The sequence below is a fragment of the Chrysemys picta genome, chromosome 12, assembly GCF_011386835.1.
Source record: "Chrysemys picta bellii isolate R12L10 chromosome 12, ASM1138683v2, whole genome shotgun sequence".
NCBI classification, from domain to species: domain Eukaryota; kingdom Metazoa; phylum Chordata; order Testudines; family Emydidae; genus Chrysemys; species Chrysemys picta.
The window spans coordinates 29,555,755-29,689,233 of record NC_088802.1 but is presented as its reverse complement, the minus strand read 5'-3'; the positions used below and the strand labels follow the sequence as shown (position 1 = coordinate 29,689,233).

Below are 133,479 nucleotides of genomic sequence, written 5' to 3'. Positions count from 1 at the left end.
TATGCCAATATCTAAGTCGTTGATGAAGATATTGAACAGAGCCAGTCCCAAAACAGACCCCTGCGGTACCCCACTCGTTATGCCTTTCCAGCAGGATTGGGAACCATTAATAACAACTCTCTGAGTACGGTTATCCAGCCAGTTATGCACCCACCTTATAGTAGTCCCATCTAAATTGTATTTGCCTAGTTTATCAATAAGAATATCCTGCGAGACCGTATCAAATGCCTTACTAAAGTCTAGGTATACCACATCCACAGCTTCACCCTTATCCACAAAGCTCGTTATCCTATCAAAGAAAGCTATCAGATTGGTTTGACATGATTTGTTCTTCACAAATCCATGCTGGCTGTTCCCTATCACCTTACCACCTTCCAAGTGTTTGCAGATGATTTCCTTAATTACTTGCTCCATTATCTTCCCTGGCACAGAAGTTAAACTAACTGGTCTGTAGTTTCCTGGGTTGTTTTTATTTCCCTTTTTATAGATGGGCACTATATTTGCCCTTTTCCAGTCTTCTGGAATCTCTCCCGTCTCCCATGATTTTCCAAAGATAATAGCTAGAGGCTCAGATACCTCCTCTATGAGCTCCTTGAGTATTCTAGGATGCATTTCATCAGGCCCTGGTGACTTGCAGGCATCTAACTTTTCTAAGTGATTTTTAACTTCTTTTTTATTTTATCTGCTAAACCTACCCCCTTCCCATTAGCATTCACTATATTAGGCATTCCTTCAGACTTCTCGGTGAAGACCGAAACAAAGAAGTCATTAAGCATCTCTGCCATTTCCAAGTTTCCTGTTACTGTTTCTCCCTCTTCACTAAGCAGTGGGCCTACCCTGTCTTTGGTCTTCCTCTTGCTTCTAATGTATTGATAAAAAGTCTTCTTGTTTCCCTTTATTCCTGTAGCTAGTTTGAGCTCATTTTGTGCCTTTGCCTTTCTAATCTTGCCCCTGCATTCCTGGAATGTTATCTGGAAAGGAGCAGATCCAAAGTATGTTACATTGTAGAAGACATGTCAAAGGGGAGGAACCATAACAAAATCCTGCACAGAGGCAGTTGGGGTGCAGTGAGATTTAAGATGGGGAGGGGGCTCTGCAGCGGGAGGAGAATAGATAGAGTGAGCCCTGAGCACAGAGAGTTTTCATAATACTCTGCTGGGCTCCCCTATGATACCAGAGTCTCTACTTCCTTCCTTAGGGAGAGGTGGGGGCAGGAGGAGAAAGATCTGAGGCCTGGCCCAGCCAATCATTTCTCTCTGTCACTGACCCCTCCCTGCCAGGGGAGTGACTCTCCCCTGCAATTTGCTGAGATCTCAGAGCTGCTTCCCATTCAGAGCAGAGTAAATCCTGGAGGAAGGAGATTCCCTGGTTCACTCTCCAGCTGGGGTAGATTCTGTCACTGACACGATGAAAACCTTCCCCAGGGCTGAGCTCTGCCATTAATGCTCTGATTTTATTCTCTTCTCATGCAGCAAATGTGATCAAACCCTCTCCCAGGGCTGAGTTCTGTCTCTAACGCTCTGATTCATTCTGTCCCCAGCAAATGTGACTCTGGATCCAAATACAGCTCATCGTGACCTCGTCCTCTCTAAGGATCAGAAAAGTGTGAGATGGGGAGATACACGGCCAGATCTGCCCAACAACTCTGAGAGATTTGACTCTGTGCTCTGTGTGCTGGGGTGTGAGGGATTCAACTTGGGGAGACATTGCTGGGAGGTGGAGGCGGGGAATGGGCAATACTGGGCCGTGGTACGGTTACCATACGTCCGGATTTCCCCGGACATGTCCGGCTTTTTGGTCCCCAAATCCCCGTCCGGGGGGAATTGCCAAAAAGCCGAACATGTCCGGGGAAATAGGGAGGCTAGGATCTCTGAATCTGTGTGTGTGGGTCGCCTGCTGTGACATCATCTTGGTGCGACACTCGGCTCCTGCCCAGGGCATGCTGGGGGCTGTAGTCCGGCCGGGCCTCACGCTCCAGGGAGAGCCGGGAGAGGGTAGCGGCCGAGAACTACAACTCCCAGCGGCAACCTGCCAGCAAGCCGTCGGGGGAGGGGGGGCGCAGGCCCCTGTCCTTTGGGTGGGGGGTGTCTCTGGGCGCCGCTCGGCAGCCATCGCAGGGCTGGGGGGCGTCCCCGGGGGGGTTGTGGACGCCAGCGCGTTGCGGGGAGCTGGCACTGTCCGGATTTGCGTCCCCCTGGGGCTGGAGCTGCGCCCCCGGCCCCGGGCACCAGTCATGTAGGGTTACCATACGTCCGGTTTTTCGGCAATCAAACCCCCGTCCGGGGGGAATTGCCAAAAAGCCGAACATGTCCGGGAAAAATACCAGACGGGCACTTCCTCTCCCGCGACTCCTCTGCTCCTCCCCTGACTCAGACTTCGGCTCTGTTTAAGAGCCAAGCTGCCCGAGCCAGTGCTACCAGCTTCAGGCAGCCCCCGTGCCTCCGGACCCCAAGCCGCCGGCCGGGCACTTCCCTTCCCGGGCTCCAGCTGCTCTGCTCCGGCGGCTGGGGTCCGGAGGCATGGTAGCACTGGCTCGGGCAGCTTGGCTCTTAAACAGAGTCGAAGTCTGAGTCAGGGGAGGAGCAGAGCAGCTGGAGCCCAGGAAGGGAAGTGCCCGGCCGGCGGCTGGGGTCCGGAGGCAAGGGGGCTGTCGAAGCCGGAGCGCTCGGGCAGCTCGGCTCTTAAACAGAGCCGAAGAGTCAGGGGAGGAGCACAGCAGCTGGAGCCTGGGAGGGGAAGTGCCCGGCCGAGGACGCAGGGTCCGGAGGCATAGGGGCTGCCCGAAGCCCGAGCGCTACCGGCTTCATGGTTTGCCGGGCAGCCTCCATACCCTGCACCCCCGGCCGGGCATTTCCCTTCCCGGGCTCCAGCTGCTCTGATCCTCCCCTGTCTCTTTGGCTCTGTTTAAGAGCCAAGCTGCCCGAGCCAGTGCTACCGGCTTCAGGCAGCCCCCGTGCCTCCGGACCCCGAGCCACCGGTCGGGCACTTCCCTTCCTGGGCTCCAGCTGCTCTGCTCCGGCGGCGCAGGGTCTGGAGGCAAGGGGGCTGCCCGAAGCCGGTAGCGCTGGCTCGGGCAGCTTGGCTCTTAAACAGAGCCAAAGAGTCAGGGGAGGAGCAGAGCAGCTGGAGCCCGGGAGGGAAAGTGCCCGGCCCGGGGTGCAGGGTCCGGAGGCATAGGGGCTGCCCAAAACCCGAGCGCTACCGGCTTCACGGGTTTGCTGGGCAGCCTCCAGACCCTGCGCCCCCGGCTAGGCTCTTCCCCTCCCGGGCTCCAGCTGTGCTGGGGAAGCGCCGGCCGGGGGCGCAGGGTCTAGCGGCTGCCCGGCAAACCGTGAAGCCGGTAGCGCTTGGGCAGCCCTTTTCGTGTCGCTGGGAGGGAGGAGGGGGAGTTAGGGCGGGGACTTTGGGGGAATGGGCGGGGTTGGGGTGGGGCCGGGGGTGGGAAAGGGGCGGGGCCAGGGCCAGTGGAGTGTCCTCTTTTTTTATTTTTTAAATATGGTAACCCTAGGCTGTGGGGGTGGCCAGAGAGTCTGTGAGAAGGAAGGGACGGATTGACCATAACCCTGAGACGGGGATCTGGGCTGTGCAACTGTGGGGGGATGAGTTCCGGGCCCTCACTTCCCCTATAACCCTCCTGCCCCTGAGCCAGGTCCCCAGCAGGATCCGGGTTTGTCTGGACTGTGATCAGGGGCAGGTGACATTTTTCGATGCTGGTAATGAGACCCTGATCTTCACTTTACCACCCGCCTCTGTCCCTGGGGAGAGAATCCGACCCTGGGTCTGGCTGGGGTGGAGAGCCCAGCTCAGACTGTGTCCCTGAGACATGTGGGGGAGGGAATATCCAACTGTGGCTAAATAATGAAAGCCTGATTGGAGCAGGGGTTTGGGCCCCCAGGGTGTCCCATCTCTCAGGTGGGTTCGCAAACCACTGGACACTGTCATAAAAATAATGTTGTTAAAATAAATAATTAAAAGATGTGGAACTACATTTCCAGGGGGGTTCAGAAAAGAGAGGCCAGTTCAGACAATCAGAACAGTGGAAAAGACAAATTTTTGAGCTACTATGAGACTCCATGCAGACACGTTACAGCACCGGAAACTGACCAGGCATTCTTTGAAACAGGGAAAACACTTGTAAAAAGTATCAATTTGTTTTATGATGGTGTATGTGTGTGTAAACTGTTTCCCTGAATCAAATCCCCTTTGGCAGCTCAGTCCACCACTTCAGCTAGAGAAGAGCTGTGGTACCTGAGCATTGGGCCACACAGGCCTTTTAACACCACAGACCTGGGGAGGGGGTTGCTGAGATGGACCATCCAGTGAGAAACACAAGTCCTTCTACCACCCACACCCTATTTTGAAACTGTTGCTGATACAACTGTTGCCCATCTGTGCTAACTTTTATCCCCTCCTGCCTCTCCCTATTCAGGGACTTTCCCTTCTGCGCCTATCTGGCAGTGCAGCTCACCCCATCTGAACCCTAGCTCCTGTCCCCAGTTTTGTCCATTTGCCTCTCTTCTTCCCCTCCTTGAATCTGTTGTACCCTCCTCTGGATGTATTTTGGCCCCTGTACAAATTCTGCCCATCCAGCCCCTCCGATTTCTCCCCTTGAGCCCAGGCCTGGATTAACCCATAGACTATAGCTTTAGGCCCTAATTTTTAGGCCCTACTGTAGGCCCTCCAGCTGAGCGACGGTAGTGAGGCCATCGGAATTTTTTTTTCTCATTAAATATTGCATTGTACAAATTAACCCATCAAGATTGTGAATTCGGTTTATGGTGGTTTTGTCTTTGTGGGCTAAAGTAAGTGTTTATGGGCCCAAGAAATATTGAACTTTGTACACAGTAGGTCGACACTCGACAATAGAAACCATGTCGAAGAAAGGAGGATGGCACATGGAGTTGCCCCAAAACAGTTAACTGCAGCAAAAAAGGGCACTCCTGCAATCCATTTGGCATGCAGACAAAAGCAACAGACACTGGGGGAACAAATTCAGGTTTTACAAGAGCAGGTAACTACCCCAACTCTCCTCTCAAAGCCAGGATAAAAACCAGGGGCACAGTTTCCAACTGTGCAGGTTCCCAACTGCTTTGACCCACGGAACCACACTCCGTGCTCATATCTAAAAATATAATCTTCTTTCTCAAATATGTTTACATACCGGTTAAGTTTTTTCCTTTATATGCTTTCTCAGTTTGTTAAACTTGCTGCTGCTGCCTGTACTTTCAAACACCTTGATAGAGTTAATCTCTCTTGGTTCAGGTCTTGCTACCTTCTTAGGTTGCTCTTCACGCCCCCACACCTCTTTTTCCCTGCCTCTCCTCACTTCCACTCTTTCTCTGTGTTAAAAGTTGAAAGTTAGAGTTTTTACAGAAACCTCCAAAAGATAAAGCAATTGAAAAGAGAACAAAACAAGAAACAAAAAGAAAACAAGGTAAAAACTTTACTTTAAATAAATCCAGTAAATTAATTATTTTAACCTTCAGGAATGCAACAGTTGGAATTATTCCTAACTTTCTTGAAGATATGGTTGCCAAGCAACAGAAATGCACACTCTGCTTCTAATTCTAACCACTCACTAATATTTGAAACATGGGCTTTTCTTATTTCCATATAGCAGAGTTTTAAAATAATGTTAAATATAAAGTAATGCAAAATCCCTTGTTATCAAATTAATATAATAAATTGGGCAAATATTAATATATTTTTATCAATTTTTGCTAAAAGTTTTAAATAAGGTAATAACTTGTTTATTCAAATGTTTAACCCTTTTAATTTTTTGTTTTTGTTTGCCTTATTATGTATAGTTATGAATAGAATTCTGGTGCCATTTGTTCTTAATTGTACGTTTGTCCTGTATGTCATGTGCATTGTCCTGTGTTGTATGTTGTGTGTGTCACATGACTATTTTTTATTATTTTTATTTTGTTGCAACAAAAGTCAATTTTATACCCTTTTAAAATATATGTTGGGGTATAATCATAGTAGCAGTAACACCGATTTTTTTGATGCAAAGTTCAAAAAGGTTTCAGTTACAAATATAGGTACATATATTTCTACCTCAACAAATAATTCAATTGCAAACAAAAAGAATTCTCTTTTATCAATCACGTTTTTTTTTTAATTTGTCATTCAAAGAAAAAATGTAAGGGGAAACCGCAACATTAAGGTAAAGATAATATTAACAAAATGTCAATTTCTTGTTTAGGCTTTTTATAAACTTGTTTGCACTTTTGAATATAGTTATAAGAATGTGATAGCAAAAATGTTTAAAAATAACAATTTATGCATAAAGCTAACCAAACAATTTCAACAGGTTTCCACCTTTGCCTCCCAAACACAACTAAGCATCATAAAAGTATAATACCCTCAAAGTATTTGCATGGACCTGTATTTAAAATTTATTTTGGTTTAATTTTATAGTTGGTTTAATTTTATACGCTTTTCTTTTGCTACATTATGTTAATGGCAAGCAGTGGTTGTTAGAGCTTATGCTTCTAAACAGTTAACAAGTGTGAAACTGGTATCACAAGCAAATTAACTCTAAAAAGCTTGGTAAAAAATATGTTATTGACTCTTTTGCTAACATAGAATGTTTAGCAAAAAAAAGGCAATACACCTTCTCTCAGAAGATTGTGAGCATTTATTTTAGCAGCTAAGCATTACATTTAGTATAAAATATTAGTAATGCACCTCAAATGAAAATGAATGTCTATACAACAATTGCAAAAGTATAGCTAGTGTTATAAAAGACTTGGTTTCTATTACATTGTAAACACTAAATTAATCTGTGTATTAAATTTGGGTTACTAAAAACAAGAGAAATGTAAAAACAAACAAATAAAAAACTTAAGCTGTTTAAAGTTGCATCCCACAGACCAAAGACACCAGAAGATATCGTACCACGAAGCCACCAGAAGAAACGCCCAAGCATCAAGAAAAGAAAAATGAAGTGCTGTATAAATAAGAGACTGGTCAAATACACCTCTATCTACCATATATGGACAATTAAGTTAACAATCAGCTAAAAAACACTAGCTGGACCAGGATAAACTGTCATTTAATTTCAACTTGGTTACGGTGTAGAAACAACTGTATTATTGTTGTACTGTTGTATTATTGCTGTACAACATTTACAATGTGCATAACCTTGCTAAACTGTTTAACCAACACACAGGTAAAAATCACCAAACGAATGGCAGCAAACAACATGAAGGCAAGGAAAAAACAAATTGATAAAGAAATTAAGTTACACAGTAACTACAAATTGGGTTAACAAATTCCCTGTTAGTACCAGTCATAATTTGGGTTACTGACACTGCATCCTAACTAAAGCACATGTTATTCAAAACAATCTTGATCAGTGTCTGGATACCAATACTAAATCCTGATATAGCAATATTTGATAAATTGGTTCCTGTCCATTGAGTAGGTTATCGGAAAGACAGCATCCATAAAAAACAACTCGATCTACATCAACTACTGGTGTATCATGGGGCAATGCAATCCATGGAACAGAGAAGCTAGCCATTCTTGTTTCCTGCCTAGCAAAGCTTACCAGAGGGTGACAACCAGCAGTAAGGGTGACCCATAACATGAATGCGCAGTACTGGATAGTAACTAATTACAAGACATTGATATATAAAGGCCTCATTTGTAGTGTCACTATTCCAAATTTCTGTTTTACTTCTCATATACATAATACTGTGGAACACACTATAACAATGCCTATCCCAGTATTTCAAAACACTCAGCCTACTACTACTAATAATACAGATGGTAACTGTAATTGCCCTAATAAAAGTGGGTTGCTATCTGCAGTACCACAAGGGCCAAACTACACCACCAGATTGGAAAAGAATTGTTATGCTTGGATATAAAGTGCTGCTATATGTACACATACATACTATACATATATGCCTGTATACACTACAAATATATACACCATATCCATATTACTGATATATATTAATTATTTGGGAGTGCCTCTAAGGCTCAATCATAACATTACATTCCTCAGTCATGGTCCCAGGCCTAACATTCCCAGGCCCACCATAAGGGACTTGAAAGAATTGGATAATAAAATCTGTCTACCTGTCGTACGAGGGAATGTGCAGACTAAGGACAGGTGGGGCATCAATGTATGGATGGTAAAGTGAGGTGACCACATAACAGTTACCACTGGGTTATCTTCAGTCCGTGAATTATGCTTTTCCGGGACAATGGGTAAACATCCTCCCCATAAAAAGACAAAAAGTGGGGGAATGTAGTAAGATGAGGCCTTGAGACATAAAACCCGTGGTATCAGAGGCCCGGTATAAGGCCTGAGGCCTGAACTGAAGTAATGGTCAAGATGTTGCTAAGCAAAGTTAGGCTGTGAGCCAGAGGCAGGCCCTGCTCACAGAAGTTGGCAAGAGGAAGGCTGCTAAAAGCACATATACACATATAAGCACTAATAAGATGAACGTGTGCCAGGACGACACCAGAACAGCTTGGTACGAACACAGCCCACACAGATAACAAGGAACAGGCAGACCCAGCCTAAAGACAGTATAAAAGGACAATACGATGGATAGAATGGATAGACAATATGAAAGGACAGTATGATGGATAGACTTATTTGTTCGAACCAACCTGTACCAGGAGAAAGGCAACACCCTAATGCATAGAGGGGCTGTACCTCAGTGCGTTCAATGATGTGTAACCTGTTTGTACCTGTGTATAAGAATGCATCCCTGAGTGGACATCTTTGTCTGGCCTAGGGGGCAGTGGCAAATCCCACCACTGACTGAGCCGGTCCATTGTCAGGGAGCACATATGTACTAGCAGAACTGTAGACATCTGATCCAGGGAGCTAGAGACTGAGTTTCGTTTGACAATAAACCTGGCCGGGTGCCTTCGTACCTTATTAGAGTCTGTGGTCATTGGGCGGTTCGCTCAAGATCTGCTGTGCCAGCTATCTGCACAGAGCTGGAACAGCACACAGGGAGAACACACACGCATGCAGCCAACTGTTATCATCATTGAACAAGAGCAGAGCACCACGCCGGTAGTGTCTGATGACAAAAGGTACTCCTTCTCTCCTAACATTTTTTCCTCCTACTAAGTCTGGTGGTGAGGAAGTCCAGGTGAATACCTGGACTTCCTCACCACCAAGTGAACCTGCTGCGCCTGACGAAAAGGAGCAGCCTCCTGTGACTTCTGTAGCTGCAATCTCACCCCACTCCTCTGAAAACTTTCCCAGTGATGATAATACAAAAATATCCTTCTCCAACAATCCAGGAGCATGGGACATGACTTCTCAAGATATCATTGCATATTGGACTGAGAAGGGCTCACAAAAATGCCAGAATCAAGATGCTGACTTTTCATTGACAAAGCAAGAATACACCAATCAGAATTGTTATGTGACCAATTCAATGTCTGAGTACGTGAAGCCTAACAAACAGATTTGCAAGCAAGAATGGCTCGACTATTGGCCTTCTAAGAAGGAAGTGTACTGTTTTTATTGCTGCCTGTTTTCTGATACCAAAAAGTGGGGAATGTTCTGTGAAGGCTTCAGTGATTGGAAGAATACTGCATACGTTGCCAATCATGCAATGAGTGAGCAGCATACATAATCAGTTAGCAGCTACCATGCCCAAAAGAAAGTTAGTGGCAGAATTGATACCGAAATGGAAAACCAATTTTTGGAAGCTCGTGCTTATTGGAAGAACATTCTCAGACACACAGTTGAAACCATAGTTTTTCTTGCTGAGCGTGGTCTGCCATTCCATGGCTCAGATAAAACTGTTGGATTGAACACAATGGCAGTTACCTTGGCGTTCTAGAGCTAATTGCTAAGTTCAACCCTTTCTTAGCTCAGCACATTAATGAACATGCAAATGATGAAAGAGGCCATACATCCTATATATCAACGATTATTTGTGATGAATTCACTGCACTGCTGGCAAAGAAGACGCTATCAGCCATTGTAGATGCAATCAAAGATATGGGACATTTTTCAGGGTCCATTGACTCAACACCAGATGTGTCACTTGTAGATCACCTGACTGTCATCTTGTGTTATGTGCTACCCAACAGACCAGTTGAGCGTTTCATGACCTTCATAAACATCACCAGCCACACAGGAAACTTGCCTCATAGCTACTTGATTTCCTCACCGAAAATGGGATTGACATCAGTCTTTGTAGTGGCCAAAGCTATGACAATGCAAGTAATATGAGTAGCAAATATTCAGGGATGTTGGCAAAGACAAAAGAGCACAATGCTCTGGTTGATAACATACCATGTGCTGAACACTCACTCAACCTTGTTGGCCAGTCTGTCATGGATTGTTGTGTGGAAGCAGTTTCTTTTTTTGGATTTGTCCAATAATTGTGCAATTTTTTCTCTGCATCAACCAGTCACTGGATGATTCTTAGAGATTCACTACCAGTGACCAAATCATTCTCAGGGACATGGTGAAGTGCCAACACAAGCTGTGAATGCAGTTGTTCTGTGATACCCCAACATCATTGAAGCGCATCAATGATGATAAATCTCAAAAATCAGCAACAAGAAAAGATGCAAAGATCCTGAGTGATGCAATGTGCACTTTGGAAACTGGTATTTTGTATGAGGTCTGGAATAATATACTTCAGCCATTCAGCAGGTGCAGTCTAAGCTTGCAGAGTGCTCAGATTGACCTTTCTACTGCTGTAAACCTAATGAGGAGTCTCGGAACTGTTCTTCAACAAATGCAGGATAGTTTTGATGAGTATGAAATTCAGGGGGCTGCAAGGACTGCTAACCATGAGTGTAAGTCAGCCAAATGCCACAAAAGAGAGAAGACATGCGATGATGCAATTGCCCACTCATTCAGTGACAAGGAGGCCTTCAGAGTTAATACCTTCATCACAATCATTGACAAATTGACGAGTTCATTAGAACATTGGATCAAGGCTTACAAAAATATTGACAAAACCTTTAGCATACTGACAAATTTTTTGCCTAACATTTCAAGTTCCAAAGTCAGTGAAGGTATCAAACGTCTGTGTAAGAAGTACCCAGACGATCTCCCAGTAGATTTTACTAAAGAATATCTTCAATTTGTTGAATTCACATCACTCTCAGATATAGAGAGAAAAGATGATGAAAACAAATCTATTTGGATGTACCAAGTTATTATTGAATCCAATGTGATAAAATGTTTCCCAAATGTTGAAACTGCATTACAGCTGTATTTGTCACTAATGATCACTAACTGTAGTGGAGAACATACCTTCTCTCTTCTAACAAGAGTCAAAAATGTCCTCCGATCCACCATGACTCAAGAGCATCTCAGTGCTTTGTCCCTCTTAAGCATTGAGAATGAAATCATCAGGTCTTTGAATTACGATGACATCATTCATACCTAAAGCTACGTTTTAGTCACGAGTATTTTTAGTAAAAGTCATGGACAGGTCACGGTCAGTAAACAAAAATTCACGGCCCGTGACCTGTCCATGACTTTTACTAAAAATACCCCTGACTAAAACTGGGGGGGATTCGGGGCCCACCACAAGTGCTAGGGAAGGGGGCGCAGCCTGGGAAATCACCACAGGTACTGGGGAGGCGGGCGCAGGTTATGGGGGGGGAGTCGCGGCCCGGGGAGGGCACAGATGCTTGGGTGGGGGGTTGGTGGGGCTGTGGAAGGCTCCATACCCAGTTCCTGGGAAGCAGCAGCCCCAGCTCCCTAGAGCTCCATATGCTGCCTTGCTCCACCCCAAACCCCAGTTATGCAGCTCCCATTGGCTGGGAACCACGGCCAATGGGAGCTGCCGGGGTGGTACCTGGCTGCCGACAGAGGCAGCATGTGGAACTAGGGGAGCTGAGGGAGACGAGCCCCCCCCCCCCCGCCCAGGTAAGCAGCAACCCCAAGCCCTGAGCGCCCCCCCCCACACACACACACCCAAACTCCTGCTGCTGCGGGCAGGAGGGCCCCGAGACTGTCCCAGGAGCAGCCAGTGCGACTGACCCAGGGACTGTCCGAGCTGCTCAGGTGACTCCTGGGCCAGCCACATGGGGCTGCTGCAGAAGTTCTGGAGGTCATGGAAAGTCATAGAATCATAGAATATCAGAGTTGGAAGGGACCTCAGGAGGTCGTCTAGTCCAACCCCCTGCTCAAAGCAGGACCAATTCCCAAATAAATCATCCCAGTCAGGGCTTTGTCAAGCCTGACCTTAAAAACCTCTAAGGAAGGACATTCCACCACCTCCCTAGGTAACCCATTCCAGTGCTTCACCACCCTCCTAGTGAAAAAGTTTTTCCTAATATCCAACCTAAACCTCCCCCACTGCAACTTGAGACCATTACTCCTTGTTCTGTCATCAGGTACCACTGAGAACAGTCTAGATCCATCCTCTTTGGAAACCCCTTTCAGGTAGTTGAAAGCAGCTATCAAATCCCCCCTCATTCTTCTCTTCTGCAGACTAAACAATCCCAGTTTCCTCAGCCTCTCCTCATAAGTCATGTGCTCCAGCCCCCTAATAATTTTTGTTGCCCTCCGCTGGACTCTTTCCAATTTTTCCACATCCTTCTTGTAGTGTGGGGCCCAAAACTGGACACAGTACTCCAGGTGAGGCCTCACCAATGTCGAATAGAGAGGAATGCTCACATCCCTCGATCTGGTGGCAATGCCCCTACTTATACAGCCCAAAATGCCGTTAGCCTTCTTGGCAACAAGGGCACACTCTTGACTCATATCCAGCTTCTCGTCCACCGTAAGTTTGGGGAGAATGGCAAATTCGAGATTCAACACCACAACCAGGAGATCTCTAGGCTAGCAGCTACAGTTAAAAACACAGGCCATCACTCCTGGTGGGAGACTTTGCTTGGGTGGAGCCCCAGTGCAACAGGGCTTTTGAATATCATGCTCCACCCGATTGTGGTGATCATTTTCATGCTCCACCCGATTGTGGTTTCCAAATTATACTAGCAATTGGTCTGGTTCTACTGGTTTTCTGGATCCAGCGACTGAGGTGGTGGCTGCAATGGATTGAAGATCAGACCAGGTACCATGGAGTAAGGATGTGCCACTCAGTGCAAGCACCCCATGAACAGGGGGAAGGATGGGAGAGGGGGGGGCTTGTTACCTATCAGCTCTGTGTTCTTGGGGAACCAGAGCGCAGTACCCAGCCTCTCTGACTCACAAAAGACCCCCACCCCAGCCTCTGCTTGAACCAAAACCGATCAGAAGAAAGACTTACAAAAAGCAATGAAAAGGCAGTGGGAGAAATACCTAAACCCCTCCAGACAAGGGTGACAGGATTATGGAAACTCCCCTGGCCTCATTTGCATCAAAGATAGGACAGGGAGGCATCTCCATTAGCATACAGAATGGAGAACAGAGATTCCAAGGCAAGAACCACACGGAAATCTGGGACCAGAAAACCAGGGAAGCACTGCATGATGGAGAATCTCTGCTCCAGATGTTAATGAACCCACATCTGCACACACCCAGCTCAGTAGTTATCAGACCAATTCTAGTAATAAATCCTTTATTTGTATCCAAAATACTGAAGCTGCCTAATTGCATTGTGAGATCCCTGGAAGGAACACCGCCGATAGCCAGGAATGATCAGTTCCTATTGTCTAGCCTGAATAAAACAACTTTGGTATACTCCATTAAGCCATCAGTGTACCCATAAACAAATCCAGTGTTCTCCCTTGAACCATTGTTCTTTCCCTACAAAAAACCCTACCCATGCTCTGATGTAAATTTTCTGATGCCTGGATCCAAAATCTGCATCAGTTCCATTGGGACTTCATCTTCTTCTGACTGATCATGCTGTGGGCTCTGTCTGTCTCCCACACTCTGGACCCTCAGCTACCACCACCACCTGCGAACCCCAATCGATTCAAGCTTCATGGAGTGGTGAGAACCTCTTTCTCTCTCTCTCGGTATAGCCTCCTGACCTAGACTTGTGTGACGAGTTATAGTTTTCTAAACCTGACTTTTGTAATCAAATTTAAGTTAGATTTAATATTATAACTGTTTTGTTTATTTGGCTCCCCTTGTATGGTTATTACCTGGCAATAAATAACTTTCATGGTTAAGCTGGTTTCTTCTCTCTCTCTCTCCCCCTCATGGGTGTTTTTTAGCTTATCCATTCACTCTGCAGCAACACTCCTTGTACCTAAAATCCTGCAGGATTTGCTCATCAAGTGGGTTACCACCAGGACAATTGTAACATGAAAGTGGGGATAGGGACATGCTGAACCTGGGGCATATGAGGGTGGCAGCTTGGTAGTGCTGCTCAACCCAGCCTGTTCAGGTGTACTCTGTTATGGTGCGGTGCCCATGGCATATGAGGGTGACAGCTTGGAAATGCTGCTCGACCCAGCCTGCTGAATCCAGGGACATATAAGGGGTCAGCTTGGGAGTGCTGATTAACCTGGTCCTCTCAGACACGGGGGCGTGTGTGTGTGTGTGTGTGTGTGCATCTGATTTTTGGGGTTGAAGAACCCAGCCCTGGGGAACCTAGGTCCTGCAGGATAGCTCTATTGGGAGGGAACTTGCAGCAGGAAGTAGAGCTCTGTATGAGAACACAAGTGACACAAGCAGTACATTAATAGAAGTACAGAACACACATCCCCCGAAGAGTATCAGAGGGGTAGCCACATTAGTCTGGATCTATAAAAAGCAACAGAGGGTCCTGTGGCACCTTTAAGACTAACAGATGTATTGGAGCATACATGCGTCTGATGAAGTGGGCATTCACCCACGAAAGCTTATGCTCCAATACATCTGTTAGTCTTGAAGGTGCCACAGGACCCTCTGTTGCTTTATCCCCCGAAGAGTAACTCTAATAAATGAGAATACCCCAAAGTAACAGGCAAATCTGGTAACACCTGTACCCCCACAACTGCTATCAGTACCACTCCTGTACCCAAACAAACCACAACCCCCCCTGTACCAGACCAATCAACCCCCCTGTGCCCCCGCAACTGCTATCAGTACCCCCCCATACCCAAACAAACCACAAACCCCCCTGTACCAGACCAACCAACAGGTATTCCAGGCAGCAGGAAGTCCATGGAGAGATAGAAGAGAGTAGGCTAGGCACTGCTGCAGGGCATGCAAGAAGCACATGCAGAAATCCGACACTCAGCAGGAACAAAAAATGGTTACTAACCTTCTCGTAACTGTTGTTCTTCCAGATGTGTTGCTCATGTCCGTCCGTCTGGCAGCCAGAAGATTTTTCCCCTAGCAGTATCTGTCGGGTCAGCCTGGGCTCCCCCGGGGTCGTGCATTCATGGTGCTCAATATAGGGCCCTGCCGACCCGCCACCCCCTCAGTTTCTTCTTGCCAGCAACTCTGACAGAGGGGTAGAAGGGTTGGTATTGGAATGGGCATGAGCAACACATCTCGAAGAACAACAGTTACAAAAAGGTTAGTAACCATTTTTTTCTTTTTCGAGTGATTGCTCATGTCAGTTCCAATTTGGTGATTCCCAAGCCTAAATTCTGGAGGCGGGGTTGAAGCTTAAATGTCCGCTGACTGGAGCACCACTCTACCAAAGGCTGCATCATCTCTGGCCTGACTGTAACGAGGCTGCCTCTGGCGGGACACAACTGAGAGTATCAATTCAGGACAAATTGCTTAGAGCAGGGCAGTTACAGCCCAAAGCTGGGTGTCCTTTATTATTAAGGCACACCAAACCAGCCAAACAGAGAAGACTTTGGTTTTACCCCAGTGGCTAACCATAAGTCACCCAAGCAATTCCCTTAGACACTCCAGTTTCCCAGTATTACCACCAGCACCACTCCTTATGGGGATGACTGGTTATGAAAACCAATACCCCAGTAAAAGAAAAACAGTTCTCCTGATCCCAAAGGACCAAGCCCCAGACCCAGGTCAAATATTAATTTAGATCTTACCCAAAATACATGCTTATAGCCAATTCTTATTAACTAAACTAAAATTTATTAAAAAAGAAAAGAGAGAGAGAGAGTTGGTTGAAAGATCAATATACATACAGACTAGAGTTCAATTTCTTGAGGTCCAGTTAGATAGCAGAGATGGTGAGTTTGTAGTTGCCAAAAGTTTTTTTTTTTAAATAGTTCATAAGTTATAGTTCAATGTCCATATTCAGGGTGACTCCAGTCAGTGATGGGGGATCTCAATTCTTATGGCTTAGGGTTTCCCCTTCTTGAAACCCAAAGCAGATCTGAGATGAAGAAGGATCATGTCCTAGGGTTTTTATACATTTCCAGCAGCCTCTTGGCCTGAGAAAACAATAGGCTTAACTTTCTATTTCCCAAACATCGTGGCAATTAGCATATGATAATTTATCCATTAAACAGTTCATATACAGATTACCACAACCTTCAAAGAGACATATAGTCAATAATACTATTTTACTCAAGTGTCCTCTTAAATGCTAATACTCCTTTTTTGATCATACCTAGAAACTACTCACTTGAAACCCCAGATATGTAAGTAGATCAGGAAATGTCTAGGAAGATGCGGTTAGGTTTATTTTTTATTATTTCTTTATGGTTTGTGAACTCCTCTGTGCAAACCCCAAATGCTTTTGTTTTGCTTGTAACCTTTAAGCTGGACCTCAAGAAGGTTATTCTTGATGCTGAATTTTTGTAAGTGGGTTTTTTAAATCTAGAAATAGCCTAAGTGTTTGTCACGGAGTATTGGGGGACTCAGGGCCCTGCACCCCCGGCTTCCTGCGATTCACCATGACTCTCAGCCAGCCAGTAAAGTAGAAGGTTTATTTGGATGACAGGAATACAGTCCAAGACAGGTCTTGCAGGCACAGACAACAGGGCCCCCCTCAGTTAGGTCCATCTTGGGGTCCCAGGGCATCCCAGCCCCCCCCCCCCCTTTGGGAGGTCAGAGCCATCTCTGCCTCCCAGCCATCTCTCCAGCCCGCTTCCCACACTCTGCCTTCAGCGACCCCTCCCACAGCCTTTGTTCAGTTTCCCGGGCCAAGGTGTCACCTGGCCTCCAACCCCTTCCTGGGTTCTCATGTTACATGCTCAGGTATTCTCCTTCGGGCAATCTCCCATCCCCCAATGCAGACTATCCTAGCCACACTCCCCTGTCAGCATTCACAGACCACAGTAAGAACAGTCCCAGTTCGTCACATCTCCCCCCTTCGAGACCGAACTGAGCAGGGTCACTTTAACCAGTGACCTGGGGAAGTTCGAACCTACCCCCGTTCCCATGGATGCCCCCGCATCCCTCCCATTCCTTGGTGAGAATTACACCAGGCCCCTCCAGTTTCACGCACCCCCTTAGGTCGGGGGTGCTTGATGGCACTCGCAGTTCACATGTGGGAAGGTTTATGCGGCCTGTGCCCTTTTCCCACCCCAATACCCCTGGGGTTCCAACTGGGCTGTGGTCTTCTCCCAGCGCTGCAGTCTGGAGGTCTGTGCTTTGGGCTCTCTTGGTTCCGAGCCGCCCTTTTAACCTTGGCCACCCTCCGGAAAGGATCCTCTATGCTGGGCAAGGGTCCTAAAGCTGTTTTCCCCTTGTCCCGGGCCCTCCTCCCCCTCTGACAGGGGTCACAGGATCGGCAGTACTGTCGGACAGTAACAAAGACCCCAGGCCAGTAAAAGCTCCGTAGCAGCCTCTGCTGGGTACGCCAGGTTCCCTGGTGCCCTGAGAGGGGAATGTCATGGGCCCGGCACAGCAGCTGGCGGCGATACTTCTGGGGTACCACCAGCTGCCTCCTGATCCCCCCTGACTCCATTTTCCCTGGGGGAGCCCATTCTCGGTACAGGAACCCCTTCTCCCACAGGAACCTTTTCCGGCCACCTCTCCCAATGGTCTGTACCGCATTGAGGTCGGCCAGGTCCCTTATCTTCCGCAAGGAGGGATCTCTCTGCAACTCGGCCTGGAACTCAGCAGCTGGGACAGGGATGGCCACCTGCTCTTTCTCGCCGGCTGGGTCTGAAGCCGCAGCCTCCCTGAGCCATGTCCCTGGGTGTTCCCTCCCGACCAGGTTAGGGTCCTGCGCCTCAGGCAAGGCACCATCCCCAAGGCCAGGGCACAGTGCCCCTCGCCGGCTCTGACTGCGGGTCACAACCAGTGCCCTTTGGGGGTTGCTTGGCCAGTCCTCCAGGTCCCCCCCCATCAACACCTCAGTGGGCAAATACGGGTGTACCCACACATCCTTGGGGCCCTCCTTGGCCCCCCACTTCAGGTGTACCCTTGCCACGGGCACTTTGACTGGTGTCCCGCCCACCCCCGTCAGGGTCAGGTAGGTGTTGGGCACCACCTGATCTGGGGCCACCACCTCGGGCCGGGCCAGCGTCACCTCTGCACCCGTATCCCAGTATCCATTGACCTTCCTCCCATCCACCTCCAGGGGAACAAGGTACTCTCTCCGGAGGGACAGCCCCGCGCCTACCGTATAAACCAAAAACCCTGAGTCTGGAGCATCCAGCCCCCCAGAAGAGCTGGCCTGGAGCTCTCCTCCCTCCTTAGCAGGTGGTACTCTGCCAGCCCGCCTTCCCTGGGAATGCTGCCTCTCGCCGGGCTGGGTCTCTACCCAGTCAACCCTCTGTGGGTTCGGTCTGCTCAGTCTGTCCCTGAGCCTGGGGCACTGGGCCCGTATGTGGCCTTTCTGGCCACAGTGGTAGCAGCCCATGTCTCATGGGTCCCCTTGAGTGGGTCGGATGGTCCTGACGCCGGATGTTCCCCTTTGATGGGGTTTTTCTGTATTTTCCCATGGGGAGGTCCCATGGTGACTCTCTCTCTGCGTTGTGGTGGGACTGTTCCTTTGGGACTCCCCCCTGTTATCTCCTGACCGGCTCTTTACAAACTCATCGGCCAGCCGGCCTGCATGTCGCGGGTTCTCTGGCTTTCTGTCCACCAACCACAGCCTCAGGTCGGATGGGCACCGCTCATACAGTTGCTCCAGTACCAGCAGTTTAACCAGGTCCTCATTCGTCTGGGCCCCATCAGCCCACTTGCTGACGTATCCTTCCATGCAGACGGCTAGTTGCAGATATGAGATCTCAGGGGTTTTATCCTGACTCCGGAACCTTTCCCGGTACATCTCAGGAGTCAGCCCAAACTCTCGTAGCAGGGCCTTTTTGAATAGTTCCTAGTCCCCTTTCTCTGCCTCTTCCAGTTGGCGGTACAATGCCACGGCTTTGGGGTCCAGTAAGGGGGTAAGGACCCGGAGTCTGTCCGCGGGATCAACCCAGTGCAGCTCGCAGGCCGTCTCAAAGGCATCCAGGAAGTCATCCATGTCCTCCCCCTCCTTGCGTGGGGCCAGGATGTACTTATCAAAGCTCCGTGCAGTCCTGGGTCCCCCCTCACTCACCGCAGCCGGGGGTTCGCTGCCCCTCAGTCTCGCCAGTTCCAGTTCAAGCTGACGCTGTCTCTCTTCATGATGCCTCTGTTTCTCACGATCCTGCAGTTCATGCTGCCTCTGTCTCTCTTCATGCTGTCTCTGTTGTTCACGATCCTCCAGCTCTCTCAGTTTTAGCTCTTTCTCCCATTCCAGCCAATTCCGCTCCACGGATGCCAAACGTCGCCGGGAGGATCCTCTGCTGGCTGGCGAGCTTCGCCGGGAGGATCCCCTGCTGGCTGGGGGGGGTCACGGCGCCCTTGGTATTTGCTGGGCTCCTCCCCACCCTTCCCCTAGGCATAGGAAGGAGGGGTCTCGGGAAGCCCTCAGCAGCCGGCTGACCACTCCCAGCTGGGACAGACACTGGTGCCTGCGCTGCATTTGCCAGGCTGCTTCCCTGAGACACAGGGATCAGTTCATTCGCACGATCTTCCGCCTCCAGCTGGGCAATGAGCTGTTCTTTGGTGAGCCTCCCAATGCGCAGCCCCCTCTGCTTGCACAGCTCCACCAGGTCGCTCTTAAGCCGCTTGGCATACATCTTCCTGCTGGCCACTCACCGGCCTGTGTGCTCACAGCTCCCCACAGTTCCCAGGGAGACCCCTAGTGTGCCAGCCATTCTCGAGGTCACCACCTCTCTGCCAGGGTCGAGCTGCAGACTCCTCCGCCCCTGGGACTACTCGCTGCGATCCCCTTGGGGGACCCTGTTACTGCAAAAGTCCTTCTCGCTGGTCACACACTCCCAGGGGTAATAACCGTCTCTCTCTCACTCTTCAGCACGCCTGGTCCCCGTCAATCCCCCTTCGTTTTACTGCTCCCCAGTCACTTACTGCAGGAAGCGCCATCCACGGGGTGCAGTAGATCCCGCCGCTGCCACCAGTTGTCACGGAGTATTGGGGGACTCAGGGCCCTGCACCCCCGGCTTCCTGCGATTCACCATGACTCTCAGCCAGCCAGTAAAGCAGAAGGTTTATTTGGATGACAGGAATACAGTCCAAGACAGGTCTTGCAGGCACAGACAACAGGGCCCCCCTCAGTTAGGTCCATCTTGGGGTCCCAGGGCATCCCAGCCCCCCCCTCCCCTTTGGGAGGTCAGAGCCATCTCTGCCTCCCAGCCATCTCTCCTGCCCGCTTTCCACACTCTGCCTTCAGCGACCCCTCCCACAGCCTTTGTTCAGTTTCCCGGGCCAAGGTGTCACCTGGCCTCCAACCCCTTCCTGGGTTCTCATGTTACATGCTCAGGTATTCTCCTTCGGGCAATCTCCCATCCCCCAATGCAGACTATTCTAGCCACACTCCCCTGTCAGCATTCACAGACCACAGTAAGAACAGTCCCAGTTCGTCACAGTGTTCAAATGTATTTTCTTTCTTTTTGTTTTTAATAAAATTTACCTTTTTTAAGAACAGGATTGGATGTTGTGTCCTAAGAGGTTTGTGCACATGTTGTTTAATTAGCTGGTGGCAACAGCTGATTTCCTTTGTTTTCTTTCTCAGCTCTTCCCTGGGAGGGGGAGGGGGAGAAAGGGCTTGAGCGTACCCCACAGGAAGGAATTCCCAAGTGCGCCTTCCTGGGTTCTCAAAGGGATTTTTGCAGTTGGGTGGTGGCAGCATCTACCCATCCAAGGTCAGAGAAAAGTAATCTTGTGAGTTTAATACAAGCCTGGAGTGGCCAGTATTATTTTTTAGAATCCTTGCAGGCCCCCACTTTCTGCACTCGAAGTGCCAGAGTGGAGAATCAGCCTTGATAGTCTCACTTAAAAGAAAGAAACATCTGGAAAAGCAGTCTCAGGGGTTTATCGGACCTCTGTTAAGTTTCGCTATCCCTCTGATAATGAGGCTTTTGACTAATTGATAATTGAGTATGCAGAAAAAATGTACCTGCTGCTCAGCTGCCAGTTGGAGCAATTAAGGGCTCCCCCTCCAGTGGAGGAAAATATCAGAATGACCGCAAATCACTTATTGGATGCTGAAATGAAGTCTGTTCTTCAAAGGGCTGACTTAGCCAAATACGAAAAGGCTAAACTTTACAGCACCATGCTTCAAAGGTACCTAACGTGTGTGAGGCAGAGCAATGAGGATAAAGGGAAAATAAGTCTATTTCTACCTGAACAGGAACAGAGTGTGACTGCCAAACCCCCAGAAACACCAAAGGAGGAATCGTTTTCATTCATGTCTAAATATCACAGAGTTGAGAAGCTTCCACCCAGCTGTTAAACTTATTGGGCCATCCCAACCATTTCACCAGTAGCTGCTTTTTCTCCCTTTTCCTTTCTTCATTAGAACTTTCTCAGTCCTGTAAATCCTGTCTTGTTTGGGGTTTACCTTTTGTAATTATTCAGGGTAAAAAGATCCAGTAACTGTCTCACCCTCGTAATCTTTTAATCAGTATACAGGTCTCTGGCCCCTGGTTAAGGATTCATCCACTATGAATATCTCATCAGTAAACGTTTGTTCAGAATCTTTTTCAAAAGTTTCTTTGGTTTTAGATAGTCTCACATGGTCACCTTTTCTAAAAGGGGCAACAAGCAGTTTTATTTTAAAACTGTCTCTGTAAACCATTTTCCAAACCTTCAGAGAATTCAAAGGGTTAAAATCAGCAGGTCTGGTACATATAGGTCTGTGAAAGCTCTGGTTGTAGCTCTTTATAAAGTCAGATAACACGTCGATGTAGCAAAAGGTGTTATGGGCTGTAAAATATCTCCACGTCCTAGATTTTAAAGTTCTGTTAAATCGCTCCACAACCCCTGCTTTGACTTCATTATTAGTAATAAAATGATGAACGCCATGCCGCTTTAACAATCTATTTAAAGTTTTGTTTAAAAATTCTTTCCCCCAATCGGATTGTCATTTTTGAGGCACTCGACCTTCACTGAAAATACCTTTAAGGCCTTGGCTACCTCACCGCCAGTCTTGTCTTTTAGGACTAAGGCACAGGAATATTTGGATAGAATGTCTATCACTGTTAAGATGTACTTAAAACCACTGTTATGTTTGGAGAACCGGTGCATATCCACCAAATCTGCCTGCCATTGCGCATCCACATCTGAAACAATGGTCTTGTTTCTTTTAAAACATATTTGAACTGGTTTGTGTAAAGTGTGAGCATCCTGGTCTGAAAGCCAAGCTGTTACTTGTCTTCTATTAAAAGTTTTACTATACTTTTTGGCTGCTTGAAAAAGAGGGTTCACACCGCCGAAGCACCCAACTTCCCTGGGGGTGTAATATATTTTCTTTAACAGAGCTGACTGTTACTTGTACCCTCCTTTACTAACACGAGTATGGAGGGGACACATTCACAAATTTAAACAAGTTTTATTTATCAACTGTTTTAACACACCCTTTTGCAGCCACCTGTGAAAATGGATGCCATGACCCCTACCATTAGGGAGTCTGAGCTGGTTCATTCTTACATTTTGTCCTTTTCCAGATTTTCCTCTTGAGATCTGTGTCTCAGACACAAGCAAAAACAGCTGATGCATAATAGATTTACTCCCACAGGGCTATCAATGTGTAAGTTCTCAAAGGCCTCTAGAAAGGCATCATTGAGCTGTCAAGGGATTTTCAGAAAAGAAACAGTGTAAGCCCCCCACTGCTTGTTTTTAAATTTATGCAACCCTGGGTCAGCTCCTAACCCCATTACACCCCATCCTTGACCGTCACTTCTTCATCATTCATTTACCTGAACGACATCTTTTCTGTTCACCTTGTCCACCGGTGACTCCCATGAGCTGTGGTCGTGTTCCTCCATAGGGGTGGACAATGAGAGGCTGTTACACTCATCAGGCTGCCTCACGAGTGCTTGGGCTTCGGGATCGGGTTCCAGTGTATCCATCAATGGCTGGGCCAAAGGGCTGCCCATGGCTGCTCCCTCCTCCTCCTCAGAACTGTTGCTGATGCAGTGCTTCCTCTAAGGGTGGTTGAAGGCCCTCAGAGCTAAAACAAAGTCTGAAGTTCTCACGGGGATGGTGAAGGAGTCCATGTTCTCTCTCAGTGTTTCCATGATTTCTAAAACACGTGTTTTTGTAATGCAATGGCCTCTTCCGCGTGGTTCTGGGACTTCTGGGGGTGGTGCTGCACTCTGATTGGTAGAGGGTGGTAGGGGGAGCTCTTAGAGGAGTCACACAATTGTCTTCTGGGTGGGTCACCCAGCCCCAGAAATCCTGTTTGGTCAAGTCCGCTCTTGGAGAGTTCCTCTGCAGCTGAAACCCATCCTGATTGGTAGAGGGTGGTGGGAGGAGTTCTTAGAGGGGTCACATGACACCCTTTGCTTCTTGTCATGTGTCCATCTTGACCCTGGAAGTAATACCTCAGGGCGTGGATCTTAGGGTAATGGATGGGCGGGGTCTGAGGGGTCAGGAGGAGTGGCCAACATTTGATTTATGGTAGGCCTCTTATTCTACTGAAATTGTATCATCTGAAAGAACTGTGAATCTTAGGTGGGGTAATATAGAGATTGTGACTTAGTCCATGTCTACACTAGAAACTTATATTGACTCAAGTTATATCAGCATACAACTGCTGCAATAAGCACATCGCCTGTGTGCATGCATATTGGCTCCTAGTGCTGGCAGTGAGCGTACTCACCAGGAAAGCTTGTATCAATGCAGAGTGCGGTGCTACATGGTTAGGCATCCCACTGTACAACTCATCATGGTCCAACAAACTGCCTTTGGGGAAGTTTTGGAAATGTATGAGAGGAAACTAAATGAGTTTTGCAAGGATGACTGGGACCATGGAGTCAACTTTCCAATTTGCAACTGTCACCATTCTATAATGTCATCTGTATCCAGTAATTTTCACAACTTTTATTCAAAATTCGACAACCTGCACAGCCCTCCTCACTGTCCGCCATCTCTGACAGAAGCATGGAACTTTGTACTATTGTCATTGAGCATTGCAAGCACAGGGCTCACAATCCTGCAATAATTGCAGAGCTACAAGAAGAGTCTCAGGAAATGTGATGATTCTTAGAGGACAGATTGCTGTGGAACATAGCAAGAACCAATACAAGGTTGTTGGTTGCATTCACAGAGCAGCTGCAGATGGTGGAGCACTGATTCTGGGCCCAAGAAATGAGCACTGGTTGGTGGGATTGAGTGGTAATGTGAAAGTTACTAGTGACCCCCTTAACAGCTAGTAGCCGTTATGTCAGCCAGTGGCCATGAGGGGGAAGCAGACACCTTAAGTACACAGTAGCCTGAACTTTTCAACTGTCTTTTCTTTCAAGGCCTTAAGGTAGTTGAAGCTGGTCCCAAGCCGGTTTTCACTGACCAAATAGCAAAAGCACGGGTCTGGCAACCACCAATCAAGTGTTAACACGGCAAGGGCCTTTGTCTGAATGTGTATAAAGGATCTGTAAAATTTGTGTAAGACAGAGTTTTTGTACCAAGATGCAAAGCTCTCCTTTTTTCTGCAGAATAAAGCAACTCTTCCTTATCCCTGTCTGGCTGTTATTGGCTCTCAGCTAGGTGGACCCGATATTTCGGTGACAGTAATGCCGATTTGGGATGAGAAGCAGTGGCGGCAGAGCTTTTGGATGTGCAAAGCCGCATTCCTATATTTGTGCACTGATCTCGCACAGAGACATCCAGCACAGAGACATGAAAATGATAACCACATTGACAGTGAAGAAACTAGTGCTGATCACGCTATGGAAATTTGCAACACCAGATTGCTACTGGTCAGTTGGGAATCAATTTGGAGAAGGGAAATCCATCACAGAGGGCCATTTTTTGCAAGTGTTCAGGGCCATTAATCACCTTCTGCTATCCAGGACTGTGACTCTCGGCCATGTGCAAGTACCCAGTGGATGGGTTTGCAGCAATAGGGTTTCCAAACTTCTGGGAAGCAATAGATGGCACGCATATCCCTCTTTTGGCACTAGACCACTTTGTCACAGAGTACATCAACAGAAAGGGTTATTTTTCTATGGTTACGCAAGTTCTGGTGGATCATTTCACCGACATCAGGGTGAGCTGGTCAGGGTAGGTGAATGATGTTCACATCTTTAAGAACACAGGACTGTTCAGAAAGATGCAAGCAGGGACTTTCTTTTCTTACTGGTGGATTACCATTGGTGATGTTGAAATGCCAATAGTGATTCTGGAGAGCCCACGCTACTCCTTGTTCCCTTGGCTCATGATGCCGTATATCTTGACAGACCAAGGAATTATGCAACAATGGCTCAGCAAGCGCAGAATGACAGTTGAAATTGGTTTTGGTCATTTGAAGGGATGCTGGTGTTGTTTACTCACGAGATTGGACCTCAATGATGAAAATATCCCGATGGTTATAGCTGCTGGCGGTGTTCTGTCTAATATCTGTGATGAAAAGGGGGAAAAGTTTCTTCCAGAGTGGAGGGCAGAGTTGTCACAACCATCTGCTGAATCTGAACAGCCAGATAGAAGGGCTATTCAGAGAGCACAATGGCTCAGGGAGGCTTTGAAAATCCATTTTAATAGTGAACCACAGTAGTGTGTGTTGTAATGTGGTCTACCTGAGCCTGCTCTTCTGCAGCCTGGTAGGAATTATGTGGTGATTGTTGTACATGTAGGGATATAACATTGTCAATGCACCTATTCATTTTGCTTATGAATGATCTTATGAGTTGTGTGACACTGTGAAGTTTTCTTCGTATGGCTGAAGTAGATGTAGAGCAACAACTATAATTTTACATTCAGGTGGTTAAGCCAGATAATTGCATCTGGAGTAAGTAATTGGTCATGTTCAGAACTGCTGAGCACCACCCAGCATATGTTGTGAACTAATAAAGATGAATGATGTTCCAAATAATATAATTTGATTCTGCAAGAAAACTTGGGCAATTTAAAAACATAAACATTTAAAACTTAATAAAATGTAATAAATTAAGAGAACAGAACTTTTGAAAAGGACCCTCATATCCATTTCAGCTACACATATATTGACCTGTGAAAGCCATGGTTGGTGTATGTGAAGCTGTGATTGTCTTCAATGTCTCTGACTTGGCATGGTAGGGCTAGTACACCAACTCCCGATGCCATGTGGAATGTTGGGGTGGGGGGTAGGGGTAGGGAGGTCCCGATATTGAGTTCTCAATGGGCTGTAGAAGGAGATGAGCCTGGGATTGTTGAACCTGCAGGTCCATCATAGTCTGCAGCATCTGAATTGGCTGCCTGAGAAGCCCCATTATGTCCTGATGCATCTCCCTCTCCTTTTCCTGCACATGTCTCCTCTCCACTCTATCCTTCTCCAGCCTCTCTGCAATGTTCATCCTCCTGGTCCTGTGTTCACTGTCCAATGCAGTGTAGGCTTGTAGGATCTCCTGGAACATGTCTTCTCAAGTCCTCTTCTTTCTTCTCATCTAGCTCAGTCATTCCAGTGTGGAGGGGGAGACCCTGAAGGCCACAATGGCAGCAGCAGCAGCTAAAACACCCAGAGGTACTATTCTTAAGGATATGATTTAGTCATGGAGGTCATGGATTCCATGACTTTGATAGACCTCCTTGACTTCTCCAGCCCCAGCCCCAGCCCCAGCCCCAGCCCCAGCCCCAGCCCCAGCCCCAGCCCCAGGGGTGGCAGGGCTCAGGCTTTCAGCCACCTGCAGCAGCGGGGTGGTGTGACTCACCCTCAGCCCTGTGGAGCAGGAGTTGGGCTTTCAGCCCCCTCCCATAGCAGTGGAGTTCACACTGTCAGCTCCTCCTCCTTCACCCCATGGTGGCAGGGCTCATGCTGTCAGCCTCGGGAGGCATGACTCCAGCTTCTGCCCCTTCACACTCACATGTCCATACCTTGATTTTGTACATTTTTACCATGACTCCCCTAGCTCTCCTAAAGTTGTAAGCACTATATTCTCACTTCTGCTTAGGATTGCTTGTGCATGGCGTCAGTCATTCCTTTGTCTAGGTCAGGTGAGGCTTAGGCACTGCCAGCCAAATGTATTTTAAGATATTTTCAGCATACATTTATAATTCTTTACACATCACCTGTACATACATCACACAATTATATCAATGACCAGCATGTTACCAGTTTGCATATGATACCTTATATGACATGTTTTAAATCAGTGGTTCTCAAACTTTTGTACTGGTGACCCCTTTCACATAGCAAGCCTCTGAGTGCGACCCCCCTTATAAATTAAAAACACTTTGTTATATATTTAACACCATTATAAATGCTGGAGGCAAAGCAGGATTTGGGGTGGAGGCTGACAGCTTGTGACCCCCCCATGTAATAACCTCACGACCCACTGAGGGGTCCCAACCCCTAGTTTGAGAACCCCTGTTTTAGATACAGATTACAACAATGCGTTGGGGAAATGAGTGTGTCAGGCCCGATGAGAGGAATGGGCTGGCATGCCCTCTGACAGCTGGCATTGAGCGACTCCCTGGGTCACAAAGGGGTAGTGCAGCAGGGCTCTGTATTGCTTGTTGTGCTGGCACAGCATATTTATGCAAGTTTTCAACTGTAGAATCTTGGCTCACCTCTCTGCCGATATTTATTTACTTTTAGAAAAAGACCAAAACTTAAGATTCTAACATTGTGGAGGTATTAACTATTTGAAAACAAAACTGAAGGACACTGAAGGACACACCGTGTAGAGGTCAGGCATAGGAGTTTATTACACACAGTGCTGGCGGAGTGTCACCTTGCTTATTAGGCTCAGAGACACTGTCAATCAATTTATTATAATAGAATATATAGATTTTCCATGGGCAGGGGAAAGTGACGGGGTAGGCAGTTCCACACCCCGGGATAGGTTTTGCAGCAAGACAAGATAGCACATTAGCCAATGGTTAAAAGGTTACATAATGTCTCCGCCCATGGTCCCAAGTTAGCAAGTTAACATTTAATTAATACTTTGATAAAATGTTGTTAGTATAAAATACATATGTTGAATTCTGATTTGGGGTCCATAGGAATGAAGCAACTCCTTTGATTGTCCAACAGGTACATTCCTAGGGGTTAAAGCAAAGAAACAGTGAAAGGATATGATAATACAGATTGTCTTCTGTGTGTCTCAAGGCAGGGCATTGGTCCCTGGGAAGGGAGGTGGAAGGATGCCATATCTTATACTGACGTGCCAATTTTTCTTAAACTCAAGGTTGGATCTGTGGGAAGACTGTTTCCCTACAGGAGAAACACAATAGGAACAGGGATCCTTTGTTCAATTTGAAACATTGGATGAAACATTATTCAGTTATTGCTTCAACATCTGGCATTTCTACTGACCAAGCATATCTTAGCAAAGGCAATGTTATCTTGTTTACCTCAGCTTTCTCTTAGCTGATCACTATTGCGAGGCCTCTGGTCTCTTAACCAAACTCTGGACTTTGGGTCTGGAAAAGAGCTGGCACAATCCATATACCAGGTTGTTATATAAAATGCACGTGGATTTTAACCCTTCAAAACATATTATAATGTTTATTTCGCTTACTTCATAAGGGATTACTATAAAAATGTCATAGGAAATATCCAAATGATGAGCAGGGGATAAGCAGGGATGCCAGGAGCTCTGTGCATACAGATCAGTTTCCCCATGTGGGTTGAGTAATGGTTGCTGTGCCCTCCAGGCTCAGTTAGGTGTAGTCCTTGATACCCTGGAACCACTGGGTGCCGGTGGCGAAGGTGACCATGCAGGATGGCATAGCCCAGCCTAGCCCGTTACACACACAGCCACAAGAGGAGACGTTGCTTCCACTGTGCCACCTAGGGTCTGAGTGCATGACAGGGACCTGCAGCAGCTACCCCACAGCAGGAAACCCCTGAACACACCCCTTTCTGCACATAGCCCCTAGCTACCCCCTGCTGCACCCTGAGCAATTTTCAAACATTTTAAGCTGAGCCCTCCACTTTGAGCTATAATTTTTGATTGCACCCTCCCCGACCAAAAAAAGCAGACAGGCTGGGTGGCCTGCTGAGGCAAGTCAAGGGGTGGGGGTGGAGTTGGTACTCCCTCCCGGGGCCCCGCAATACAGAGCTGGCCTGAGCCTTGCCAGGCCCTGCCTCCCCAAATATAGAAGTCAAACTATGCCTATGCCTAATGGCTGCTCATTATTCAGAGGGGACAGCTGGGACCGGGCAGATTATCAGGGGAGCTGTGTCTTCAACATCATCTATTGCATCAGTACAAAAATAAGGGTGGAGTGAGAAGGTGTCAGTGAAAGTGAAGAGATGGGACCTGTCAGTCACATTGTAAAATAACACCTCGCCTGCCTCATAGTCCAGGAAAATCCCCACCTGCATGGGCCTGACACTCACGGGGATGGGGTTGGAGGGGATGTGTCAGCTTCATATTCCCTATCCTACAGCCACACTGTCCAGTATCCATTTTTAGTGGATAGGTAATTTGGCCTTTTTCTACTCCCAGATTCACTGCAAACCCCCAGAATCCATTTTGTTTTGTCTCCCACCTCCACCTCCCAGTAACACCTCCCACCCATGAATCCCTCAATGCCCAAGACAATGGGATAAGCATCAAATCTCTCAGGATTGTTGGGCAGATCCTGTTGTGTGTCTCCATGTCTCACACTTTTCCGATCCTCAGACAGGACGAGTTTGGGATGAGCCGTGTTTGGTTCCAGAGTCACGTCCACTGGGGATAGAGTCACAAAGTCATTGCTGGGGACAGGGGCTGGTCATTGGGATCAAAGGGAAATTAACCTGTATGACGGGTTGGATCACAGAAACCCCCTTGGGAGCTGCCACCCGATGTGCAAAGACTACTCCCGCTTCTGTTTTCCCGCCAGCTCCGGACTCCAGCACCCTGTCTTGCTGAGCCAGACACTCCCGTCTGGCTCCAGACACAGACCCAGGGTCTGAATCACTTGTCCCGAAGCTTCAAGTTTACCTGAAAACAGCTCACAGTAGTGTGCTTGTCTTTAGCACTCAGATACCCAACTCCCAATGGGGTCTAAACCCAGATAAATTCGTTTTACCCTGCATGAGGCTTATGCAGGGCAAACTCATAAATTGTTCACCCTCTATAACACTGATAGAGAGATATGCACAGTTGTTTGCTCCCCCAGGTATTAATACATACTCTGAGTAAATTACTAAATAAAAAGTGATTTTATTAAATACACACAGTAGGATTTAAGTGGTTCCAAGTAGTAACAGACAGAACAAAGTAAGTCACCAAGCAAAATAAAATAAAATGCGCAAATCTATGCCTAATCAAACTGAATACAGATAATCTCACCCTCAGAGATGCTTCAGTAAGTTTTTTCTCAGACTGGACACCTTCCAGGCCTGGGCACAATTCTTTCCCCTGGTACAGCTCTTAATGCAGCTCAGGTGATAGCTAGGGGATTCTTCATGATGGCTCCTCTCCCCCCTTGTTCTCTTCCACCCCTTTATATATCTTTTGCATAAGGCAGGAACCCTTTGTCCCTCTGGGTTTCCACCCCCCTTCACTGGAAAAGCACCAGGTTAAAGATGGATTCCAGTTCAGGTGACATGATTACATGTCACTGCAAGACTTCATTACTCACTTGCCAGCACACACATATACAAGGTTTCAGAGTAGCAGCCGTGTTAGTCTGTATCCGCAAAAAGAAGAACAGGAGGACTTGTGGCACCTTAGAGACTAACAAATTTATTAGAGCATAAGCTTTCGTGGACTACAGCCCACTTCTTCGGATGCATATAGAATCAAAATACTCAAAAACCAGTGGGAGAACACTTTAACCTGTCTGGTCATTCAGTGACAGACCTGCGGGTGGCTATATTACAACAGAAAAACTTCAAAAACAGACTCCAACGAGAAACTGCTGAGCTAGAATTGATATGCAAACTAGACACAATCAACTCGGTTTGAATAAGGACTGGGAATGGCTGAGCCATTACAAACATTGAATCTATCTCCCCTTGTAAGTATTCTCACACTTGTTATCTAACTGTCTGTACTGGGCTAGCTTGATTATCACTTCAAAAGTTTTTTTTCTCTTAATTAATTGGCCTCTCAGAGGTGGTAAGACAACTCCCACCTGTTTATGCTCTCTGTATGTGTGTATATATATCTCCTCAATATATGTTCCAGGCAGTGTGTCTGGTCTGGGCTCAGTGGGCGGGGGATGGGCAGTGGGGGATGCTGGAGGGTGTAACTGAGTACTGGGGGGAACAGGAACTGTTGCTAATGAGGCCGGGGCAGTGGGGAAGGGAGGGGAGGGGAGGGGGTATTTCCCCATTTCCTGCCCCCTCCATCTGAGATAAGCTGCACTGGGTGCCAGTCCTAGTTCACATCTGCCAGCACGTCTGCACTAGGTGTTTGCATTGCACCAACATGCCTAAGACATTGCTGTGCCAGGGGCCGTAACCCCCTCCCCTCACTGGGGTTATGGATAATTAATTACAGGGTCATTGGAGCAGGGGAGCTGGACTCTGGGCTCCCAGGTGGGGGCCCGACCCACTGGGCTGCAGAGTCATTCTCATTCCCACGCTCTGACCCAGTGCCCATGGCAGTGTTTATGTAACCCTTCTGCCCATCTAAGTTGGCAGCAACAAGGGCCGGGTTCTGTATCTAGGGGTTCCGTTTCAATAACACAATGCAAAACCGGCTCGAGCCCCCACCCAGTGACCTGGGACAATTACATACCACCCCCTGGGCACCTCTAAGAGGCAATACTTCCCCTCTCGCAAGCACGGAGTCTGAGTGTAACAGAAAATGTTTAATAACATGAGGTAAACAACATCAACATTAAATTGGAAAAACACCACAACTAGAGTTCTTAGACCAAACCATGAGCGAAGACCCACCCCAGCAAATTGGGCCGTGTCCTCTCCCGTTGGTTCTTGAAACCAGCGACCCAAGAATCACCAAAGTCCCAAAAGTCCACCAATCCCAAAGTCTCTTGGGTCCAGCAACCCAAGCATCACAAAAGTCCCAAAAGTCCAACAACCCCCCAAAGTCTCTGTCCATGATCAGTGCAGCCCCAGAGTTCAAAGGGGGGGGGGTGAGCAGGGTGTTAAGGGGCACCTTACGTGATCCGAGGCCAACCGGCTGCTTCTCCGTGGGGTTCCACCGCAGCCTTCATCACGAACTGCTCCACTCCACCCGCAGTCCCACTCCTGCCATCCCACGAACTGCTCTGGCAGCTGCTCCGCTCCGCTCACCGACCTGTGAGCCGCTCCGCTCACCGACCTGTGAGCCGCGCTGCTCCGCTCCGCTCACTGACCTGTGAGCCGCTCCGCTCCGCTCCAGCCGTCCCTTGGGCCACTCCCACAAGGCTCTGCTCTGCTAGCTGCTCCTCCAGCCGCTCCGCTCACCAACCTGTGAGCCGCTCCGCTCCGCTCCCCCCTGCTAAGCTAAGCTAGCTTAGCAATATAGCTTCAGGCTCCCCCACTAGTTAACACAACCTCAGTGATCTCAGCTCTTAAATAGCTTCAGCTCTTAGTGATTTCAGCTCTTTAGTGATTTCAGCTAGTAGTAGGGGAGCCCCAGTGCTGGTGCACTATTGGCCCAAAGTGAACTCAGCTCAGCAGTCTGTAACTAGACTCCTAAGGGAATCAAAGTTAGCTCTGACATTCAACAGTGGAGAGAGGAAGTAGTACAATTGGTGTTTCAACCCCCTCAGGGGGAGGGGGGTCCATGCCATCAGGTACAAATACCTGTCCCCATCCTCTCTCAATTCACTGGGTTTTGTAACCCATACCCCTTGACAAGCAAATGCTACTTAGGTAATGGTGAATGACTCACTCAGTCCTTCTGTCATACAACAGTTCCATTGGCCTTGATTCACAGAATCAGGTTAACAAAACTTTATTCTTCCTGCCCCAATAACAGAGAAACTGGGGATCCCACACCAGCCAAAGTAACCACTTTGAGTTGCTGTGGTTTCATGCCAGGCAAGTGGGTGTGCCTATGCAAACAAGATCAGCCCCTGGAGTTCTTTTCCACACTCGCCATAATTCACCACCAGATGTCAGGGTAGAGCTCATCCTGACTCTGCTTACATCTACATACAGGGGGACACCTTCAGCAGAAGAGACTGAGGGAGCCCCACATCAGACACCCGGAGCCCAGTAGTTCCAGCCCTCACCTGAGGGGGGGAGACCCACATTCCAATTCCTGCCCCACATCACACAGGGGGATTAAATCTTGAACCCTGAGATCTGACAACGTTTCTGCTCCTGGCCCAGGTCTCCCTGCCCTTGCGGTTCTGACAGGCTGCACCCGCTGGGAGATCCAGGTCTGCCCCTCACAGTGTACAAGGGGACTTTGTCTGTGACCACGTCCCCTTCACCCCATTCCTGGGACAGGGAACAGCAGTCCCAGGGCGCCTCCCTTCACCCCCCGGGAAGGGGAGTGAGAGCCCTCGGCCTCCTGGGCAGTGCGGTCTCCCCGCACAGATTCCTGTGTGAGCATGAAAGTGTCTCCACCCGGAGAGCTGTGTGCACCCAGCAAATACACAGATGTGCTCCTGGGATCAGGGGCCAGGGCTGGTACTCCCCCCCTCCCTACCAAGCCCGGGAGGAGCAGGGAACTTGGGGCAGTGTCAGTGAGTTCAGTGCTGGTGGTACGAGTGGGATTTACACCCTGGCTGCTGGAGCTCTGTGTATTGAGTGTACGAGGATGTCACAGCAGCCACAAGCCCCCCACTGTCCTGCCAACATGGCTCAGCCCTGACCCCTGCCAGAACCTCTCCCTCGGGAGGGACCATCCCTGTGCCCCGTTCAGGCCTTGGCCTCCCTGTGGAGATGGCGGGTGCCATTAATGTGAGTTATGATGTGAGCTCCTGTCTGCTGGGAACCGGACTCTGAGCCTGGGCTGAGATCAGTGGCTGGGGAGTGAAAGTCCCCAGCTCCCCTCGCTCCCGCCCCCCGAGCTAGATGGTCCCCCTCCCTCCACAGACAGTCAGTGGTGTTACCAGCAATTCTCAGTGACCCCAGCAGGCAAGGCAAGGGCCTCTCTAAGGCATGATGGGTGCAATCTGCTGCAAGGGAGATTTAAGTTGGAGATTTCTCATTCTCAGGGCAGTGACGCTCTGGATCAGGCTCCAAGGGAGGTTGTGGAATCCCCATCACTGGGGGTTCGTAAAAGCAGGTTGGACAAACCCCTGTCAGGGCTGGTCTAGGCCCTGTTCCAATGCAGGGGCCTGGACTAGATAGCTCCTCGAGGCCCCTTCCCACCCCACAGTTCTATGATTCCATGTTACAGCTGTTTCTGGGGCTGGGCTGAGGGCCCTGGTGTCTCTTAGCATGGTGAATGGTACCTGGTGGGTTTAAACTCTTTGTGACCATAGCAGCTGGCAGCTCAGTGTCCCTGCCTGGGGACTGGACTGGCATGTGGCTGGCTGACTGTAACCAGATCAACTGGGTGTTACCAGTGCTTAATTTGTGCCAGGGCTTTCCAGGACTGGGCCCCAGCACCTCTAGGCTTGCTGTGTCAGTTGAGCCCTGACACCTCTTTCATTACAAATTAAACATTGAGTGTTACTGTGCTGTGTGGACAGGACCTAGGGTTGCCACCTGTCCAGGTTTTCCCATGATTGTCCATTTTTCCAGGTTGCTGTCCTGGGAAATCTGTAAGTCTCCTCATGACATTACAAATGTTGGGTTTTGTCAGTGGTTGTAGCAGGGGAGCTGCAGGATGCCTGTGCCTGTGTACAAGGAGCTCTGAGTCCTGAGTGTCTAGGAGCCATGGTACAAGCCATGTCTTGGTGCAGCTCAGGGGCACCAAGTGGGAGATGGGGAGCTCAGGGCCGGCAGGGCCCAATCACTACCATGCAAGTACCGGCTATGGGTCACCACCAGGTGCGAGCAGGGTAGATCTGGTGTAGGGATATTAAAGAAGGTACTAACAGTGATTCCCCCAAGAGACAGTGACCCCCTCATAATTTGGCCCCCACACTTTAAAATTCAACAGTTTCACCAAGTACAAAAATCTCTTGGGTCTTCTGTTAAAACTTGTAAGCTACTGTCTGTATAATCAATGGTTTCTATCTATCCTGTGACTACTATGTAAAACTTACAAACAAGTTAACTGACTTTGTTATACAATGTAAACAAACACTATAAGCTGTTAAGTGTCTTTCACTTCATTCAACTGCTCCTAGATCAGACCCCCACCCTCTGTGATTAAAGGGCCGGGAGTCTCAAATGAATTAGCACACACTCTGAAAGTGGTGGAGACAGTAAATTAAAATATGGTTAAGGGATGGAATGTATGCTGATGAATGCTTGATATACATGGATGGTTAGGGAGGTGCCAGCCTAGAAAAGGAGTATCCATCGGCCGAAGAATGTGTCAAGTGGATGACCAGAAACCCCCGGAGGGTAAACTGGGACCCACCCCATCACCTGGAAGGATGAGAAACACAAACTTTGGACAGTGTGGAGCCACCAGGAATGTGCCACTTTGGACAGAAATGTGCCATCTGCTGATTGAGTCAGCAACAGCAGGATGAAACAGCTCCCATAGACTAACATAGGAATTAATTCCTATAAGAAGGGACTCTAAAGACTGATGACTTTGAGTCTCTGGTTCTGCTGCCAGCCTCCAGGAGCATCAGGTGCACCTGACACAGACTCGGCTCCATCCTCATGACCAAGATACCTGGCCAGTAACTTGGCATGAGCAACTTCTAGGCTGGTAACTATAACACCTATACAGAACTTGAATGAATGATTGTGTGAATGAATCTCTCTCTCTCTATATATATATATATGTATGTGTGTATGTATAAGAAATAAGTAGTCAAACAACGTTGTTTACTTTTATCTTTTGCTTTATCAGTATATTTACAATAAATGTGGCATCTTTGCCTTATCCCTCTTAATAAGATCCTGCTGGTTTTTATTCTATTGGTATAACATTTTGGTGGAGAATTGCGAAAGGGGGGAATATTGGTAAAAAAGCCTCAGGTATTGTAAATATTGGTGTGCACACAGCCGGCTCTATAGAGAGCGGTTCTATTTTTGGTTAACCAAAGCCTACTGACCTCCGGTGGGTAGAGGCTTCATAAAAGAGCTCATAGAAACTTTAAGCTACAATTAATCTTATCCAAAGTGTTCACTGAGAAATCAGGGGTAACAAGAGCCTATAGGGCAAGGTAAAGCTGCTCGCTGAACGAGATCAGGGGTAGCAGGATAAGATAATTTAGGCTGTGTCACTCGCTGCAAGGGTTCAGGGGTGACAAAGGAAACTATACACGTGTTAAAAAAATGTTTAAGAAAAGACAAGGGAGAACAGTCTCAGAGACAGGAATGGAGTTTGAAGGAGCTCCAACCTCACCTTTTGTAAAAGAAATAACACCCTTTAAACAAATCCTTCAGAGATATAGGCACAGTCTTTGGACTGAACAAGCCCTTGCAGATGCTTGCTCTATTTCAGATCTAGAGGATAGATTGGCTCACTATATCCTCATATGTAAACCCCGAAATGCAGCAAAAAGAGACGCTGCAGGGATCTGGCTGCTGTGGGAGGCTTGTAATGACAGCTACCTCCGCCTAACAGCCTGTACAGAGGAAAACTTACTGTTTCTCGCTCTGATCCTGGGAAGGATTTTTATATTTGGTGGATGAACCCTCGGTGGTAAAAGCCCGAGCAATACAGAGGGAAGCTTAGCGTCTCTCCCTCTGGCCCAAAGTGGGTTAAAATCATAAGATACAAATCTTGTTCTGTTAAACCAAACTCTGAAGAATATAGGAGTTTGGGCAGTGTAGTGTGGTTTATGTTTGTTTGTTTGTTTTGCTTTGTTTTGTTTTTCTTGTGAGTGATATTATGGTCATTTCACAATATTGAAAGAAATGTTTAAGGAAAGGGACCAGGAAGGGTGGGGGCTGGTTGAGAAGCCCACCCTCCTTGCTAAATTGGTAGTGGAACAAAGCTTGTGCCCATGGAAAGGAAAGGTTCTTTGGAAAAAGCAGGATCAGGCCCAGACAAGCAGGCAAGAAATTGGTTGGAAGCCTTAAGGGCATAGTGGCAGGAGTAAGAAAGCAATAAGTGCAGGCATGAAACCCTGGAACAATACTTAAAATGGTAAAATCTAATTGATAAAGGTGTCATTTTGGGAGATAAACAGTAATTTAAGGAAAGACCCTGAAAAGTTAACTCTACAGAGGCTGAACAGAATTAAGCAATTAAACTTTGTGAAAATGCTAAAAAGTACCATGTTAAAGAGAAAAGGAATTCTTGGTTTCTTTGCAGCCATTCTGAAGGAAAAATGGGCCCTTTTCCAAAGGAATGTCTGTAAATAATCCAGGTATTTGAAATAATTTGACTATGAACAATTTAGTCAAATTTGTTAAAAACATGAGGGGATTCTATTGAAACTTAACTGACCCAAATGTATGAAGGGAATATAATCTATGTACAGCTATGTAAAAACAGCAATGTAGAAAAGATGTTAAGGGAAAGAAAATGTGTATGTATCTATTTGTCTGTGGAAATATGTAAAGTTCTAAGAACCTAAACCAACACATCTGGTTTGTAAAACTCCTGTTTTGTAGGTTTAAGATAAATTAGTTTTGTTTTGTTTTTAATGTGTAACAAAATAGCAAATGAGAGCTGTAGTAAAAGAATAAGAAATTAACAGTGCCCCTCTGAGGCAACAGCAGGGGTGAGGTGCACAAAACAAAAAGAAGCACTGCTAGAAACACTGAGCCTTAAGATGGCTCTGTGTAATCAGACTGTCACTTTGACGAGGGTACATGAAAACTCTGTAAAAACAAAAGGAAGCAGCTGCAGTTTGGCTTCTATGGAAGACCTGTAACAAGGTATTCCTTCAATTGGCTACATGCAAAAATAAAAAACTGCACCAAGATTTACAAGCCTCTGCTGCAAAAGCAGAGAAATAAAATGTATGTCCAGCAGTCACACTAGAACAGAGGATAGCACAAGCCCAAGCACCCCCCCCCCCCCCGGAAGAATTGGATACCATGGGTCAGGAGAGACATATTTGGTACACCGATGGCAGTTCCATGGTGGTGCACGGTAAAAAGAGAATCAGATATGCAGCCATCATTTTAGAAGAGGAGGTACTAAAGGGGTATTTGGATCATGGCTCAGCACAACATGCTGAACTCCATGCCATATACCCAGTCCTAAAACAGTATGAAACAGAGAACTGCCCCAAGACTGTATACATTTATGCTGACAGCAATTACTGTGTAAATGGGGTGCAATATTGGATGTTTGATTGGCAGAGGAACAATTGGAAAGCTGCAGATGGGAAAAAAATAGCATATATAGATGAATAGAAATGGATTTATGCCTGGGTTACCTCTCATCCCAACCAGCTTAAAATCAAACATGTCAAGGCACATGGAAAAGGCTCTGCAGCTGAAACAGTATGAAATAACTGTGCTGATGCCATAGCCAGAGATTATGAAGGGATAGCAGCGGTGACCCGAAGGCAGGAAAAGAAGGTATTAGAAGCAGTCCACGTCCCAGGAAGGATTGAAAGGCAGGAACTGGTTATAGCTCATCAGTTCATGCATGAAGGAGTGGAAGGGACGCTGGGAAGGTTAAAGCAAGTGGCAGAATGGAAGGGGATGAGAGATGATGTGGATACATGGGTCAGGAATTGTATACAGTGTGCCAAAGATAAAGCTTGTCCTCCACACCAGCCTCAGATGCTACATCAAAGAAGGCTGGGACCCTGGCATAGAATCCAAATGGACTTCATTGATAAATTGCCAAGGAGTAAAGAAGGATTTCGATATCTACTTGTAATCACAGATTCCTTTTCAGGTTGGGTGGAAGCTTTCCCTACTAGGAACAATAGCGCCTGCACAGCCGCTAAGAAACTATTCTCTGAAGTGGTTTGCAGATATGGGACTCCCGAGATTATCGACTCAGACAAGGGAGGATCCTTTGTGGGAGACATATTTACTCTACTGCTTAAAGCATTAGGGGTTTCACACAAACTCCATGTCCCATACAGACCGCAGTCTTCAGGACAAGTATCTCCAGGCCATGGCAAAATGGCTGGAGATTTTAAAACAGATTTTTTTTTCTAGATGGAGTGTTAACGCCCTTTTACTGAGAGAAAGGGAGGATTTACACTCACAAGAAATGCACCACTTAATTAGCATTTGTGCAGCCCCAAATACCAAACACACTGTGGCAGAGACCAAGCAGGTTCTGCCAGGGTGAAAGCACTGTGCTAATTTGTTTCCAAGCTTCTATCTTTCAGGCTCTGAACCAGAACATCAGGAGAGCTGGTACCAGCTGAAGAGTTATAAAAGACCATGGTTATAGTGTCGCGACAAATTCTGTGTTCAGTGTTGCATGTTCTGTGTCTGTCTCTAGTGGTGTCCTGTGATAGCATTGGGTCCAGAGAAAAAGGGGATACTACACTAGACAAGACAAATGTCTTTTCTTCTACTTCCCCCATATCCATCCAACTTATCAATCACCACTTGTGTCCAAAAGACTTTGGTCCCCAGTGCATCAGGTTTATTTTTTGTTAGGTTCTCTAATAGTCATTTTGTTGTTAATTTTTGTTATTGATACATTTGTATTGTTAGTTACATTTGCTTGTACTGTTAATTCCACACTTTCCTCTATGCACTCTGTATTCTACTTCCCCAAGCCCTGAAGGGTAGTTCTTGGGCCCCCATAACCTGTAAAACCTTAGCCCATGATTGCAGGGCCCCATCTTTCAGGTCCCCAGAAACCTCTTAAGAACAACTGTTAAAAATAGGGGATTCTGCATTAAAAAGGTCCTAACCTCAGTAACTTTTATTGTTTGATGACTATTGCAGCATCAAACTTGGACCTCATTTTATTTGTCAATGTACCTAATTATTGTAATGGTTTCAGGTTTTATTGTATTCCCAATTATTATACTTAATTGTTTGCATTTCTGTTTATATTATATCTGGTGTTTGGTCAATTGTAATGATTTTAGTTATACTCACCTGCTTATAATTGTTTGGTTTGTTTACAACAGATCACCTGTGCCCTACAACGACAACTACTGTACTGTAATGATCATAGATCCAGGGGCGGAGTGTTGTAGGAGCAGCACTGATCTGTATGTACCAATATGACTGGATGCAGTATGTTTCCAGCACTGTGAAATCAGACTTGTTAATTGGGAAAATAATTGTAAAAATAGCACACCAACAGTCTCTGGAGGCAAAGGTATGGAAGGTTAGCCCACTCCCCATATTACACATGGGATCATTCTGGCTGCCTCGGACCTCGAGCCAGTGGGCTGGGGAGGGAGGAAAACTATTGGACACTAGAGGTTGTACCGAATGGACTCCTCAAAAGTGGGTATGCCTCACCTTACCTGTTGCCCCAGAGCCTTGTAGTAAAGATGTTTCATTGGAATCATGTATGTGGGATGAATTGGATAATGACACCAAAGTATTGTACAATGGACAATGTGTCTGTATCCACTCATGGGAGGAAGTATTTTGGGAGGATGGGAGTGTTAGCAACCCCCCCAGTAGATGAATGTAAATGATTCTCTGGATGGTCCCCGACTACCCCTGGCATCCTATCAGTAATGCTACACCCCTTGATAGTAGTCTTGATATTAAATTGTATTTGTATAATTGGTATGTATGGCATGTGTTTTCAGATAAACAGAATGTATGCTAAATTGGAATCACAAACACATGTTGCCTCACAGTACCTTCTCTCAAACAGGTTAAAAAGAAAGTGACACTAACGATTATATAAATATCGTAGTGTCAAAAGGGGGATTATGTAGGGATATTAAAGAAGGTACTAACAGTGATTCCCCCAAGAGACAGTGACCCCCTCATAATTTGGCCCCCACACTTTAAAATTCAACAGTTTCACCAAGTACAAAAATCTCTTGGGTCTTCTGTTAAAACTTGTAAGCTACTGTCTGTATAATCAATGGTTTCTATCTATCCTGTGACTACTATGTAAAACTTACAAACAAGTTAACTGACTTTGTTATACAATGTAAACAAACACTATAAGCTGTTAAGTGTCTTTCACTTCATTCAACTGCTCCTAGATCAGACCCCCACCCTCTGTGATTAAAGGGCCGGGAGTCTCAAATGAATTAGCACACACTCTGAAAGTGGTGGAGACAGTAAATTAAAATATGGTTAAGGGATGGAATGTATGCTGATGAATGCTTGATATACATGGATGGTTAGGGAGGTGCCAGCCTAGAAAAGGAGTATCCATCGGCCGAAGAATGTGTCAAGTGGATGACCAGAAACCCCCGGAGGGTAAACTGGGACCCACCCCATCACCTGGAAGGATGAGAAACACAAACTTTGGACAGTGTGGAGCCACCAGGAATGTGCCACTTTGGACAGAAATGTGCCATCTGCTGATTGAGTCAGCAACAGCAGGATGAAACAGCTCCCATAGACTAACATAGGAATTAATTCCTATAAGAAGGGACTCTAAAGACTGATGACTTTGAGTCTCTGGTTCTGCTGCCAGCCTCCAGGAGCATCAGGTGCACCTGACACAGACTCGGCTCCATCCTCATGACCAAGATACCTGGCCAGTAACTTGGCATGAGCAACTTCTAGGCTGGTAACTATAACACCTATACAGAACTTGAATGAATGATTGTGTGAATGAATCTCTCTCTCTCTATATATATATATATGTATGTGTGTATGTATAAGAAATAAGTAGTCAAACAACGTTGTTTACTTTTATCTTTTGCTTTATCAGTATATTTACAATAAATGTGGCATCTTTGCCTTATCCCTCTTAATAAGATCCTGCTGGTTTTTATTCTATTGGTATAACACTGGCACCATGTCCTGCTTGGCAAGGTTGGTGCCTGTGGCAGCACCAGGAGCAGGAGCTTGCACGGACTGGTGCCTTCTCCCAGGGATGGGAGGGGGACACAGTACCCTTGATGGGGGGTAGATGGTGTACATGAAGTAGGCAGATGTCCCAATTTTTTACAACTCTGAGGTGGCTACCCTAACAGGACTCCCTGACAATGTTTGTGTAACTGTTCTGGACGGCCTCCTCCCTCTCAACTCTATGTGATAGGATACCGGAGTGCATGAACCCCTGGGCCAGTGGTGTTACAATGTGTGTGCACATCCCCTGAGCTCACTTAATTCCTGATGGAGCTGCCCAGATGCTCCCAGAATGCACCAGCACAGGTGCACGTGCGCACACACACACATACACACACACACACACACACACACTGAGGCAGGCAGCGCACTGGGTGCAAGCACACAAACATAGTTCAGCCACAGCTGTGAGGCGGAAAAGCTACCGTGTCGGCACAATTTGTTGTAAGTGGGTCAGGGGAGTGTCACAAACTTATTATAAAAACATGTCTGCCCTTGCAGCGGGGACAGGGCCTTCCTCGCCCCAAATACATGGGGAAACTGAATATCTCTTAGCTGGTCATGTTACGCTAGAAGGAGATTGTGGGCTAATGCTCTGTCTGACCATGGAAATATTGCTGTTGTGAAGTTCAGTGCAAATTATTGATAGATAAGAATGTACATCCTGCGGAACTCAGGTACTAGAAAGTTGACACTAGGCTCCAGTATTTCCTCATGAATCAGCATTTTCTCAAAGGAAACACACCCTTGTGCTGCAATAAACCTGGGGTATCTGCCCCTTTCCATCTGTCCTCAGTGATAATTGCTGTTTGCAGCCTTTTGAATTTCATATGAATTTCATTCTTTGTACGAGGAAAGGAGCAGCGAGCTCTCAAGGGAGTTGGGGCCTCGCCATGGGTAAAATATCAGTGGTATGTACGGTACCTGAGTAGAGCTAGGAGATTCTCCACCCTGCAACTATACACAGACAGAGGGGTGAGAACACCCCTGAACACAGACAGGCTGAACAGGAGACAAAGTCACACTGAGCTCAGCCTGGAGTGTCTCTAAAAATAAAACAAAGAGAAATGAGTCAATATCACATTATTGTGCAGAAGAGAAGAGAGTAAAAAACATCTTAAAGCAGGGAAGTTATAATCCTTAGACTCAGCCTGGAGGCTACATCAGCAGCCAGATACTGGCACCTCCTGGGCAACGAAATGGAATGGAATGGCACCTCCTGGGCAATGGAATTAGCAAGAGGAGAACTACAGTAACCCCATCTGGCCACCTGACCAGGTTCAAGAGGTTATTAGAGCAAAACAGGGATCCTTCAGGAAACAGAAAATATTAAGCCTGTGAAGTCAGGAGAAAGGAGCATTGAGTGCATCCAGTGAAGTGTATGATGGGTATTAGGAGGCTAAAATTTAATTAGCAGAGTAATAAAAAAATACCAGAGAATTATTTCAGTCTATTGGAATCCAGTGAGAGAATCGATGGGTCTCCTGGATCAGCAGGGGGTAAAGGGAACTATTGAGGAGGGCAAGGACAATGCTGAGAGACAGTACTGATTTCTTTGCATTAGTTTTCACCACACAGGGTGTGTTGGGGACAGGCCTGTCCTTGAGCTGCTCTTTTCAGGAAATAAAAGTGAGGGATTGGGGTGTGAAGAGGAGATACTGGAACAAACTGATAAATGAAAGACCTAGCAGTCACCAAGACCAGAAAAGATCCCTGACAGATGGCAAATGCCCAAGTGTTGTGAAATGACATCAGAGCCAGAAGACTGAGGCCTTGTCTACACTACACAGTTTTGTCGACAAGCCAGGTTTCAAAACTCTCCTGCTTTGCTAACAAAATAAAACCACCTCAATGAGAGGCGTAGAGCTTTTTGCAGCAAAGTTATATGAATAAACTGTTAGAGTAGATACCATGCTTGGTTATGTCACCATAAATGGCCTCCAGGAGGTGTCCCACAATGCCCATCCTGACCGCTCTAGTCAGCAGCTCAAACTCCTCTGCCCTGCACCCAGGTACACAGGCATCCAGCCCTCCCTCCTTATAGGCCCAGGAAATTTTGAAATTCCACTTCCTGTTTGCTCGGCATGGAGACTTCACGTAACCCTTCTGCCCATCTAAGTTGGCAGCAACAAGGGCCGGGTTCTGTATCTAGGGGTTCCGTTTCAATAACGCAAGCAAAACCGGCTCGAGCCCCCACCCAGTGACCTGGGACAATTACATACCACCCCCTGGGCACCTCTAAGAGGCAATACTTCCCCTCTTGCAAGCACAGAGTCTGAGTGTAGCAGAAAATGTTTAATAACATGAAGTAAACGACATCAACATTAACTTGGAAAAAACACCACAAACAGGATTCCTAACACAAACCATGAGCAAAAGACCCACCCCAGCAAATTGGGCCGTGTCCTTTCCCTTTGGTTCTTGAATCCAGCAACCCAAAAATCACCCAGAGTCCCCAACGTCCAACACCCCCAAAGTCTCTTGGGTCCAGCAACCATCCAAAGTCCCAAAAGTCCAACAACCCCCAAAGTCTCTGTCCCTGGTCAGTGCAGCCCCAGAGTAAAAGGGGGGCACACACAGGGTGTTAAGTGCTCGCTGCTCCTCCCGCCATCTCCGCAAACTGCTCCACCAGCCGCTTAGCAATATAGCTTCAGGCTCCCCCACTAGTTATCACAGCACTCAGTGATCTCAGCTCTTAGTAACTTTAGCTCTTTCGTGATTTCAGCTCAGAGTAGGGGAGCCCCACTGCTGGTGCACTATTGGCCCAAAGTGAATTCAGCTCAGCAGCCTGTAACTAGACTCCTAAGGGAATCAAAGTTAGCTCTGACATTTAACAGGGGAGGGAGGAAGAGAAGGTGATACAATTGGTGTTTCAGGCCCTCAAAGGGGCCCATACCATCAGATATAAATACCTATCCCTTCTAAATTCACTGGGTTGTGGAACCCATGTCCCTTGTCTAGCGAGTGCTACTTAGGTGATGGTGAGATCCTCTGTCATTAAACAGTCTCATTGCCCTTGATTCACATAATCAGGGTAACAACACTTTATTCCTCCTGCCCCAATAACAGAGAAACTGGGGATCCCACCCCATCCAAAGTAACCACTATCAGTTGCTGTTGTCTCATGCCAGGCGGGTGGGTGTGCCTATGCAAACAAGATCAGCCCCTGGAGTTCTTTTCCACACTCGCCATAATTCACCACCAGATGTCAGGGTAGAGCTCATCCTGACTCTGCTTACATCCATATTGCATCTTCCCAGCTGACCATGGTGGCTCCACACAGCAAATGCTCTCCTGCTTGGAGCACACCTGAGTTGTTGGATCTGCTGGCGCTGAGGGGAGAGGAGGCTGTGCAGTCCCAGCTCCACTCTAGATGTAGGAACTTCAATACCTACAGGGAGATTTCTTGTGAAATGTTAGATAAGGGCTATAAACGGGACTTCATCAGTGCCATGCAAAGATAAAGGAGCTGAGGCAGGCGTACCAGAAGGCAAGGGGGACAAACTGTCACTCTGGTGCTGCATCAAAGACCTGCCACTTCTATAAGGAGCTGAACTCCATGTCTGATAGCAATGCCACCTCCACCACCAAGAACACCATGGATACTTCAGTGGGGCCGGAGACGGCAGACAGAGGACTCAACCCCAAGGACAAAGTTGTGGACAAGGAGGTCAATATAGAGGACGATGTGGAACACACAGCAGAGTCTTCCAGTGGCGCAGTGAGCCAGGACCTGTTTTCCATTCCAGAGGGGTCTAGCCAGTCCCATCAGTCCATCTCAGGTTCACATGATGCAGGAGAGGAGACACCTGGTAAGTGATCTTTTTGAGTTGATTCTTCTTGGTTATATGAGGTAAAACTGTCCTTTGTGCTGCATATTCTAAAAGTGGGTGAAGGGATAGAAATGTACAAGACTAGCTGTGTTTGCATGTGCTCCACTTTCCCCTGTGCAGCTAGGCAGTGCATCAGAACTGTGATAATGCACACTGAAATTTCATGGGAATGCTCCTGTGAGATCTCTAGGAATCTTTCCTGGAGGTACTCACCAATCCCATGCTGAAGGATCCTTGGCAGAGCTGCTTTTTTCCTTCCCACATTGTAAGAAACTTTCCAGGCCATTTGGCAATCACTTGTGCAGGGACCAAAGCAGCACAAAGGTGAGCAGCATAGAGATTGTGTCTGAAGCCACACACAAGCAGGACATGCACCCTTGCATCTTTGCTCACCCACAGGAGTGAGATATCAGCTTCAATGACCCCAGCCTGTGGAAAATGGGGGCAGAATTTATAATATTGTCCCTATGCCTGCAGTAATCCCCTTAAAAAGGCACATAGACCCTTTGACCCATCTTGAGTGCTCACCCCACCCTAGGCAGAACTCACCATCTTTACGGTGTTCGCCAAGATGTGTGCTTGCTAAGGGACAGTGAGAAACTGATTCAGATATAAAAAAGGTGTATTTTACTATAATGAGTCAATGAGGCGCGTGAACTAACAATCATACTTCTGTTTATTGTTTGTTCTGCTCCTGCAGATGTGGCCTTCAGAGGAATCCCTTAAACACTGGTGGAATGCCTCCACCAGATAAGGAAGTGACCAAGCTGGAGTAAGAAGAACATATTCCAAGAGGTGCTCCAATACACAGAGGCTGAAAAAAGAGAACACGGAGGTGGAGACAGACTCTTTCCAATTTTTCCACATCCTTCTTGTAGCATCCCTCGATCTGCTGGCAATGCTCCTACTTATACAGCCCAAAATGCCGTTAGCCTTCTTGGCAACAAGGGCACACTGTTGACTCATATCCAGCTTCTCGTCCACTGTAACCCCTATGTCCTTTTCTGCAGAACTGCTGCCTAGCCACTCGGTCCCAAGTCGTGATGTGTTGGTCAGAGTGAGCAGTATACCAGTTCACAGTTCGGGATCCATTCCTGCATACCAAAGAGGCAGAGCACGCAGTGCACAAACTGTTGAAAGATGGCGCCAAATGCAGACAGAAGCACAGGGATTGCTGGGATGCGAAGCAATGCATCACGGAGCATTGGGACAGGACCCAGGATGTCCCCCAACCCCCTCCATCTTCCCACAACTCTTAGCGGTAGAAGAGGAAGAGACGCTCTGTGTGATAGCTTCCCAGAGTGCACCGCTCCAAATACTGCTGCAAGTGTGAACATGTTATTGCACAGGCAGCTGACAGTGTGAACATACAACAGTGTTTTCCCTTCAGCACTTTCTGAACGGCGCTGTAACTCCCGGTGCTGTAACTCTGCCAGTGTAGACATACTCTTAGAAATCCTTTCAGCTGCCCCAGGTGTGGCGGGGTTCCCACTATCAGCCCCAGGCAGCTGCTCCCCTGACAGCCTGGGAAGTGAGAGAAGGGACTCCCCTGCAGCCCTCCTGCTCCAAGAAGGGTGAAGAACCCTAAGGAACAGATATGAGGTTGGAGACTGCAGGTGGCTGAAGTGAGGAGGGTGGGTGTCTAAAGGGGTGGGAGGACAGTATTGATGGTGGGTTCTGAGCAGAAGGGATGAGTGCTGGGAGGATGCACTGAGTCCGGTGGGGATTGATGGGTTACGGGGGACTGGAGTGGTGGTGTAGTGATGATGGAGGTGGGGGATTGAATTGGGGGGGATGAATTAAGTGGGGTTGGGTGGGGACAGAACTGATGGGGGACCAGGGGACAGGATTAATTGCTGTGCAGGAGACTGGCAGATGTGGAACTGAGAGCTCCTGTAACAAGGTTCAAAATCACCTTACTCAGTGTGTGGGAGACTGGGCGGCACTAATCGTCAATGTGCACATCCCGGCCATGGGCAGGGGGAGTTCAAACATCATGGGACCGACCTAAAAAACACTATATAATCTTTTATTAAAATGTCATGATTTGGGGGCCAATCTCATGATTTTTGGGGGTCAGACTAATGATTTTTGAACTCCTGAAATTGGCAATACTGCATTGATCAGCAAAGGTAGGGGTAGCAAATTGTGACAGGCATATTGTTGCCTGATTTTAGGAGGTTAATATTATTAGTTAGATAATATGAGTTATAGGCTTGCCAATTGATCTGATCAGAAGATAATAAGGTTCTTGTCCCAGAATCAGGCTACACAGAGTTCGCAAGGACCATTGGGATGTACGACAAGGACACTCACATTGAGACAAATGTAGCCTTAAAGACTTTTATTGAGATAAATGGAATAGTAATCAAACAGTAATTAAATGATAAAATAATCAATAGTTACAAAGGCAATAATATTGTTCTAGAGATACATGTGATATTATGCATTATAAAGCTTTTGATTAATATACTCAGAGCCTTCCTTGATAACCTGGTGGTAAGAGACCAAGGACCAGCCTCACCTCTGGCATGCCAAGAGATTTCAGGTCCAGGTTCCTCAATTCCTGAGTGGGAAGTGCAGAGTTTAGGAGAAGCTAGAGAGCTAAAAGATATAGAAGACTGAAGAAGCTAACTTAGAGTTTTACTGAACTAACTGACTTAAAACTTACAATTCAGAACTAACAGATTAATAAACTAATAAACAAAAGGGTAATAAACTACGAACAAAAAAGCCTCTTTGTCATAGCGGGTCACTCCTCTTATAGATCTTGAACACCTGAGCCCTCTACCTATGTCTAAACTTAGTTTCCTCACCCACAGAAATGTTGGGGTGCACTTACTCCATAGGCTGGTATGTTTGTACATATTGCTGACATATACACACATATTAATGACATTAGCTCATTCTCACATTTGTTATTTCTGTCCTATCCGGTTATTTCAGTTATTTGCAAGTTCCAAGTTGCGATGTACCTGTTAATTTTAAAGAGGGTATCCATTTAGGTAGCCCCCTATACCACCCTGCTTAAACACATTCTTTATGTATCTATGTTAAAAGTCACAACCATATAATGCACCTTATGCTTTAGCTTATCAACACCTATCTAGGTGAAAGGTCCCAAACATATAAACACTAACTTTGCCTTAGCTCAGCATACAACCCTTGGGTCAGGCCAAGGGTCCATCTAGCCCAGTATCCTGACAGTGGCCAGTGCCAGGTGCCCCAGAGGGAATGAACAGAACAGGTAATCAAGTGATCCATCCCCTGTCACTCATTCCCAGCTTCTTGCAAATAGAGGCTAGGGACATCATTCCTGCCCAGCCTGGCTAATAGCCATTGATAGATCTATCCTCCATGAATTTATATAGTTATTTTTTGAACCCTGTTATAGTCTTGGCCTTCACAACATCCTCTGGCAAGGAGTTCCACAGGTTGACTATGCGTTGTGTGAAGAAATACTTCCTTTTATTTGTTTTAAACATGCTGCCTATTAATTTCATTTGGTGTCCCCTAGTTCTTGTGTTATGAGAAGTAGTAAACAACACTTTCTTATCTACTTTCTCTATACCAGTCATGATTTTATAGACCTCAATCATATCTCCCCTTAGCCGTCTCTTTTCCAAGCTGAAAAGTCCCAGTCTTATTAATCTTTCTTCATACGGAAGCCGTTCCATACCCCTAATCATTTTTGTTGCCCTTTTCTGAACCTTTACTAATTCTAATATATATTTTTGAGAAGGGGCAACCACCTCTGCACACAGTATTCAAGATGTGGGCGTACCATGGATTTATATAGAGGCAACATGATATTTTCTGTCCTATTATCTATCCCTTTCTTAGTGATTCCCAGCATTCTGTTCGCTTTTTGACTGCCGCTGCACATTGAGTGGATGTTTTCAGAGAACTATCCACAATGACTCCAAGATCTCTTTCTTAAGTGGTAACAGCTAATTTAGACCTCATCATTTTATATGTATAGTTCGGATAATGCTTTACCAATGTGCATTACTTTGCATTTCTCAACATTAAATTTCATCTGCCATTTTGTTGCCCAGTCACCCAGTTTTGAGAGATCCTTTTGTAGCTCTTCACAGTCTGCCTGGGTTTTAACTATCTTTAGTAATTTTGTATTATCTGCAAATTTTGCCACCTCACTATTTACCCCTTTTTCCAGATCATTTATGAATATGCTTAATAGGATTGGTCCCAGAACAGATCCCTGGGGGGCACCACTATTTACCTCTCTTCATTTTGAAAACTGACCATTTATACCTACCCTTTGTTTCCTATCTTTTAACCAGTTACCAATCCATGAGAGCACCTTCCTTCTTATCCCATGTCAGCTTACTTTGCATAAGAGCCTTTGGTGAGGGACCTTGTCAAAAGCTTTCTGAAAATCTAAGTACACTATATCCATTGTATCCCCTTGGTCCACATGCTTGTTGACCCCCTCAAAGAATTCTAGTAGATTGGTGAGGCATGATTTCTCTTTACTAAAACCATGTTGACTCTTCCTCATCAAACTATGTTCATCTATATGTCTGTTCAACGAGTTTGCCCAAATACAGTATGTGGCCTGCAGGTCCCTTGTGTTACAGCCAAAAATACTCTAATATAAATCTATAAACCTATAATACCTGTTATAACAAAACAAATAGTCAAACCCACAAGAGAATTAGAAACCAATAAGAAATGGAGGCAGTAAATTATGGTTGGAATGCCTCCATCCATTACAACTTACTGCCCTGGGACTATAGGTTGGGGAAAGGCAGAAGCAGCAAATTGTGATAGGGCAGCAAAGAAGAGGATACACAGATGTTAATAACTGCTACCAGAGGCAAATTGTGCAGGCAACGTTAACTGGCAGGGTGAGGAACAGCAGGAAGCTCTGTGGGAGAAGGAGGGAGAACTGGAGGGGTTTTTCCTACAGCCCAGTGACGGGTTAATTTGACTCTACAAATAACCAGTGGAACCTGTTGGCATAGCACTCACAATTCCATGGCCCGAACTAAGGGAGCAGACCTCGCAGCTCAGCTCAGGGCTAGCAGACAGTGAACATGCTATGGAGAAAAATGACAACATCTTACAAACTGCTCCCTGGATCAATGTCTTACCAGAGTGAATCCCACCACAGTCACTGTCACCGCGAAATATGTCCCCTGCCTCTCTGGGTTCTGGGTTGCCTCTGTAGGACCAGGAACCCATCATCCCCTTGTCCCAAGTCTCTATAGACATCCAATCTGCATGTCTTCTCTCTGTCCACTCATTGACAGGGTGCATTCTATGCATAATGCCTCCTTAATGCTGAGAGCAGCTGCCTGCTCCTAGGGCAGTGGTTCCCAAACTGGGGTTCGTGAACCCCTGGGGGTTCACCAAATGTTACAAGGGGTTCTTGGAAAAAAAATTCCCTAATGGTGGACAGAACTGTCCCTAGGAACCCCAGCAGCATGGGGCCAGTAGCCAGGAGCCCCTGGACTTCCAAGAGCTAAGCAGATCAAAGTAAGCAGATCTATCACACTGAGGAGATTTACACTTCAAGACTCCTTATAAGAAATGGAAAGGGAGGTGGATATTTGTTGCTGTTTTCAAAATCAAATAGGCAGCTAGTATATTATGAAGAACAAGTTTAAGCTTTGCTGTAATGTGCGTTTTTGTCTGGACTGCTCAAGCCCTGAATGCTTGTGTAGAAGGAACTCTTTGAATCGGCTTCTTAAATCCCTTCCTGCTGTTTCACATCTCATACTCCTTGATGAAACCTAGGAGCCTTGTCTTATAACAGGGTTATTCAAAGTGATACGAGCTATGAAAGTGAGATCTTGGAAGAGTGTTGTCATTTTCATAACGTAATAAAAATACTGGAATGATAATTAATAATTAATAATAATGTGTAATAAGCATGCCACAAAAACAAATTTTATATTTCCAAGGTCACTGCTTTTATAATTTATACTCAGGTAAAGGAGAAAATCCCTGGAAATATTCATTTTTAGGAGGGGGTTTGCAAGACTTGACATTTTTGTGAAAGGGGTTCACAGGTTGTTAAAGTTTGGGAACCACTGTCCTAGGGGAATGTGATTTCCTGGAGAGGGAGGGTCTGGGGCAGGTGGCTGCAGTGCAATCCTTTTTATTTATTTATTTGGTTAATTTTCATAAAGAAACAATAATCCCATTTATTTATTGGTTGATTGATTAATTTGCATGAAGAGAGAAACAGAAAACACAATAAAAATATAAAAAGGAAAATGACTGACAGCTTGACTGAATTACCCAACACCGCACGTCTCACAGGACAGCCAATAACATTATTCACTAACACAACTTCACAAAGCTGCCAAACTAGACCATGCAAAATCAGACAGAACATGCTGGGGGTAACCAGGTCCGCTGACAGCAATTCCGGACCCCAGGGCAGAACAGGCACTGGTCCCCCTATAAAAGGATGGCCAAGGTTTACAACACTACTTTTTATCCTATGGATAACACATTAGAACCCACTATGTGTAAATTGTGGCGTTGCTTGATCTAGTTAACTTTTTTATCTTAATTTTTATTTTAAAAATACATAATTCTCCCATCTGCCCTGGGATCTTTTAAAACACCGGGCCCCTGGGCAATTGCCCCCGCCCTTGGCGGCTCTAGGGGATGAGGATACAATAAATAATAATAACAGACAGACAGAGGTCAGACTTAATGCGATCCATCTCGCTAGGACCCAGGAGGCGCCGGGCGGAGCGATTCCCGGGGTCACTCCGCCTGGCAGCAGGAAGTGAATTGCAGTCGCTGCAGTGACTCTGTTGCGGAGCAATCTACATTCTTTGCAAGACCCCAGAGCCCTGGCTGCAGGCGGGGGAGGAACATTCCCGCTGCTCCCCGAGAGACTGTCCCAGTGCAGAGACCCCAGCCTGTTCCACTCCCCCCTTACTGGGACCCAGAGCCCTGCTCCTAGGCAGAACCCCGCGTGGAGAGAAGGTGAGACCTGCCCACCATCCCCGTCCCCAGGGAGAGACGCTCCCGGTGCAGCCTGTCTGCAGGGGTAGGGGGATGCCCCAGGCTGCTCCCAGCTGGGCTGGCTGCGTTTCCCTGCATTGTGCAGAGGAAAGCTGGCTGCCCGCTCTCATGGTTTGCAGGGAGTGAGGGATTGGGGGTGGGGCAGCGACATGTGGGGAACCAAAGGGGGGTGGGAGCCTGAAGGGGGCTGAAGAGGGACCGGGGGTGTGAGAGCCGGAGGGCATTGAGGGGTGAACGGGGTGTGTGAGGGGGCAGGAGGGGGGTGAACAGGGATTCAGGGGGTGGGATAGGGATGTGGGGCTGCTGAAGGGAGGCTGAGGGAATACCCAGGAACCAGGGGGCAGGGTGAGAATTCTGGGGCTCAGGGGAACAGAGCTGGAATAGATGGAAACTGAGTGGGGGGATAAAGAGAAGGAAAAGGGGGGCTGTGGGGAGGCTGGAGGGAGAATATGAGAGCAAGTGGAGACTGGCTGGGGAAGGGAGAGCAGGAGAAGGGAGAGGGATGGTGAGAGATACAATGGCAGCTCCCCCAGCCCATGGGGTAGGAGGCTGCCCCGCTTAGCAGCCAGTGAGGAATCTTTTTCCCTAGAAATGGTCAAACAAGCATTGGAGGTGGCTGAGCAGGGGATTTCCCCTTGAGGGCTCAAAATTTACAAGGCAAATATCCCCCCTCCCTGACCACACACTGCTCCCAATTTAGTCTTTGATATTTTTAAGACAATGTCATTATTTGGGGGTCTGATTCGGGAATGTTAAATGTTTGGGGTTGACAGGACTGAACCGGGCCCTGCTCTGATTTCTGTACAGGATTCTGTTTCAAACCAGAGTCACTGAAAACAACAGCAGGCAAGGAGTCCAACTGGTATTTAATTTCAGGTTTTTTCTGTTCAGTTCGGGTTCAGTCAGTAAAACAAAACTTTGGTTCAGGTTCGGTTCCGGTTCACGTACGAAATCCCGGTTTGAACTGGTTCTCTGGTTGCAGTGTGAGTCCAGATGGCAAATGAGATCAGCATCGGCCTGGCTGTCCCTTGGGGGCTGCAGGGGCAGCATAGGGAGGCTCAGTCATTAGCTGCCCTAAGCAGAGGGCTCTGGTAGTTGCTAAGGCAGAGGAGGCCAGTGTCAGTCTCTTTTTGTGCTCAGCATACTGCAACCCTAGAGCTAGCTGGGCTTCCTGGGGTAGATGCTGCTGCCTCCATTGTGATCTAGGAGCCCGGGCGGAGCTGCTGCCCAGCGGCGCCTGTGCTGGGACAGACCATCACTAACGTCCCCTCTATGCCCAGCCGAGGGGGGTCTTTCTGCTGTGACTGAAACCAGCCCCGGGCTCTGCTGCCACCAGCTCCTAAGCTAGAGACTCCAGGTGATGACAAAGTGCTGGGGCCGGACAGGAAAGTGACTCTGCACAAATGGCCCCTCCTCACCCCATCTCTGCTCCCTGTGTGTCCTTGACTCCCAGAACTGCTGCTCTCACTGATGCAGCCAGGCTCACATTCCTGTTAGCAGTGCATTAGGTAATGGAGAGGAAACACCTACAGGAATGGCAGGACAGTAACTAGTTCTTCCATGCCAAAGGGGGAGTGGAGAGACTGGAAGGGGCAGCAGGAGCAATAACTGGGGAGGGAGGTTCCCGGCTCCCAGATCTGCCCAGCCCCATTCCCTGCAGCACCCCGGGGCAGATTGACTTTCCTGGGACAAGGTGAGGAGCAGAGAGAGGAAAAGCCAGTTCCTGCCTCTGCCGAGTCCCTGTGCTGCTGGGGGAATGTGCTGCCCTGGGAACAGTGTCTGGAAAGTTGCTCCTTTGATTCTGCTCCTTTCTAGTGTTTGGCTCAGAGACACTGTTCCAAGAGGGTTTAAAAGTGTCTTGTGGGTTTAGTCCTGGTGAGAGGGGTCAGGTCTGTGTTGTAATATAACTGATGAGTCTTTTCCCACTATGGCAGAGTCTAGAGTGTCTGTCTGACGGGAAAGAGCCTGGAGGGAATCAGGGTGTGAAATGGACTAACGCTAATTCAAGAAACCTCCACAATTGCCCTTCTCACCCTGACAGGCTACAGAATAACAACCCCATTTTGCTCCAGATCATCCCATCCTTCCAGGGTCCGGAGCAGGGAAATGGCTGTGGTGGATCCTGCTCAGGTAGGGGGTGTTGGAGTTGCTGCTGGGGATGGGTGTTGTAGAGGGGGGCGGGACAGGAAATACACAGGGTGAGGCAGGGAGGGGGACAGGGTGTGTTAAACCTGCTGGGATATATGAGCAGGCACATGTGGGGGTGGAGTGAAAATTCTCCCATTTCTGAAACCAGAAACAAGCCCCTGGACAGGGTTGGGAAAACAGACCAGAGTGCTGAAGCCTGAATGCACTAGCCAGAGTCTGCGGTGAAATACAAAGGGAAGGTGCTGGGTTTCCTGTCTCTGTGTGGAGCTCTGTTTCCCACATCAGCCTGTGCCTAGTAGGTGGGTGGCAAATGAGATTAAACCCTGCCCTCCTCCATCTGCTGGGAGGGACAAGGAGCTCTCACCTTTTCTCTGTTCTATGAAGCCTCCTGGCCACTCTGAGCAGGGTGGGGATGGGATTCTGCTCCTTTGGCCTGCCCAGAGCTGTCCTATTTTTGTGCTGCTTCCCCCATGAATAGTGGGATTGTGGCTGGGGCACCAGGCACTGAGTGGGAAGCACCTGTTGTTTCAGGTGCCAGTGACCTTCGAGGAGGTAGCTGTGTATTTCACTGCTGGGCAGGGGGCTCTGCTGGACCCCGGTCAGAGAGCGCTCTACAGGGACGTCATGCAGGAGAATTATGAGACTGTGACCTCGCTGGGTAAGGATTCATGTCCCCTCAGCTATTTGAAACCATGGGGTCTGCATTTCTGAATCTGGTCAGGTTCTTCCCTCGCAGTTTGATTAGAGGGGAATGGGTTGCGTAATCCACAACTCCAGTGTGAGAGAGCCATCACCTCCATACTCCCTCCAGTGGGATAGGGGAGTCATAGACCAAATGGACATGCTAATTTATCCCCATCCATCCATCTGTAATAGGATGATACACTGCTTCTGTCCCCATCTGTATTAATTCTCACTCACACACAGGATCTCTGTGCACCTCTCTTCGTACGACTAGCTCCATGTCTGGGGAGGGCTCCCTTCTTGGAAATAGCTCTATCTGTGGGGATGGATCTGGGCTCTGGAGGTTTAGACATAGGCAGAGGTTTAACACCAGAGCTTTGTGTGCCTCAGCAAGTCTCCCAAAGCCCATAGATCCTGAAAACTCCTAGTGAAGGTATGACAACTCCGCCTCCCCCAGACATCTGCCTCTCCCAAGGGGGCTCAGTGACCACATGCCCATCTGTTCACATCCCACAACTCCCCAGCCAATCATGGGGTCAGTTTAAACTCAAGACGGTGTTCTTTGTGACAAATATTGCCCCAATCCTCATTGCACTCGGATCATGCCTGATTTCACCCCCTGAGCAGGACTCCCCATTCCGAAACCTGCCCTGATTGCCCAGCTGGAAGCAGGGGAAGAGCCGTGGGTCACCGATCTCCAGTGCTGCGAGGAAAGGAAGATCCCAAGAGGCACCCGCACAGGTGAGGAGACAGTGACACTGACTCGGAAACTATATTGCAAATGAAGGGAAAAGCTGAAAATCCCCAAAATGTGGTGTGAGCCCCCTCAGTTCTGCCTTATCTCACCCAGGTCTGGTGTGGTCAGCAACTGTGTTCCCTGTAAGCTGTGCGGTTGCGTGGCCGCGCAGGAGAAATTCAAATGCCGCCCAGCTGGTTAGCAGAGCGCATACATCTGGCAGCATGTGTTCAGGTGCCCCTCCCCCCACATTGTTCCATCCTGCAGCTGCTCCTGGGACCCTCCTGCTAGATGTGCAGGGGGGTGCTGATGTCAGGGTGTCCCTTTCCCCCCGCCCCTGTACCCCATCTCCGCAGAGCAGGGAACACAGCCTAGCTCAGGACTCAGAGCTGCTGCGGTGAACGGTGAGTGAGTGAGTGCCTTTCTTAAAGAGACAGTGCACTGTTTCTGAGATTTCCCCAGCAGGATGCTCACGCAGTCTCTGTCTGTCTCTCACACACACCCCACACCCCCCCAACGCCACACAGTCTCTTTCACACTCACCCCCCAACACATACTTGTGGTGGTGTTGGTGTTACTTCTTGGCACTTCCTGCAATGCACATATATTCTCTGTAATTTTATTCTTTCTAAGTGTGTTACGTTAGTGTTTTGACTGGTCTATGCATTTCATAATTTTTATTTCTCTTACACTTAAATTTAATTCTTTGAGTAGTGAGTTCTAAAATGCTTAACCTGTCCTGGCTGGAGTAATTATCCCTATGGTAACTTTTTAAAAATATATATTACATCTAGGTTTTTTGTTTCTACTGGTGGCGCACATCCACACATACCTTGGTGCACATAACAAAATTTATTCCACACATGGATGGAAAAAATTAGAGGGAACCTTGGTCAGCAGGTGTCGCATCATCATGACAGATATCGCTCATGGCTTCCCACCCATCCTGTTAGCTCTCAGGAGTTTTCTCCCTGACTTCACTTCCCTGTCAGTGGTTGGATGGGATGTGGAGGCAGAATCCAATTTTGCAGTCTTCCAACAGTTACTGCATTGTGTTTTCCCTCTTTGCTTTTCACTTTTGTCCTTTCTGCTAGCCGGGGCGGCTCTAGCTTTTTTGCTGCCCCAAGCATGGCAGGCAGGCTGCCTTCGGCGGCGTGCCTGCGGGAGGTCCCTGGTCCCGCGGATTCTGCGGCATGCTTGCGGGAGGTCCTCCGGTCCCGCGGCTTCGGTGTACCCGCCGCCGAATCTGCAGGACTGGCGGCCCTCCTGCAGGCATGCCGCCGAAGGCTGCCTGACTGCCGCCCTCGCAGGGACCGGCAGGGCGCCCCCCGCGGCTTGCCGCCCCAGGCATGCGCTTGGAGTGCTGGTGCCTGGAGCTGCCGCTGCTGCTAGCCCAAGCAATGAATCCTGTCTTGATTCTCTCTCTGCCCCAGCAGATGATGGGAGAATGAGTGAAAATGAGGAGGGGAATCCACAGCGGGAAGGTCCTGTGCAAGTGGAACTGCAGAGGAACTTTTTGAGAAGAGCTGAAGAGAACTTTTCCCAGTTCTTGGAACAGAGAAAAGCCTGGTGTAATTGGCACAGGTCAGAGAGGAAGCTGGGAAACCACCCAAGAAAGAAAGTGCATGAATCCATTGAATGTGGTGGAGAAGACAAGGATTCCAAAGAAACCACAACCCAGCAGACAAATCCCAAAGAAAAGAAACCCTATAAATGCTTGGAATGTGGAAAAACCTTCAATTGGAGCTCAAATCTTACTGCCCATCGGAGACTGCACACGGGAGAGAAACCGTATAAATGCCTTGAGTGTGGGAAAAGCTTCAGTCAGTGCTCAGGCCTTATTAGGCATGGAAGAATCCACACAGGAGAGGGACCACATAAATGTCTTGAGTGTGGGAAAAGTTTCAGTGCACCATCAGCCCTTATTGTACATCAGAGAACCCACACGGGAGAGAAACCCTATAAATGTTTAGACTGTGGGAAATGCTTCAGTCAACGCTCAGGCCTTATTAGCCATGGGAGAATCCATACGGGAGAGGGTCCACATAAATGCCTTGAGTGTGGAAAAAGTTTCAGTGGACCATCAGTCCTTATAATACATCAGAGAACCCACACAGGAGAGAAACCGTTTAAATGCTTGTACTGTGGGAAAAGTTTCAGTCAGCGCTCACATCTTACTTGCCATGGGAGAATCCACACGGGAGAGGGACCGTATAAATGCCTTGAGTGTGGGAAAAGTTTCAGTGGACCATCAGCTCTTATTGCACATAAGAGGACCCACACAGGAGAGAAACCCTATAAATGCTTGGATTGTGGGAAAAGCTTCAGTGTGAGCTCAGGTCTTTTTATCCATAGGAGAATCCACACAGGAGAGAAACCGTATAAGTGTCTTGAATGTGGAAAAAGTTTCAGTGCATCATCAGCCCTTATTACACATCAGAGAACCCACACGGGAGAGAAACCCTATAAATGCTTGGACTGTGGGAAAAGCTTCAGTCAGCGCTCAGGCCTTATTAGCCATGGGAAAATCCATACGGGAGAGGGACCATATAAATGCCTTGAGTGTGGGAAAAGTTGCAGTGCACCATCAGCCCTTATTACACATCAGAGAACCCACACGGGAGAGAAACCCTATAAATGCCTTCAGTGTGAGAAAAGTTTCAGTGCACGATCGGTCCTTATTGTACATCAGAGGACCCACACAGGAGAGAAACCTTATAAATGTTTGGACTGTGAGAAAAGCTTCAGTCAGAGCTCAAATCTTGCTGCCCATCGGAGACTGCACATGGGAGAGAGACCCTGTAAATGATTGGACTGTGGGAAAAATTTCAGTGGACCATCAGCCCTTATTTCACATCAGAGAACCCACACAGGAGAGAAACCCATATAAATGCCTCCACTGTGGGAAAAGTTTTATTTGAAAATCAAACCTTGCTTCATATCAGACAATCCACACGAGAGAGAACCCATAAATGTTTGGATTGTGGGAAAAGCTTCAATAAGTGCAGGAAAAGATTCAATCTGAGCTCACACATTATTCCCCATCGCATAATTCACAGAAGAAAGAGCTTGAATGTGGGGGAAGCTTTATTTGGTGCTCACACGGCATCAAGAATCAGCAAATCCACACAGGGAAGAGTCCTCTCAGATGTCCTTAGCATGGAAAAAGCTTCAGTTGGATCTAACACCACATTGGACATCCTCCACACAGGAGAGAAATTCTCTCAGTGCCGTGACTAGGGCTCGCCTTAGTAAAAACTCCATTTCCTAATTCCCACACACATCAGAGGCATTTGGCTCCCAGGTATCCATCTACCCATCTTTGGGGGCAGCTTTCAGCAGCTGCTGACCCTGAGCTGATCAGTGATACTCTGGCTTGCCTGGTCTAAGCTAACCGCAGGCGGAGGAGGAGAAGTTCAAATCAGCCCCATGATGGGTTGCCCCCCGATGCCACCTGATGTACTGGGGTTCCACTGAGCCCGCCTGTTCCACCAGCCAGGGTCCCCTCACCGTGTCCTGCCAAGCCAGGCTTTCCAGCCTTCACTGGGAAACACACAGGTAGGGCCACATCCTGCTGCAGAAAAACCCAGACACTGAGATTAAGTCTGCACGGGAAGATCCAGCTTGGGAAGTGCCCAGCACTTGTGTGCACACCACCGTAGGTTTGCATTGTCTTGTGCTGTACAGCAAACTGTGCAATGTAAGCTCATTGATCACCCCCTACCTCGATGTGGAGGAAGATATGCACAGATTCTTGCCTCCCCAGTTACGGATTCCACAAACTGGTAAACAAAATGAGTTTATTAACTGTAAGGATAGATTTTTAAGTGATAATAAGGGATAGCAAACAGATCAAAGCAGATTACTGAGCAAATAAAACAAACATGCAAACTAAGCTAATACACTACAGAAATTGGCTACGGATAATAATTTCCTCACCCTAATGTTGCTTCAAGCATCTTATTTGCAGGCCAGAGCCCTTCCAGCCTGGGTCCAGTCCTTTCTCCCTGAGCCTAGTTTCAGGTGTTCACAGCAGTTATCGGGCAGGGATCTCCTCCTGAGAAGCAGGGACGGACTGACTTTGATTACCTCACTCCCCAGCCATAAATAGGATTTACATAAGGTGGGAAAACTTTGTTTTCCAGTCCTATCCCCTCCCCCTTTTTGTGGAAAAATACAAGCAGCCCAAGATGGGGTTTAGTCCCAGGTGACATGACCACATGACCCTTCAGTGTTAAAGCAGACTTGAACCAAAGTTATCCCAGGAAACTTCTCAGGAAGGTGAGAGATTAGCACTTTCAAAGTTCTGTTGTTCCCCCTATGGCCCATTGATTAGCCAGCCAGGCTGATTGCATTTTGTTTGATAGACTTTTCCCAGGTGCAAACACATAGTCAATATTCCTAACTTCAAATACACAAATGATGCATGCATACAAATTGGATAAGCATAATCAGTACATCATAACCTTTCCAATGATACCTTACAAAGAATCATAGAATATCAGGGTTGGAAGGGACCTCAGGAGGTCATCTAGTCCAACCCCCTGCTCAAAGCAGGACCGATCGCCAACTAAATCATCCCAGCCAGGGCTTTGTCAAGCCTGACCTTAAAAATCTCTAAGGAAGGAGATTCCACCACTTCCCTAGATAACCCATTCCAGTGCTTCACCATCCTCCTAGTGAAAAAGTTTTTCCTAATATCCAACCTAAACCTCCCCCACTGCAACTTGAGACAATTACTCCTTTGTCTGTCATCTGCTACCACTGAGAGCAGTCTAGATCTATCCTCTTTGGAATCCCCTTTCAGCTGGTTGAAAGCAGCTATCAAATCCCCAGGACAGTGATAGTGACGATGAAATGCTATCAAAATTAAGAACTCAATAATAGTAGGGGATTTCAATTATCCCCATATTCACTGGGAAAATGTCACCTCAGGACGAAATGCAGAGACAAAATTTCTCAATACTTTAAATGACTGCTTCTTGGAGCAACTGGTACGGGAACCCACAAGGGGAGAGGCAACTCTCAATTTAGTCCTGAGTGGAACGCAGAAGCTGGTCCAAGAGGTAACTATAACAGGACCACTTGGAAATAGTGACCATAATATCATAACATTTAACATCCCTGTGGAATTCAAAAAGTGGAAAAGTCAAATCCTAGTGAGGTAAATAGTTGAAACAATAGTAAAGAATAAAATTGTCAGACAAATAAATTGTTGGGCAAAAGTCAACAAGTTTCTGTAAAGGGAAATCGTGTCTTACTAATCTATTAGAGTTCTTTGAAGGGGTCAACAAACGTGGACAAGGGGGATCCAGTGGACATAAGTGTACTTAGATTTCCAGAAAGCCTTTGACAAGGTCCCTCACTAAAGGCTCTTATGTAAATTAAGTTGTCATGGGATAAGAGGGAAGGTCCTTTCATGGATTGAGAACTGGTTAAAAGACAGGGAACAAAGGATAGGAATAAATGGTAAATTCTCAGAATGGAGAGGGTAACAAGTGGTGTCCCCCCAAGGGTCAGTCCTAGGACCAATCCTATTCAACTTATTCATAAATGATCTGGAGAAAGGGGTAAAAAGTGAGGTGGCAAAGTTTGCAGATGATACTAAACTGTTCAAGATAGTTAAGACCAAAGCAGACGGTGAAGAACTTCAAAAAGATCTCACAAAACTAAGTGATTGGGCAACAAAATGGCAAATGAAATTTAATGTGGATAAATGTAAAGTAATGCACATTGGAAGAAATAACCCCAACTATACATACAATATGATGGGGGCTAATTTAGCTACAACGAATCAGGAAAAAGATCTTGGAGTCATTGTGGATAGTTCTCTGAACACGTCCACGCAGCGGCGGTCAAAAAAGCAAACAGGATGTTAGGAATCATTAAAAAGGGATAGAAAATAAGACGGAGAGTATCTTATTGCCCTTATATAAATCCATGGTATGCCCACATCTTGAATACTGCGTACAGATGTGGTCTCCTCATCTCAAAAAAGATATACTGGCATTAGAAAAGGTTCAGAGAAGGGCAACTAAAATGATTAGGGGTTTGGAATGAGTCCTATATGAGGAGAGATTAAAGAGGCTAGGACTTTTCAGCATGGAAAAGTGGAGACTAAGGGGGGATATGATAGAGGTATATAAAATCATGAGTGATGTAGAGAAAGTAAATAAGGAAAAGTTATTTACTTGTTCCCATAATACAAGAACTAGGGGCCACCAAATGAAATTAATGGGCAGCAGGTTTAAAACAAATAAAAGGAAGTTCTTCTTCACACAAGGTATAGTCAACTTGTGGAACTCCTTGCCTGAGGAGGTTGTGAAGGCTAGGACTATAACAGCATTTAAAAGAGAACTGGATAAATTCATGGAGGTTAAGTCCGTTAATAGATATTAGCCAGGATGGGTAAGGAAGAGTGTCCCTAGCCTCTGTTTGTCAGAGGGTGGAGGTGGATGGCAGGAGAGAGATCACTTGATCATTGCCAGTTGGGTTCACTCCCTCTGGGACACCTGGCGTTGGCCACTGTTGGTAGACAGGATACTGGGCTAGATGGACCTTTGGTCTGACCCAGTACAGCCGTTCTTATGTTCCTCCTCATTCTCCTCTTCTGCAGACTAAATAATCCCAGTTTCCTCAGCCTCTCATAAATCATGTGCTCCAGCCCCCTGATCATTTTTGTTTCCCTCCGCTGGACTCTTTCCAATTTTTCCACATCCTTCTTGTAGTGTGGGGCCCAAAACTGGACACAGTACTCCAGAGGAGGCCTTAATAATGCCAAATAGAGGGGAACAATCACGTCCCTCGATCTGCTGACAGTGCTCCTACTTATACAGCCCAAAATGCCGTTAGCCTTCTTGGCAACAAGGGCACACTGTCGACGGATATCCAGCTTCTCGTCCACTGTAACCCCTATGTCCTTTTCTGCAGAACTGCTGCCTAGCCACTCGGTCCCTAGTCTGTAGCAGTGCATGGGATTCGTCCATCCTAAGTGCAGGACTTGTCCTTGTTGAACCTCATCGGATTTCTTTTGGCCCAATCCTCTAATTTGTCTAGGTCCCTCTGTATCCGATCCCTACCCTCCAGTGTATCTACCACTCCTCCCAATTTAGTGTCATGATCCATCTTGCTTAAACATATTTTAGTTATGCCATATTCATATAATAACAGTATCTTTATGAAGATCATTGGGGTGTACTGCCGCAAGCCCCTTCTCCCTGCTACAGCCCTGGCTGCTGAACGGATGGGTCTTCCTGCCTCCTGCTAACCTGCTGGAGGAAGAAAGAGAGAAACTTCTCCAGAAGCTCCCTCTGCCTGGATGAATTCCCATCCTCTCCCTTCCCTTCCCAGATGTGATGCCCCTTCTATGGAGACTAGGAGAGGGATACTTGGGCCAGGCCCCACAATCACTCTGGACAGCTGTGGCTCCCCCACTACCCAGAGCTGGCCCCTGCAGGGTAAGTGTCCCTGGTGCTGACACCTTCCCTTCCGTATATCCCCTAAGGTGGTGCATTCCATGGATAATGTGAAAGGAGCAGGAGGGATGGGTTTTGGGGAGGAAACTAGGGGATTCAATGCTTGGGTCTGGTGGATATGGGAAGCAGAAGGTGCTGTGTGCTGGGTTAAATCAGACGTTAGGGATTGTGGGAGAAGAGAGGAGAGTACAGGGAAGAGAGGTGTTGCCTCTTATCACTCAGCCCCTCTGTCCCTTTTCCCTGCCAACCCTGCATTCATAAAGCACCACTGAGAGGAACAGATTTCCACAGGATCTTTTCTCATGGGCCTAAAGGCTAGGGTTACCATATTTCCACAATCAAAAAAGAGGATGGGGGGGGAGCCCCGCTCTAGCCCTGCCCCGCCCCCATCCACTCCCTCCCACTTCCCACCCCCTGACTGCCCCCCTCAGAATCCCGAACCCCCCCGCCTCTTGTCCCCTGACTGCCCCCTCCTGAGAACCCCCCACCCTAACTGCCCCCCTAGGACCCTACCTGTCCCCTGACTGCCACGACTCTTATCCACACCCCCACCCCCTATTCACACCCCCACCCCCAGACAGACCCCCAGGACTCATACGCCCTATCCAACCGCTCCCCGACAGGACCCCCAGAACTCCCACCCCATCCAACCCCCTCTGCTCCCTGCCTGCCTCGACCTCTCTCCACACCCCCGCCCCATATCCACACCCCCTCCCCCAGACAGACCCCCGGGACTCCTACGCCCTATCCAACCACTCTCCGCCCCCTGACAGGACCCCCAGAACACCCGACCCATCCAACCCCCTCTGCTCCCTGCCTTCCTTGACCCCTCTCCACACACCTGCCCCCCGACAGCCCTCCCAGAACCCCCGACCCATCTAACCCCCCCTGCTCCCTGTCCCTGACTGTCCCAACCCCTCTCCACACCCCTGCCCCCCTGACAGGACCCCCAGAATACCCGACCCATCCAACCCTCCCCCCTGCTCCCTGTCTCGACTGCTCCGATCCCTCTCCACACCCCCGCCTCGTGACAGCCACCCCCCCCAGAACTCCCGACCCATCCAACCCTCCCCCTGCTCCCTGACTGCCCCCTGGGACTCCCCTTACCAGGCTCATGTCGGTCAGATGCTGGCTTCACGTGGAGGCAAAACATTGCCGGGCTGCCCCCCGCAGAGTGCTGAGGCAGCAACGGGGGAGCAGGGGAGGGGCTCTGGCTGCTGGAGGCCAATGGGAGCGGCTCAATCAGGCCCAGCCGCCCAATCAGCTTTGCGGCACTCTGCATGGAAGGAAGGGAGGGAGGGGAGAGGGAAAAATCCCAGACCTTTTAACCTTATTACCAATTCCTCCCGGATGGCTATTTAAAGACGAAAAAGCCGGACATGTCCGGGGAAATATGGATGGATGGTAACCCTACTAAAGGCCTCGGATCCCACCTCTGCCTCCGCATCATCAGCTTCCATGGGCCTGCCTGGGGTGGGAAAAGTGGTTGGGATTAGCTAGCAAATCTTATAGACTCATAGACGCTAAGGTCAGAAGGGACCATTATGATCATCTAGTCTGACCTCCCGCATGATGCGGGTCACAAAAGCTGACCCACCCACTCCTGGAATAATTCTCTCCCTTGACTCAGTTGTTGAAGTCCCCAGATCATGATTTAAAGACTTCAAGTCACTGAGAATCCTCCAGCAAGCGACCCCTGCCCCATGCTGCAGAGGAAGGCGAAAAACCTCCAGGGCCTCTACCAATCTACCCTGGACGAAAATTCCTTCCTGACCCCAAATATGGCGATCAGCTGAACCCCGAGCATGCGGGCAAGATTCTCTAGCCAGACCCTCTGGAAAAAGTTCTCTGTAGTAACTTTTAATATCCCATCATTGACCATTGTTACTAATTACCAGCGATGGCACGTTATTGACCTATTGACTAAAATCACTTTATCCCATCAAACCATCCCCTCCATAAACTTATCAAGCTTAATCTTAAAGCCAGAGAGGGCTTTTGCCCCCACTATTTCCCTCGGAAGGCTGTTCCAAAACTTCACCCCTCTGATGGTTAGAAACCTTCGTCTAATTTCAAGCCTAAACTTCCCCACGGCCAGTTTATATCCATTTGTTCTCGTGTCCACATTAGTACGGAGCTGAAATAATTCCTCTCCGTCCCTGGTATTTATTCCTCTGATATATTTAAAGAGAGCAATCATATCCCCCCTCAGCCTTCTTTTGGTTAAGGTAAACAAACCGAGCTCCTCGAGTCTCTTTTCATACGACAGATTTTCCATTCCTCGGATCATCCTAGTGGCCCTTCTTTGTACCCGTTCCAGTTTGATTTCATCCTTTTTAAACATGGGAGACCAGAACTGCACACAGTACTCCAAATGAGGTCTCATCAGTGCCTTGTATAACAGAACTAGCACCTCCTTATCCCTACTAGAAATACCTCGCCTAATGCATCCCAAGACCACATTAGCTTTTTTCACGGCCACGTCACATTGCCGAGTCATAGTCATCCTGCGATCAACCAGGACTCCAAGGTCCTTCTCCTCCTCCGTTACTTCCAACTGATGCGTCCCCAGCTTATAACTAAAATTCTTGTTAGTCATCCCTAAATGCATAACCTTACACTTCTCACTATTAAATTTCATCCTATTACTATTACTCCAGTTTACAAGGTCATCCAAATCTCCCTGCAGGATATCCCGATCCTTCTCCGAATTGGCAGTACCTCCCAACTTTGTCTCATCCGCAAACTTTATCAGCCCACTCCTACATTTGGTTCTGAGGTCAGTAATGAATAGATTAAATAAAATCGGACCCAAAACCGAACCTTGAGGAACTCCACTGGTAACCTGCCTCCAACCTGACAGTTCACCTTTCAGTACGACCCGCTGCAGTCTCCCCTTTAACCAGTTCTTTATCCACCTCTGGATTTTCATATCGATCCCCATCTTTTCCAATTTAACCAATAATTCCTCATGCGGTACCGTATCAGATACTTTACTGAAATTGAGGTATATTAGATCCACCACATTTCCTTTATCTAAAAAATATGTTACTTTCTCAAAGAAGGAGATCAGGTTGGTTTGGCACGATTTACCTTTCGTAAAACCGTGTTGTAATTTATCCCAATTGGCATTGACCTCAAGGTCCTTAACTACTTTCTCCTTCAAAAATTTTTCCAAGACCTTGCATATTACAGATATTAAACTAACAGGCCTGTAGTTACCCGGGTCACTTTTTTTCCCCTTCTTGAAAATAGGAACCACATTAGCTATTCTCCAGTCAAACGGTACCACCCCCGAGTTTACAGATACATTAAAAATTATTGCTAGTGGGCTTGCAATTTCTCGCGCCAGTTCCTTTAATATTCGTGGATGAAGATCATCCGGTCTGCCCGATTTAGTCCTGTTAAGCTGTTCGAGTTTGGCTTCTACCTCGGATATGGTAATGTCAACCCCCACTCCTTTATTCCCATCCGTCTCGCTTCCACTATTCCTAAGCCCTTCATTAGCCTCATTAAATACCGACGCAAAATATTCATTTAGATATTGTGCCATGCCTAGATTATCCTTAATCTCCACTCCATCTACAGTCTTAAGCGGTCCCACTTCTTCTTTCTTTGTTTTCTTCCTATTTATATGGCTATAAAAGCTCTTACTATTGGTTTTAATTCCCCTTGCAAGGTCCAACTCCACACGGCTTTTGGCTTTTCTCACTCCATCTCTACATGCTCTGACCTCAATAAGGTAGGTTTCTTTGCTGATCCTTCCCATCTTCCACTCCCTGTACGCTTTCTGTTTTTTCTTAATCACCCCTCTGAGACGCTCGCTCATCCAGCTCGGTCTAAATCTCCTGCCTATGAACTGTTTTCCCTTTCTCGGGATACAGGCCTCTGACAGCTCCTGCAACTTCAACTTGAAATAATCCCAGGCGCCTTCTGCCTTTAGATCCCTAAATATGTTAGTCCAATCCACTTCCCTAACTAGTCCCCTTAATTTATTAAAATTAGCCCTTTTGAAATCGTAAACCTTAGTCTCCGAATTAATTCTGTTAATCTTTCCATTTAGTTTAAACCGAATTAGCTCATGATCACTCGAGCCAAGGTTGTCCCCTACAACCATTTCCTCAACGAGGTCCTCACTACTCACCAAAACCAAATCTAAAATGGCATCCCCCCTCATTGGTTCAGCAACTACTTGATGAAGGAATTCATCAGCTATCACGTCTAGGAAAATCTGAGCCCTATTATTGTTACTGGTTTCAGAGTAACAGCCGTGTTAGTCTGTATCCGCAAAAAGAAGAACAGGAGTACTTGTGGCACCTTAGAGACTAACAAATTTATTAGAGCATAAGCTTTCGTGGACTACAGCCCACTTCTTCGGAAGAAGTGGGCTGTAGTCCACGAAAGCTTATGCTCTAATAAATTTGTTAGTCTCTAAGGTGCCACAAGTACTCCTGTTCTTCTTATTATTGTTACTAGCATTTGTTCCCCAATCTATATCCGGGAAGTTAAAGTCTCCCATGATTACACAGTTCCTATTAGTATTTACTTCCCTAAAAACATTAAAGAGTTCTCTGTCCATATCCAGGCTAGATCCCGGCGGTCTATAGCACACCCCAAACAGTATCCCAGGGGAGGCTCTAGTAGTTCTTTTACCCAATGTAAGTATTGCCCAGACAGACTCAGTCTTATCCATTCCATCACTTATTATTTCTTTACAGTTTACCTCATTATTGACATACAATGCTACTCCCCCACCTTTACCTTTGATACGGTCATTCCTAAACAGCACATACCCTTCCATACCTGTACTCCAGTCATGACTACCGTTGCACCACGTTTCAGTTATTCCTATGATATCTGGTTTCATTTCTCGGACCAGGAGCTCCAATTCCTCCATTTTGTTACCTAGGCTTCTCGCATTGGTGTATAAACATCTTAATTTATGCCGTTTGGCCTCTCTCACATTCGTTATCCCATTTGGTATGGACACTGTACTGCTAGTATGACCTATTAGTCTAGTATCCATCCTCCCCCTCCTCCTTATGTCCAATCTCTTCCCCCTGGCTATATCCGTTCTTATCTCATCGTCCTCCCTCTCAATGTTATAATCTAGTGTGGAGATTAACTGGACATCTCCCAACCATCTCCCCCAAATTCCTAGTTTAAAGCTCTTTTGATGAGATGAGCCAGCCTCCCTCCCAGAAGTCTATTTCCTTCCCTACTTAGGTGAAGTCCGTCCCATGAGAACTGTTTTCTGTCCCCGAAAGCCATACATCCCAAAGCCCTCTTTATAGCACCACTCCCTTAGCCAACTATTTATAATCACAATCCTGTCACCCCTTTGCTGCCCTTCTCTAGGAACAGCCTCTGACCCTCCCCCACTCTTCCTAGTCTAGACTGACCCCACCATTTTATATAGTCTGATCTTCCCATTAGCAGAGGGATTGTTAGAGTCACTGTGTTCCCCCTTTGGGGAGAGATTGTCTCATTTCCACATAGTCTCACATTGCTCCAGGTTATGCCAAAAAACATTTATTTTTTGTACATTGACTCCCTTGGAGACCAGAATTAAATAGATTCTAAAAGTGCTAGAGCAGGGATAGAAAAATGTGGTGTTTTGGGTTCTGTGTTATTTGAGGGTGATGGGGTGAATTGGAGGGATTCCCTCCTCCCCCCTTCACTGCCACATGCCACCCTGACATAGCAGCCCCTGTCTGAGCCATGGAGAGTTTATCCTCTCCCCATTCTACCTTCTACCTCCCAGCATGGGACTTCCAACAGTGTTCTTTGATCCCCATGCTTAGGTGTCACACGTCTTAATTTTTTTTAATCCTGACTCAGACTCCTAGTGGAGTGTTTGTTTCTTTTTTCCTTTTTTGCATTGGAACGATGCTAAAACTTTTGTAACTGGCACAACCAAATAAAGAGAAGGTGCTGAGTACAGCAGGTTTAGCAAGGTCAGAAGAAAATAGATAAATTTGTTTTCCTTCTTTTGGGAGTTATGATTCTGTGGGATTTCACTTTATGAACCTGAAAGTGTTTTGTAGCCCATCTTGTAGTGTTGGTTTCTCTCTCTTCCTGAAGGCTGGTTGGTCACATAATTTGATATCAGTTTAGTTTGACAGGATGTAGCCCAGCTTTATTGAGGACTTTATGAGACAAATATCATTTGCTCGAAGAGTCCTTTTTCTATTTTATTTTAACCGTTCTTTTCCATTGTCATGAGATTTTTTGTATTTGAACAGTGAAAATTATCAATATCTCTCAGCACGAACACTGAGGGTGAGAGCTAGATTCACACTCCGAGAGGCGAAGAGGGGAAGGGACAGTGTGTCCCGATTGCTGAGAGATCGAGGCTGGACAGAGGAAAGAAGGAAGCTGGGGAAGCCAACAGGCTTGGGGCAGCCTTGAAGCCAGGCTAACCCCCATAATTGAGGCCAGAAGTAGATGAGGAGCCTGACAGCCCAGCTGGTCACCCCTCTCCATCTACCAGTGTCCTGCATGGGGATGACAGCAACTATCTCTGCCCCACTCACCCCACACTGTATCCATCCAATCTCAGCTCCTTGGATTCCCTGCTCTCGGAGTGTTTGCTTTGTGACTGGGTCCCAGCATCTCTCCTGGATTCTCTGCACTTTTCTGCCAGTTTGTAAAATGTTGCTCTGTTGCTGGTGCTTGGGGGAATTGGGCGCAGCAATGTGCTGGGCTGGGGATGAAAAGTACCGTGCTGAGCTGGGCTGGGGGGTGGGAAAAGGAGTCTGTCTTTGTTTGTCCTTTGAAATAATAAAGTAGAATTTAGTTTCTCATGCTCACAGTGTCCTTTGTTTTGCATTAAATATCCACCAGATTCAGAGTGGAGGTTAAAAGTAAAAGCAATACAAACATGGTCTGGTACGGCAATGCACAGTGTTGTCACTCATACAGTCTCACCTCTGCCCTGTCATAGGCTCAATTGCAGGCAGTATATTCACAAATTTATATGTGTATAATATGGCTAAAGTGATTCTGATCTCTGAGTTTGGTTTCAGCCCAAGATCCCCACTCTCAACTTTACCACCTGCCTAATTCTAGCTCAGACCCATTTAAATCAATGGGGCTATTGGCAGTAGTACAATTAAACATGTGATGAAGGTTTTGCAGGACTGGAATTTTAGATTGTGGGGTTTGGGAGTCTCTCTCTGTTGATACTCGGCCTGTTCCACATACCACAACTTTCCCAAAATTCATTCTTCTCTGATAACAAAATAATTGTGTCTCAGTTAATACCATGATTATTTGTAATATATCAGCAGTTAAAGGTTCTGCAGAAGTCTATGGCTGTATTGTGCTAGGCACTGTATATACACATTATGAGAGACAGCTCCTCAGGGAAAGTGTTTACAGTCTCAATATGCAGAACAACCAATGTAATGATTTTGTAAATGTCAGGAGTGACCCGGAAATCTAAAGGGCTACAAGTGATGCCCCAAGAGGAAGGATGAGGGGAGGGGGCAGCATCTCCTGATTGCTGAGAGAACGAGGCTCTGCCCTTAAAGCAGGTATTCAACTTCTGTTATGTGTGAAAAACACAGATTGTTCTTCCCCACAATTTCAGCATTTACCCCTAGAGTGCAGAACATGTTTTCTGAGCAAAGTCAATCTGCTACTGGCTTTAGCAATAATCATTAACAATGGGTCTGTTCAGACATTTAGCACCAATTGTGAGACCCTGCCATGGAGTGATACCACTCAAAGCCCCATTCTATTCAGATTAAGGTATTTTAGTGCTTGTGGCCCCAGATTATATTGAACTGATTTTTGAAGTCCATTAGGTTTTTGGAAAGTTTTTTCAAAAGCATCTTTTAAAAAATGGCTTCGGGTTGGATTTTAAAAGATATTGGGCACTTGAGGATGCAGATAGGGGCCTAGAGGGGTTGTCAAAGCAGGTTAGGCACCGGGGGCTAGATACACAAAAAGATTTAGGAGCCTAGCTGCTAATTTCACTTTAGGTACCTGATTCTGATATTTAGATGCCACTGATCCTCAACGCCTCCCCCCCACTCAGCTGTTGCCTAACTCTGAAGGTGTTTAATGGTCCTATGCACCTAAATTTTTGTCATTTAAATCCCCCAAGTGTCTACAAATCTGGTTCTGGGCATGCACACAGCTGCCTCAGGCTAGGTGCACAGATCCCTATTTCATACCTAAGCTCCAGCACGCTCCTTGCACAATGTTTTTCCTGGCCTATCTCGCATGGGGCTGTCCCACTGCCCACTCTGATTTGTCCCAGGTCCGTGCCCCATTTCTGGGGGGGAGGGGAAGGGAGGGAGAGGCCAAATTTGGTGTTGCAACTTACATGGCTCAATTTTGACCCCAGATGCTCCCCTCCCTCCCCGTCACAACTGCGGTGGGATATTTGGGCCTATCCAGAGTGCTCAGAGCACCAGCCCTGGAATCGAACCAGTTGGTGCTTCGCCAACATCCAGGCGCAGCATGGGGAGCTGCTGTCAGTGCCCACATGGGGTAGCCAGCCAGGAGAAGGGCAGAGGAGGATAGGCAGGGGGCAGACATGGTGGGGGATTGCCTAGTGTCCAGTGATGGGTTAATCCAGCCCTATGAATAACCAGAGGAACCTGATGGCAAAGCACTGACAGCTACATGGCCCGAGTTAGGGGAGCGGAGCTTGTAAGCTCTGGCCCAGGGCTAGTAGCCAGTGAACCTGATGTGGAGATAAGAGACTGTCTCTGATAAACTACTCCCTGTGACAGTCTGTTACCAGAAAAAAGAACAGGAGTACTTGTGGCACCTTAGAGACTAACAAATTTATTTGAGCATAAGCTTTCGTGGGCTACAACCCACTTCATTGGATGCATAGAATGGAACATATAATAAGAATATATATATACATACAGAGAAGATGCCATACCAGCTCTAAGAGGCCAATTAATTAAGATGACCTATTATCAGCAGGAAAAAAACTTTTGTAGTGATAATCAAGATGGTCAATTACAGACAGTTGACAAGAGGTTAAGGATAGTTATCATAAGGAAAGAGATTCAAGTAGTGTAAGGACTCAGCCATTCCCAGTCTCTATTCAAGCCAGAGTTAATGGTATCTAATTTGCAAATCAATTCAAGCTCAGCAGTTTCTCGTTGGAGTCTGTTTTTGAAGTCTTTCTGTTGCAAAATTGCCACCTTCAGGTCTAGTATCAGAGCGGTAGCCGTGTTAGTCTGAATCTGTAAAAAGCAACAGAGGGTCCTGTGGCACCTTTAAGACTAACAGAAGTATGGGAGCATAAGCTTTCGTGGGTGAATGCCCACTTCATCAGACGCAAGTCTGTTACTGAGTGGCCAGAGAGGTTGAAGTGTTCTCCTACTGTTTTTTGAGTGTTATGATTCCTGATGTCAGATTTGTGTCTGTTTATTCCTTATTCTTTTGCGTAGAGACTGTCCGGTTTGGCCAATGTACATGGCATTGTACATTGCTCAGTGGGTGAGTGTGGGTGGGGGAAAGGGTCAGATTCTGCATGCAAATCCCATTCCCGCCCTGCCCCGCCCCAGTTCCTTGCTGGTTGGGTGGGGGAAAGGGGCCAGATGAAGCATGCATTCCCACTCTTCTAGTCTGCCCCAGCTACTTGCTGTGTGGGTGGAGAGGGGAGCGTGCCAGATGCTGCATGTAAGTCCCATTCCCCTACTCCCTCCCCCCACCCCCCCAAACTCCTTGTTGGGTGGGTGGCAGGGCCGGATTAACTCTCCTTTGGGCCTGGGGCTATTAGATTTTGTGGGGCCCCTGTATACAAGTCTTTTTCCTAATTTAAAACAAAATGATCACAATTATGGCATCAACACTATTAACGCTATACTAAACTTGCCTTTTAATTAACATAAACCCAGGGGCTGCAGAGACGTGCCAGCAGCCGGTCGCTTCCGGGCGGCATGGGGCCATGCATGCAGGCAGCCTGCCTGAGCCCTGCTGTGCCACTGGACTTTTAGCGGCCCGGAGATTGCGATTGACTGGCAGAGGCTCCAGGATCGACCAGTCGATCACGATTGACAGGTTGGTGACCAATGAATTGTATATACTTATAAGAACATAAGAACGGCCATACTGGGTCAGACCAAAGGTCCATCTAGCCCAGTATTCTATCTTCCAACAGTGACCAATGCCAGGTGCCCCAGAGGGAATTAACAGAACTGGTAATCATCAAGTGATCCATCACCTATTGCCCATTCTCAGCTTCAGGCAAACAGAGCCTAGGGACACCATCCCTGCCTATGCTGGCTAATAGTCATTGATGGACCTATCCTCCATGAATTCATCTAGTTCTTTTTTGAACCCTGTTATAGTCTTGAACTTCACAACATCCTCGGGCAAGGAGTTCCACAGGTTGACTATGCGTTGTGTGAAAAAAATACTTCCTTTTGTTTGTTTTAAACCTGCTGCCTATTAATTTTATTTGGTGGCCCCTAGTGCTTGTGTTATGAGAAGGAGTAAATAACATTTCCTTATTTACTTTCGCCACACCAGTCATGATTTTATAGATCTCTATCATATCCCCCCTTAGTCGTCTCTTTTCCAAGCTGAAAAGTCCCAGACTTATTAATCTCTCCTCATACGGCAGCTGTTCCATACTCCTAATCATTTTTGTTGCCCTTTTCTGAACCTTTTCCAAGTCCAATATATCTTTACTGAGATGGGGTGACCACATCTGCAGGCAGTATTGAAGATGTGGGCATACCATGGATTTATATAAAGGTAATATGTATAGTTGGGATTATGTTTTCCAATGTGCATTACTTTGCATTTATCAACACTGAATTTCATCTGCCATTTTGTTGCCTAGTCACCCAGTTTTGTGAGATCCTTTTGTAGCTCTTCGCAGTCTGCCTGGGATTTAACCATCTTGAGTAGTTTTGTATCATCTGCAGATTTTGTCACTCACTGTTTACCCCTTTTTCCAGATCATTTATGAATATGTTAAATAGGACTGGGCCTAGTACAGACCCTTGGGGGACATCACTATTTACCTCTCTCAATTCTGAAAACTGACCATTCTCTCATTATTTATCAATATGTTAAATACCTCTCTCCATTCTGAAAACTGGATTTATTTTTGCAGGGCCCCCTTTAGCCCGAGGCCCTGGGCTGCAGTCTCTAAAGCCCCTGTGTTAATTGGCCCTGGTGGGTGGGGGAGGGAGCCAGATACTGCATATAAGTCCCACTATCCTACCCCAAGCTCCTTTGTGGGTGGCTGGCAAATTTGTGAACTTTTTGGACAACCCACTTGATGCATCCTATCATGCTCCAATTTAAGCACGCTTGGATGCCATTTTGAGGCTCAGCCAATGAAAAACCAGTATGTCACCAAGAAAATGGGCAAAGTATGGAAAAAAAAATATGGAAAAAAAAAATACAGAAAGGCATGGAAAAAAGAAAAGGAGTTGAAAGATGGGTTAAGGCCTGTGGACGGTGATGACAGTAAAGCAGCATGCAAATTTTGTAAAATCTGATTCATGCACATCATGCAGATTTTGTGCAACATGCAGGGACTGACAAACGTAAAAGAAATGCAACATAGAATCATAGAATCATAGAATATCAGAGTTGGAAGGGACCTCAAGAGGTCATCTAGTCCAACCCCCTGCTCAAAGCAGGACCAATTCCCAGCTAAATCATCCCAGCCAGGGCTTTGTCAAGCCGGGCCTTAAAAACCTCCAAGGAAGGAGACTCCACCACCTCCCTAGGTAACGCATTCCAGTGTTTCACCACCCTCCTAGTGAAATAGTTTTTCCTGATATCCAACCTGGACCTCCCCCACTGCAACTTGAGACCATTGCTCCTTGTTCTGTCGTCTGCCACCACTGAGAACAGCCGAGCTCCATCCTCTTTGGAACCCCCCTTCAGGTAGTTGAAGGCTGCTATCAAATCCCCCCTCATTCTTCTCTTCTGGAGACTAAACAATCCCAGTTCCCTCAGCCTCTCCTCATAAGTCATGTGCTCCAGACCCCTAATCATTTTTGTTGCCCTCCGCTGGACTCTTTCCAATTTTTCCACATCCTTCTTGTAGTGTGGGGCCCAAAACTGGACACAGTATTCCAGATGAGGCCTCACCAATGTCGAATAAAGGGGAACGATCACATTCCTCGATCTGCTGGCAATGCCCCTACTTATACAGCCCAAAATGCCGTTAGCCTTCTTGGCAACAAGAGCACACTGTTGACTCATATCCAGCTTCTCGTCCACTGTGACCCCTAGGTCCTTTTCTGCAGAACTGCTACCTAGCCATTCGGTCCCTAGTCTGTAGCAGTGCATGGGATTCTTCCATCCTAAGTGCAGGACTCTGCACTTGTCCTTGTTGAACCTCATCAGATTTCTTTTGGCCCTATCCTCTAATTTGTCTAGGTCCCTCTGTATCCTATCCCTACCCTCTAGTGTATCTACCACTCCTCCCAGTTTAATGTCATCTGCAAACTTGCTGAGAGTGCAATCCATGCCATCCTCCAGATCATTAATGAAGATATTGGACAAAACCGGCCCCAGTACTGACCCTTGGGGCACTCCACTTGATACCGGCTGCCAACTAGACATGGAGCCATTGATCATTACCTGTTGAGCCCGACGATCTAGCCAGCTTTCTGTCCACCTTATAGTCCATTCATCCAGCCCATACTTCTTTAACTTGCTGGCAAGAATACTGTGGGAGATCATATCAAAAGCTTTGCTAAAGTCAAGGAATAACACATCCACTGCTTTTCCCTCATCCACAGAGCCAGTTATCTCATCATAGAAGGCAATTAGGTTAGTCAGGCACGACTTCCCCTTCGTGAATCCATGCTGACTGTTCCTGATCACTTTCCTCTCCTCTAAATGTTTCATAATTGATTCCTTGAGGACCTGCTCCATGATTTTTCCAGGGACTGAGGTGAGGCTGACTGGCCTGTAGTTCCCCGGATCCTCCTCCTTCCCTTTTTTAAAGATGGGCACTACATTAGCCTTTTTCCAGTCATCTGGGACCTCCCCCGATCGCCATGAGTTTTCAAAAATAATGGCTAATGGCTCTGCAATCTCACCCGCCAACTCCTTTAGCACCCTTGGATGCAGCACATCCGGCCCCATGGACTTGTGCACGTCCAGTTTTTCTAAATAGTCCCGAACCACTTCTTTCTCCACAGAGGGTTGATCACCTTCTCCCCATGCTGTACTGCCCAGTGCAGCAATCTGGGAGCTGACCTTGTGCGTGAAGACAGAGGCAAAAAAATCATTGAGTACATTAGCTTTTTCCACATCCTCGGTCACTAGGTTGCCTCCCTTATTCAGTAAGGGGCCCACACTTTCCTTGATTTTCTTCTTGTTGCTAACATAGCATCACTTTCTTCTATTCACCTGACAGATGTTGGCTTTACAGTATGGAAACCTTCAACTACGATGCACCAAGCAGAGCTAAAACTGGCCTGCTACATTGCCTGCCACTCAATGGTTAGTTCCATGGATCATTTTGGGGAACTTGTCAGATCAGCTTTCAAGAGAGAGGTAAGTCTGCATTGCACAAAATGCACAGCGTTAATAAACAACGTCATTCCTCCCTGCATGTTCTCTGACCTCAAAGACATTGGTGAGTCTTAGGCCTGGTCTACACTATGAGTTTAGTTCGAATTTAGCAGCGTTAAATTGAATTAACCCTGCATCCGTCCACACAACGAAGCCATTTACTTTGACATAAAGGGCTCTTAAAATTGATTTCTGTACTCCTCCCCGACGAGGGGAGTAGCACCGAAATCGACATTGCCATTTCGAATTAGTGTTAGTGTGGCCGCAATTCGACGGTATTGGCCTCCGGGAGCTATCCCACAGTGCACCATTGTGACCGCTCTGGACAGCAATCTGAAATCGGATGTACTGGCCAGGTAGACAGGAAAAGCCCTGCGAACTTTTGAATTTCATTTCCTGTTTGTCCAGCATGGAGCGCTGATCAGCACAGGTGACCATGCAGTCCCGGAATCAAAAAAGAGCTCCAGCATGGCCCGAACGGGAAATACTGAATCTGATCTCTGTATAGGGAGATGAATCTGATCTATCAGAACTCCGTTCCAAAAGACGAAATGCCAAAACATTTGAAAAAAATCTCCAAGGCCATGATGAACAGAGGCCACAACAGGGACTCAGCACAGTGCTGTGTGAAACTTAAGGAGCTGAGACAAGCATACCAGAAAGCCAAAGAATCAAATGGATGCTCACGGAGGGAGGGGCGACTGACGACTGTAGCTATCCCACAGTTCCCGCACTCTCCAAAAACCATTTGAATTCTAGGTTGAGCTCCCAATGAAGGGTCAAAAACATTGTCGCGGGTGGTTCAGGGTATATGTCATCAGCCTCCCCCCCGCCCCCCCGTGAAAGCAAAGGGAAAAAAATCGTTTCTCACCTTTTTTCACTGTCACCGTATGTCTACTGGATGCTGCTGGCAGACGCGGTGCTGCAGCGCTACACAGCAGAATCCCCTTGCCTTGCCTTGCAGATGGCAGATGGTGCAGTATGACTGGTAACCGTCATTGTCGTCCTGTGGGTACTCCTGGCTGGCCTCGGTGAGGTCGGTCGGGGGTGCCTGGGCAGACATGGGTGCTCCTGGCTAGCCTCGGTGAGGTCGGTTGGGGGCGCATGGACGAAAAAGGGAATAACTCCAGGTCATTCTCTTCTTTATGTTTTGTGTAATGGAGATTCAGTCCTGCCTGGAATATCATTTCAGCTGGAGGTTTCTGCCTCAGGCTGCCCTCCCATTCGGCAGCACTGCGCGGTTGCACCTACCCCAGACTACCCCTTGCTCCCAGGGCTCACAATCAGATACTTTTTGCTGCAAATAAAAAAATTAAGCTGCCGTTTAGAACTGTCCCCCAACATACATATCCTGGGACATTTTGTATTTTACCAGTGTCAACCAAAGGCCCACACACAAATGGAGATTCAGTCCTGCCTGTGCTTCTATCCTAGTGCTTATCACAGATTCCCATTTTCAGCTATAGGCTGAGCAAGTGCAGAATAGTGGTTCACTCGACTTCGCTGTAAGCCAACCGCCCTCCCCTCTCCCCTTCGATCTCTGCTTGCAGAGGCAATAAAGTCAGTGTTGTTTCAAATTCATGCATTCTTTATTACTTCATCACACAAAAGGGGGGATAACTGCCAAGGTAGCCCGGGAGGGGTGGGGGAGGAGGGAAGCAATGGGTGAGGTAGTTGTAGGGGCACCCCCTAGAATGGCATGCAGCTCATCATTTCTGCGGGATGTCTGGGGCTCTGACCTGGAGTGGCCGTTTGCCTCTCTGGTTCTTTAGTAGGCTTGCCTGATATTCTAGGCAGGACTGACTCTCCATTAGACAAGACTTAAGAAGAGAATGACCTGGGGAGTCATTCCCATTTTTGTCCAGGCGCCCCCGACCGACCTCACCAAGGCCGGCCAGGAGCACCCATGACAGCAGCAGATGGTACAGTGTGACTGGTAACTGTCTGTCAACTTGCAAAGCAGCAGACGATACAGTGGTTGGTAACCGTCTTTGCTAACTTGCAAAGGCAAGGGGATGCTGCTGTGTAGTGCTGCAGTACCACGTCTGTCAGCAGCATCCAGGAGACATACGGTGACAGTGAAAAAAGGCTGAACGGGCTTCATGGTTGTCGTGCTATGGCGTCTGCCCGGGCAATCCAGGGAAAAGGGTGCAAAATGATTGTCTGCCGTTGCTTTCACGGAGGGAGGATTGACTGATGACATGTACCCATAACCACCTGCGACAAATTTTTGGCCCCATCAGGCATTGGAATCTCAACCCAGAATTCCAATGGGCGGGGGAGACTATGGGATAGCTACCCACAGTGCAACGCTCTGGAAGTCGACGCTAGCCTTGGTACATGGACGCACACTGCCGAATTAATGTGCTTAGTGTGGCCACATGCACTCAACTTTATACAATCGGTTGCCAAATATCGAATTCTGTAAATTCGGAGTAATCCCGTAGTGTAGACATACCCTTAGTATTCACTGGTTATAGATGAGAGCATAGACGTTGCTGTAGTAAAGCAACTCGTCCTTAAAGAACAGTGTCTCTACATTTTTGGGACTAGTCAGTTTGGAAGGTGAAACAGCAGAAGCAATTGCCACAGCAGTGATTCAGTTTCTTGACAGTGTTGGTCTGGATTTCAGCAGATGTATTGGGATTGGGACTGATGGCTGTAGCATCATGGTTTGGCCCCAGGCTCCTCCCAGTGGAGCTGGCTGCGATTCCCTGCCCTGTGCTTAGGAAAGCTGCTGCAAACTCCCATTGTTTGTAGGGTGCGTAAAGCCAACCTGCACCGTCTTGAGGGCTGGGGAAGTGAAACCTGGGGGAGAATAGATGGGGGTGGCAGCTTCCAGGGAGCTGGGGGTAGGAGCAGGGGTTAAGAATGGGGTACAGGCACTGCCAGACTCAGGAGGAGGGGGAAACCCAGGAATAGGGAGGAGCAGAGGGGATAAAAGTTCCCCCACAAGGGGTAAGCTAGGTGCAGTGGCTGCAAAAACAGGGTGTGGGCAGAGCAGCTTTTCTTTCCCCCTTTCGCAGGATCTTAGCTCCTATTTCCCAGCTGCTATTTTTACATATCCTTATGATTTTAAAGCCAATATCATGATATTTGGTGAGCCTGACTCATGATTTTTGAACATTTGGGGTTTGGCAATACTGAAGGGCCTCAGCTGCTACTGCTGGAGACCCTAGATCCCTGGCTGTGGACAGGGGAGGTTTCCTATCGAGGGAGGAACATTCTCGCTGCTCCTTGAGAGACTCTTCCAGTGCAGAAATCCCAGTCTATCTTGGACCTCCCTTACTGGGAACCAAAGTCCTGCTTCCAGGCAGTGCCCCACATGAAGAGAAGGTGAGACCTGCCCACCACCCCCTTCCCCAGGGAGTGCTTCTGTTTGCAGCCTGTCTGCAGGGGGATGCCCCAGGTGGTACCCAGATGGGCTGGCTGTGATTCCCTGCATTGTGCGGAGGAAAGCTGGCCGCCAGCTACCATGTTTTGCCATGAGTGTGAGGGATTAGGGGTGTGCCAGCAACATATGGGGATCCAGAAGGGGGTTGGAGCCAAATGGGGGCTGAAGAGGGGCAGGGAGTTCTGAGAGCCAGAGGGCATTGAGGGGTGAACAGGGATGTGTGAGGAGGAAGGAGGGGGGAACAAGGATGCAGGGGGCAGGATGAGGCCACGGGGATGTGGGGCTGCTGAAGGGAGGCCAAGGGAATCCTTGGCGGGGGGAGAAATCTGGGGCTCAGGGAAACAGAGCAGCAATAGAGGGAAACTCGGGGGGGATAAAGAGAAGGAAAGGGCAGATGCAGGAGAGGGGACTGTGAGGAGGCTGGAGGGAGAGTATGAGAGCAAGCGGAGACTGGTTGGCAAAGGGAGAACCAGAGGGTAGGGAGAGGGATGGTGAGACATACAATGGCAGCTCCCTCAGCCATGAGGGGGGGGGGGGGGGAGGAGCTGCCCTACACAGCAGCCAGTGGGGAATCTTTTTCCTTAGAAATGGTCAAACAAGCATTTGAGGTGGGTGGGCAGGAGATTTTCTCCTAAGAATTCCTCCTCAGAATTTACAAGGCAAATCCCCCCGCGCACACACACAGATCCTACTCCCAGTTTAGTCTTTGTCTTAAATAAATCAATCTCATTATTTTGGGGTTTCAGAGTAGCAGCCGTGTTAGTCTGTATCCGCAAAAAGAACAGGAGTACTTGTGGCACCTTAGAGACTAACAAATTTATTAGAGCATAAGCTTTTGTGGGCTACGGCCCATAGGGTGACCAGATCAGAGATATAAAATATCGGGACGCGGGGAGGCTGGGGGGGGGGAGGGGCAGGGGGGGCGGTGTGGGGGCATGGGCTGAATCCCCGCTGCTGCCGGGGAGCCCTGCACCGCTCCCTTCCGCTCGCAGCTGCGGCTCCTTCCCGGCGGGACGCGCCTCCCGCCGCCCCATCCCGCCCTGGGCACATGCGGCGTGCGTCCCCCGCACCTAGTCTCCCTCCCGCCTGGAAGGAGCTGCTGGAGCGCAGCCGAGTGGGAGAGGCATGGGGCTTCCCGCCAGCGGCGGGACGCACGCCGCATGTGCCCGGGCCGGGCTATGGGACGGGAGGTGCGTCCCGCCGTGAAGCAGCCGTGAGCGGGAGGGAGCCCCCCCATCTCCCTCCCTCCCTTGCCAGCCCCCCTTTGCCCGCCCGGTGCCCGGGTGCCGGAGCTGACTCACCAGCTCCAGGATCCAGGCGCCGCCACTGCCCCCCCCCCGCTCCAGGCTTGCGCTGCCATGCAGCTGCAAGCCTGGGAGGGGGGAGGAATGCCGTGTGGTTGGAGAAGAGGCGGGGCCAGGGTGCGGATTTGGGGAGGGAGCCAATGAGGGAAGGAGGGGGCGGAGCCAGAGCGGGGGGGGGGGGGGCAGAATCCCTCCGGGAGGGCAAAATTTCTTGTTTGTCCAGTGTCCGGACCAAACATTGGTCAGGACGCGGGACAAAGAAGCAAATATCAGGACAGTCCCAATAAAATCAGGACGTCTGGTCACCCTAACAGCTCACTTCTTCGGATGCATAGAATGGAACATATATTGAGGAGATATATATACACACATACAGAGAGCATGAAAAGGTGGGAGTTGTCTTACCAACTCTGAGAGGCCAATTAAGTAAGAGAAAAAAACTTCTGAAGTGATAATAAGATAGCCCAGTACAGACAGTTTGATAAGAAAGTGTGAGAATACTTACAAGGGGAGATAGATTCAATGTTTGTAATGGCTCAGCCATTTCCAGTCTCTATTATTTTGGGGGTTTGGCTCATGATGTTAAATGTTTAAGGTTGACAGGACTGAAAAGGGCCCGGCTCTGATTTCTGTGTCAAACCAGAGTCGCTGCTAGCATCAGCAGGCAAGGAGTCCAACTGGTGTTTATTTCAGTTTGGTTCAGGTTCGGATTCATTTCCGGTTCAAGCCACCCAAAAATTAAAGTTCAGTTACTGGTTTAAATCCTATTTCAGTCTTAGCAGTAGTAAATTCAAAAAAGAGAGCTGAAACTTAAAATTGATATAAAATTAAATAATAGTCAAAAATTTCTATTTTCCTAGTGTTTTTGTGTTGTCAGATAAACACGAGTATTTTATGAACAATTTGTTTGAGTAACCTAAAATAACATCTTTAAATATTTGCTTTGTCATATTGTACCTCTGCAGTGAAAGGATACAGTTGAGGCCTGGAAATTTTATTTCAACACTCACTTGTGATGCTGAACTGCCAGTACAATTTTTCCTAGTTGATACTGCTTGGGCATGACATTTTTCTGATGCTTCCAGTAGTTTGGTATGTCTGGACCTTGGGCTTTTATCAGGTCCGTCAATGGGTATGCTCTGGTAGCAAAGTGGGGAATGAATCGCCTGTAGTACCCTACTATTCCTCTACTTCGATATAACGCTGTCCTCGGGAGCCAAAAAAATCTTACCGCGTTATAGGTGAAACCGCGTTATATCGAACTTGCTTTGATCCATCAGAGTGTGCAGCCCCGCCCCCCCCCAGAGCACTGCTTTACCGCGTTATATCCGAATTCGTGTTATATCGGGTCGTGTTATATCGGGGTAGAGGTGTATTCCCAGAAATGCTCTGACCTGTTTCTTCCGGATTCATCGGGCCAACTTTGTATTACTTCTAACTTATTCAGTTGGGGCTTCATTATGCCGCTTCCTGCGATGTAACCGGGGTATATGGCTTCGGCTAGCCCTATTGCACATTTTGAGGGATTTGCAGTGAGACCCGCATCCCTCAGGGTATCCAATATGGCTTTCACCTTTTCTAGGTGCATCTCCCAGCCTGGGCTATGTATGACCACATCGTCAAGGTAAGCAGCCGCATACTTGGCATGTGGACATAACAGCTTATCCATGAGTTGTTGGAAGGTTGTGGGAGCTCCATGTAATCCAAAAGGGAGGACAGTATATTGGTACAATCCTTTTTGTGTAGAAAAAGCAGTCTTCTCCTTGGCTCCCTTGGCCAGAGGGATTTGCCAATAATCTTTGGTCAGGTCGAGGGTGGACATGAATCATGCTTTTCCCAACTGGTCGATTAGCTCATCTATCCAAGATATGGGATAGGCATTGAACTGGGACACCTCGTTCAATTTCCGGAAGTCATTGCAGAATCTCATGGTGCCATCTAGCTTAAGTACCAGACCGATCGGACTGGACCACTGACTATGGGACTCCTCAATGACTCTTAGCTCCAGCATCCTCTTAACTTTGGTCCTAATCTCCTCTCTTTTTGCCTCTGGGATCCGGTATGGCTTAACATTCACCTTTACTCTGGGATCCGTGATGATATGATGATGAGCTTCAGTGGTTCTGACTGGCTTCTCTGAGAACCCATCGTGGTTTCGCTCAATCATATTGGTGACTTCTGCCCGTTGTTCAGGGGTCAATTTAGGGGATATTTTCACATGCCCCTGTGGTTTATTTTCTTGGGGTGGTGTCTCTAGGGTGACTACATAAGCTCCTCTGTCCTGCCGGGGTTTCAACAGGTTGACATGGTAGATCTGCTCCAGCTTCCGGTGATCAGGCTGTTGAACCTTCTAGTCAACCTCCCCAATGGCTTCTATTACTTCATATGGCCCCTGCCATCTGGCCAGGATCTTACTTTCAGCTGTGGGCACCAGCACCATACCCAATCACCTGTCTGGAACTTCCGGACCTTCGCTTGGAGATTGTAATAGGTCTGTTGGGCCTCTTGTGCTTTCTCCATGTGTTCCCGCACTATGTGGGTGACTTGGGCCATCCTGTCCCACATCTGCATCACATGTCAATGATGTTTCTCCCCTGGTTAGGCTGTTCTTCCCAGTCCTCCTTGGCAATGTCCAATACACAACGGGGACGACAACCATATAGCAGCTCAAAGTGGGAGAACCCCGTGGACGTTTGGGGAACTTCCCTTATGGCAAACATCAGGTAAGGTAGCAAGGTACCCCAATTCTTCCCATCTCGGCTCACCACTTCCCTTATGTTCTTCAGTGTCCTATTAAAGCATTCGACAAGGCTGCCAGTCTGAGGATGGTAGGCTGATGTTCACAGGGCCCGTATGTGGAGCATTGCACTCAGGTCCTTGATCAATTTTGACACAAAGGGGGTTCCCTGATCCGTTAAGATCTCTTTGGGTGTCCCTACCCTAGAGAAAATTTGAATTAATTCCTTCGCTATTGTCTTGGACATTGTGTTACGTAGGGGTATGGCTTCTGGGTATTGGGTGGCGTAGTCCAGAACTACGAGCACACACTGATGGCCTTGGGCCTACTTCTCCAGTGGGCCTATTAGGTCCATGGCTATCCTCTCAAACGGGACTTCAGTAATCGGCAAAGATACTAGAGGAACCCTTAAGTGCAGTGGGCTGTGTAATTGGCATTCTGGGCAGGAGGCGCAATATCATCGGACCTCCATATAAACTGCCCAAAAGAACCTTCGGGATTCAGTCAGGGGTTTCATCTGTCCCTAGATGTCCTCCAAACAATGGCTATGAGCTAGGTCTAACACTGCTCTCTGGTGTCTTCGAGGCACCAGGAGCTGCTCCACTTCTTACTCTTGCATTTGAACTACTCTATTTAACAGGTCCCTTCTTATCACAAAGTATGGCCCTGGGCCTTTGTGTTTCCCCTCCACTGGAGCCCCATTCACCTCAACTACCTCCTTTCTAATATTGTCATACAGCAGATCATTGGCTTGGCCTTGCCCAAAATTTCTAAATGAGGGCCCAATATGCTCAATATCAAGGGGACCTATTTCTGTTTCCCCTCCAGGGTTGGCCTCAGCGGAACTGGGTCCAGCTTCTGGCTTGTCAACGACCTGAATTGCCCCCCTGCTAGCTGGACGAGATTGCCTCCCTACAAGCACAACCTTTTGTTTCCTAGCCAAAATCCTGGTTCCCAACCTTTTATCCGCCCTCCTTTCTCGCCTAGTTTTCCGGGGCTTCCCAGTTGCAGAGAACAAGTCCTGGTCAAATTCAGAGAAAAATGGGAGAGGGCTACCTACTGGGGCCACAGTATCACTCCTGGTGTCTCCTTGGACTCACCCACCGGAAGTAGATTCCCAAACCCTGGGAAATCTTGTCCTGTGAGGACCAGATATGGGGGTTTAGGGACCACCCCCGCCGTCACCCTCGTGGTACTTCCCTGAACTCAGTTTGTACAGGGATGGTCAGATAGTAGTTGGCAGTGCCATGTACACAGGCTATCCCTGTGTGTTTGGCACGAGATAGCTGGTCCTGTCCCACTAGTTTCCCTGAGACCAGTGTGACGGCACTCCCGGAGTCCACCAATGCAATGGTCTTTATGCCATTCATATTAACTGGCTGTGTGTACCTATGTGGGATCATCACAACCCCCACAAGGTTGATTATGTCACACAGGCCTGTATGATCACCCAGGTTGCATTGCATAGGCTCCTCAGTGTTAGGACATTGGGCTGCAATATGCCCTAGTTCTCCTCAAGTATAACACCTATATCCCACTCAGGATATCCCCCTATTCTTTGGGCTATTGGGTCACATACCCCATAACCCTCTCTCCCCAGTCCCCCAAATCCCTTTGCAGACTCCTGCCGCTCTTCAGCATCCTTTCTCCCTAACAACGTTCTGCCTGATCCTTCGGGAGTCTGGTCCTTCAGGGTGGGGACTGATCTCTTGATTCAGCACATTTCTTCCCTGGTAGTCTGAGAAAGTTCCTTGGCCGTTAATTGTCTCTCTATGAGGGCAACTACATCATCATAAGAGGAGGGGTCATTTTGGCTAACCCATCCTCGTAGGTCTGGTGGTAATCCTCTCATGAATCTGTCCAGCACTATGATTTCTATAATCTTCTCCGCGCTGTGGATCTCAGGGCACAGCCACTTCCACATTAGATAGATCAGGTTGAACAGTTGTGACCTCGGCACCTTGCTATCCTGGTACCTCCACTCATGGAACCTCTGGGCCCTTATAGCTGCCACTCTGAATCTTGCCAGGATCTCTGCCTTCAGCTGGGAGTAATCTTTGGCTGTTTCTGCCTTCTGGGCTTCCCCACACAGGAAAGGGGACAGGTTGATGGCCCCTGTTCTTGGGGCCAGGCCTCACGTAGGGCCATTCTCTCAAAGGTGAGAAGGTACGCCTCCACATCATCTTCCACCGTCATCTTTTGCAGGTAACTGCTGGCCCTTAGGGGTCACATCTCATTAAGGCCATGTGTCAGAGCAGTCAGGGCCTTCAGCTGGGTCACGACCTCCTGCGGGGTGGCTTGATCTTGGGCTGCCTTTCTTATCAGCAGCTGATTTGTCTCCTGTTGTAGTTGTACCAATTCCTGTTGGGCAGTCATCTGGGCCCTGGTAGCCTCTTATTGTGCTGCTGTGGCCTGCACCAGTGCCCTCATTACAGTGTCCTTTTTTTGTGGAGGAGGTGGGGGTGATTTATCTTGCCCTGGGATGGTTTTCAGTATCAATTCGATCCCACCCCTGACACCACGTGTGGCAAGGCACCCCTTCTGCCTCGCCAGACTTAGTGCTCCCTCCTCTGGCAGGAACAGGGCTTGGGATAAATCAGCCCCTCACTCTGGAGAATGTCTGTCTTCCCTCTTTGGGGGTTGTTTCTCAGAGCTTTCCCGGTAGGCCTTGGGACAGGCCTGAGGAGTGCTCCTCTGCCAAACAAAGGGAAAAAGTCTATAACGCACCAAAACAAATGGGGAATACCTTTCCCTGGCCCCCTCACTGGGGCAGGTGTTATCCTGTCACTAGCCCCAGGGTGTCAGTCCTTTCCCTAAACAGGCACTGGGTTTTAGGTGTCTCCCCTATGGGGAGGAGCACAGTCTCACACACTGGAGAAGCCTATCTCCCTGCTGCTGCCAGCCTTGCAGCAGTTTGTCTCTCCCCACCCCTCTCACACGAGAAGAGAGATTTTAACAGGTTTCAGGCAGCCCTTAACTGGACTCAGGTTTCCCTAACTGACTTGAAGCAACCCCTTCCCAGCTTGTAGGAAAAAGGGCCTTTAGCATTCTAGGGCTAACATACCTGTTTTCCCAGACACTCCTGCAGCTGTCCGGCCTGACTTTATCACACTAGGAAATAAAATGCAATCTAAATCCTATACACTAGACCAGATTTTAATCAAACAGTGTCTCACCCTCTTAGATAATACAAACAGTCCTTTTGTGTTGTAGGGGGAGTGAGGCCCTGTGGTGATGTCACTTCCCCCTTTTATAGCTTCTTCCATGTGTGGGAACTTCTTTCTTTTAAGCCAAGCTGCCCCCTCCCACCCCTCAGCACAGTTTGTGGGAAAATACAAGTAACAAGATGGAGTCTAGTATCACATGATCTAGTCACATGCCTTTGTATGCTTCGATGAGTCCTACCAGCCATTACTCATACCCTGACAGTGACTATAATGGCCACAGGAAAGATCATCAGGTGAAGATAAGCTTTTCCCATGGCCCATTGTTTATGTTGATGGGCCATCCAACTTGAATAGGGTACATGGGCTTGTTCTGGCAACGCTAAGAATACCAAGGGAAGGTCTTTGATTGTATTTCCAGTTTCTCATCAGGCCAGAATCATGGATTAAGGGTTCTTGTGGGCCACGCTCACATTCAGATGGAAAAGGCATTATGAGGAGGTCCTCTTGGTCCTTCCAAGCCTTCAGCAGGTTCATCTGGTATATCTGTGTCTTTTTTCTCTTTCATAATCAAATGCCTTTGCCCTTTTTACAACCTTGAATGATCCTTGCCACTTGGCCAGCAGTTTTGATTTCAAGATTGGCAGCAACAATAAATCTTATCACTGAGCTTAAATTTTCACATCTGGCCCCTTTATTGTAGGTCCACTCCTGGTTCTACTGAGATTTCAGCTGATTCTCTCTCAAGAAAGCCCACAGTGGCTCTAAATTTTCTCTCAAACAGAACACGTATTGTACCACGTTGGTTGTTCCTGAGGCTGGCACCTCCCATGTCTTGTGGAGGAGATCTAGGTTTCTGTGGGGCTGTCTCCCATACAGTAGCTCAAATGGGGATAATAGGAGAGATGGGATTAACTGGACCCAGTGATGGGAATCTGAGGCCTTAGCCCACCGGCTGGTTCACCAATTGAGTTCTGGGTTAATAGAGTCCAACAAAATATGAACAGACCAACAAAAGAAAGGCTCTTCAACCCACCTCTGGGCACCTGTGAATGGCACTCCCTTAGCCCAGGGCTTATAATGTCTCTATGCTCTCCAAGGGAGGGAAAAGGGGTTTATGTCCCCTCCAGAAAAAGGATGGTTAGTACAGGAGCCCAGACCCTCCCTCTCCATTGGACACATAATCAAAAGGCTCACCTGTGATCCTCCAGATCCTCTCAGACCTGGAGTAGCTGCTGCTAACAGAATCTCTCCTGCTGCACACTTATCCAGGAGCTCCCAAGGTAAGTCTTGTTCTCTGCTCTCTCTCCCCCTTCTGAGCTGTCTGGGTGGTGATATGTCAATGCAGAGGTGTCTCCCCTAGCCAAATGGAGGTGATGGGGGGCATGGCTCCAGCTCATTGAGCTCAACGGGGCTGTCAGTCCACTCCTGGTGTTCAGTAATCTGGACATCCTCTCTGTTCTCAGATCCATCACGGGGCTGGTAGGGGAACCCAGCCTTGCCCCCTCCACTGGGTTCCAGCTCAGGGCCCTCAAGCTAGACCAGGAGAATCAGGGTTTGCTGACTCTGACAGTGCCCTAAGCTCCTTCCTAGCTTCCCTCAGGCCTCTGCAAGCTCTTCAGTCTGTTGGCCTGTTCCCCCCTTTCTGGGGCGTTGTCCCCTGGGCGACTCTCTAGCAGTCTGCTGCCAAGAGTTCCTTTCTCCTGCCTGCTCACTCCTCCTTAGCCACCCCACCTGTCTGCTTCCCAGCCCTTTTACCCTCCCAGCCTCTGTTAGCCTGCCAGTCACTGTATTAACCCTTTGGTTGCTGGGCTAGCATAGGGTACATACACCCCATGACAGGCTCCCTTTTAAACTCCAGCTTGAGCAGGTTCTGCATGTGAGGTGGGGCAGGATCACAGCAGCCCAGGACTGCTCTCTGACCCCTCCTGGTCCAATGTGGGGTTCTACACCCCATCACAGGTGTCCTAAGAGGCACAGCCCTGCAAACCCTCAGACACCTGGTGAAAGGATCAAATGGTGCAGAGCTGGTACATCACCTTGGCCGTGATGTCCTCCTGCCTCAAGAGAACAAGACCTGTCAGAGACTTGGCTGCCCCCAGGAATTGGGGGGATTAATGGCAACTGGAACCTTGGGATGGGATCTTCTCTTCCTCTCTAGTGTCCTCCAGTGCCAAACACCCCCCACTCCATTGTAAGGTGAGCTCCTGCCTCCATTCCCTCAGTTTTCCCATGACAGCTGTTCGTTGGCATCTTCTCTTTCTCGGATCTCTCCTTCTGGTTTTGGTGCCTGTGATCTTCCATTCCCACTGGCTACACAAACCCGGCCCAGGGCTAGTAGCCAGTGAGCCTGGTGTCTCTGACAAACTGCTCCTTGTGCCAGTCTGTTACCAGATTGACTCACAAACAGTGTCACTGAGAAATGTGACACTTGCAGCTCCTGGTCCCAGGCAGCCTTTCTAGGACCAGGACTCATCATCCCCATGTTCCTCTTCATATTGGGGAGGGGACTCACTTAGAACAATCTAGAGTCTCTATAGAAACCCCCGTTCTCCCCCAAGCCCGGCTTCTATGCACAATGCCCCCTTAATGCTGAGAGAAGCTGCCCCTGCCCAGGGGACGTGGGGCCCCAGGAGGCGGGGTCTGGGGGGCTGCGGTGCAATCCCTTGATCGCTAGGACCCAGGAGCAGCTGGAATGCGGCTCTGGGAGTGATCGCTGAGGTCACTCAGTCCCGGCAGCAGGAAGTGAATTGCACTCGTTGCAATGACTGGGGCGCTGCCCACGGTCCTTGCAAGTTCCCCGAGCCCGGCTGCTGCTGGGACCCCGGAGCCCTGGCTGCAGCCGGGGGAGGAGACTGGAGCAGTAACATTCCCGCTGCTCTCCAGGAGGAAGGAGCCTCTCCCGGTGCAGAGAGCCCAGTCAGCTCAGGAAAGGAAACCCTGAGTCACTCTCTGCAGGGAGCCATGGCTGCAGCGGTGAACCCTTTGAAAAGCCTCCGAGATGAAGCTACTTGCTCCATCTGTCTGAGTTTCTTTAAGGATCCAGTGTCTTTAGATTGCAGGCACAATTTCTGCCGAGCCTGCATCAGCCAGTGCTGGGAGGAATCGGATGCAGACATCTCCTGCCCTCAGTGCAGAGAGACCTTTCCCCAGAGGACCCTAAGGTCAAACAGGCCACTGGCCAACGTCGTAGAAATAGCCAAGCAGCTGACTTTCCAGGCAGCAGCAGGAGAAGATTTGTGCAAGGTGCACCAGGAGCCTTTCAAACTCTTCTGTAGCCAGGACCAAATACTCCTCTGTGTGATCTGCAGAGAGTCCCAGGATCACCGCGCTCACACTGTGGTCCCGATAGAGGAGGCTGCCCAGTCGTACAAGGTAGGAAATTGCTGTGCAGTGTAATTACGTCTATTTGTGCATGTCTACAATGTGTATTACAATAGCTCCTAAAGGCACTGAAATCAGGGCCCCCATCATGCGAGGTTCTCTACAAACACAGACAGACAATTCCTGCCCCAAAGAGCTGAGTCTAAATAATCAAGATGGACAAAGTGCAGGTGAGGGAACCGAGATACAGGGAGGCAAAGGGTGGGATTCACAACGGTACTTAGGTGCCTAAACTCCAGATTTAGGTGCATAAGTCTGGGATTTAGGCACCTAAGTCCCAATTTTAGGCTCCACTGCAATCCCCAGAACTCCTGCCAAGTCCTGTAGGGACCCAAACTCACTTAGTGCCTATGTTTTCAGGGTACAGGTTCTCTCATTGCCTGTGTTACTGCCTCTGGGCATATCCACAACTGCCTCCCTCCAGGTATCTAGCTGCCTATCTCCTGCCCACCCCCAGAGCAATCCATGTGCTGGGGGAAGGCATGTGTTCCTCTTGCCTCTTTCACTGGTAGGGCCTGATCTGGTGGGCATGCTCAGAAGCAAAGACAAAGGAGTGAGACACTAGAGAAACAGAGGTATGGAAGGGGCAGTTACTTGACCAAGCTCACAAAGCAGCTCAGTAGAAGAGCCAGGAATTAAACCCTTGCCTTCCAGTGCCCATCCTAGTCCTCTAGTCCCTAGGCCACACAGCCTCTCATCACACTTCTTGTGCAGTTCTCTACAAGTACATTATAAATAGGGCTGCCGGGGGGGGGGGGGGGGGGGAAGTGGGGCAATTTGCCCTGGCCGAGAATCCCTTTCCTGGCTAGAGGCGCCTCACCCGGCGGCGGTCTGGGTCTTCGGCGGCACTTAGGCGGCGGGGGACCCTTCAGTTGCTCCGGGTCTTCGGCGGCATTTCGGTGGTGGGGGGTCCTTCAGTGCTGCCGAAGATGCGGAGCGAGTGAAGGACCCGCCACCGCAGACACGGAGCGCCGCCTGGTAAGTACAAGCGCCGCAGCGGGTGCCGCCTTTTTTTCGGTCCGCTCCCCTGCTTTGCCTCAGGCCCCCTGAATCCTCTGGGCGGCCCTGATTATAAACATCTCAGCACAGATATAGGCTGGAGTTTCCACAGAGCTGGTGTTTAACTACTTTCTGAAGTGTAAGATGCACTGAAAGGTTTTTGTTTTTAAAAAAAAAGATTAATCTGCTTAACTTTGTCTTTGAGGAAAAATCAGGCTGATGAAATCCTGTTTTCCCTGGTTTGCTGAAGGACGGTTACTTTGCTGCTCCTGAAACAGAGCATGCTTTGGACTTTTTCTTTGGGTTTATCCATCCATTTGAACCACAAACTTGATGTAACTTTTTAGGGCCCATGAAGTCCAAGTGGATTGGAACCTTAAAAAGCCAGTTGGACTGAGCAATCCACTGTGGACAGAACCTGCTGTGCTGTAAGCCACTTTAGCTTTAAGGACAAAGTGGACTATATTAATGCCACAGTAAGATTAAAGGGAAATAAAGACTGATTCCCTGACCACGTTGAGTCACCTCGGAAGTAAGAACAAGCCCTTTCCCCCATACCAAACAATCAAGCACAAATCTTTAGGAACCTTGCAATATTACCAGTGTGTTGAATTTTTAATGAGTCCCTTTCTCCCAAGAGTTCATTAGGCACCAGAGTTTAATACACACTTTAACAAAAAAAGTGTTTTAAACACTCTTACCTAAACTCCCTTCTCTTTAAGTTGCTCAGCTTTAAGTCTCTGACATCCAGATCTCCTCATATAGTTTTCCCTGTCATTGCATGGGAGCAGGACACCCTACCCTACACTGCTGCAAAATGGATACTACTTCAACCCATTGCCCAGCAGCACTTGGAGGATTTGCTGAAGACAAAGCTCTCTAGCCAGAGTCCCTAAGCCTCTACATCAGGCCTGGTGCCCCCAAGACCTCTCTGTTCCCTGGCTGCATGACACATACAGAACAGAAGGAATGCAGGGCTGAGACTGGGGACTGAGATGCCCAGTTGCCATTGAAATGAATGGGAGCTGTGCTTTAAAATTCTCTGTATGGCTCTGCGACACCTCACCCTGGTGAATTACAGATCTTATGAGCAAATTTTCAAATGCACCAACTGACTTAAGAGCCAAAGGGTATGTCTACACTACGGGATTAATCCGAATTTATATAATTCAAATTTGGGAAACAGATTGTATAAAGTCGAACGTATGCGGCCACACTAAGCACATTAATTTGGCGGTGTGCGTCCAAGTACCGGGGCTAGTGTCGATTTCTGGAGCGTTGCACTGTGGGTAGCTATCCCATAGCTATCCCATAGTTCCCGCAGTCTCCCGCGCCCATTGGAATTCTGGGTTGAGATCCCAGTGCCTGATGGGACAAAAAACATTGTCGCAGGTGGTTCTGGGTACAGTCTCACCCCTCCATCCCTCCCTGCATGAAAGCAACGGACGGCAGACAACCATTTTGCGCCTTTTTTCCTGGGTGAACACTGCAGACTCCATACCATGGCAAGCATGGAGCCCGCTCAGCTCAAGACAGCAGTCATGAACATTGTAAACACTTTGCGCGTTCTCGTGGAGTTTATGCTGAGCCAGGACCAGAAAAACGAGGCGAGGAGGCAGCGGCGGCGGCAGCGCAGTGACAAGCGTGATGAGGACATGGACACGGACACGGACACAGACACAGAATTCTGTCAAACCGCGGGCCCCAGTGCTTTGGAGATCATGTTGTTAATGGGGCAGGTTCTATCCATGGAACGCCGATTCTGGGCAAGGGAAACAAGCACAGACTGGTGGGACCGCATAGTGTTGCAGGTGTGGGATGATTCCCAGTGGCTGCGGAACTTTCGCATGCGTAAGAGCACTTTCATGGAACTTTGTGACTTGCTGTCCCCTGCCCTGAAACGCCAGAATACCAAGATGAGAGCAGCCCTCACAGTTGAGAAGCGTGTGGCGATAGCCCTGTGGAAGCTTGCAATGCCAGACAGCTACCGGTCAGTCGGGAATCAATTTGGAGTGAGCAAATCTACTGTGGGGGCTGCTGTGATGCAAGTAGCCAAAGCAATCACTCAGGTGCTGCTACGAAAGGTAGTGACTCTGGGAAATGTGCAGGTCATAGTGGATGGCTTTGCTGTAATGGGATTCCCTAACTGTGGTGGGGCGATAGATGGAACCCATATCCCTATCTTGGCACCGGAGCACCAGGGTACCCAGTACATAAACCGCAAGGGGTACTTTTCAATGGTGCTGCAAGCACTTGTGGATCATAAGGGACGTTTCACCAACATCAACGTGGGCTGGCCGGGAAGGGTTCATGATGCTCGCGTCTTCAGGAACACTACTCTGTTTAAAGGGCTACAGCAAGGGACTTACTTTCCGGACCAGAAAATAACCGTTGGGGATGTTGAAATGCCAATAGTTATTCTTGGGGACCCAGCCTACCCCTTAATGCCATGGCTCATGAAGCCATACACAGGCAGCCTGGACAGGAGTCAGGAGCTGTTCAACTACAGGCTGAGCAAGTGCAGAATGGTGGTAGAATGTGCATTTGGCCATTTAAAAGGTCGCTGGCAATCATTATTGACTCGCTCAGACCTCAGCCAAACCAATCTCCCCATTGTTATTTCTGCTTGCTGCGTGCTCCACAATCTCTGTGAAAGTAAGGGGGAGACCTTTATGGCGGGGTGGGAGGCTGAGGCAAATCGCCTGGCTGCTGATTACGCGCAGCCAGACACCAGGGCGATTAGAAGAGCACACCAGGAAGCGCTGTGCATCAAAGAAGCTTTGAAAACCAGTTTCATGACTGGCCAGGCTACAGTGTGAAATATCTGTTTGTTTCTCCTTCATGAAAACCCGCCCCCTTTATTGACTCATTCTCTGTAAGGAACCCACCCTCCCCCTTCCCCCAGCTTGCTTTCAAACCAAATAAAGTCACTATCATTTAAAAATCATGTATTCTTTATTAATAGATTATAAAAAGAGGGAGAGAACCCGGGTGGGATTTGGGAGGAGGATCGGTGGGAAGGAAAAGGCCACTAAAAAAAGGTTAAAAAAATGACAGCCTTTTGCTTGGGCTATCCACTGGGGTGGAATGGGAAGGTGTACGGAGCCTCCCCCCCCGCGTTCTTACACGTCTGGGTGAGGAGGATATGGAACATGGGGACGGGGGTTATACAGGGGCTGTAGCGGCACTCTGTTTTCCTGCAGCCGTTCTGAAGCTCCACCAGACGCTGGAGCATGTCTGTTTGCTCACGCAGCAGCCCCAGCGTTACATCCTGCCTCCTTTGATCTTCCTGCCGCCACCTCTCATCTCGAGCGTCCCTCCTGTCCTCACGTTGGTCCCTCCTGTCCTCACATTCACTGGCTTCTTTCCTATACTTTGAAACCGTGTCCTTCCACTCATTCAGATGAGCTCTGTCACTGCGGGTGGATTCCATGATTTCTGCAAACATCTCGTCTCGCGTCTTCTTTTTCCGACGCCTTATCTGTGATAGCCTTCGGGACGGAGGAGGGAGGCTTGAAGAATTTGCAGCTGCTGTAGGGAGGGGAAAAAAGAGAATTTTTTAAAAATTTAAACAATGCTTATACTCTTTCACGGTGACCAACACTATTCACATTACATAGCATATGTGATTTCTGTGCAAGGTCGCATTTTGCCTCTTAATGCTGAGTGCCTGTGGCTTTGCTGCTAGAGATCACAGGTCCGGGCAACAGAATTCGGCTTGCATGCGGCCATGGTAAGCCATTGTCTTTCGGCTTCTGCGCCCTCCTTTCCCACATACCAAGCAAAGCCCGTTGAGTGCTGCGGTTTTCCTGTTAACATTCAGCAGCAGCAGAAAACAAACTAAGCACCACCCCCCATCCAATTCTCTGGGATGATCGCTGTACCCCTCCCCCCACCGCGTGGCTGGTATCAGGGAAGATACCTGCAGGAACCAAACTAACCCCCCCCCGCCCCCCTCCCCCGCCATGAAGTCTCTGGGATGATCGCTGTACCCCTCCCCCCACCACGTGGCTGGTAACAGGGAAGATCCCTGCTAGCCAAACGCGAAAAGCTCAGGGCCAATTTCCCCCCCTGCGCTTGGCTAACTGCAGGGAAGGATTTCTTTTCAGCCACAGGCAAACAGCCCAGTAGGAACGGCCACCTCTGTCCCCTTAATTAAGTTCCCGTATTTCAACTAGGTTACCATGAGCGATATCACTCTCCTGAGGATTACACAGCAAGATAAAGAACGGATGTTGCTTGAATGCCAGCAAACACCAGGACCATACGCTGCCAGGCTTTGTCAGGCACTGATACCAGATTACTTGCTGCAAGCATGGCATGGTCAAGTGTCCTACCATGGAGGACGGAATAAAGCTGCACTGCCCAGAAACCTTGTGGCAAGGCTTTTGGGGTACCTCCAGGAGAGCTTCATGGAGATGTCCCGGGAGGATTTCCGCTCCATCCCCAGACACGTTAACAGACTTTTCCAGTAGCTGAACTGGCTGCGAATGCATCCCAAGTCCTCAGGGCGAAGTAATCATTAAAAAACGCTTGCTTTTAAAACAAGTTTTATATTTTAAAAGGTAAACTCACCTGAGGTCCCTTCCATGGGGTCATGGTCTTGGATACTGGCTTGGGAGGGTTGGGAGGGTACTTCAGTCAGACTGAGAAAAAGATCCTGGCTGTTGGGGAGAACGGAGTGCTGGGTGCTCTCTGCAAGCTCGTCCTCCTCCTCCTCCTCCCCATCCGCAGAATCCTCAGGTGTAGCTGATGAGACTATCCCCGACCCGGAATCCACGGTCACAAGTGGGGTAGTGGTGGCGGCCCCCCCTAGAATTGCATGCAGCTCGGCGTAGAAGCGGCATGTCTGCGGCTCTGACCCGGAGCGACCGTTTGCCTCCTTTGTTTTTTGATAGGCTTGTCTGAGCTCCTTGACTTTCACGCGGCACTGATCTGAGTCCCTATTGTGACCTCTCTCCATCATGCCCTTGGAGATTTTTTCAAAAGTTTTGGCATTTCGTCTTTTCGAACGAAGTTCTGCTAGTACTGAATCCTCTCCCCATATAGCGATCAGATCCAGTACCTCCCGTACGGTCCATGCTGGTGCTCTTTTTCGATTATCGGACTGCATGGTTACCTGTGCTGATGAGCTATCAGTGGTCACCTGTGCTCTCCACGCTGGGCAAACAGGAAATGAAATTCAAATATTCCCGGGGCTTTTCCTGTCTACCTGGCCAGTGCATCCGAGTTCAGATTGCTGTCCAGAGCGGTCACAATGGTGCACTGTGGGATAGCTCCCGGAGGCCAATACCATCGAATTGCGGCCACACTAACCCTAATTCGAAATGCTAAAATCGATTTTGGCGCTACTCCGCTTGTCGGGGTGGAGTACAGAAATCGATTTAAAGGGCCCTTTATTTCGAATTAAATGGCGTCGTTGTGTGGACGGGTGCAGGGTTAATTCGAATTAAGGCTGCTAAATCCGAATTAAAGTCGTAGTGTAGACCAGGCCTAAGTCCCATTTTCAAAGAAGACTTAGGCCCGAATCTCCAAAGGGACTTGTGTGTTGTGATGCTCAGCATTGCAATGCCTAACTTTTAGGCACCTAGAAAATCACTAAGAACATAAAAAATGGCTGTAATGGGTGAAACCAATGGTCCATCTAGCACAGTATCATGTCTTCCGACAGTGGCCAGTAGCAGATGCTTCATGGGGAATGAAGAGAACCAGGCAATTATTGAATGATCCATCCCCGGTTGTCCGGTCCTAGCATCTGGCAGTCAGAAGTTTAGGGACACCTGGAGCATGGGGTTGTGTCCCTGACCATCTTGGCTAATAGCCATGAACTTATCTATTTCTTTTCTGAACCAGTTACACTTTTGGCCTTCAAATCACAACATCCGCTGGCAGTGAGTTCCAGGAGTTGATTGTGTGAAGAAGTACTTCCTTCTGTTTGTTTTAAGCCTGCTACCTATTTATTTCCCCTGGTTCCTGTGTTATATGAAGGGGTAAAAAAACTTCCCTATTCATTTTCGCATTCTTGATTTTATAGACCTTTATCACACTCCCTCCCCTCACAATCCAAGTTGTTTTTTTTCCAACCTGAACACTCCCAGTCTTTTTAATCTCAATCTCAAAGCTGTTCCATACCCTCATGATTTTTGTTGCCTTTCTCTGTACCTTTTCCAATTCTAATGTATCTTTTTTTAATGGTACCAACAGAAGTGCATGCAGTTTTTAAGGTGTGAGAGAACCATGGATTTATATGGCATTATGATACTGTCTGTCTTACTACCTATCTCTTTCCTAATGGTTCTTAAAATTCTGTTAGCTTTTGTGACTGCAGCTGCACATTGAGTAGATGTTTTCAGAGATGACCCCAAGAGCTCTTTCTTGAGTGGTAACAGCTAATTTAGACCCCATCATTTTCTATGTATAGTTGGAATTAGGTTTTCCACTGTGCATTACAGTAACTCCTCACTTAACGTCCTCCCGCTTAACGTTGTTTCGAAGTTATGTCGCTGCTCCATTAGGGAACATGCTCGTTTAAAGTTGTGCAATGCTCCCTTATAACGTTGTTTGGCTGACTTTACAAGGGAGCATTGCACAAAGTTCCTCTTCTCCGCCTCCTCCTCCGCCCTCCCAGCGCTTCCTCCACTGCCAAACAGCCAAAGGCGCTTAGGACTTTCTGGGAGGGAGGGAGAGAGCAAGTGGGGAAGCTGCTCCCCCCAGCCCCCTGGCAGGCAGGGCCGCCCAGAATGCAGGGGCTTTAGGGGCTGCAGGGCCCTGGGCTAATGGGGTCCCGGGGCCCTGGCCTGCAGCTCTAAAGCACCTTTCGGAATGTGGCCCTGCGAACACGGGCCGGAGGACTCAGGAGGAGCAGGGGCAGCCGCGCAGCCAGCGGCCGGAGAGAAGCGGCGCTTTCCCCCTCAAAGGGGAAAGTCCTCCGGCCCGTGCTTACAGGGCCGCATTCCGAAAGGGGCTTTAGAGCTGCAGGCCAGGGCCCCGGGGCCCCTAAAGCCCCTGCATTCCGGGTGGCCCTGCCTGCCAGGACGGTGGGCAGCTCCCAGAATCGTAGCTCCCAGAATCGCGGCCATGGAGGTGGTGGCGCACTGCGCAGAGCCACCTACACACCCCCTGCACCAAACAGGAGCTGCCCCAGGTAAGTGCTCTGCACCTCCTGCCTGCCCCAGCCCTGGGCCTTCTCCTGCACCCCCACCCTGAGCGCCCTCCTGCACCCTAACTCCCTCCCAGATCCCACCCTGAGCACCCCCCCACACCCTAACTCCCTCCCAGCTCCTGCACCCCCAGCTCTGAGCCCCTCCTGAGGAGGAGAATGGAGAAAAAAAGAATGAAAAACGGGGGGGAGGGAGAGAAGAAAGAATGTTCCCCCATGGGGGTCCCCAAAAAATGAAGCTGAGCACAGGGACCTACTAACTCTAAATCCGCCACTGATGGGAGGGGGAGGAGCAGGGAAGTGCCGCATCTCCGCTCCTCCCCTCCCTCCCAGAAAGTCTTAAGTGCTGCCAAACAGCTGTTTGGTGGCAGGGAAGTGCTGGGAGGAAGGGGGAGGAGCGGGGACGCAGCATGCTCTGGGGAGGAGGTGGAGTGGGGGTGGGAAGAGGCGGGCCTGGAGCGGAGTGGGGGTGGGAAGAGGCGGGCCTGGAGCGGAGTGGGGGTGGGAAGAGGCGGGCCTGGAGCGGAGTGGGGGTGGGAAGAGGCGGGCCTGGAGCATCCCCCGGCAAAGTCAGACCTGTTCTTCTGGGGGGAAGCTGCTGCTGCGCAAGGTGCTTCCTAGCGTCCTTGCCTGCCTCGTTGTCTGCAGCGGACTATGCCTGTGTGGGGTAAGCCAAGGGCACCTCCCCACCACAGTACTGTAAAGTATATAAAGTATATAATGCCTTTTGTCTGCCCCCAAAAAATTTCCTTGGAACCTAATCCCCCGCATTTACATTAAATCTTATGGGAAAATTGGATTTGTTTAACATCGTTTCACTTAAAGTTGCATTTTTCAGGAACATAACTACAACATTAAGTGAGGAGTTACTGTACTTCGCAATTAACATTCAATTTCATCTGCCATTTGGTTGTCCCATCACCCAGTTTAGTGAGATCTCCTTGGAACTCTTTGCAGTCTGCATTGGACTTAATTATCTTGAGTAATTTTGTATTGTCTGCAGATTTTTACTCACTGTTTACTCCCTTTTCTCGATCACTTATGAATATGTTGAACAGCGCCAGTCCCAGTATTGATCCTTGGGGGGATCCTGTTATTTGCGTCTCTCCATTGTGAAAACTGACTGTTGCCCCTTTTTTCTTATCTATTAACCAGTTACTGATCCATAAGAGAACCTTCCCTCTTATCCCATGACTGCTTAGTTTTCTTAGGAGCCTTTAGTGTTGGACCTTGTCAAAGGCTTTCTGAGAGTTCAGATACGCTGTATCAACTGGATCACCCTTTGTCCACATGCTTCTTGGCACCTTCACAATGAATCCTAGTAGATTGGTGGCATGATTTCCCTTGAAAAAAGACGTTGCCTTATTCCCAACATATGTTCATCTATGTGTCTGACAATTCTATTCTCCATTAGCGTTTCAAACAATTTACCTGATACGGAAGTTAGGCTTACAGTCCTGTATTGCCAGGGTTGCCTCTGGAGACTTTTTTTTTAAATATTGGCTTTGCATTAGCTATAACCCTCCAATCATCTGGTACAAAGGCTGATTTAAGCAATAGGTTACATATTGTGCTTAGTAGTTCTGCAATTTCATATTTGAATTCCTTCAGAACTCTTGGGTGAATACCATCTGGTCCTGGTGACTTATTACTGTTTAGTTTATTAGTTTGTTCCAAAACCTCCTCTAATGACACCTCAATCTGAAACAATTCTTCAGATTGTCACCTAAAAAGAATGGCTGAGGTGTGGGAATCTTCCTCGCATCCTCTGCAGCGAAGACCGATACAAAGAATTAATGTAGCATCTCTGCAATGGCCTTATAGAATCATAGAACTGAAAGGGACCTCAAGAGGTCATCTAGTCCAGTCCCCTCCGCTCATGGCAGGACTAAGTATTATCTAGACCAGGGGTCTGCAACCTCTGGCACTCGGCTCGCCAGGGTAAGCACCCTGGTGGACCGGGCCAGTTTGTTTACCTGCCGCGTCCGCAGGTTCGTCCGATCGCGGCTCCCACTGGCCGCGGTTCGCCGCTCCAGACCAATGGGGGCAGTGGGAAGCCGCAGCCAGCACATCCCTCAGCCTGCGCCGCTTCTAGACCATCCCTGACAGGTGTTTGTCTAACCTGCTCTTAAAAATCTCCAGTGATGGAGACTCCACGACCTCCCTAGGCAATTTATTCCAGTGCTTAGCCACCCTGAGAGTTAGGAATTTTTTCCTAATGCCCAACCTAAACCTCCCTTGCTGCAATTTTAAGCCTATTGCTTCTTGTCCTACCCTCAGAGGTCAGGAACATTTTTTCTTCCTCCTCCTTGTAACAACCTTTTACATACTTGAAAACTGTCATCATATCCCCTCTGTCTTCTCTTCTCCAGACTAAACAAAACCAATTTTTCCTCATAGGTCATGTTTTCTAGACCTTTAATCATTTTTGTCGCTCCTCTCTGGACTCTCTCCAATTTGTCCACGTCCTTCCTGATATGTGGCACCCAGAACTGGACACAATACTCTAGTTGAGGCCTAATCAGCACGGAGTAGAGTGGAAGAATTACTTCTCGTGTCTTGCTTACAACACTCCTGCTAATACATCCCAGAATGATGTTCGCTTTTTTTGTAACCGTATTACACTGTTGACTCATATTTAGCTTGTAGTCCACTATGACCCCCGGATCCTTTTCCGCAGTACTCCTTCCTAGGCAGTCATTTCCCATTTTGTATGTGTGCAATTGATTGTTCCTTACTAAATGAAGTACCTTGCATTTGTCCTTATTGAATTTCATCCTAGTTACTTCAGACCATTTCTCTAGTTTGTCCAGATCATTTTGAATTTTAATCCTATCCTCCAAAGCACTTGCAGCCCCTCCCAGCTTAGTATCGTCCACAAACTTTATAAGTGTATTCTCTATGCCATTATCTAAATCATTGATGAAGATATTGAACAGAACCGGACCCAGAACTAACTAATCCTTGTCTTTATTGAGCGCTCCTTTAGCACCTAGATTGTCCACAGGCCCCACTGACTGTTTGACAGGCTTCCTGCTTTTGATGTCCTTAAAATAAAATAAAAAGAAAATGCTGTTAGTTTCATGTTTTTTGCTGGTTGCTATTCAAAAATTTTTTTGGCCTGCCTAATTATACTTTTACACTTGACTTGCCAGAGTTTATGCTCCTTTCTGTTTCCTCACTAGGATTTGACTTCCAATTTTTAAAGGATGCCTTTTTGCTGCTAATCACCTCTTTTTCTCTGTTCTTTAGCCATGGTGGCATTTATTTTTTTTGGCCCTCTTACTATAAATTAAAAAAAAAAAAAAAGTATGGTGTTTTAAATAGTTTCCATGCAGCTGGCAGGCACTTCACTCTTGTGACTATTCCTTTTAATTTCCATATAACCAGCTTTCTCATTTTTGTGTTGTTCCCCTTTTTGAAGTTAAATGTTACTGTGGTGGGCTTCTTGGGAATTTCTGCCTGTAACAGGACTCACTCACCTTTCTTGAGCTCCTCCTTCTGGCCGAGTGTGTGTGCTTGCACTCTCTCTAATTTTGGTAGGTCTTCAGCTACTCAGCCCTCCTGCCAAGCCACATACAGCTGATATGTGAAACAACACAAACAAAACAATCCCCTACCGGGTACACAGTTCAATAGGGGCCTATCACAGCACCCCTCAGTTGGTGTCTCTCTTCCTGCAGTCCTCCCTGGGCTTTGGGCCTTAGGTAGTCCAACAGGGGGTATTGCAGTACCCTGTTTGGTGTCTGCCTGCAGCCCTGCCTTGGGCACGGGTTCAGATCTCAAACTGTTCACTGGCCCTATCACATTATCCTCAGTTATTGTCAGCCTCTTCTGGGCTTGCTCAAGTGTTGTCCCTTGCTCTGATGTGGAGCAGTGCCACCAGGGCTTCCTCCCTGGAGACTCTTTGCCCTTTCTGGCCTATCTGGTCCCAGCTCTCCAGCTGGGTCACTAAACAGTTCAGGTCCCCTTCTGGGGTATATCAAAGTTCAATATTCAGCCCCTTCTCTGAGCCTTCCCAACTCTCTTCCTCAGTGCTTAATTCAACTCCCCTCTCTGGGGTTAGGCCACTCCACTTGTGGCCAGTGGGAGGGACCCAGGCCCACCCCTACTCCAGGTCCCTACCTAAGTACCCTATAAGTAGCAACCATGTGCTGAATCCCTTTATTCCTCACGGTGCTGCTACGGTTCCCTGGGCCACTTCCCTGCAGCCCCAGCCCCAGCACCTTCACAAATGCTTCACCCTTACCCCAGGGCAATCTTGAGCTCAGTACCAGCAGCCAGCCAGAAGCTACTTCTTGCTCCCCTGGTCCCTGCCAGTAACTGCTCTGGTTGAGGAGCTACAATCCCTTCAGCCAGCCAGGAACACAACTCTCACTCCTCTAGCTCCAGGTAGCAACTGAACTGTGCGCTGTACTGCAGCTCCTTTTATATGGGTCTGCAACCCTCTGATTGGGTGATCCCTGCTACTTCTCATAGACTCATAGACTTTAAGGTCAGAAGGGACCATTATGATCATCTGGTCTGACCCCCTGCATGATGCAGGCCACAAAGCCGTCCCTACCCTTTCCCTTGATTCTGCTGTTGAAGTCCCCAAATCCTGTGGCTTAGAGACTTCAATTAGCAGAGAATCCTCCTGCTAGCGGTCCCTGCCCCATGCTGCGGAGGAAGGCGAAAAACCTCCAGGGCCTCTGCCAATCTACCCTGGAGGAAAATTCCTTCCCGACCCCAAATATGGCGATCAGTAAAACCCCGAGCACGTAGGCAAGATTCTCCAGCCTGACCCTCGTTAGCCATTATACTATTTACCTGCCATAGCACGGTATTCCTTTGACTAAAATCATGTTTTTCCATTTAAACCATTCCCTCCATAAACTTATCTAGCTTAATCTTAAAACCAGACAGGTCCTTCGCCCCCACTGTTTCCCCCTGATTGGCTGCTTCCCTGTGGCATCTCTAGGCTGCTTGAAGGTCTCGCCTCTACTACTCTTTCTGGGGCGGGGTGTGCTAGGACCATGGGGTCTCCAGCAGGGGGCCTCAGGGTTCTGATACACCCTGTCACACCCCATACAAGGATGTTAAATTTAATTATGTTATGGTTCCTATTACTGAGCAGTTCAGCTAAATTCACCTCTTAGAGGAGATCCTGTGCTCCACTTAGGACTAGACTCTCAGACTTTAAGGCCAGAAGGGATGAGTCTGCCTGAGTTGCTGAAGTCCTCAAATCACGATTTAAAGACTAAATCAAGAACTGCCTCTTCCCTTGTGGGTTCCAGGACTAGCTGCTTCAAGAGGCCATCATTAATGGTGATTAGAAATTTTATTTCTTCATCCTGTCCTGAGGTGACATATACCCAGTCAATATGGGGATAGCTTAAATCCCTCATTGTTACTGGGTTTTCTGTTTTTGTAGCCTCTCTAATTTCCCTGAGAATTTCACCATCACTATCACCATCCTGATCAGCTGGTCGGTAGTATATTTCTTACTGCTAAACTCTTACTGTTCAAGCATGGAATTTCTATCCATAGAGATGCTATGATACAGTTTGAACCAACAAACCTGAATTAGGCACCTGGGCTCCCTATACAATGCATGCTAGGTCGGGAGTCACTAAGCTAGTCAGTGGGAGATGGTGATGAGAAGGGTGTGTCCTAAGTCCCGCCCCCTCAGCGTTTGGTGTAGGAAAGCTTGTGAGCCACACCTTGGATCCCCTCTCCTGGGATCAGGTGGCTTGGACACCTACGCTGCTTCTGGCAAGATGGAGTTTTGCACCTGTGTCACACACAAAACAGCCAGGAAGGAGGCAGCAGACCTTCTTCATAACCATTAGCCCAGGGAGTAGGGCACTCACCTGGCATGTGGGAGACTCCAGTTCAAGTTCTCCCTCTGCCTGATGAGGAGAAGAGTTTTGAACAGGAATTTCCCACCTCTCAAGAGGCAATTGTGATATTGCCAGGAGTCCTGTCTGTGGGGCAGCCTGGTGCTGACCAGCCCAAGAGGGAGATGGAAAGTCAACAGAAGTTGAGAGTCCAACTCCATGAGGCTTCTTTGAAAATCCCAGCCTCATCTCATGAAATCTGTGCTGCAATGTATATAAATATATCTATGAGCCACCTGACCCTCCTACCCCCAATTGTTTTCCTTGCCTCAGGGACAAATTCAAACCCGATTGAACACTCTGAAGAAAGAGAGAGAAGAACTTTTGGAGTGGAGACAGGATGGAGAGAAGCAAAGCCAGGAATATCTGGTAGGTCCCCTTTGTTATGATCCAGCAGTCGCATCCATCAGGGTTGGTATTTCTCTCTGTAGGAGAGTGTCAGCCCTTGTCCATACACAGCATTGCTCTGATTTAGCTATGGCTACATCTACACTGCACACCGCTGGGGGCGGCTTATAGGGTATGCGTAGCTACACGCCCCATTGAAAAGCAGGCTCTGTCCACACTGCGATGTGTAGCTACACGCATGAATAAAAGGCTTCAGCAGAGTGAGGCAGTGGAGCTGCCAGAGCTTTCCCTGCCACAGAGAGCTGCTGGAGCCTTTCCCCACTGCTGGAGACTTTCACTGCTGCCAGAGCTTTTCCCTGCCAAAGACACCAGCAGTGGGGAGACAGCGGGGAAAGGCTCTGTCAGCTCCATGTGGTGAAGAAAGGCTCCAGCACTGGGAAGGCAGCGGGACACTACACTGCTAAAAATAAGAGTGTAGCTGGGGGAGGTATTGTTTGGGCATGTAGAGAGACATGTAGGGCATATACCCATAGGGTTCAGGCTTGTCTCCTCTCTACTTGCTTAAGCAATGCCTCACTGTCAACACTGCTGGCGGGCGGTGGGGGGCAGGTGTGTAGTGTATGTGCTCTACACAACACCATAACATTTGTGCAGTCTTCTTCTTTTGCAGTGCTTCCAAGACACCCACCAGCAGCTTCATCAGCACAATGTAGGGGCCCTAAGGCCACCATGAAATCTAGTCAGTTGACACTCGTTGACAACATGTGCCATTGACTGAGGGAGGCCACAGTGACAAAGCGGGTTGCTGCGCAGACCCCATGTGTAGAGGTTGGCTGTGCATATTCCTTGGCAGTTCGGAACTTGTTCAGCAGAGTCCAAAGGTAATGCGGCAGGTCAAATTCAGGTGGTCGAACAGTTGGATCAGTGACAAGGAAACCATTCGAAACATCTTTAGCCAACCACTCGTTGCTCCATAGGGTTGCTGCTGACAGATTCTGATCTGGCAGTTGAGATTTGTGCAGTGCAGACGTACCTTAAATCAATTTTTAATGTAATGTCTTTATTAGGACTGTCTATTAATCGCAGTTAACTCATGTGATTAACTAAAAAAAATTAATCAGGATTTAAAAAATTAATCGCAATTAATCACAGCTTTAATCACACAGTTAAACAATAGATTACCAATTGAAATTTATTAAATATTTTGCATGTTTTTCTGTATTTTCAAATATATTAATTTCAATTGCAACACAGAAAACAAAGTGTACAGTGCTCACTTTATATTCTTTTTTATTACAAAAGTTGGCACTGTAAAAATGATAAAAGAAATAATATTTTTCAAGTCACCTTATACAAGTACTGTAGTGCAATCTCTTTATCATGAAAGTGAAACTTACAAATGTAGTTTTTTTGGTTACATAACTGCACTCATAAACAAAACAATGTAAAACTTTAGAGCCCAGAAGTCCACTCAGTCCTACTTCTTGTTCAGCCAATCGCTAAGACAAACAAGTTTGTTTACATTTTCGGGAGATAATGCTGCCCACTTCTTATTTACAATGTCACCTGACAGTGTTCACATGGAACTTTTGTAGCCGCCATTGCAAGGTATTTATGTGCCAGATATGCTAAACATTTTTATGCCTCTTCATGCTTTGGCCACCATTCCAGAAAACATGCTTCCATACTGATGATGCTCATTAAAAAAATAATGCATTAATTAAATTTGTGACTGAACTCCTTGGGAGAGAATTGTATGTCTTCTGTTCTGTTTTACCCGCATTCTGCCATATATTTCATGTTATAGCCATCTTGGATGATGACCCAGCACATGTTGTTCATTTTAAGAACACTTCCACTGCAGATTTGACAAAACACAAAGAAGTTACCAATGTGAAATTTCTAAAGATACAGCATTTGACCCAAGGTTTAAGAATCTGAAGTGCCTCTGGCACAAAATCTGAGAGGGATGAGGTGTGGATCATGCTTTCAGAAGTCTAAAAAGAACAACACTCTGATGCGGAAACTACAGAACCTGAACCATCAAAAAAGAAAATCAACCTTCTGCTGGTGGCATCTGGCTCAGATGATGAAAATGAACATGCATCGGTCTGTACTGCTTTGGATTATTATCGAGCAGAACCCATCATCACCATGGACACAAGTCCTCTGGAATGGTGGTTAAAGCATGAAGGGGCATATGAATCTTCAGTGCATCTAGCACATACATTTCTTGTGACGCTAGATACAACAGTGCCATGCAAACGCCTGTTCTGACTTTCAGGTGACATTGTAAACAAGAAGCGGGCAACATTATCTCACGCAAATGTGAATACACTTGTTTGTCTGAGCGATTGGCTGAACACGAAGTAGGACTGAGTGGACTTGTAGCCACTAAAGTTTTACATTGTTTTGTTTTTGAATGCAGTTATTTTTGTACATAATTCTACATTTGTAAGTTCAACTTTATGCTAAAGAGATTGCACTACAGTACTTGTAATGGGGGAATTGAAAAATACTATTTCTTTTGTTTTTTACTGTGCAAATATTTGTAATCAAAAATAAATATTAAGTGAGCACTGTACACTTTCTATTCTATGTTGTAACTGAAATCAATATATTTGAAAATGTAGAAAACACCCAAAAATATTTAAATAAATGGTATTCTGATATTATTTAACAGCGTGATTGATCGTGCGATTAATTGGTATTAATGTTTTTAATTGTGGGATTAATCGCAATTAAATTTTTTAATCGCTTGACAGCCCTAGTCTTTTTATACTGGTGCAAACTCCTGGCATGCAAACATTTTAAACTTATCTTTATTTGAACCTAGTGTGATGTCTAGGGTTCACTTTGCCCCTTTAAACTGAGGTAAAAGGTGCTGACTAGGAGCAAAGTCAAGGTTAGCTATAATGTATTAAGTAACCCCCAGATAGCCTCAAGTGTTTTGCCTATTGTAGACATACCCTTATAGCAGGGGTGGGCAAACTACGGCCCGCAAGCTGTTTTAAGCTGGCCCGCAAGCCGCACCGTGCGGGTCAGCCCCACTCTGGCTGGGGCGCTGGATCAGAGGCCCCACCACTCAGCTCGGTTGCGCTCCAGCTGGAGCGCTGTTTCGGGGACTGCTCCACGGGGCTCCCGGAAGACGCAGCATGGCCCCACTACGGCTCCTATGCGCTCCAATGGGAGCTACAGGGGCAGTGCCTGCAGATGGGGCAGTGTGCAGAGTCACTTGGCCGCGCCTCCGCATAGGAGCTGGAGAAGGGACATGCCACTGCTTCCAGGAGCCGCTTGAGGTAAGTGCTGCTCGGAACCTGCATCCTCTGAGCCTCTCCCCACACTAGGGTGACCAGACAGCAAATGTGAAAAATTGGGATGGGGGTGAGGGGGTAATAGGAGCCTATATAAGAAAAAGACCCAAAAATCAGGACTGTCCCTATAAAATCTGGACATCTGGTCACCCTACCCCACACCCCAACCCCCTGCCCCAGCCGTGATCCCCCTCCCGCTCTCCAAACCCCTCAATCCCAGCCCAAAGCACCCCCTGTACCCCAGATCTCTCATCCCCAGCCCCACCCCAGAGCCTGCACTCCCAGCCAGAACCTGTACCCCTTCCCACACCCCTGCCCCAGCCCTGATCCCCCTCCTGCCCTCCGAACCCCTCAGCCCCACCCCAGAGCCCGCACCCCCTCCCACACCCCAACCCCAATTTTGTGAGCATTCATGGCCCGCCATACAATTTCTATTCCCCAATATGGCCCTCGGGCCAAAATGTTTGCCCACCCCTACCTTACAGGGTGAGATCATGTTTGTCTGTGTTTATCATCCCTTTGGTCTGATTCCTCCATTAGCTTCCAGTTTCAACTCAAAGCATTGATCTTATTCCCCAAACATCAGTGGATCCAAATTCAGCTACAACAGTGATATCAGGGTTGATTTTCAAAGCCACATATGGGGATTAGGTGCCTAATTCACACTGACTTTCAATAGGACTTAGGCACCTAACGGCTATTTTGTACCTTTGAAATCCTCCCCCGAATCCCCATCTATAACCACCAGACATGACTGGTTTCCTCTGGGACAATGTAATTAACAAAATGCTGGATGAAACGTGTAAGAGCTGGAGATGATAAACAAAATATACTAAGCAACTCATACCTGAAAACTCATCATTTAGAGATATTGAGTAACATTTTCAAAAGTGCCTAAATTATTTCAGAGCCTAAGGCTAACAATTTTGCAAGTAGCTAAGGACCAGATTATCAAAGGTATTTAGATGCTTAAAAATACAGAGGTGAATGTCCTCTGTAATCAAAGTGAGTTAGGCACCTAAGTGATATTGAAAATCCATCTAGGGGCCTATCTGCATCTTTAGACACTTAAATATCTTGAAAAAGCAAGTCCTTATACATTTTAAATGGGTTTAAACTCCAAAATGATTTTCCTGCTTCTGAAAAATTCACCCTGAATCCTATTTTCAAAAGTCATTTTCAAAGAAACTTAGGCTCCTAAGCACCAAAAGTGACCTCTGAGAGTGGGAATTGGACTACTATATCACAAAGGTACTTCTGAACATGTTATTCATTCAGGCCAGCTGAGAGACTACCAGAAAATCTTCCCTCTAGTATCAACAGGCATGTTCTCCTGAAATCTCAACTGTATGTTCTTAGTAGGTTGAAATGAAAAGAGGGCTCTAAGAACTGTCCTCAGACTCTCTCCATGTCCCTGACCTGTCCTTTCCTGGTTTGTTTCTCTTCATTACAGGGAAAGATAGAAGCTGAGAGGCAGAAGGTTGTGTCTGAATTTGAGCAACTGCGACTCTTTCTGGAGGCACAAGAGCGACTTCTGCTGGCCCGGCTGGAAGAGCTTGACAAGGAGACTGTGAAGATGCTGGATGAAAATGTCACCAAACTGTCTGAGGAGATTTCTCGTCTGAGTGACTTGATTAGTGAGATAGAAAAGAAGTGTCAGCAGCCAACAAGTGAATTCCTGCAGGTGAGATAGTTAGAGACACCCAGATCCGTGCAAAGGGAAGGGAGAGATTCAGCTTGATTAACTTTGGAGTTTATTAAATTCTTGGAGAGCTCCCACTCCACAATAGAGACTGTCAGCGTGTCCTTTAGCACTGCCACGGAAAACAAATTTTGACATTTCTAATATTTCCAGTGTGAAAAACAGAGTTTTGCTGTTTTAAAAGCAGATGTCTCAGGCCTTTTTGATATATCATATGGAAACAATAAAGGGCACCGTTTATAGGAAGTGGGAGATTAGGAAAGTAAAGCTCGTTTTAGGGCCTATTAAAAAATGGGAATTAATCTGGCTTCCTGAATTGATTACCAGAATTGTGTACATGGAGCTTTTAGCTTGAGAAAGGCAATCACTCCGTAAAAAGCAATTGCGTGTGCAAGTCAAGGATTCATGTGTCTGATTAGTCTGTTTGAGCAAGTGCCATTAGCACAAGCAAAATAGAATTTAGAAGAAGAAAACCCATAATTATGGGTGCATGCTTAGGGGCCACATTCCATGTAAGTATGTAAATGGACTTTTAAAATTGCTAACTACAGATAACTGCATCTGGAGCTCAACTAGGGACAAGAGGGATCCCCAATTTGTGGCACATGGGACTGAGGTCTATTTTCTCTCTTTCTTCTAGGACATCAAAAGCACCTGGAGCAGGTATGTAGCTCATTCCCACTCCTCCTAACAATGCTGGAAGGGGATTGGATGCCAGGGGTCAGATTTTGAAGGGTATTTAGACACCTGAGATGTAGACAGGCGCTTAGTGGGATTTTCCAAAGCAGCTAAGCAAGTTAGGCACCTCCCATTGCAATCAGAGCCAGATGGGAGCCTAGCTTGGTTAGGTGCTTTTGAAAATCCCCGTAGGCACCTTTAGGTGACTTGCCCAAGGTCACACAGGGAGTCTGTGGGAGAGCCAGGAGAGGAACTTAGGTTTCCAGAGTCCTACAGCAACCCCTTAACCACTGGGGCATCCTTTCCCACGGAATTAGGCCTTTCTGTCTGAGAGGGCAGCTTCTGAGCCCCATACTCTTTAGATCCTCAGATGGGAGTTAGGCACGTAAATACTCCTTTGAGGAGGCCAGTTGACTCACCAGTGGGAGTTACAAATTCACAACTAGTCCACTAGACGGCAGCCCTGTTTCCCTGAAAACAGACTTAGGGAACCCCGGAATAGCTCACCGATTGCCCCCTCCTGGGTTTACCAAGGGTTCCCTTAAAACAACCCACCTACTAACGAAACTGTTCTCCTTGGGTATGGTCTCCAGGGTGCATAAGGAAATACCTGGAGGACACTGATACAGTCTTTCAATAAATGAATGATCGACACAAGGAAGTGTTCCTTCCAAACAAGACACCTTTTTATTGGTGTAAACAACAATCCCTAATACAATAATAATCTAAAACACAAATCTCTTACAGCAAGTAAAAAAGCACCCCAAACCACAATAACAGTCAGTTGAGTTGATCCATAGTGGCTGCGCCCTGTTACGATGGCCAGTCTGCCACAGGTCACTGACAGCAGTTCTTATACTTTAAACTTTACATAGGCAGTGGTGTTGGAACAATTTTTATAGTGGGGGTGTTGAGAACCATTGAACCAAACTATATACAGGGTTTACAATGGGAAACAAAGGGTAGGTATAAATGGTCAATTTTCAGAATGGAGAAAGGTAAATAGTGGTGTCCCCCAGGGGTCTGTTCTGGGACTAATCCTATTCAACATATTCATAAATGATCTGGAAAAAGGGGTAAACAGACCCAGGAAACTGCGAAGAGCTACCGAAGGATCTCTCAAAACTGGGTGACTGGGCAACAAAATGGCAGATGAACTTTAATGTTGATAAATGCAAACTAATGCACATTGGAAAGCATAATCCCAACTATACATATAAAATGATGGGGTCTAAATTAACTGTTACCACTTAAGAAAGAGATTTTGGAGTCATTGTGCTTAGTTCTCTGAAAACATCCACTCAACGTGCAGCGACAATCAAAAAAGCGAACAGAATGCTGGGAATAATTAAGAAAGGGATAGAAAATAGGACAGAAAATATCATGTTACTTCTATATAAATCCATGGTACACCCACATCTTGAATACTGCCTGCAGATGTGGTCACCCCATCTCAATAAAGATATATTGGAATTGGAAAAAGTTCAGAAAAGGGCAACAAAAATTATTAGGGGTATGGAATGGCTTCCGTAAGAGGAGAGATTAATAAGATTGGGACTTTTCAGCTTGGAAAAGAGATGGCTAAGGGGAGATATGATTGAGGTCTATAAAATCATGACTGGTGTAGAGAAAGTAGATAAGGAAGTGTTATGAGAAGTAGTAAACAACACAAGAATTAGGGGTCACCAAATGAAATTAATAGGCAGCAGGTTTAAAACAAATAAAAGGAAGTATTTCTTCACACAATGCACAGTCAACCTGTGGAACTCCTTGCCAGAGGATGTTGTGAAGGCCAAGACCATAACAGTGTTCAAAAAGAATTAGATAAATTCATGGAGGATAGGTCCATCAATGGCTATTAGCCAGGATGGGCAGGAATGGTGTCTCTAGCCTCTGTTTGCCAGAAGCTGTGAATGAGTGACAGGATGGATCACTTGATGATTACCTGTTCTGTTCATTCCTTCTGGGGACCTGGCATTGGCCACTGTCAGAAGACAGGATACTAGATGGACCTTTGGTCTGACCCAGCAGGGCCGTTCTTATGTCCTAACCACTTGCTGCAGCACCCTCTGGCTTGGTCCTCAGCACCCTTAGTTCCAGCACCTATGTACATAAGTAAATTCCTTTCACAATCAATACACACTTACACATCTTTTTAACCCCTCCCCCCACACACATATACGTACCCTAATACTACACTATAATTATAACTGGCATGCTTCTGCTGCTGCTTCTTCAGGTGTGCTGCTAGAGAGGACACTGTGCTGCTGCTTTCTTCTTCAGGCCTCCTTCTCTGCTCCCCTTCACTCTCGTCCACTCTTCACTTAACTTTTCTCTCTACTCCCATCTGCTGCTCACTGACACGCTGCCTTTTATACTGTCCTGTCAGAACTTTCTAGATGCTATTGCTAATATGTTTCTGTCAGATCTTTACTGGACATGCTCACTACCAACATTTCAAACATTCCACGCATGCTCACTGCTAGTTCTATTTTTAGCCTGCAGCCATTGTTTACCTCAGATTTATGATGATCTGCTGACCTTTCCCCTACTTTGGTTTTCCCACCAATTCTATGTTGTTTACCACAGCTGACCTTTCCTCTACTTTTGAAGCACCATGTGAGCTGCAGCTTCCAATGATGGAGTGACTCTTGCTTATTCAAAATGGAGTCCAGGAATACAAAATGGAGTCTTGGGGAATTTCTGTTCATTCTCAGAAAAGAAAGAAAACAGAGAATGTTTTTTCCCCCATCTAGGTGTGAGAAGTCGTTTCAGAAACCAGTGGCTGTGCCAAAGGACCTGGGAAAGAGACTCAGCGTCTCTTCTCAACAAAATGTTTGTTTACAGGAGTCTCTGAAGAAATTCAAAGGTAATTAAGTTATCTGGGTTTATGCTATAGTTATGATACATGAGGATGTGCTTCTGTGACTGTGGAAGGAGATGGACTCTGGCTTATTAGTTCACAACTTGTTAGAGCTAGATGTCTTTGTGGGTGGGGTGGATAGGGCTGAGGGATTATGCAAAATCTTCAGGCCTCCACTTGGATTGTCTCAGACCCAACACTAGGTGTCAAAATTTGCCACTCAGAATTTCAGACACACAAAATCACCAGAAGTTTTAGAAAATGTTGAATTTAGCCTCCCTGGCTGGGATTTTCAAAGGGACCTAAGGGAATTAGGCACCCATCTCTCACTGACTTTCAATGGGAATTGGTCACAAATGGCCTCAGCCCTTTTGAAAATCCCCAAGCCTGTACCTAAAGTTTCTCCATCTTTAAAAAGGGGGAAATAATGGCCAACCTACCCTGTTGTGATAGTTAGTGAATACCCCCAGTGCTTTGAGATCCTTGGAGGAAGGGAGATGGAGAGGTGCAAGATATTATATTTGGGATGATGATTTCACTTTAGTTTGGCCTCACTGGAAAAATCTCTCCATTCCAATCTACCTTTCATTCTGCATTCTTTTCCTTCTGTCTGTCTCTCCATATTACAGCACTGTTACATGCAGTGTTGCTGTAGCTGTGTCGGTCCCAGGATATTAAAGAGACAGGGTGGGTGAGGTAATATCTCTTATGGGACCAACTCCGATTGATGAGAGAGACAAGCTTTCAAGCTACACAGAGCTGAAGAAGAGCTCTGAGTAAACTCAAAAGCTTCTCTCTCTCAAGCACAGTTACATTAATTAACAGTAGGAATATTACCAAAGTCAAGACAACATGAAATCACCTTTTTCCAATCCTTCCTTCCTTCCTTCCTTCCTTCCTTCCTCTAGAGACCCTGCTCTCTGAGACCAAAGGCAGGAAAAGGGAGAGGGCTAGATTCACAGAAGGACTTAGGGGTCTAACTGCCATTTTAGGCACCTAAATCCCAGCATCAGGCCCCACTGGGATTCACAAAGCCCCCACTCAGCTGCAACGAAACCTTGTAGGAGCCTAAAATCACTCATCACCTCTATTTTTGTAGTAAAATAGGCGCTTGTGTTTCTGCCTCTGTGCACACTCACGGCAGTCCCAGTCTAGCTGTCTGGACACCTAAGCCCCAGAGAGATACATGAATTGGGGAATGGAAGGCGTTCCTCCTCCTAACTCACCTACGGGGCCTAATCTGATGCATGCTCTGAGCACACTTACTGGATCAGGCCCTGTAGGGGAACTTACCCAATATAACAGGCGATAGGGAAGGAGAAGCTCCCTTATAACCTATAGCTCTGTGATTAGGGTACTCACCTGGGATGTGGGAGACCCCCAATGCAAATCCCCTGGCTGCCAGAGGGGGAGAAGGGATTCCAACAGGGGTCTAATATACTCCCTCAGTCTCCCCTGTTGAAGCTGATCCACAGCGTATAAATAATAAAGCAGGGGGACTGGCTTCTGGACCTCCCAGGTGGGTGCTCTAGCCACCCAGCTACAGAGACAGTCTCATGATTCTCTCTGTCTCTGGCCCAATGGATCTTTATTGATTATCCCCAGTGGAACCTCTCCCACAGGAGAGCATGAGGGGACCCTGAATCAGAATATCCTACAGCCCAGAGAGTAGGGCACACCCTGAGAGATGGGAGATCCCATTTCAAATCCCTGCTCCCTGTCCGGCACAGAGTTGACTTGAACCAGGGGTCTCCCAAAGGCCAGGTAAGTGCTCTAACCATGGAGCTAAAAGTTATGAGGCAGGAGGGTTTCCTTCCCCCTCCCACACCCTGGGATTCTTGCAAAAAATGGCATAGGTGCCTAACACCCAGAGAGGGTTCGCAGCTGAGAATCCCAAGAAGAGGGAGGCACCTACACTGCTACCCAGACTCAGTTGCTGTCGTCGCCGAACTGCCTGAGACGGACGGGGCTTAGCACACCCCCACACCTTGGCATTTCCCACCGGCAGGCATAAGCAGGGAGTCGCCTAGCGTGCTGGATTTTGTGAATCCCATCCCAAGGCACATCTCTCTCCCCATTTATGGTATAGGGAGGCTGGCACCTGACTTGGGCTTTGTGAATCACACTGATTTTCTAGGTGCCTACGCATTAGGTGTCGCGATGCTGAGCGTCACCTTGTCTAAGCTTCTTTGTGAATCCAGCCCTAAGTTTCCTACCAGAAAAGAGGATATCACCTCTCTTCTGATCTTTTCTTTCTCTAGAGTCCCTGCCCTATCAACTGAGCTTTCTGATATCAAAGGCAGAGAAAGAGGGTAAGTTTTCATGATGATATTTTCCTACAACAATTATTTTTTATTAAAATCTCAGTATTAATTTTTAGAAGAAGTCTCTGAATTCAAACAAGAGAGTTTTTCACCAATATACAGTCCTGGATTCGAAGGCTAGAAGGGATCATTAGATCATCTAGTCCAACCTCCTGCAGAACTCAGGCCAGAGTTTCACATTGGGTTTGGCAATCCCATATATTTATACTGAAATATAAAATAAGCGAGGGCAGATTCTCTCCCCTTTATGTTGCTCTAGTGTTGCAAAGGGCAGTATTGACAACATTCAGAAATCAGAATCAAGCCCTTGAAAATCACGAAACTGGCTTGAAAATCATGAGATATTCTAATAAATAGCATATTGTGGATTATTTTTGTTGGCTTTCTGATTTGGAGCCTTGTATTGATCTCAAGGGCCAAAATAGTTAAATTCTTTCATTGTCCAGTATTAAAACAGTGATAAGGGGGGAGGGATAGCTCAGTAGTTTGAGCATTGGCCTGCTAAGCCCAGGGTTGTGAGTTCAATCCTTGTGGGAGCCACTTAGGGATCTGGGGCAAAATCAGTATTTGGTCCTGCTAGTGAAGGCAGGGGGCTGGACTCAATGACCTTTCAAGGTCCCTTCCAGTTCTAGGAGATAGGATATTTATGGGGCGCAGGGGGTCCTGCAGAGGAATTGGTTTTACTCAGTTCTTTGGCAAACACCCAAAATAATTAATTCTAAAGTTGAAAGTTTACTGCTCAAACACAAGAAAGAAAAGAGATTAAACAAGCATTTATATTGAAACTGGAATTGAGGGATTATGCAAAACAAACAATCACTGAAACCAATCAAAACCTCTAAAGTCTCTTTCCTTTTCATGGCAAAATATCAGTCTCTGATTTGCAAAATAATCTTTCTTTGATGAAAAGGAAAGGCTTAATTTTGCTTTCAGTCTGTTGTGTGTAGGGTAGTCACTTCTGTTTTTAACAGACAGACACAAGGTGGAGGGGAAAGAGGATAGGAAAAAGGTGGGGAAATACAGGTTTTGCTGCTGTTGCTGGAACTGTGAATGGATGATTTGGCTGGCAGGTCGACCATGGCAGCTATTGCTTGGACACGTGGTCAGGGACATCATCTGGTTGATTCTTTTCTCCTTGGATAGGGGAGGAATGTGGTCATCCCATTTCACTGTGTTGATGCCGTGCAGCTGATTTCAAGATCTGATGAAAAGCTGAGAGAGAGAGAGAGGATAGGAGCAGGGAAGGGGGGCAGAAAGTAACACAGCAGGAAGAGAGACAGTACAGGAACTGACATACCTCTGTGATACTGGTAATTAGGTGTCCGCACTGATGGGCTGAGGACTGGATGTCATGACGACTTTTCAGGACTCACAGGTGAAAACAAGGCTCCTTAAATAAAAGCAAGGCTTAATGGCCTCCCTCTAGGGAAAAAAGTCTTTTGGTCTGATCTGGTCCTTCTGTCTTGGGGTTGAGCGAAATGAGATGAGCTGGGATGCTAGGTGGGATGGGAGATGAGATTTTTTTTCCAAAGTCTCTTTTTAAGAATTCCAGAAAGGGGAAAAGTGGCTGGCATACTTCATCCATCATCACTTTGTCCAATAAGGCCTAATACCCATCACACAAATTTTGGTCCATTAATTTCTGGTTCCACATCTTTTGTTTTTACCAGGCACGATTTCAACAGTCTTTGAACTATATCAGCAGGGTCTTTTTGTTTGGACTAAGCCAGTCTCTGTCTGGTTTTCTTGCATTTGTTCATAATACCCTTTCCTGAAAATAACTTGACCTACTTTCTATGGTTAATTCTGAAGCAGGCAAAAATTATTGTGACATCTTATGAACGTGCATATACTATTTACAATTGAACGTAGAATAAATGTTTAGGTTCAATAATCACAACAGCCTTTAGGGTGCACTCAGGTCACATTTTGCTGCTTCTCTCTGCAATTATACTGACTAGAAAATTGTTCTTTTTTTATTTTTTAAATGAAAGACAAGCTTCGCTGCCCAAAAGCATCATTGACACAGAGTTCAACTTGATCATCAGTGCCTCGTACTCTTCCAGAACATGCAATGAACCCAAACTTCAACCTCTGAAAACTGGGAAATAAAGAGTTAAGGAAGTGTCTCCCACTAGCTCCTATGCTCTAGTTCCCCTTCCACTCTGGTGCAGGTTTCCTAACCTTTTTCTCTGAGGCCAACTTGTGCAGCTGAAATAGGCACTGCAGCCCATCACCCCTGACCCCTGCTGTCTCCCCGGGCTTCACACCCATCCCTCATTGCCCCCAGGCTGCTTGCCCCCAGTGCCTGAAGCTCCCTGCTGCAGCCAGGGTGAGGCCTATTGCCAACTGCCACTCCACAAATGTATGCAGTATCCTCCCAAAATATCAACCCTGGTGGACCACTGGGACTGTGTCATGACCCACCTTTGGGCTGTGGCCCACAGTTTAGGAACCCCTGCTCTAGAGAGCCACAGACTGGCAGGGGAAGGTCTTTTACTGGGTAGGTGGAGAAAGGACCCTGATTGCAACCTCCACTTCCCAGCCATTGACCAGAACTCTGACTACTGCCTTCCTCCATAGAGATCCCATATCCGCTTCCCTCTGCAACAAATCCTTCAAGGAAAACCCCCAAATCAACATTGTAAAATAATACCCCAGGCACATATAGAACCCCAAACACGCAGTGACTATCTGCTCTCTGTTCTGGGGAAGGAGGAAATGCTCTGAGGCCTGGAGCCCCTTTCTGGTGTGTTTGAGAATCTCCAGGAGTCTTACTAGCCCCTCTGGAATCAATGGGGGAATCAGGAGGCAGGCCTGACCCCTTCGCCTGGTCCTCACCAGACTAGCTACCACATTGTTAAGTGTGACTAGTGCAAACACAATGTAGTATCTTTCAAATGCATTAGTTGGTGGGTCAACTGTAGAATGATGTGTTTTCAATGAGGACCTATTTTCCTAGTCTGGACATGCCCAGAGTTCAAGGAGCATTGTCTCTCCCTGTGGAGTAGGATGTGCTTCCTGTGGTACTGGGAACTGTACATTTAAGGGAAGTTGGAGCACAGAGAGAGGAAGTGCCTGAGGTCATACAGCAAGTCAATGACAGAGCGAGGAATAGAACCCAGGAGTCCTGGCTTCTAACCAAGCTGCTGTAACTTCTAGACCATGTTCCCTCCCCAAAATTACTATAATGCACAAGCTTTGGATGACCTTTACACATCCCCTGGTGGGGACATTTAGCGCCACCAGGAAGCCTAATTACCATTGCGCCAGAGAGCCAGGTGTCTCTCCAGCAGTGTTGCTCACTCCTTTCTCCTGGTCTGAGTGGATGGAGTAGTTCTCACCTCACGTGCCTTCCTCTCGGCCTGGGGACTTTCTACCAGAGATACAGGGGGAATAGGGCAGTGTGGAAATGTGTGAAAAGCTGAAGTTGGTGTCCCTTTACTTCCTCTGCCTAGTGTCTGCCACCGCCCCAGCTCTGTTCTGCTGCTGAGTGTGGAGCACCCCCAGGGGAAGCAGGGAGAAGGATCAGGGGAGAAGGCAGAGATCCTTCTGTCACAGGATTGGTACTATGGCCCTAGCTTTCGAACAGTCTCTGGGAGGAACCCTTTAAGTGTGCCAGTCCCCTTAAGGGTCCCACTATTCCTCTAAGGTAAACCACACAGCTTCACTGCCTTGAGGCTGCACTGCCTTGCACTCCTGCTTCACACAGTGAGCTCTGTTCACTGAGATACACCTGGAGGGAGACTTGTACAATCCTAAGGAGCAATGCACCTCTGCAAGCATCTGCAGTGATCCTCAGTCAGCATTGCCAAACAGGTTTATTAGTCAACTGGACCACAGCACAGGAAACTTTTGGTTAGTGTAGAGAAATGAAGATTACAGCTGTGACAGGTTCAGTCAGAGAGATCCCCTTGGGACTGTCATCTGATGTGCTTAAATTACCTCTAAGCTCATTTTCCCTGCCAGCTTGGGACTCCAGAACCCTGTTTTGTTGAGCCAGACACGCTAGCCTGCTGCAACACAGACCCAGGGTCTGGTCCATGCCCCCATAGCTACAGACTTAACTGAAAACAGCCCAGCAGGTTACTTATCTCCAGCATCCAGACACCCAGTTCCCAATGGGATCCAAACCCAAAATAAATCCGTTTTACTCTGTATAAAGCTTATACAGGCTAAACTCCTAAATTGTCCGTCCTCTATAACACTGATAGAGAGAGATGCACAGCTTTTTGCTCCCCCAGGTATTAATCACTTACTCTGGGTTCACTAATAAACAAAAGTGATTTTATTAAGTATAAAAAGTAGGATTTAAGTGGTTTCAAGTAATAACAGACAGAACAAAATAAGTTACCAAGCAAAATAAAGCAAAAACATGCAAGTCTAAGCCTAATACATTAAGAAACTGATTACAGGTAATATCTAACCCTCAGAGATGTTCCAATAAGCTTCTTTCACAGACTAGACTCCTTCCTAGTCTGGGCCCAATCCTTTCCCCTGGTACAGTCCTTGTTAGTTCCAGCAGACATCTTAGGTGGAAAGCAGGGGTTCTCTCATGACTGGGAGCCCCCTTTGTTCTGTTCCACCCACTTTTTATAGCTTTGGCAAAGGTGGGAATCTTTTGTCTCTCTAGATCCCCACCCCTCCTTCTAAATGGAAAAGTACCAGATTTAAGATGGATTCCAGTATCGCGTGACATGGTCACATGTCCTGTGAGACCTCATTCTTCATTACCCAGGGGCTGGCCCACAGGTACACAGGAAGGCTTGCAGGTAAATAAACCCATTCACAACCAATTGTCCTAGTCAATGGGAGCCATCAAGATTCTAAGCCACTATTAATGGCCCACACTTTGCATAATTACAATAGGACCTCAGAGTTAGGCTTGACAAAGCCCTGGCTGGGATGATTTAGTTGGGAATTGGTCCTGCTTTGAGCAGGGGGTTGGACTAGATGACCTCCTGAGGTCCCTTCCAACCCTGATATTCTATGATTCTATGATTCATATTTCTAGCTTCCAATACAAGAATGATACATACATACAAATAGGAGGAATATATTCAGTATGCTATAACCTTTGTTATGATACCGTACAAGAGACCTTTTTGCATAAAGCATATATTCCAGTTACATCATATTCACACTCATAAGCATGTTTCCATAAAATATATGGAGTGCAACATCACAACAGCATCGTCCATTCTGGGTAGCCAGAGCCCAGCCAAGCTCTGGTGAACCCCATTGTTCAAGCTCTGTCTCCCTGTCCATTTGATTTCCTTTCTTAGACTCCCAAGTGTGCCACCGACTGCTTCCTGCAGCCAACACTTAACTTCCACCTCACACCCTTGCCCCAGTCCTTTGTTCCTGAGCTAGGGACATGCAGCTCAGCCTCCCTACTGAGAGGTGGGGAAGTCCATCGCTCTCTGGGTTGTTGGTTGCTAGGTGTCCATGTCTGGGCAATTGGATTTGCCATTGTCTTCTCAGGAGTTTCATTGATATGGGACCTCAGGCCCCAGAGAGCTAGGTGACACTTACACCTATATCTTACCCTCCCACAAGAGCAAACAGTCCCTTTTCACCCACTAAGTAACTATGCAGCAAATAGAGGAAACTGAGGCACATATGGGCATCATAAAAATATTACAAAAATTCCCACTTCGTCACACCCTCTCAACAGTACCTCCTAGATGCCTGGAGGTAACGACAGTGAATTTCCTAGTCAGCTACAGCCAACAGGCAGCTCCCCAAGACTGACTATCAGAGTGCCCCAGGCAGCACGAGGCAACTGGGGAGCATGAGAAATGGTCCTAGCTTCCCCCAGGGCTGAGCTCTGCCTGTAAGGGCCTGTCTTCACTGCAGTGTGAACCCGGGGGGGTCAGCACCCAGGTTAGCCTGGGCTGGCTGTGAGGAGCCACGCTGCTGACCCTGACTTGAGTTACCGTGTTCTCACTGGTGCTGCTCTCCCCCATGTCAGCCGCTAGGAATTCTGGGAGCACATCCCATGGCTGATTGTGCCACCATAAGCTGAGCTATTGTGCAATTCTTTCCTAGTGAGTCGTGGGACCCAGTGTCTGTTTTTCACAGGGGAATTGTGGGAAAGCAATGGAGGACTATTTCCCCCATGTCTGATTGGCAGGGACCTTGGAGGTCTTTCACCTTCTTCTGCAGCATGTGGGTGCAGGTCTTGCCAGGATTATCTGGGGGTATCTCACTTAATCATTTCCTTGCACTGTGGGGGCCTCGGGCACTGGTGCACCTCGGTGCCTTCTGTTCTCTGCCTGTGGCACATCACAGTCCAGTCTGCTGTGGGCTGTGGTACTTTGGGCTAGTGTTGGTTGTTGGGTTAGGTGTGTGGGTGCTGGGTGGGGTTGGTGGTTTGTGATATACAGAGGGTCAGACTAGATGACCTGGTAGTCCCTTCTGGCCTCAGACTCTTTGGCTCAGCGCTGGAGCGGTTTAGCCTGTGCCCTCGCTGCAAGGTGGGCAGGCACCAGCCCGAGTGAAAGTAGAACCCAGGCTGTAACTCAGCTCCCCATCCAAGCCAGCTGGCCTGGGTGGAAAGCACCACTGAACTCAGGTGTGGGGTTTATGTATCTGGACAGGAAGCGCATTAGGGTTAGCAGCCGAGTAAGAGCCTGGGTTACCTCTGCAGTGAGAACAGACCTTAACACTCTCCTCCTCTCTCTCTCTCTCCTCTCTTACAGTGCAGGCCACTCTGGATCCAGACCTGGCAAATCCCTGTTCTGTCGTGTCCACAGATGAGAGTGTGATACACGAATACCAACACACAGAATTTCTGGAGAAACAGAACAGGTTTTACCCTGCTCCCTGTGTGCTGGGCTCTAAGGGCTTCACCTCAGGGAGATGTTACTGGGAAGTGGAGGTGGGGAACAAAAATCAGTGGGTATTGGGCATTGCCAAACTGCCTGTGATAGATCAGGGAGTGATAAGCCCTATGCCAGGGGAGGGGGTCTGGGCTTTGGAGCATACAACGAATAAGTACTGGGCCCTCACCTCCCCTAAGTCTCCTCTGGACCTACTTTCTGGCCCCAGTAAAATTGGGGTTTATCTAGATTATGAAGGGGAGAAAGTTACATTTTATGAGGTTACATTTTCTGGAAGAGAGCCAATCTTTACTTTCACAGCCTCTTTCACTGGGAAAATCATCCCCTTCTTTGGGAGGCGGCATGTAGAATTTCAGAGTAGAAACAGACTTGATCCCTGGTATGCATACCATTAAGACCATGACAGAGGAATGGGTATCCCTCAATATGAGATACCTTAAGTACAGCAAAGACATGGAAAATATATAAATTATAGCTATCACGCATTGCCATTACAGTCTTGCCAGCCCCAAGCATTCAAAAATGATGTGTCAGGCCCCCTAAAATCATGAGATTGGCTTTAAAATCTTTTTTTAATATTGAGTTATTTTTCTTTGCCTTCTGGTTTCCGAGCTTTCAGGGTGTTCTTGTTTCCAGTGTTCAAGCATTTCTACTACGGCTGTCAATTAATCGTAGTTAAGGCATGCGATTAACTCAAAACAAATTAACACTTTTTTTTTAAAGGAGCATCAATTGCACATCTCTGGAGACGGGACTCGGCCGTGGCCAGGCAGGGAGGGAGTCACCAGCTGGGTGAGGGGGGCCACTGTCTAGGGCACTATGCTCAGGGCAGCACTGCTGCAAGCCTCTGGGGTAGGGTTGCCCCTCCTCCCGCCACCCTGCTCCACTGCTGCTCACACCTCCTCTCCACTCCTCATAGAGCTGCTCTTGGGTAAGCTGCTCCGGACCAGGAGCCTGTCTCCTGTCTGCTGCGCAGAGCTGGGGAGCTGATGTTAGGGTGTCCTCCTCCCCCCACCCGTATACCCAGTCGCCCCTGAGCTAGGTCTGGGAACAGGGGCAGCCTGTCTGCTGCTGGCTCAGGAGTGAGTGCTGCCCACAGCAGCTGCTGCTATCTGAACAAGTGTTCAGGCTCCTAAGTACCCTGCTTAAAGAGACAGAGTGATGACACACTCAGGCATGCACACACTCCCCCCAACACACAAACTCTCTCACACACAATCCCCCAATACACACATTTTGTGCACACATACTCTGTCATGCATACACACTCCCCCAACACACACACACTCTCATGCACAATCTCTCTCACACACTCCCCCCAACACACACACTTGTATTATTATTGTTGTTTTTGTTGTTGTTACTTCTTGGTACTTCCTGTTGAAATGTGTAAGGCACATATATTCTATGTAATTTTATTCTTTCAAAGTTCATTAAGGATTACAGTGCTGTTATTTCAGTTTTTTGACTGATCTATGCATTTCATAAATTTCTCTATTATGATTAAATTTAATTAATTGAGAAGTGAGTTCTAAAATGCCTAACCTGTCCTGCCCTGGCTGCAGTAATTATCCTTACTTTTATTACCACACTGTGCTTTGTCACTCATTATTTAAAATGGTACAATCAAATAATAGCATCCTTCTAGAATGTAAATTTAGCTTGTACTCACCTTAGCAGTGCCAGTCTAAAAAAAGTTATCTAAACAAACACAACTTTAGACACTGTGCGGATGAAGGTCGCTTATTTTCAAATGGTATTTTTAGTTATATCTGTAAAATAACTTAAAATTCATACAAAAATAAATGTGGTTCCAAGTCTGATACTAATAGTAATGATGGAGTCAAATATTAGTGAGTCACGTACATGATTGTGATCTGCAAACATAAATGCCAAAATAATTTTTAAAAAAATTCCTGTTCTTAATAAAAGAAAAATATCTTAATCGTGTATGTTAAAATTAAGTAAATCCATTTTTTAGTGGAGTGAAAAACAATTGACTAAAATAGAGTAGATAATGGCAGTAACACAGTGTGTCTGTTAGAGAAAGTAAGCAGATTTTAAGCAGATTTTCTTTGTCTCTACTAAAGATAGTGTACAAAATATCAAACATGTGTTTCTGAGATCTGTGTTAAGGCTCCAGAACCAGTACCTCAAGGCTTAGGATTGGGAATATCTTGCTGTATTATCTCCTGATTGTTCTAAATGTACATATAAACTTAAATGTGGCTTTAATTGGAGTTTGTATATTTATTTTCCTTCTTTCTATAGGAATTGTGTACAATGCTTCTGTCAGATAATTTCTGTTATCTGCAAAAAATAAAAAAATAAAAACCCTAGAGTTTTCAGGTGCCTAAATATCCCCTAAATCACAGTTCAAGTTGCCTCCCACCCCTCAAAATCAGAAATGGCACCCCTGGTGAGCCAGGAGTGGCCAGAGGGCTGCAGGATGGCCGTGGGGTCCAGCAAGATGCAGCCCCCATGCGACAGCACAGAGCCCGCCGAGAGCCATCAGGCAGAGGGCCAAGCACCACAAGCTGCAGCAACAGTGTAGAAGTACGGGTGGCAGTACACCATATACAATGCCACCCTTACTTCTGTGCTGCTGCTGGCGGTGGTATTGCCTTCAGAGCTGGGTGCCCGGCCAGTGCTTAATATGTGCTGGGGCTGAGCTCTGGCATCTCTTTCAATACAAATTAAGCACTGGGAGGAGGCAGGAGAACCCGGAGGTGATGGGGGTTGGGGAGCCCATGGGGGCAATGAGGGGGTGGGGCACCCACAGGGGCCGGGGCACCCAAATACAAGTTCGCCCAGGGCGCCATTTTCCCTTAAAGCATAGGCCAAATCCAAAACTGAAAACCACAGCCACCCCACCCCCCAATGGAGGCCTCACCTCCTGATACTTAGCCACTAGAGGGGCCATTGGGGGTGTCAGCCAATTAAGAAGGCGAAAAATCTACTAGCCTCCAGGTCTTGCCATCACTTTTCAGGACTGGCCAGAGAGCAGCATTACTGGGGCTTGGCTGTTCCACTAAAATTCCTAGGCTTAAAAGCCCATCAATTATATTTTTCTAGGATAGCTTTTGCCTTTCTTGGATACCTGTATTGCTTTGGGGGTGGGGGATCAGGGCCTGTAACTAAGATTTTTTTCCTTAATTTTACCACATTTTATTTTATTTAAGGCCCACACCTTCCAGTGTTCTTTTGAAATTGCCAGATTTTCTGGAGTCCATGTGGGCCACTTTCTCTCTTTATATGCCTTAAGGGCAGCTATCTGGTAGCTTGATGACATCCTTACTGGTTCCCAGGATGTGCCAAGAGGCTTTTCCCACAAAACCTTGTTAGCAAAATAAACTAGCACTCTTAATTTTCTTCAGACATTAATTCCCAAGAACCCTTCTTCTCCCAGATTCATTAAGCCAGATTGCCCATTTCTCCTTCTTTTTTTCAAACACCAAATGCAGAATGTTTTTGCAAAAGGGAGCAACATTTTGTGCCTCACTGAACCCCTGTAAGGTTTTAAATCCTGCCAGAGGGCCAAACAGGTTCTTATCAAGGAGTAAGTGGCACCTGTTTTTAATAACAAATTCTGTCCAAACACCCCTCCTTCAAATTCACATAAATCAAGAACCTCACTCACCCATTGGTGTCCAAATGTGCAACTGTTGGGGGAGCTGGGGGTGCCCGGCCTCCCTACAGGGAGGCAACTGGCAGCGGTAGCAGTGCACTCGGGGTTTTCCCTGCATGCTCAGCCAGACTTAACAAAAATTCCAGGGTGGACAAGCCTTAAAAGCTGTCTTCAAATCTTTGACTCAATCCTTTTTCTTTTTTGCTCTTTTTTTTCCCCCCAATTTTAACGGGGGGCAAATGGCTTTAAACAAAGTTGCTTTATGCAGACCCAAACTTTTTAATTTTGGGGCCCAATTCTTCTTTTGTTAATTTACTGCTTTTTAAAAAACTGCTTCCAAGCACTAAGTAGTTATTGCCTGGCAACCACATTTTGAAAGACAGTAAATACTTTTGGGGGAGGGGGAGAAGAAGCAGAGAGAAAGGGGAAGGGAGAGAAGTGGAGGGAAGGAGGGAGGGAGAAGAAGTGGAGAAAGGAAAAACGGAGAGAAGGGGGGAAGAAGAAGGAGAGAGAGAGAAAAGCGGAGAGGGAGAGCGAGAACAAGTGGAGGGGGAGGAAGGAAGAAAAAGAAGAACGGCTTAGGGAGAAAGGAAAAACCTAAGCCAAGAAAAGTACAGACAGCAACAACAAATCTAGAGGTAGGGCTCCACACACCAAAGCATCTAGGAACCCCTAGCCCCTATCTTGGCTCCGAGAGGAGAGTGGGAGTTGCTGCCACATCCGCTGGAGTAAGACCAGGGGTGCCAGCTATCCTTGCCAGCCATCCCAAGGCTGTGGTCCGGATTAACAGGACAATCAATTCTCTTGCGGCTCTAGCCTGGTCAGCAGTACCAGGTTTACAGTGGCTCCACTTGCGCTGTGCCCAAAGCAGCTGGCTCCTCTCCACCCCTCCAGCTCTTCCCCCCACCCACCCCTCTCAACAGACCAGGGCTTCTCTGCCCCTGGCCCCACCTCCCAGCTCCTGCCTGCCCTCTCCCCTCCTGCCCACTGCTTTCTCCTTTCAGCTGGCAGCTGGCTGAGGGCTCCCTCTCTGCTCCCATCACTGGCAGGCAGACGCCAGCAGAGACGGGGGCGGAAGAGGAGCCCTCAGCTGCTGCCACTCCGGGCCAGTGACCGTCCATTTCAGGCTCCCCGGGGGCAGGCCCGGCTTCTCCCTGATGCTCTGCAGAAGCGGTGGGCTGGGGAAGTTGGCAGCTGCCTCCCCCTCACCCATGCAAGGAAACGCCTCCTCCGCCATGGGCAGCACCAACGCCAGACATGTAGGGCTGCGTGGAGCCCCGGGGTACAGGACCACTCTATGCTGCCGAGCTTCAGCTGTCCTGCCCCCAGCACTGTACTGGGAGGGGGGAATCCCTGCTCTGTCCTGGCTCAGCAGGGTCTGGGGGCAGGGCGTGGGGGAGTGTGTCTGTGAGGAGGATGCTGGGATGTGAGGGGTTGGGGCCATGGGGGAGGTTTGTGTATTTTGGGGTGTGAGGCATTGGGGGTCTGTTGGGGCGCTGTGCAGTGGTGGTGGGGCTGTGGGGAAGGGTACTGGGCAGTAGAGGTGGGGGAGATCTGTGCGTGTTGGAGTGCTGGGCAGTTGTGGTGGGGCTGAGTGCAGTGGGGGAGCTGGGCAGGGGTGGTGGTTTTCAGGGCACTGTGCATTTGTGTGTAGGGGTGCTGGGCATAGCAGGTCCAGGGGGTGCTGCGGGGAGGGGGGGGGGCTTTGTGGCCCCTCCCTCACGGGAAAGGGGCACGCTGATAGCACAGGGCTGGGCGGGCCACTGTGCGTCTGGCGACTGCCGGGTTATAAACAGTGTCCTCACACTGGGTGGAGCGGGGCCGCCCCCGCTCTGCCATGCCCCATTGCCCCTGGCTGGCCCCTTGCTCCAAGGACCAAACTCCCTGCACCATGTTGCATTGTAGATCAACCTCTGATAATTTTCATATGACTTTACATTGTGCCTCTTCATATAACCTTGTGGTGGATCTACCCACGTGTGACCTCTGTTGTCATGGGACTTTGTATCAAAGCCTCATTTAGAAACTTTGCATTGCCCTTGGTATAATATTATAGCCCCTTTTTTATTGTTACACTTCTGCTTTTGGAGTGCCACTATCTGAGCTGCCCTCATTCTGGATATTTTTTGTTTTTATTTTTTTCATTTTTTCAAACTAAATGGAAGGATAAACAAAAATAGATCTGTGACTATGGTTTTTGATTTCAAAAGGGCTAACTTTAAAAAAATAAGGAAATTAGTTAGGGAAGTGGATTGAACTGAAGAACTTGTGGATCTAAAGGTGGAGGAGGCCTGGAATTACTTCAGGTCAAAGTTGCAGAAACTATCAGAAGCCTGCATCCCAAGAAAGGGGAAAAAATTCATAGGCAGGAGTAGCAGACCAAGCTGGATGAACAAGCATCTCAGAGAGGTGATTAAGAAAAAGCAGAAAGCCTACAAGGAGTGGAAGATGGGAGGGATAAGCAAGGAAAGCTACCTTATTGAGGTCAGAACATGTAGGGATAAAGTGAGAAAGGCCAAAAGCCATGTAGAGTTGGACCTTGCAAAGGGAATTAAAATCAATAGTAAAAGGTTCTATAGCCTTATAAATAAGAAGAAAACAAAGAAAGAAGTGGGACCGCTAAACACTGAGGATGGAGTGGAGGTTAAGGATAATCTAGGCATGGCCCAATATCTAAACAAATACTTTGCCTCAGTCTTTAATGAGGCTAATGAGCTTAGGGATAATGGTAGGATGACAAATGGGAATGAGGATATATAGGTAGATATTACCACATCTGAGGTAGAAGCCAAACTCGAATAGCTTAATGGGACTAAATCAGGGGACCCAGATAATCTTCATCCAAGAATACTAAAGGAACTGGCACATGAAATTGCAAGCCCATTAGCAAGAATTTTTAATGAATCTGTAAACTCAGGGATTGTACCGTATGACTGGAGAATTGCTAACATAGTTCCTATTTTTAAGAAAGGGGGAAAAAAGTGATCCGGGTAACTACAGGCCTGTTAGTTTGACAGCTGTAGTATGCAAGGTCTTGGAAAAATTTTTGAAGGAGAAAGTAGTTAAGGACAGTGAGGTCAATGGTAATTGGGACAAAATACAACATGGTTTTACAAGAATTAGATCGTGCCAAACCAACCTGATCTCCTTCTTTGAGAAGGTAACAGATTTTTTAGACAAAGGAAACGCAGTGGATTTAATTTACCTCGATTTCAGTAAGGCATTTGATACGGTTCCAAATGGGGAATTATTAGCTAAATTGGAAAAGAGGGGGATCAGTATGAAAATTGAAAGGTGGATAAGGAACTGGTTAAACGGAAGACTACAACGGGTCATACTGAAAGGTGAACTGTCAGGCTGGAAGGAGGTTACTAGTGGAGTTCCTCAGGGATCGGTTTTGGGACCAATCTTATTTAATTTTTTTATTACTGACCTTGGCATAGAAAGTGGGAATGTGCTAATAAAGTTTGCAGATGACACAAAGCTGGGAGGTATTGCCAATATGGAGAGGGACTGGGATATCCTACAGGAAGATCTGGATGACCTTGTAAACAGGAGGAAAAGTAATAGGATGAATTTTAATAGTGAAAAGTGCAAGGTCATGCATTTAGGGATTAATAACAAGAATTTTTGTTATAAGCTGGGGACGCATCAGTTGGAAGTAACAGAGGAGGAGAAGGACCTCAGAGTATTGGTTGATCACAGGATGACTATGAGTCACCAATATGATATGGCCGTGAAAAAAGCTAATGCGGTCTTGGGATGCATCAGGCGAGGTATTTCCAGTAGAGATAACAAGGTGTTAGTACTGTTATACAAGGCACTGGTGAGACCTCATCTGGAATACTGTGTGCAATTCTGGTCTCCCATGTTTAAGAAGGATAAATTCAAACTGGAACAGGTACAGAGAAGGGCTACTAGGATGATCCAAGGAATGGAAAATCTGTCTTATGAAAGGAGACTCAAAGAGTGTGGCTTGTTTAGCCTAACCAAAAGAAGGCTGAAGGGAGATATGATTGCTCTCTATAAATATATCAGAGAGATATATACCAGGGAGGGAGAGGAATTATTTAAGCTAAGTACCAATGTGGACACAAGAACAAATGGATATAAACTGGCCATCAGGAAGTTTAGACTTGAAATTAGACGAAGGCATCTAACATTCAGAGGAGTGAAGTTCTGGAACACCCTTCCAAGGGGAACAGTGGAGGCAAAAGACATATCTGGCTTCAAGACTAAGCTTGATAAGTTTATGGAGAGGATGGTATGATAGGATAGCCTAATGTTGGCAATTAATTGATCTTTGATTATTAGCAGTAAATATGCCCAATGGCCTGTGATGGGATATTAGATGGGTTGGGATCTGAGTTACTACAGAGAGTTCTTTCCTGGGTGTCTGGCTGGTGAGTCTTGCCCACATGCTCAGGGTTTAGCTAATCGCCATATTTTGAGTCGGGAAGGAATTTTCCTCCAGAGCAGATTGGCAGAGACCCTGGGGGGTTTTCGCCTTCCTCTGCAGCGTGGGGCACAGGTCACTTGCTGGAGGATTCTCTGCACCTTGAAGTCTTTAAACCATGATTTGAGGACTTCAATGGCTCAGACATAGGTTAGGGGTTTGTTACAGGAGTGGGTGGGTGAGATTCTGTGGCCTGCACTGTGCAGGAGGTCGGACTACACGATCATAATGGTCCCTTCTGACCTTAAAGCCTGTGATTCTGTGATTTTTGCCTTTAACTGGTGTATCTATTTATTTGCTAGGATCAATACCATTTGCTTACAAAGCTGCACGAACGCTCCAGGATGGTATAGCTCCCAGGCTTTTAAAAAACATTCTCATGCTCCTACTTGAAGTTTGACAAGCCAAATTCAGGTTTTTTTTCTTTTTATGTATTTCCTGTCCTTCTGACATATATTTTTACTTAACCAAGCTTATCAGCAGTGTTCCCTCTAATTTTTCCCACCCATGGGCAAAATGAATTTTGTTACGTGCACCGGTATGGAGGTGATGCATGACGTCACCTTCATATTGGTTCACATAACAAAATTCATGTGGTGGGGGTGGGGCCAAGGGGTTCAGAGTGTGGGAGGGGGCTCAGGGCTGGGGCAGAGGGTTGGGGTGCAGGGGTGCGGGCTCTGGGGTGGGCCCGGGTATGAGGGGTTTGAGGTGCAGGAAGGTGCTCAGGGGCTACAGCGGGGAGAGAGGACTCCCCCCAGCGCTCTGTCCCCACAGCAGCACCTGGACTTGGGGGGAGAGGCACCTCTCCCCGCCGTGGCAGCTCAGGGGCTAGGGCTACAGGATAGGCGCCCCTCCCCTGACCCCAGGTCCAGCCCTGAGGAGGGCTGCCCCGGCCGTGCCTGCATCTGGGCCGAACCACTCCAGTCACACCTGGGGCTGGACCAGGCTGCACCTGTCGTGGCTGGGTCCGGGCCGCTCCAGCCGCAGAGTTGGGGCCAGGAGAGTTGGGGGGCCGGGCTTGGTGGGGGCTGAGGGAGGGGCGCCCCTCCCCCAGCTGTGGCAGGTCCCTGGGCGGGTTCCCTGAGTGCCTGCATAGCACTAAATAGGCTGCTGCACAGCCACGCAGCTTACAGGGAACTTAGCTTGTCAGCCCGAGCCTGAAATTAACAACAGAATGTGACTGTAAATCAATTCACAGGCTACAGCATGGAGAATTACAGGTTGTTACCCTGTTCCACTGCCCTCTTCACCTATTGCAAACAAACAAACCAACTACTTAGATGGGAATGTTTGATACTTTACACCATTCCTGGCTTCTGGCTCGCCAAAACTCAAACATGCTCCCTTAGCTCCAGCAGCCAGCTCACTGTGCTTCCTAGTTCCAGCAGCCCCAACCGTTCAATCCTCAGTTTCCTGCACAAAACCATCCTCCTGGTCCCTCAATATTTCATCCCCCAGAACCCAGCGCCCTGAAGGATTTGGGGAGGGAAGGAGTTCCAGCCTTCAAAGACACTCCTGTTCCAGGGAACAGCTCCAGATAAGTGGGAGAGCACAGCCCAGGGGATGGTGGAAGATGAGGGGTGGGGACAGGTGTCTAGATGGAAGGTGGGGTCTGCCCTAAGTGTCCTTCTCTTTATCTCCATGGAACAGGGATCACATCTGGGAAGGGAAGGGAGAGGGGGGAACTTCAGCCGGCAGAGGTAGTGTCTTGAGGAGTTTCTGTCTCTCCCTTCCCCCACCTGTGGCCCATCAGTTCAGCAACCAGGGCTGCAGCAGGGAGATGGGACTGATCAGGACTTCTCCT

At 47.6% G+C, this 133,479-nt stretch overlaps 3 protein-coding genes across 6 annotated transcripts in view; 2 read left to right on the top strand and 1 right to left on the bottom strand.

The window, feature by feature from the left end:
• The first annotated feature begins 52,661 nt into the window (after positions 1 to 52,661).
• On the top strand, positions 52,662 to 73,836 carry LOC101948555 (zinc finger protein 436-like). 3 transcript variants are annotated; one of them, XM_065562393.1, is made up of 5 exons: positions 52,662 to 52,888; positions 54,969 to 55,057; positions 55,607 to 55,733; positions 56,387 to 56,500; positions 71,399 to 73,836. In XM_065562393.1, the coding sequence occupies exons 2-5, from the start codon at positions 55,034 to 55,036 to the stop codon at positions 71,449 to 71,451; spliced, it is 318 nt and encodes a 105-aa protein (XP_065418465.1). In that variant the 5' UTR covers positions 52,662 to 52,888; positions 54,969 to 55,033; the 3' UTR covers positions 71,452 to 73,836. The 3 variants fall into 3 exon arrangements, with proteins under 3 accessions (XP_065418465.1, XP_065418466.1, XP_065418464.1); XM_065562394.1 differs by lacking the exon at positions 71,399 to 73,836 and adding an exon at positions 70,216 to 71,388; XM_065562392.1 differs by lacking the exon at positions 71,399 to 73,836 and adding an exon at positions 57,932 to 68,308.
• Positions 73,837 to 77,352: 3,516 nt separating this feature from the next.
• Positions 77,353 to 125,928, top strand: LOC101949283 (zinc finger protein RFP-like). 2 transcript variants are annotated; one of them, XM_008176281.4, is made up of 7 exons: positions 77,354 to 91,471; positions 105,791 to 105,886; positions 110,633 to 110,863; positions 111,522 to 111,544; positions 114,316 to 114,428; positions 116,684 to 116,734; positions 123,451 to 125,928. In XM_008176281.4, exons 1-7 carry the CDS (start codon positions 91,061 to 91,063, stop codon positions 123,984 to 123,986), a joined length of 1,461 nt encoding a protein of 486 aa, XP_008174503.1. In that variant the 5' UTR covers positions 77,354 to 91,060; the 3' UTR covers positions 123,987 to 125,928. The 2 variants fall into 2 exon arrangements, with proteins under 2 accessions (XP_008174504.1, XP_008174503.1); XM_008176282.4 differs by lacking the exon at positions 116,684 to 116,734 and having other exon boundaries at positions 77,353 to 91,471.
• A 5,769-nt stretch (positions 125,929 to 131,697) lies between these two features.
• Positions 131,698 to 133,479, bottom strand: part of LOC135974567 (zinc finger protein 239-like) — a 3,719-nt gene continuing 1,937 nt past the window's right edge. The window contains exon 2 of the mRNA XM_065562983.1: positions 131,698 to 133,479. This exon is cut by the window's right edge and continues 1,701 nt beyond it. The gene's annotated coding sequence lies outside the window, so the exon portion shown is untranslated.

What these genes read in the sequence shown, in the direction of transcription:
- LOC101948555 (XM_065562392.1), top strand. Translation starts at nt 55,034, where the DNA reads ATGGCTGTGGTGGATCCTGCTCAG. An exon ending in CTGTGGTGGATCCTGCTCAG is followed by an intron (nt 55,058 to 55,606) that starts GTAGGGGGTGTT and finishes CTGTTGTTTCAG; the next exon opens with GTGCCAGTGACCTTCGAGGA. An exon ending in CCCAAGAGGCACCCGCACAG is followed by an intron (nt 56,501 to 57,931) that starts GTGAGGAGACAG and finishes CTGCCCCAGCAG; the next exon opens with ATGATGGGAGAATGAGTGAA.
- LOC101949283 (XM_008176281.4), top strand. Translation starts at nt 91,061, where the DNA reads ATGGCTGCAGCGGTGAACCCTTTGAAAAGCCTCCGAGATGAAGCTACT. An exon ending in GTCTCTGAAGAAATTCAAAG is followed by an intron (nt 114,429 to 116,683) that starts GTAATTAAGTTA and finishes TTCTTTCTCTAG; the next exon opens with AGTCCCTGCCCTATCAACTG. An exon ending in ATCAAAGGCAGAGAAAGAGG is followed by an intron (nt 116,735 to 123,450) that starts GTAAGTTTTCAT and finishes CCTCTCTTACAG; the next exon opens with TGCAGGCCACTCTGGATCCA.